Here is a 127,249-nt window from a genome sequence, read left to right as displayed (position 1 = left end):
TATATAATAAATATAAAAACTTTAAATAAGAACTTATTAATACTTTTAAATTAATTAATAAAAAATAAGAAATAAAAATTAAAATTAAAGCTTTATAATAAATAGGTATTATTATTATCTATTTATTTAAATATTACTATTAAATAGCTAAATTTAATTAAAATAAAGTAATATATATAAATTAAGTTTATTTTAAACTTAAGGAAGAGATTAAAAATATATTAATTAATATTAAATTAAAGCTTAAGAATTTAAATAAACTTATTAATATTATTATTAATATTAATATTTAATAATATAAAAAATAAAAAATAAAAAATAAAATAAGTAATTAAAAGAAAAAACTTATATTAATTTAATTAAAATTAAAACTAATTAAATAACTATAAGAATAATATTAATTAGAGAAAGATATAATAAGTTAATATATCTTATAAAACTTATATTAGACTTATAAATATTATAGCTACTTAAGTAAATAGATTATTATTAATATATTAAAATTATAATAAGAAAAATTATTAAGAAAAAAAATATTATAACCTTATAAAAATTAATTAAAAGTATTAATTAATATTTAAAGGTAAGAATATATAAAGTATTAACTTTAAAGAAAATAAGCCTTAAATAGCTATATATTTAATTAAGAGAATTACTATAATTAAGTTAAGTTATAATATAAATATTTTAATAAACTTATAATTAAAATATAATAAGGAATATAAAAGATAAAAAAAGTATATTTATTATATAGAACTTTTATAATAGTAATAAATAACTTAAAAAGAAAAAAAAATATATAAAGTAATAATTAAAAAGGCTTATAATAATAAGCTTAAAAATAAAGCTAAAGCTAATAAATAATAAAAGTAAAAAAGAAGAAATAATACTATAAAATAAAGAGAAGCTTAATAGAAATTAATATTAAAACTAATAATATATAGCTATAATAATATTACTATTATAATTACCTATAAAGGAAAAGGAATTATCTCTTATTAAGATATCTAACCTATACCTAAAGGAACTATATAAATAAATAATATCCTAATACAATTAAAGCAATTTAAGCTCTACTATAATAACTCTAATTGCATTAGCACTAAATAACTTATTAAAAAAGAAAGCTTTTACTATTTAAAATAAGAACTATAGGAAGAAGCTAAATTAGATCTCTAGTTTAATAATATAACTCTATAATATAATAATAAAAGATTATAAAGATAAGATAATAAGAAATAGATATATTAAGAATTAATATAAGAAAAAGTAAAAATAGAATAAAATAATAATATCTATATCTATATTATAACTTAAAGAGAAGTAGAAAGTAGCTAAGCTATTATAGAATAACTAATTGCAATAGGAGAACTTTAAAAATACCCTATAAGTCTAAATTATATATAGATCTTTTAAATATTTTATATTATATACTACTATAAACTCTATAAATAAAATAAAATTAGCTATAACTATTTTCCTATTACTATAAAAAAATATATATATTAGAAGGCTTATACCCCTATTAATATAATAAGGTATTATATCTATTAAAAATATAAAAACTACCAGATAATATACCTAAAGTCTAATTAAATTACCTAAAATAAGGCACTAGACTATATTAAGAAAGGAAAATAAGTTAATTAATAAAGGCAAAATATATATATAGTAGAAAAATTAGATAATAAATAATTAACCTAAAAATAAAAGTAAAATATAGAAAGAAATAAAGATTAAAATCTTACTCCTAAGCCCTATAAACTATAACTCTAAGAATAAGAAAACGCATAAGATAACCGACTTACTGCAGACTATTAAGAGGAACTAAAAAGAGAATATAAATATCTAAATAATAACCTATACTATAATAAAGAATATAATCTATATTACCCTAGTTAGGGAAAAGATAATAGCTTACTATACTAATAGAGCTATAATATAGCAATAAGAGTAAAAAGAATATAATAATACCCTTAAGAGCTCTATAAGTAACTAAAAACAGTTAATAAAACTGCCTAAAACTAAAAGTATAAATTAAAGGTATATAGCTTATAGCACTAATAGACTATATAGCTAATATTAATATAATAGACCTTAAAACGGTTAACCGCTTAAAGCTACTATAAAAAACTAAAACTTACTTTTACTTAATAAGAAACTTAAAGAGATAGCTATTCTTATATAATAAAGGACTTATTACTTATAAAATTAATTACCTTAAGATATTTATTAGAACTTAAAGATAGAATATTAATATTAATATTATTTTTATATTAAGTTATAACTTAATATTAAGATACCTATAGTTATATTGCTATAATCTATAAGATATTAATTAGAGAATTAGCTAAATTAACTATATAGAAGATTATTTTAATAATAAATTAAATAATTTAGAAATAAATAAAAAAATAAGATCTTAAATTTTAATTAAACTTAATAGTAAAGCTAAAAGTAAATTAAGCTTTTACCCCCCTCTAAAAGGAATATAATATAAGTAAAAATAAGGTAAAGTAAGAAGGATTAAAAAGACCTTTATATTATTTAAAAATTAACTATAAATATTAAATAAATAATTAAAATAATAACTAAAAATAACAGATAGACTTAAGAATATACTATAGGAGTACTATATCTATAAGAAACTATTTAAGGAAGAACTTAATACTAAGATACTATAGCACTCTTACTAAGACTATAAGATCTATCTTATATTAAATAACTTACCTTTTCAGAAGATCTATAACCTTAATAAGATAGAATTTATAACACTTAAAGAATATCTAAAAAAAGAACTATAAAAAGGTAATATATAAGAATTAATATCTACTATAGGATTTCCTATAATATTTATACTTAAGAAAAATAGAAAATTATAACTTATTATAAATTATAAAAGGCTAAATACTTTTACTATTAAGGACTAAATACTATTTCTACTTATTATAGAATTTAAAGACTACTTATAAGGGAAATAAGTTTTTATTACCTTTAACCTTAAAAGAGCTTATAACTTAATTTATATTAAGAAAAGCAATAAATAGAAAACTGCCTTTAAAATAAAATTTAGACTATTTAAATACCTAATTATACCCTTTAGACTTATAAATACCTTAATAACCTTCTAAAGAATAATTAATAATATTTTATACTAATACCTTAATATTTTTATAGTTTATTACTTAAATAATATCCTAATCTTCTTAAATAATAATAAAGAATATAAGGAATATATCTATAAGGTTTTAAAAATACTATAAGATATTAACTTATTAGTAAAACTAGAGAAAAATTACTTTTATATTACTAAAGTTAACTTCCTAAGATATATTATCTTATTAGGAGAAATCTAAATAGACTAAAAAAAGATATCTATAGTATAAGATTAGCTAATACCTACTACTATTAAAGAAATATAAAGCTTCTTAAGTTTTACTAACTACTATAGATAATTTATTAGAAGTTTTAATAAGATTATAAACCTACTTATAGAACTTATTAAGAAAGACTATAAATTTATCTAATTAAAAGATATATAAGATATATTTAAATAATTATATAATATAATCCTTAAAAAACTAATCTTAATTATATTTAATTTTACTAAAGAGATTAAATTAGAAATAGACTTATTAGATTTTACTTTAAGAGGATAAATTAGTTAATAAGATAATAATAAAAAGCTATACCTAATAGCCTTTTATTTATATAAGCTATATAGAGCTAAGCTTAATTACCCTATCTATAATAAAGAATTCTTAGCTATTATTAACTGCTTTAAAGAATTTAGATATTACCTTATAGAAAGCCTCTATTAAATTAAAGTTTATATTAACTATTAGAATATCTTATATTTTACTATTATATAAGAACTAAACCGATAATAACTATATTATATTAAATACCTATATAAATTTAACTTTATAATTATATATCGCAAAAGATTAAATAATAGATATATAGATGCTATTAGTTAAAGATTAGACTATAAAATAAATATTAATAGTAAATTAAAAGAATAAGTCCTAAAAAAAAATAAAAAAGGATAATACTAATTTACCTAACTAGTAAAAATAATTATAAAAATAATATAAAATACCCTATATAAAGAAGACTATATAGAAAATAAATAATAAAAACAAATAGTATAGAAAATATATAAATACCTCCTATATAGATATTAAGGTATTATAAAAACCCTTAAATAATTATAAGACTACTATAATTAGCCTAATATAAGAAAACTAATAGAAACTATTATTAAGTAATATAATATTTATATATAGATTAAATTATAAAGATATAAGCCTTATAGAAACCTATAAGCACTTCTAGTTACTTAAAGACCTTAGGATTTAATTATAATAGACTTTATTACTAAACTACCTTTATTAAAAGAACCCTTAATTAGAATCTTCTATAATAGTATTATAGTTATTATAGATTATCTTATAAAATTTTCCTATTACTTACCCTATAGAGAAGTAATAGATACTAAAGAACTTATATATATCTTTTATAGATATATTATTAGTATATATAGCCTACCCTAAGAAATCCTATTAGATAGAAGACTAATATTTATCGCTAAATTCTAATAAGCATTTATATCCTATTTAAGACTTAATTATTAATTTATTATAGTATTCTAACTATAAGTAGATAGATAGACTAAAAGAATAAATTAAGTTTTAAAATAATACTTATAATACTATATTAACTATAAATAAAATAATTAGATTAAAAAGCTACCTATTATATAACTAGCTTATAATACTGCCTATAATAAAAGCATAAGATTAATATTAACTTATACTAATTTTAGATTTATATCTAATAGCTATTATATAGCCTAGGAAATACTAATAAATAACCTTACTATTAGAATTAAGGCAAAAGATATAAAAAATCTATATAAAGAAATAAAAATAGAATTAAAATTTATTAGAAAAAGAATAATAAAATACTATAATATAAAAAGGATTAAAAGACTAACCTTTAAGGAGGGAGAGATAGTCTACCTATTAATAAAAAATATTATAATAAAATAGCTAATATATAAACTTAACTTTAAGTTTATTAGATCTTATAAAATACTATAAAAAATCTTAAAAAATAACTATAAATTAGACCTACTACTAAAAGTTAAAATCTATCTAATCTTTTATATTTCCTTACTTAAGTTAATAGCTAATATAATTTAAATTAAAATTAGTAATAAACTAAAAGAAATTAATAAATTAAAAACCTATAAAGCTAAAGTAATTAAGGAAATATATAAGGTAAATAGATAAATAGAATATTTAATTAAATAAAAGAACTACTTAAAAAATAAAAATATATAAAAACTATTAAAATACCTAATTAGTACTTAGTGACTCCTAAAGAACTTCTATTAGTAACGCTAGAAAAAGGATCAGTAAATAAAATATTAGAAAAAATAAAACCCTAATTAATTATATTAAAGGCGCTATAAGATTAAGCCTTATTTATAATATTTAATTTAGCCTAATTAATAATAGGAACCTCTTACTCCTCTAAAGACTATATCCTATAAATAAATAAAGTATTACCTTATTCCTTTAAATAATGTTTTATTTTTCGCATATAAGTAAGATAAGCTATAGCCTCCTTAAGGGCCTCTTTAGCAGTATGCTTATCTTCCTTAACCTTCTTTTACTCTTTTATATTTTTAGAAATTAGAAAATTAGCAGAAAAACACTAAATATAAGCATATAAGAAACTTATAAAATATAGTAACCCTAGAACTATTATAGACTACCTTAGCTTTAATATAATTCCTATAATAACTGGATTTTTTATCCTTCGCCTTATAAATCAAATTGCAATAGAAATAACATAAATAAGGCATAATATAATCCTTAAAATCTTATATATATAATATAAGAGCATTAGACTTAGAAGTTTTTAAATATTTAGATTTAAAAATATAATTAAATATATTATTAGTATAAGATTATTTATAGAAGGAAGTTAAGAACTATTAGACTAGAAATAATAATAGGCAGATTAATAGGCCTTAAGGATAAGACCTTAAAGAGGGGAAAGATTATATTATAACTTAAGTAATAAAGTTATATATACTTTACTTATATACTTTTATAAACCTACTTTTTTAGTTATTTTATATTAATTATTACTAAATTAAATTATTAACTTTTAATCCTTATAAAGACTTATTTTAATATTTATATAGAACTAATTAATATAAGACTAAAGGACTTATACTATAGTCTAAGACTAATATATTTAATTTTTAGTCTATAATAGATATAAGATAATACCTATTGCCTTATACTATAGATTAATATATATAGAACCTCTTTAGCTTTAGGTAGAATTTAGCTTATTAACTATTAATAAGACTTTTTTACCTAAATATACCTAACCTACTCTATTTACTATTAAGAGATATAATACTTTATAACTGCTTAGTAATAATGCCTTATATATCTGCTAATATAAACCTAATATAGACTAGTTTATCTCTTAGAAACTATACCTATCATACCCAGATGCTAGTTCTTCTTCCTTCAAGTTCGATAAGCATCGCATGTAACTGTCTAGCTTTACAGAGCAATCTTATCGATAAAGAAGTCGCTTTCTCCTTTCTATAACGGTCTTTATCAAGCGATCTCTGAGAAAGGGTTGCAGTGTAGGAAAGTCGCTGTCCAACGAGTATGATATATATAACTCGAGCCCCTCCAGCTGGTGTTCTAGCTTCTGGCCTTCTCCCAAAACCCATTGGTTTATCCTTTGGTCTTCGGCATCGACATGTTGCTCTTTGACGATAGAGGTAAATCTGTATAAATGAGAAATTATTTCTCCAATGCATTGGGTATGTTTGTTCGTAGCGAAATGGCTCTCTGTCGCTAGCTCCAGTTCGCCTTCCATGTCGTCATCTTCATGTATCCCTAGAGATGAATCTGAAGAATATTCATCCTCATCATTCGTTTCTTCAGGCTTTTCTGGAATTTGCGAGTCGTGATTATGAGACAAAATAGCTTCCAAGTTGGTTTTCAATTGTTGCAAAAGTTTACCTATCACGTTCTTTGCATCTGGAGCGTGATGAGGGTGATCCTCGGGTGACGCGTTGCTTTCAGGTGATACACTTAGGTCTTCGGCCCATATATTGAAGCGTGCATGATGTTCTTTGAGCATGGCAAGATCCGGCACCTTTTGGCCAGATACAGCGCGCAAGAGAACATCTGAAAACGCATTGGCACACAGCAGTATTGCGCCACTGATGGTTGAGGTGACGACTATTTGGTGAGACATTTTTGCGACCAAAAAGCCAAGATAGTTGACGCCCGTAGCGATAGAAGACACAACAGCAATGGTCGGAGGCAAGAGAAGCAATACGTTGTAAATCTTGGGGAGTGATAGATATTGTAAGGAAGGCGGGGTTGATAGCTCAAACTTGCATCTTTTCTCTCATATCTCAGCCACATACGTAAGACTCCAACCAGATCTTCACTGAAAAGAAGCCATTCCAATGCCAATTGGCTCGGTACAGGACCAATATTCGACCGGAAGTCTCGAACAGACTTTTTCCATTACCCCTCTTATTCTGAAGGTCGAGGAGATGCTGTGGTAAGACTGATTTTATGTCCTTACTCTGTCACTCATCCACCTTTGGGTGATTTTTCAGGTCACTATTTATCTGAATCAAGACATTGAATGCTTAAAAGCGGCTGTTCTATGTCGTTTGGACAGCTTCTTCCAACAAGTGGCAATGATTACCGGCATCGAATGTGCCGGCCTTGCCTTGGCTATTCTTCCCCTGTTTATCGAGGTTGCCAAAGCCTATTCGGACGGTGTTGAAACCATTTTCAACATAGTTATCAAGAGTAGGTGGGAAGAACGCCTGGAGAGCTTCTACCTGGACTTTTATATACAGTTGTTTTATGTCGAAGAAGTTATGCAGAGGGTTCGAGATGTCATTTCTGCCAGTACCAACACCATCCAGTTGATCTCAGTCTGGTACAACGACCCAAAGTTCGAAGTTGCACTAAAGGGGTACTTCCGTTCGGATGAGAGGTTTCGCATATTCACTGTAATATGCAAGAAGGTCCTGTTTTTATTGGGTCAACTGGTCAAGGATGAAACCAATCGGATATACCAGAAAGATCAGGTCAGTTCTCTCCTCATATATGCGGGTATTGCTTCTCACCTAGTCGTAATGACAGAAATCACAAGTCATGTTTGAGAAACTAAAAACTTTCGCAAACGCAAGAGACTCACGGATAACTAAGAGCTCTTTCGCCAGCAGATTCTCATTCTTCAAACATGAGAAGAAACGCACAGAATGCCTTACGAGACTCAAAGAGTATGTTGAGCATTTGAGAGACGTCACTGGTCAAGATCATGAATCTAGCAGAAACAACAACGCTGGCCAATACGTTCAACAAAAGGAAAATCAAGATTACAACACGCCTTCGTCAGTTGATCTGCAATGTCTCATTGCTAGCCTGTACCCTGTCTTCCAGAACCATTGTTCGCGCTGTCCTTGTCAAGAGAATCACGATGTTAAGCTCTGTCTGAGAGAAAGATATGAAAGCATTGATTTATGTCCAACATTGGATGTTGACTTTTTATTTTCCAAGGACTTTTCCAGCTGTCCATCTACAGAGGCTAAATGGCAAGAAGGAAATGTGGTGATAACATCCCAAAGGAAAGTCTGATCAATTCCTCGCTACTGGGTCTCATTCTAACACATCTCTCCAGTATAAGTAGTCAAAATAATCTGAAGACCTTGGATACACTTTGCGACGCTTTCTCTCCGGACCTTGATGGTTTCAGCATTGCGTTCATACTGGAGGCTTCACAGGGCCATGATCTCATGAGACGCCTTCAATGCAAGCCCCGGCGATTGCGCTTCTTTGAACTGTCCCCACCTATCTCTTTGGGGGAGCTACTCGAAGGACCGACGAAGCTCGACCCCATAGAGAAACGAAGACTTGCCCTCATCTTTGCAGAGTCTCTCCTTCTATACCATGGTAGCGACTGGCTGCAACCTGGATGGGTGAAAGACGATATCTACTTCTTTTTCAAGACCGAAGATGAACCAGATCTCAAGACACCATTCCTCTCCGCCCGTCTCAACGTCCCAGGGTCAGGTCAATTCCTTGCAGGGAGTATGGCTTACCACGCCAACCCGAGCATCCTAGCTCTGGGAGTTTTACTAATAGAGATATTTAATGAGAGAGCAATTGAGAAATGGAAGACGGCCAAGGAACGATCCAATTCGAACACGGCAACTTTACAGATAGTTGCTGATAGGATTGTCAATAAGATGGATAGTTCTGGTTCGACGAAAGCTATCCAGGCATGCTTGTCTTTGGACTGGATCCCAGCTGGTAGATCAGCAGGACTTGACGGTGCAGACACAAGGACAGGGTTTCTGAAGAATGTGATATGGCCAATTAAGCAGGAACTTCAGTGCTTGAGTGCAAACAAAATCTTTTAGTTAATAATAAAGATTACTGTTAGTCTTTTTATTTTACTTTATACCTTAGGAACTGACTAGAAACCCAGAGGAGGCTAGAAATCAGAACAAGGTATGGACACAGCTGTGGATATTGCATGAGAGTTTGCTTATTCCCGGGATAATAAGAAATTTGTCTGCTCCCTATCGGATAAGATAAGAGATAGATGAGACAGGCATCGTGGCTGTAATTATGCACCTTGTGCAAGTTCTGTGTAATTTGTGTAAACTTCTAAATATAGAGCACACAAAGTATTGTAGGCGAGTCTTCGAGGATTTAGATCCTTCTCATGTATTGAATACTATGTTTGTCGTTTCAATGAGAAAGTTGCCTTATATATTTGATGATCATACCTACCACTAAGACTCACTCGTCACTAAGACTTGTCGGTTTCATTCAACAAGGTGACGTGAATCACTGGAAATGAATTGGAAAGACAAATAGAAAGTGTTCAATTGTGAAATACATCTGATACAAGACCTATGATATTTTACTTTAGTCCCTTTCATTGTATTTATGGCCTCCATCCATCAATCTACTTGCCCCTGAAGAACGTGATTGTCCACACGTCGTGTATTGTCAAAACAACTTACATCTAGGGTAAGAGTTCCGGGAATAAGTCACCGGACTTAGTCAAGACACGACCATCCTTGTCCTTGTCAAATTGCTAGGTGGGTTTTGTCGACGGGTCCGTGTCCATGGTCTTGTTCAACTCTGGCAACTGAGAGTCGGTTATGGGGAAGACTTAGGTTAGTATCCTAGTTGTAAAGAACATACGTTCTAACTTTCTAGAGACCGTGATCTAGAAGCTTGATTTATTCGCTACTTGTGAATGTCCAAGCCAAGCATGGTAACTGGTAGAGGCACAGGGTCCTACGGTATTGTCAGCAAGAGATCGGGGGCTAGCGGGTAGCAGAAAGGTTAGCCATACCAGCCTGCCAATTGTTGGACGTGAGGGGTATCACGAGACATATCACGTGCGCATATCATTATGCATGTCCCCCCAGTCTGCATTGCTTCCTTCAACTTAAAGCTTCAATTAATTCGCCTCCATATCAACTTCAATTGATAGTGCTCAATCCTAATGCTACTGTCGCGTGACAAGCGAGGGCTATGACTGAACAAGAAAAGAGCAGTGAAATCGGGACAAAACTTCCAATACCTCCTCTTGGTAAATGGTCACCTCAGAGTGTCAACAAAATTGATCGTTACAAGTAAAAGAGACAAGATCAGTAGGTTACCTTATGCTACTTAGACTACCCTTAGACTACTTGTTTCCACAACCTTAGACTAAGAAGGCCAACCTTTCTGCTACCAGCTACGCACATCAGAAAGCCTGTCTGACTGGACAGACTCCAAGCTTATGCTAGAACGACCATGACCAATAGATCGAAGGAAATTGACAATAACAGTGTTCCCAGCAAATGCGAAATTAGCGGTGTTGTTCATAGCAATTGAGGGGTAGGTATTTGTGCATAAGCTCAGTTGATGGTGGGAGGAAAGCAGATCTCACTGTGTTGTGCTATATGCATGAATCCAAGAAGTTATCTCGTATCTCGCTATGAACTCCCGCTACTCGACCACCCACCTTCTGACACAGGGCAATCAAGTATCGGCATGTCAGACGAGGCGTATCAATAATGTTAGCTCGGCTACTGGGCTTGTGACAACCCCTGTCACGCCTTGTAATTGTCAATTGTAAAATGACAAGACGCCAAGGCTCAGAAGCGGGGAGCTGAAAAACGTGCAACATCGTTTCAACCCACCTCGGTGTAGATCCTTTCAGCCGATGAAGTCCTTGTTCAAGGGAGGTCTCGAATTCTGCGACGACCCAGACCCAGCCACAAAGGAAGGATAATCTGATGTCAGAAAACATGTCGTAGTTCATTAGACAAGACAGCTCGAACAGCGGAACCAACAAACAACGATTCTTGCACTTCGAAATCAAGGCTGTACAGAAAGAGGGAAAGCGCCGAAATGCCATAGACAATCGTAACTGTCACAGCCTTGTCTGTCTTGAGTGCATGTTCTATCAGTCCCAGAAGCCCTTGCCACCATACGTATTCCCAATGTTTACTCGTGCAGTCTCATCCAAATTGATCTCATCGACGTGGTTGAATGTGTTGTCGCAAAACCCCTTCGATTGTACAAATGAATCGTTTACAAATGTATGGCCAATATTAGTCCTTCCCTTCCCACTGATGTACCCAGCAGTGTTCTGGCCAGTGATTTCTTGAAGTTTGCTTTCAGTCGTATCTGCCAAGATAGGATCCAAGTCTTTAGCCGCACCTTGGATCATCTTCAATCCCTGTTGGTCATTGACTTCCTCAATATCCATCTCGACCAATCGACTGGTAGCCTGAGGGGTAGCAGGGAAAACTTTCTCCAAGTCATTAATGAAGTCGAAGATGTCGTCAATCAATCTTCCCATCTTATTCTTGTCGTAGATTGCCCAGTATGCTTTCTTGGTCAGCCCAACGCGATTCTGTCGCTGCATGGTGAGTGTCCGGAAGTGAGTGTGCAGGCGCTGGGGGACTGCGCCGAGATCTGCTTCAGAACAAATTTCCAATTCTGGGTCTCGAGATACCGTCTTATATAACAGTGAAGACTTTTGTGCTGATTCGAACCTTGCCACTATCTCTCCCAGCAGAGTCTCGGCCAACGTCGTTGTTTGATCCTTTGAAGCATTATTACAGAATCGTGGGTCGTCGTTGACATTGACGGCTGCACCCCATCTCGACAGCCGACACTTCGCGACATCGAGTCTAAGCTGGTACTTGGAGAAATCGTCGCCGAAATGTCGGGCAATCTGGATGTAGTCGAAACAGTCAATGCAATTGTTGAAAAGGGCAGCGATGCTAATAGCACCGGCAACCGCACCAAAGACCTCGGCCATAGTTATTAAAATGGTTCAAGTTGACGTGCAGTGTTTGACAAATAGTTGAGGGACTTGGAAGGCATTGACATGCAGGCATAACAGTTAATAGGGAATGGCTAAGCAGAATCTCTTGGAGCCCAACTCCTTGTTGGGCTGTGTGGCTTGGATTTGAGGCTAGCTACCAACCAACCTGTATATAGAGGGCTGTGATTAATGTTAGTCAGCATTAAGAGGGGACAAGAGGGAACAAAGACATGACCAATTATAGCAGGGACACCCAATTGGCTTGCAGCTGCCTTGCAGCAGGACGAATCACCCACAATACAATCACCGGTGCTAGCCAACCCTTGTCATCTCACAAGGGCACCCCTCAGCTGACCAAAGCCCAACTCTGAATTGAGTTGTGTACCTTTTCCCTGTCGTATTCTCTTTCTTCCATTTCAATAGATTGTAGTCGCCATCGAAGATCTATACGGCCACGATGGGGATTAATATTTCTAATATTGTGGAGTCTTTGGATGCAGACGGTAGCTCTAAGGTACAGGTCGGCAACAATACAACCTATATCTACAACAGCGAGCGCGACCAGGATGAGAAAAAGAAGCTTTTGCAAGCACTTCGTTCCACCGATCCACGCCATGATAAGACCAATATCGAACAAACAAACAATGACTTGCTGAAAGAAGCCTACATCTGGATTCTTGAGAACCCAGAGTTTCTCGCGTGGCGACAAGGAACTGGCGAATGTCGACTTCTTTGGATCAGAGGCGATCCTGGAAAAGGAAAGACGATGCTTCTCTGTGGCATTATAGACGAGCTTCGGCCCTCCACAAGGCTCGGGAACGAGGACAGCCCGATTTCACTGTCTTTCTTCTTCTGCCAAGCTACAAACTCCGAGCTCAACAGCTCAACTGCCGTGCTAAGGGGGCTAATCTACCTTCTTGTTGATCAACAACCCCATCTATTGTGTCATTTACAAGCCAATATACATTGGGACTCACGAGTCGCAATAGAAACCTTGTTTCGCACCATAGTAGCTGACACAGCTCTTGGTGAGACATACATGATCGTGGATGCACTGGATGAATGCCTTGAAGATCTTGAGTTTCTTCTTCGCATAATCTGTGATACAGTTTCACGCATCAAGTGGATTGTCAGTAGCCGTAACCGCCGCGAGGTAGCAGAGGGTCTGGCAAAGTCGTCATCAAAACTCGCGATTTCCTTAGAACTCAATCAAGCATCGGTGTCCCAAGCTGTTAGACACTTTATCAACCACCGCACCGACATTCTGACTAAGAAAAAGGAGCTCACCAAAAATGAGGAACAAGATATCAAGATGCATCTTACAGAGAATGCTCATGGCACATTCTTGTGGGTTGGATTGGTATGTCAACGTCTACAGAGATGCCCAGCTTGGGAGATCATCGACCAATTGTCGCAAATACCCCAGGATCTGAAAGAGCTTTACGCTAGAATGATGCACCAAATCCGCAACTCTGGTAGTTGCGAGATTTATATCAAACTTCTGGCTGTGATCTCAACTGTTTTCCGCCCACTCAACCTATCTGAACTGAAAGCCATGGCGCGGCTGAACTTGGATGACAAACGACTCCTTGACTTTATAGGGGAATGTGGTTCGTTTCTGACTACACGAGGTACGACGGTGGTGTTTGTCCATCAGTCGGCTAAGGACTTTTTGGAGAAAGAGTCAAGCCAATTGCTTTTCCAGTCCGGCCTTGCACAACAACATTATGCACTGTTTCAAAGATCTATTGATGTTCTTGCTGTTCTAAGAAAGGACATGTATGGCTTGGTATATCCTGGAGTCTCTCTGGATGAAGCTATCCACAACCGCCCTGAGCCTGATCCTATCGACGGCCTAGTGTATGCACTTGTATTCTGGGTTGATCATTTAGGACAGGCATATCAACTCTCTGACAAGGATGAGGCCGTATTACAAATGTCCTCTGCCGAGACCGTGTATAGATTCTTTTGCACTAAGTTTCTGTTCTGGCTAGAAGCACTTAGTCTATCCCGCAATGCACCTGTTGCAGGGAAAGCCTTGTTCTCTCTGAAAAGTTTACCAGCGGTATGTTTATCACCTAAAACAGTTGAAAGGTTCTTTCTAATCGTTCTTCGCCAGTATGTCCTATCCCAGCCAGGTCTTTCAGAGCTCATAGAGGATGAGCTTCGATTCTTCCTCCTTTTTGGGCCAGTGATTGAAACCCACCCACTGCAGATTTACACCTCCGGTTTGCTTTTTAGCCCACAGAAAAGCCTCATTCGCAATCTGTTCAAGCAATGCACACCAAACTTCGTCAAAAAATGTCCAAAAGCAGATGAAAATTGGAGCCCAGTCTTGGGTGTTTTTGAGACATCGCGGGAAAGCAAGATTCGCACTATGGTCTTCTCTGCCATGGGGGACATGTTGGTCATGACAACGTCTGACTCTCAGTTGTTGACGTGGAATGTCAACGATGGCTCCATGCATAAAGAGTTGAGGTACAATCATGCGAAGTTGTTGACGCCTTCGCCAGACCTTCAATTGTTAGCCTTCATTACCACGCAGAACGTACTCGAGGTTTGCGAGCTCAACTCAGGAAATACCCTTTGGACTGTCAAGTTCAATAACACAGAGGTTCAAGCCATGGAAATTGCGTCTAATAGCCTGTGGCTGGCGGTGTGTTATGAAGATAACTTGGACCTGTATGCTCGTGAAGGGGAATTGTGCCAATCATGGACTTTGGAACCAGAGTTTATAGGCCCATTATCCTGTTACTTGTCATATTCTTCCAATTGCGATTTATTATTATGCTTCAAACCTTATACACATGCCATGGCTGTTTTCGACCTACAAACAGGTGTGCAATATAAGTTCCTAGGCTTTTTTCCTGAGGGTTCTTCTTATGCTGATAGCTGCAATGAAAGCTATTATGGAGACGAGAAGGCAACTCGAGAGATATATCGGGCAAGCTTCGTCACAAACACCAACTTCGTCATGGTCTCACCTTGGAATAAGGGCGTATTCCTTTGGGACTTTCCCACTACAAAATGCAAAGAGTGGTTTCCTGTTGAGTACGATGTTGCTTGTCTTGGCTACTCTCATGGCGAAGTCTGGATGGTTATATCATCTTTCAACGAAATGTTCCTGGTGGATCGCGAGCAGGGAATTGTACTACATCGCTTTGACTTCGAAAATACCTCTGACAATATCGAGAGAATTCAAGTTTCTTATGGCAATGATAAAATCGCAGTTCATTCAGAGTGGAATGCATGGCTGTTTGACGTGCAAACCATTTTGGCTGATCGGCCGAAAAAGAGAGAGTCTTGCATCCTAGATGATGGGGTTACGATCGCTTCCCACAACGACACGACGATTCAAATTGAGAATCCAATTACAGAGGTCATTACCACGTTGGACATACGAAACACTGTTAATGGCGAGGTACGCTGTATGGCATTATCACCCGATGGTCAATTATTTGCCTACAGCGATTGGTCACCAGAAGAAGGCTTATCATCAATCAATATTTGGGATCTGAAAAGAGACTCATTACGATCCAGGATTCAAGTTCATGACTACATCCCTCATATCGTAATGTCCCATAATGTAAGTGATGGAGATCAATGGTTGGCTGTGGGCATAGAATCTAAGTTACTCCTGTGGAATGTCCACACCACACAGTTTCATCGCTGCATCGACTCTCCTTACGAGCTAGCAAGGCCTGCTCTTAGACCAGTCTTCACTGAAACTTGGATAGGGGTTCTATGGTGTTCTCATCACCCGATGGGGGTTAAAAAAGAAGCCACTCCCTTGTTTGTCCGCTATAACATCAAAACTGGCCAACAGCTCTCCCAGATGGATTTCCCGGACGATCACAATACTAGTAGACCTTTGACCCTGTCACCCAATGGCAAGTGGCTGGTGTCACATATCTATGGAAGTGGTACCTCTCGATATCATCAATTACGTCTTTCAGATGCGGAAGCAGGCGTCCATTATGCTGTGATTGATATCGATGCATCAAACTTCTCCTTCATTGACGGCTCGGCCTTATGGACAAACAAGGGAATTTTGTATTTCGACCGTATCTTGGACAAGCTAGCCAACAAATCAGAAACTGTCGAAAGTCAGATTCCGACGATAGATGGACAAGTCGCTCACGAGCTGCCTGTCATCATCCCAAGCGTTGAGAAGTACGGTTATACTACTGATTTCGACTGGATAACCTTTCATGAGAGGCCGCTGATATGGCTACCTCAACGGTTTCGTATTCAAGATTTTAATTTCCCACCGTACCCAGTGGCTATTGGGCACCACCACGTTATTTCAGAACACGCGGGAGGTATGTACTGTATAGTCTTCAAAGATGATGCCGTAGACATCTTGCGGCAAGCAATCAGTGCGTTATCTTTATAGGTCTGGAAATATTAAGAAGAAAAATGAAGAAAATGAAGTTGATTGTTATCAATATTGATCATTTCTGGACAAACTCTACTATGAACATGATAACTCATGAAATAGTAATCATTAGCAACGAAGACTTTCTTCTTAACCCATCAACTACGATGCCATGCTCGGCTCATTGGCTACTAGAAACGTACTATCAGAGCTTCTTGCGCAGCCTTTATTATAAAGATGTCTTGAAAAGCGAGACTTTCAAATAGCGTATAACTCATTTACCTATATGCATCTTTAATCGCACCCGGACAGTTATTCGACTGTTCATCGATACTCTTGTGATGTCTTAATGACAAGATGTAGCGGTGTACCCTATGGTATCCTTTGGGAATTAGAATATATAGCTGCCAGAAACGTAGGAGACGAAATTCTGTAGACCAGTTAATGCTACTCAGATCAGACGCCCTAGAACTTGGAGGCCAATGTTTTTGTTGCACGTCAGACTATTATTATTGATCTTATTAGCTATCATGTTTACTGTGAGTAGTGCGATGACTGCAACTATGTTGACATGCAAAGTAGGTAGCACCATCATGTTTGGCCAGACAGCTCGCGTACCAGAACTGAAGCGGAAGTCATCCTATTGGCAAGTGCCGGGGCTACACTAGATCGATCAGACTATCAGCCAGCCACCCGGGTAGATTTGTCGATCATTACCTGTAACCAACAAGTGGCGGCAAAGCCCGTCTAGCTTTCAGATCCCCATTGGACTGGCGTTGAAAGTCAATTCACAAGTGCTCAGTGACGATCCACCGCACGGACTCTCACCGATCTGGAAAAGAGCTGCATTCAAGGGTAGAATCTATCCCTCGTAGCTGAAAGAGGCGTCTCTAGCGTCCGCAAGTTAGACAAAAAGCTGGAAACAGAATGTGATCGTGTGCAACTGAGACATTGGCAGCGTACAGGGTATTACAAACCTTGACCGCTAGTGAGGGTCATAGCGAGGGAGATCAGAGGTTGGAATGATGTCACGTAGCTAGAAAATGCCGTGTTCCCTTGGATCTGCAATGCTGGACCGATTCAAGCTTTGTGGAGCTAGGTACGGAACGCATCTACATTCTCGGAGACTTTACCTGGGTAGTTTGCCGCATTACACACATTCAGATGCCCTTTAGTGACTTTGGACTCAGTGAGGCAAGGGTTGCAGGATACTTGGGTATAAGAAAGAAGCTAAGAACCCACAAGACGGTTGCGAGCGAAAGCGTATTCTTGGTGTTAAAATCTCTATTTATGCTTCGGAAGCACGTTCACTGTAGCACACTTCCTACTCTCAAAATTAGCGAGAAACCTCACAACCGTCAAAATGTTGAGCGTCAAGTCAGCTTTGGCCGTGGAGGCCCATATCCCGTCTATGAAATATTATCCCAGTTAGTCCCAACCCCATGTATTCCGCGACGAACCAACTGACAGAGGAAAAGTCGTCAAAGTCAAAGAAACATATGAATACGACTACATCATATTCTACCGATGGTTATCGCCAGACCTTTACGAACGAGGCAGAGTCATGGCACGTTTGGTGGCCGAAATGATTGAAAAGAGGAGCCGTCGAATATGGCTCGACCAGCATCAAATTACTCGAAGCACAAAACCGAAAGAAGTCACCAAAAGGATAGGCCAGACCTTTCTCACAGTATCCCAAATTATCATCCTTGCAGCACCTGGAGATTGGGACCGATTCTCAAATATGGACGATATCCACCGATGGGAATGGGAGATGAGTCTCAGAAGCGGTAAGTTTACGCGGCCCCTTGGTTACTCCCGCGGACTCGGTGCTAACTCCGCCAAACTCAGACAAGCAGGTCTGGCTTTTGCAATACGGAATGTCAGACAACGAACAACCACTGTCCAAGGAACAACTAGCTACAGGAATGGAGACACACTGTCCAACGCTAGCTAAGTTGTTTCTAAGCAAGGATGTGCACATACGATCCTTGTCCATGGACAGCATCGACACGGTAGTTAGTGAGATTTCGGAGGCGCGGTAGAGACGGGATGTGGTACCGCTACTATGGTAACGGCCGATCCCGGCTGCCAAGGTTCAGGTGTGGCGTAATTAGTGTTTCTGAGATCGTCACTGTGTGACGTTGATCTGATCGAAGGGATACGAATATTGAGACATGCAGCTAGACAAAACACGTATGTGAGGGAGAGAGGTTGGATATCTACATAAACAAGGTTCGATGGCCGGATGGTCTATCGATTCATTGCATCAACCATATTCTTCTCTTTGTCAATCTCAAAATTAATCATCATGTCCGTCTCAAACCTAATTTCCACTACCCCGAACCATCACGTTCGTCTGGACGAGCCGATCTCAAACAAGTCTGTGAAAGATGGTATGTAACCAATCTTGCTGATTAAATACCACGCTTACAATTCATCATAGCTGAGAATTTCGCTGAAATACAAAAGGCCTTCAGGGCTGGCAAAGAGCATGTAGTCGGGTGGTCGCCGCAAGAGGACACTCGCATCGAGCAAGCCATGCAGGACCTTGGGTCCTACTTAACCGATCTTGACCACTCCCTCTCGTATGAGGGAACAGATAAAAAGGTTGTATGGCGAAAGTCGTGCTGGTTTGCCAGTCATGGTATCGGCCATCCATTCCTGGACTCTGAGTCGGATATCGCCAAGTTCGATGGCGACCTGAAAGATGGTCTGACTGGTCTTCAAGCCTTACATGACCCAAGAATTGGCGACTCCATGCACTGTCTAAAATCGGTGTTGGACAGTGCTTTGGTTGAGACCAGTATGGCAGTCGGTATCGACCCAGAGCTTGTTCAGCGATGCACTGTTCGTTACAGGGCTATTAAGTATACGCCTCATGCTGGTGCTCCAGGTGGCATTGGGCTTCACCCAGACGGCAACCTACTTTCTGCCCTTATCACAAACGGTCCAGGGCTACGTGTCTATGACCTAGACGGTACAGTCCGCTTTCCCGGTCACAAGGGCACCATCATGATGGGTGGCTCAACGCTCTACCGTTGGGCCAACGAGTTTTTACCGACTTTCCACGACGTTGATATCAGTGGGGACACTGTCAAGGTTTCCATCGTGGCATTCTTTAACTTTCCTGATATGGAAACGATACCAAGGAACATGAGCACGCAGGACGATGGTTTCTTTCATGACATTCGACGCATCAAGGAGGATGACAAACTACCGCATGGAGAACTGTCGCCTTTGTGGGATATTATTATTAAGAACCATAATTTGTCACTGCCACCGGTTCGTGCTAGTGGGTGAGGCCAGTCTTCTTCCATGGTGGGAGGAGATACCCTACACCAAAGCAACGCCACGAAAAGCGAAGCAACGTTTCTAAAGTAATGAGGTGGAATGTGATAACCTTTATCATACTTAGACTTGAGGTTGTTTGTTTTAATGCAAATAATGTCTTCACACAACGCCTTCACATCGCGTGATAAGATTATGACTGAAACGCGTTGACATTGATTTACAAATATACCGAAAAAAATACTGCCTTGTGGGTGTTACGCATGTTAACCTCCTAAGCCTTGGTGTTCAAAAATAAATAGCCAAAGGGCCTGGTCTACCTAAACGGCATAAGATGTTCTACTTTTTTCGTCTCTCATGTTTCCAGTGACCAATATTTCCAATACCCTGAGGACCGTTTTACCTTCTTCAAATACCAGTTGGATTATAATTATAGTGTTTCCCTTGCCACCAGACAGTTATGTAAAAAAGCCGCGACAAGCCTCGACCCTTTGATCCTCGCATTCCCTCACACTCATGTTGACCCGACGGTCCGTTCCACATCGACAGGCCCATTAGCGTCAATCGCCACTGACGACTCTATTTGTTGAAGATAGACATATGGTAGTATTCGAATCCCGATCGAATCGTCTAGCCAGAGAAGGAAGCTATTCGATATGGATCGCGTTTAGATAAGATACGGATAACATCAGTTCAATAGTTATATAGGGACATGGATCTCGGCAATCTTCGGCCAAGCATGAGGCTCTTTTTGCCACTAAAAATAAGCGTAATATTTAGATTATAGCACCAATTATTCGGTAACGCAAAGACCACTCTATTCTCACGTTGGTCACATTGAGATAAGATAATTGACTTGTGTTACACGATACCTTCAACTTATCTGCATCAGTTTCCCCCGCAAACAATGACAGCCAGGAGATCCTGTCAAGTGGTCCTGTCAGTTGAGTGTGACCTTCTCGATTCGCATCATAAGACCATATTAAGAAATCTGTCAGCAGAACTTATGTAGTCGATTTTCGTTTAGCATCAACCGGCGTATTCTATTTCGGTTGAAGGATTCTCTTGGCAAACATAAATTCCACTACTCGACTCGCAGACCAAGATCGGTGGGCTTAGTCTCGATCAATCCATTTCAGGATTTGTTGTATCCGATACGACGCTGATCAACTAATGACAGGCTCCAAGAACACGGTAATGCTACACATGTATTGAGGGGTGATGGCTTCACCTTCTACTTTGGGCTTAGCCTGCAGGTCTTGAAGGAACCGCCCCCATGTTGAGACAGTGCAAAAGTGCCTACTTATCACTGGACCGACTTCCGAAATGGTTACAAGCTGAGTCCAAGGGTTTGATGTTTGGGATCTTTTGCTGGTGCTATCAAGTGGTGAGTGGCGGTTTGTAGATATACTCAGTTTGATAGACGAGATTCGTCTATAAAAGCAAGTCATTTCTCCTGTATTCAACAACCTTTCTCGACAGCCAGACACAGACACATCTCAAAGACAACACCTACTTCCATCCTCATATCCAACCGCCAAAATGAGATTCGCTCCCCTTGCTATTGCCTTCCTCTCGGCCTTTGCCATGGCCAACCCCTCCACCGAAGGCGAACTCGAGCGCCGCCAATGCTCATGCAAGAAAGTCGGCGATGAGTGGCTCTGCTCCGGTCCCAAGTGCTACGACAAGCGCGACGAGACCGCCCTCGAGAAGCGCCAGTGCACCTGCAAGAAGGTCGGCGACGAATGGATCTGCAGCGGCAAGAAGTGCAACGACAAGCGTGACGAGACCGCCATTATTGAGCGCGATGAGGACGCTCTTCAGAAGCGACAGTGCTCTTGCAAGAAGGTCGGCAATGAGTGGTTCTGCTCCGGTCCCAAGTGTCCCAGCAAGCGAGACGAGAGCGAGCTCGAGAAGCGTCAGTGCTCTTGCAAGAAGTATGCTGGTGAGTGGATTTGCAGTGGCCGAAAGTGTGGTCGCAGCCTCATGGAGGATGAGCACTTGGAGAAGCGACAGGCTTGGTGCAAATGCACTAAGCATGGCGATGAGTGGGTTTGCACTGGCACAAAGTGCTAAGTCACGATATCAGAAACAAGACGATCAGGTAAGCTTATCGGCAATTCATAGCATTACTCATCTAACTCTTTGTTCCAGATGAATTCGACATAGCAGGTCGAGATGTCTAGGATTGGTATTTGTTGGGCGTATCATGTCTGAGAATTGTCACACTGGTTTGACATTGAGTACAGATCCGAACGAAACATGAGAATGAGATATTATGAATACAAATGAAATTGACACCACCCCGTTGTCTACCTCTCAAGTTAGTAGTGACTGTTTATGTATTTACTCCCACATGCTCGTAGTTGTTGCATGGTTCCCGTGACTCTGTAGCAGTGACAGGTCAAGTGGTCACCCAACCAGGAGCGCATTTAGATCCAGGTGTGGTCAAATGGGCTAAGATATATGTTGAAGGCTACTACTAGTCCCTTTATGCTTATAGTGCAGGCTCTAGATATGTTTCTGTTGTAAGACGTCTTGGTTATACATAATCAACAGCTGTGGAAGTCACACCGAGAAGACATCAGGACATTGTAGTAAGCGTTTCTTCGCAAGTACTACAGTATGCTTGAGATTTTATGAGTTATTAACTTAGCTTTGAGTTCGTGTTAGGCTGATACAAGGTCTGGCTCACTGCTTAGCCCGCTCACGATACATTGTCAAGATAACAAATATCTGTCTTCTATTTGCCCTTTTACTTTGACGGTAGTATATATTATAAAGTCTACTCCATCGGGCTGGAAACTTTAGTCATTGTCAGACGAACTACCTATCGTTTGCTTAAATTCATGGCTTCAAACTAGCATCGTCAGCTCTAAAGACACTAGAGTTCCATACTTTTATATCAACAGATACTAATGTCAGGATTCAAGTCTAATTGTTCAGAACCTCCAAATTTCCCTGTCCACATATAATCGTCCTGCTATGTAAATATCGTTATTATCCAGTCCTGTATAGACCCAACCAACGCTTCCCCGCTTGAAACAAACCCAAAAACAAGCTTAAACACGATAACCTCACGGAAGCACCGGTTATACCAGCAAAAGGTTCTTAAGCAACCCCGCCTCTCGTCACTCCTCATCGCTCAAAATACGACGCTGCGCGGATCGTTCCCCAAGTTGGAAGGTGAGCAGAGTTAAATAACGCGATGCCAAGCAATGACGCACAAAGCCCAGTAGGTAACAGAAAAGCTGTCTCCCAAGTCTTGGGGTACAAAAATAAATCGTCTAAGAAGCTTATGCTAAAGCAGCATAAGGTGACCTAATAATTTCGTCTCTTATGATTGTAACCTTCAAAGTTTCTGACAACCCAAGGTAAGCTTATCGAACTTTTCTCCGCATCTCGAAGCTTCACATTCCTCTTTTGGAGAAGTCCCAAGCGGTGTAAGCCCTAGCTTATCATGTTTCTTGATGTTATGTCGTGTAAGTTGCTCTTCCCCGCTTGGTGGATAGTGACGGGCCAAGACGGATATTTGCAAGAGGTATATTTGTATAAATAGCTAGATATATCCTATAAAGTGACAATGGTTAGTCACGGATCTTGACACTTGTGATCTTCCATCATGTCGAGGACTCTGGCATCTTATCTCGTCGCTGCGGCGTGCGTCTACGCCTGTCTTCCGGACAAGGACGAACTCGCTCACCTTCGCTCAAAGAGAAATGCTCGCACTTCTCATAGTCGACATGTTAAGCGAGACGTCGTACCATTCCCACCAGTTCTCACCGAGACAGAGAGTATGCTCGCCAACTCATTCGACAACAACAGTATCTCCGACTGGTCTCTTTACTATTCGTCAGGATACCGCCTAGCAGGCCATAACCGATCCCAGGCGGAGTGGACACAACAGAAGTGGATCGAGAACGGCTGGGAATCTTGGATTGACGAGTACTGGATTTGGTACACGGAGCCCATTGAGAGTACTCTCACTTTGAACCGAGCGGATGGGTCGGCGCATGAGGTTCAGAGACTTGAGGATGCTCTTGATGTTGATGCCCAGACGAATAATCCGAATGAGAAGCCAGCGTACCACGCCCTATCTGGTAGTGGCAAGGTCAATGCTGAATATGTCTACGTTGGGTAAGTAGTATAATAAGGCAGACTGCGGCCTAGAGCTAAAGATGTGTACAGACGTGGTTCTCGAGAGGACTACCAGAAGCTCAAAGATCTCGGTGTTGAGCTTGAAGGGAAAATTGCTCTAGCCCAGTATGGTGGAGCGAATCGTGGTGTCAAGATCAAGAATGCTGAGGTTGGTTTGGTTGATAGGAAGTGAAATCACTGAGCTAACACATTGTAGGCACATGGTATGATTGGTACTATCCTCTACACTGATCCCCTTGAAGACGGTGAGATCACGGAAGCGAACGGCTATCTCCCATACCCAGGTTCGTGACTCATATCATATCTTACCTATTCTTCTAACAACTGTAGATGGCCCTGCTCGCCATCCCTCTTCCATCCAAAGAGGAAGCACACGCTGGGGATCTCTATCTTTCGGCGATCCCTCAACAATAGGATACGCATCAACCAAGGACGCTCCCCGTCGCGATATCACCCCTTACGGCCCAAAGATTCCCTCCATCCCCATAAGCCCTAGAGATGGTCTCCAACTTCTCCACGCTCTTGACGGCCACGGTCTCTCAGCTGAACAAGTCAACCGAACCAACTACAAGGGTGCTTTCTCAAATGTCACATACCACAGCGGTCCTGCACCTGGAGCTACGTTGAACCTTGTAAACATCATGGACGCCAGACTTGAACCTGCCTGGGATGTGATTGCTTCTATCAACGGAACTAACCCTGATGAATATGTCATTATTGGAAACCATCGCGATGGTTGGACTGGTGGCGGTGCTGCTGACGCTGTCTCTGGTGGATCTCTTCTTATTGAGATGGCCAAGGCTTTTGGAAAGCTTGTCGAAAAGGGCTGGAAGCCTCGTAGAACAATGTAAGTCTCTCTGACCCGAAAACACGGTCCACAGTTCTAACAGTATTCAGCATTCTGGCTTCATGGGACGCAGAAGAGTTCGGTCTCATGGGTAGCACGGAATGGGTCGAGGACCATCTCCCTGAACTTATCGAAAAGACCGTCGCCTACATCAACCTCGACACAGCAGTTTCTGGTCCGCGGGCAGAGATTGTCGGATCAGGAGAGATCCAAACCATTGCTATTGAGACTATGAAGAAGGTCATTTTCCCTGAGGGATACGGTGCGGGGCCAACATTATATGATGCTTGGTTCAACGCTACCGAGGGTGTGTTGCCGGCTATGGGTAGTGGTAGTGACTATGCTGCTTTCTACCATAACGGTATCAGCTCGGTAATAACCATATCCCCGTAGTGCGGCGTATTAGCTAATTCTTTCCAGATCGACATTGCTGGTGGCCCTGGCCCCAAGGACCCAGTCTACGCTTATCACAGTCTGTACGACACGCACCACTGGATGACCAACTACGCAGACCCGGGCTTCCACCTCCACGCGGCGATGGGCCAATTTGTCACTCTTCTAACTTATCATATTGCCGACGACCCCTTGATCCCCTGGGATATGCCCCACGCTGGTTCCGCCCTCCGCGACATCTTTGAAGATCTAGAAGAGAAGCTCGAAGACCGTTTCGCCGAGTACACCGTCGATCTCAGCCCTCTCGACGACGCAGTATCCGCTTTCGAGTCAGCTTGCAAGCACATCGATACTCTCGCCAAACAAGCCGTTGCTCTTAACGACAATGTGCTTTTGGGTGTTGTCAACACCAAGTTTAGAGAGTTTAGCCGTGGCTTTGCGAGCGCAGGTCTCTTGCCAGGACGATTCTCGTTCTACAACGTTGTTAGTGCACCGGGTCTGGACAGTGGTTATGGAGCGGATGTCTTCCCGGCTATTCAGGATAGTTTGGATCAGGGGAACTTGATACAGGCTGAGGAGTGGGTTGAGAGGAGCGCCAAGGCTGTTTTGAGGGCAGCTGAAATTCTTAAGGTCGTGGCATAGACTAAACTGTCACAATAACATACGAGTTACGATAGAAAATATTAACTGCATTCACCAATTGTATTAGTCCGTAAATCTAGTTCTTTGTCACTTATATACGTTAAAGAGAAAAACATTTTAAACCACAATTAAGAGATCAATTATACTAAGCTAATAGTTGTTTCCTCATCAGTGAAAATAGACAAACACTCTTCCATCTTCAGTGACATATATCCAATTCTCCTGTACTCCTTGATAGGTCCTAAATAGCTCTCACTTTCCTTCAAGATAAGAGCTGCTCCTTTAATTTTGCCACCAAACATACAACACCCAATAAGAAGACAAGGATGGGATATATGCATCGTTTGGGGGTCTATTACATCGTCCATGACTCCAATTTCGCATTGATGAGGATACGTCTCATCAATACGGCATAAAAAGTTTTCTGAGGCCAGTACATCCGACACGAAGCCAATGTCAGTTAGATTTAACATAGATAGGACACCGCGAAGTGTAAGCCTTGCTCCGCGCACCTGACCTGAGGTGTCGGCCCCTTTTGAGTCGACTTTCCAGGACTCCACTGTCACAAATGGAGTCCAGTCCTTGTCAGAAATGTAAACAACTCCACCTCGCGAAGAAGCCCAGGACCAAGAAGGCAATATAAGCTGCGAATCTCCCTTTACAGAACTGCCGATGACTTGAGGATTGACTAGATGCCCCGTATCAAAACGCAAAGGAGCCGTACTCATCCATGCCAGACCTTTAGGTATCTCCGACTCCCATAACCCTGCAACATATCTTTTTCGGGCGTATTGTTGGATGATACTAGCTATACCAGAAACTGCCGGCAATCTGTCTGAAACAAAAGTAAAGTCACTTGTCGTATACGCGGACATAAAGCGGTACCATTCATTCATGAAACTTCCAGACTCTGAGCCCTTGGCATAAAGATCTCGACACTTTGTCATGAACTCACTGTGGAGGACAGGTTCATCATCTGGGCCCCCAGGCATCAACCCTTGCGTATCAAGTTCGGTTGCTCGGCAATCATGACACTCCCATAGTATCATGTTTTTCGCAAAGTGCAGGACTCTTCGTGATAGGAGACGTTCCTGTACGGCCCATCCCCGCTTTGAAAGTGGCCCAGTCAATGTCTCGGAATGCCAATTATTAACCCTGGACCGAATAGTGTACATCAATGGACTTCCTGGTCGGAATGTCAGAGACTTGGGTTCAGATCCAGATAGTAGCCTTGGTAAAAACAACCCCTGATCAGAAGAGCTTGCTCCAGTGGCAGATATGGTTAAAAGAGCATTTTCGTAATACTTTCCGAATCTAGCTGCTTCACATGACCAATCTTCTTTGTGCTTCATATCATCCGGTCCCTCACTTTGCAAGATACACAAGGCGTCTACCCAAAGATATCTAACGCCAAGACGTCGTGTAACTATAATAGCATCCTGGATTGTTTTGGGCAATTCGGTCCATGGCAGTTGATGCATCATAGTCTGGAGATTTGACCAGGTTGTTTTGGTGAAACTGCTCGAACCCCATGCATAGCTTAAAGCAATATATTCAAAACTTCGAAGATGTCTTGTGGGAATAAAGAGTCTTGGTTCTTGACTAATAGCATCTGTGCCAACGTCGATAAGTCTTGTTGGCAATACTTTTGTTTCTCTTTTGGCAGTGTAAGATCTGCAATTTTGGTGTGTCTGCCGACAGGTTCCGATCCATTTGGAGGTCAAAGAGGCAATTCGATCAATTCCACCAGCGGTGTTTGGGTCGATTATCTGGCGGCAAGCAATTTGATACTGGCTGAATTGTTCATCGCTAAGTTCGTGGTTCGTGAAGTTGGGTAAGGAAAAGCCGGATGTGGAACCCTCATGGTGGATGTTGATGTAATGTATCCTGTATCCACGTCTTCTGATATATCCTTCTACGTGGATAACAGAATCCTGGCAGTATAGTTCAAAATGGCTCCTGTATTTCCAATTTTGATAGATGATCTGACACAGTGTACAACCGAGAGACGCTGATCTCTCGAGGGCGCCAAAGTTCTGTAATGGTTTTCGTTCGGTTGCCTCTTGGTCTTTTCCGTCAAGACTCTCAAAGTCGTCCTTGAAGGCTGTGCATTGAGGACAAAGCATCATGCTCATAATGTAAAAGAAAACTAATCAGATAGGAAAGTTTTCAATCTCGTGTATAAGGTATTGAAGAGAATATGAGTTCGAGGTAAGAAAGAGTTGAGCCGAATATTTAAAGGTGGGTGGGAAAATGAGGCCTCCGACAACTTACACCACGTCAACAACCAGGCTGCTGTGATCTATCATAGGCCATCATCTACCCCGACCTGCATTTGTGTATTTTATCAAGGCTGGTGTGACGCAAGAATACGAATGCATGCTGGGGTTGAGCGGGGAAGCTTCTGTTGTTGTGCTGGCCAACGGCTCAGGAGAAATTGAAAAGGGTCTTTTGAGACAACCAATAACCCATGAGTTGCTTGTCTACGCGCTGCCAAGAGTATCAGGATGACTCGGCTCTTCAATAATAGGAAATAGCCCCGAATTTGCATTTATAAAGTTCCAAGTGCACGTGTATGTCAAATAAAAGTAGGCTCCGAGGCTGAATATGTGGCTTGCTGGGGTGAGACACTGTTGCTCGACGGCGGTTATCAACATCAGCGCGACGATTGTGTCAGCTGTGATAAGTTGAAAATGGTACTGTATACTCAAGGAGACAATGTATATGCAAGTTGATTAGTAGACGAAAACAATTGGTCATTTGTCCACGGCCGAATAGAATTGCATTCTTACGCGCTGTCGAGTGTTTCAGAGTCGCTCAGCTCTGCAGCCTTCTTTGAAATCAGGCTCGGCAATCGGCTTCACATTGTTTCTCGTCCCCCCTTCTCTCTGCATAACGAGGCTTTTCATCGAGGTACGCCTCAGAGCCTGGTGTGGTCGGAAGGCGCACCCGCAGTACCCAGACTCCTGCCCAAACCAGAGACAAGGCGCAATTCCTCAAGACAGCGAAATATTCCTTTCTCATCATCCTACTTTGATAGACCGTTGAGTAACTGTGCAGTCTGCTCTCCCATGGCATCTTTTTCCGAATACTCTTCGTTACCCGAGGTCGTCGTATCGGCTGAAGGCATGCCAAAGCTGGAGTTTCGACCTCGTGTGCCTCCCAAGCCCGCGGAATACTACCAACGATCAGATCCTACGACTAAAGTAATCCAAGACGACATTCGAAGGCCACAATTACCACGACAGAGATCCTTTGCACCTATGCCATGTTGCGTTTGCAATGGTCCCTACAAAGCGTGGAAGTGCGTCCAGTGCGACGACTTCTTTTGCAATGACTGCTGGCCGAAAGAAAGACCCCATCGTGTAAGGAACTACCACGCTCTCAAAGACACCTCCAAATCCACAGCTAACCGTTATCCTCCAGCCAGGAAAAGTCGGTATCGATGGGCGCGAACACGAAAAGGTCGACGAAGATATCGTATACCGGTTACAGCAGATATTTGGCCAGCCCACTGCCGAGGAACAGCACCGACGGCACACAAACGACATCAATACTACCTGGTTTGGAGTTACAAAGGAATATGACCAACCCTATCTTCATTACTCGAACCGACTGGTCGATATTCTGCGAGAGAGTCAGGTGGGAGCCTTTGCTGAGCGTTTCCCTCAATTAGTGTCGTTCGTTGGACAGACAGGTATGTCTCAGTATGTCATTCAAGTGATCCTCTAACCAACTAATGTGTCCTCAGGCGCTGGCAAAAGCACCGTTATCAAGATGCTGATCGACCGTCTGCAAGCCGGACTAGAGAGCTCTCGCAATATCCCCGCCCCTGTTCCTGGTCTTGTCGGCGACAACGTTCCCACCACAGGTGACGTTCACCTATACGAGGATCCAGGCACCTATCACGCTCAGAGTCCCTTCCTTTACGCTGACTGTGAGGGAATGACTGGTGGAGAAAACGCACCCCGGGGACTGGCTTGTCGGGAGAAGCTTGAGAGTGCAAAGAGATCGGGAAAGACTGTCAAGAACCTGCTCCGCAAGAAGATCACATGGGCAGACAACCCGAAAATGCAGTCGCGCGAATACGCGGTGACGAGTATGTTCCCTCGAATCCTTTATACCTTTTCCGACGTTGTCGTCTTTGTGCTCCGCGAAGTAAGGTGAGTCAATCCAACACGCTGGGACTTGGTGTCCACAACTAACAATGCATATAGGACATTCCAGACAGAGGTTCTCACACAGCTGGTTAATTGGGCCGCCATGTCAATCGACAAGTCCATCAATCAGCCAACCCTTCCACATGTCATCATCGTTGCCAACGACACTGATACCAGCATCGACGATCAGCAGTGGGACCCGGACATAGCCACCGAGGGATTGCTGAATGACTACGAAAATTCCGTACACCAAGTTCCGGCCCTCAAAGACATACTGGATAGTCTAGCCCATGTCGGAAAGCGCGTCACCACTACCAGAGGGCTCCTGGAAGAATACTACTCCTCTGTCACTGTGGTGAGAATCCCAGCCAAAGGCCGCTATATGCAGATCGATGAGCAGATCGGCAAGCTTTATGGAATCATAACCGATAGATGCATGCGATCGCGTGTCCGAAAGAAGCAAGTCCGTATGCTCCTCAATGCTGAGATACTTCCGCAATATGTAAATTCGGCTTATGATCACTTCTCGAGAAGTCTCGATGAACCTTTTGACTTCAACAAAGAAGCACTCAGACACGCTCCCCTGCCTCGGAATTTCGGTGGACATATCCTAAACCTTATCTTGACTGTCTACAATCAAATAGGTCATCGTCGAGATCGACTTCCAGACTTCTTTGCGCGACTCAGTCGTCCATTGGCCGCTTGTATTATGCTTGCTGCTACTCGAGATAATATTCAAGGTAATGTTCCTTCTATTCGGTATTACGCTGTGGGTAGCACTGACATTCTCCAGGCTCATATTCCGGTCTGCTGCGTAGCACTTACGGCAAATCCCTTGACGAGGCTCTTCATCAGTTCTGCGACCATTGGCTACCCTGCTCATACACACGTGATGAGGAAACATGCCATAATGTCAGGAACTCTCATACGAAGGGTCATCAGTCACGTACTGGTAGGATCTTCGCTCGTGGCTCATACGAGTCGACGTTTATCGCAGAGGCCTTCTTTCCTGAGTGGATGGGCCAAATTGACAAGCAGATCAAAAATCTCAACGAGCGCATGTACCGATTCGATCAAGATCAGAACGCTATACCTCGGGCTCTCAATGTCGTCATGGCTGATTTCTACCAGAGTGTTCGAGTTGATGGCTCCGTTTCCAGGTTTAAGAGCAATCTGACTTGTCTTTGCTGTGTGAGAAAGGTGCCAGAAAATGTGCTCCCTTGTGGTCACATTCTCTGTAAAGCCTGTATCCAAGCCCACGGCCATAACGTCGGGCAAGGGTTGTTCCACATGCATTGTTGCCCACTTCACCATAAAAGAACACTATGGCCAGAACCAGCCCGCGTCAGGTTCAAGCCGGATGAGGCTGGTGTGAGGATCCTCTGCTTGGATGGGTAAGTACTTATACTGCCGCTACCTTGTGACACCTACTGATTTGCAACTAGCGGTGGCGTGCGTGCTATTGACGAGTTAGTCATTCTCCATGAGATACAAAAGAGACTTGGTAATCACGTACCGATTCAAAACTTCTTTGATCTCATCGTGGGCTCTGGGTAAGTCTTTTTAGTTTTGTTTAGTTTTCTTTTTTTTTTTCGTTACTGATATCAGATTACTGACACGTTCATTGTAGTACCGGTGGCATTATTGCCCTTGGTCTTGGGGTGAAACGATGGAATGTAGGCGATTGCAAGGACCACTTCAGGAGTCTTTGCAAGCAGGCCTTCACACCACGACTTGTCAAACAGCTATCGGTAGTCAGCATGCGCAGTCAATACAAAACTAAACCTCTAGAGAAGGGGTTGAAGTCTGCCTTTGGTCAGCACGCGTATCTCTACGGTGGCTCCAAGCCTGATCACTCGACTTCGATCCGAGTCGCCGTCACAGCAACTTTGGCCAGTGAGAACAGGCCAGCGGTTCTATCCAACTACAACACTGAGAGTGAAAATGACTCTAGTAGGTCGAAGCTGCCCGGAGTCTTTACGCTGAACCTATGGCTAACTATCCAGTGCCTTACAGATTTGTCAGGCCTCAAGACCCTGCATGGGAGCTCAAGACATGGGAAGCTGCACGGGCAACGGCAGCGGCGCCTCCATACTTCAAACCGTTTCTCCATAGCGCAACTGGAGTACAATACACTGATGGAGCTGTCCATCATGTTTGTCCAGTATTTGTTGCTGACAACGAGCGAAAGCGCTTATGGGGGGACGCCAATCAACCCACTCCAGACCTTGTTCTATCCCTTGGTACCGGCCATGAGACGTCTCGCTTAACCCACAAGGCTAAACGTGCTGTGGCACAGAGACCTCCACTGCCTTCACAGCAAACCGGACCTCCCCAACAGCGACCTTATGCTAGCTTCAGCTCCATGTGGAGGACCACGAATCCCGTGATGGATGACCAGCATTGCAGCGAAGATATTTGGAATAGCTATGTCGAAAAGACCTCAGCTCCATCTCAATTGCAAATGGCTTCACACGAGCATCGCTATATGCGCATCAACGTTGGATGCGCAGACAAGAGGCCAAACTTTGATGACATTGAAGAGATCGAGACGATTGAGAGAAACTCGATCAATATGATGTGTGAGGATTATACTGTCAGGATGGCAGCTCACAAGCTCGTAGCAAGCTGTTTCTACTTTGAGAGGACGGGCGTTGACGCTCAGAATAGAGAAACAGAATTGTATAAGTGCTCTGGTAGGTTGAGACGTATATCGCCAATGCAGCCAACTGACTGGTGACAGGCAATATCATCTGCCGTTTCGACGAAGGAAGTCGCGATATCAAGGGATTGGGTCTCATTCTCAAAGATCACATCCGTGGAAGCGCCTTCATACCCTACTTTATCTTGGAAGAAGACTATGGGACTCCAGTCATGAAGCAACATGCCGTTACCGTCCCTGTTGACACGATTGAGAAAATGTGTTATACTGGCATTTTCAGACTACCGTCTCACCTCATCATCGATGGTAGTCATGAAACAAGTTTAACACGTCTTTCTTTGTGTTTGCAGCAAAATGGCTACGGTTACTCACAAGAGTCTAGCCCATTCGAAAGTTCTGTCAACCCATCCATGTCTATTAGTGGATTCCCAAGAGAGCTTTTCGTCCAGTATGATCCCCTGTCACCCCGCGCAGCCGTCGAGGACGAGGATGATGGTGAAGGGCCATGGGAGTTGCCTGGTTCAGACGGTCCATCGCCAGCCTCTGATGTTCCCAAACCATCAAGGCGGGGACTGTTTAGGAACAGATCGATTCATCACTCAATTTCGAAATTGTCCTTGGGAGCCAGACCTAGTAGCTCAGAAGAAAAAGTGGCTGGATCTGGTGAGAGTCGGGAAGCAAGTTCGATGGAGTCGTCGAGGTTGTCATTGATCTCAAAGAAGAGATCAAACAGTGAAGAAGATGGATCATTTCTGGATGTAGTGGACGGGAAGTCTGAGGGAGTATCTGGGTCGTGGGGTAAGCCCTTTCGTGGATACTACTGAGTTAAGATTGTATCTAGGTCATATGTACTTTTAGACTTTCCAAACACGGATATGAATTGAACGAATAGATGTTATTTCTTCTATAATGATCGGCTGTTTGTGGATCCAGTCATGGGGACTCTAGTGTATGGTGACAGGTTGACAAGCACATCATCGTGTCTTCTGGGGTGATCATCTCTGCTGAAACTCAAGCGAACTGTAGGGCTAACCAATAACACTTTCAGTCCCGTATCAGAATTCTGGTGCCTGAAAACTACCTCTCAAACAAAAAACAGCCCATGCAACAGCGGCCATCACGAGCGAATCAGAACAGTCACAAACTACCGCTGTCCAGGGATCAGAGACGAGTCTTACCACTTTCATACCAGCGCAGTGGATCAGACAATCAACTCCCACCAGTAATGACTCGTCAAGAGGATCAAGGACTTTAGCTTGGCTGCAATCTTCAGGCGAGGCAACCTGTGCGAAAGAGCCAGGGAGAGATTGACATAGGATGAAACGGATGTCCGGCGGACTCTCCCTTTTCCTGTTTTTATTGTTATAATTAACTCTGCTTACTCCCCGTCATCTTTTTTTCTAATTTAATCTCTCTGTCATATTCAAGTGTCGCTTTATTAATTCTTCACTCTCCCTTGTTTCTCTTGTCTTGATTGCTCGCTCACCCACGCTCATTTACACCGTTTCAGAACGCGTCTTGTTTCAATCTAATTATCTACACCCTTATTTTTCGTCTCTACAAGCGTCCTTGCATAATAAACCCATTTAATTCAACCCTTGTACGTGCACCCTGCCAAATCTACCCGAAACCGATGGTGTCAAAGGACGTTTTTACCGAAGAAACCATTCAAACTAATCTTGAAGAACGCCTTCTAGAATACCCATCTCCATATTTTGACAATCGCCATGTCTGATCATAGCAGCAACATCACCCAGATTGGCGAAGCTGGTCTTCACCATCTACCCTTTCGCACAAAAGAAGGTCGACACAGTGATGCACCACAGCTTTCTAAATTTCCGATTCTTAATAGACGACATGGCAAGAAATTACCAGAGAGCCTTCACTTTAATCCCGGCACGTTCCGGCTTCGCTCGCCTACAGAGTCATCTTTGAGCAGTATTTCTTCAGCCAATATCCCAGATTCAGCGACGACTCATTCTCTTTCTACTTTGGCTAGTCCTACGAGCACTACGTATGCTGGTTCCATCAATGAACAGTTTGCTGCTACGACGCTTGATGGGGGTTCAAGACCTGCGAGTCGTATTTGTCATAGACATAATCCCTCCAGTGGGACTTGTTCGACGTTTGTGAATGAGGATGAGGATGCTATTATCACGGGATATCCTGAGTTTGATATCAAGATTCGTGGTATTGATGAGTTTCAGAGAAAACCTGCTGTTCAAGAAATTCAACCTGCGAGGTAAGTCTGTTGACTTCCGATGCATGATCATGTCACTGACTGATTCAGTCCTAGCACGGAGTCCTTCATCAAGGAAGAAAAGGTTCTCACACCTACAGAGTCGAGTCATACAGAGGACATTCCGGATTGTGACGACAATGAAGAAGAGTCCGAAGATGTTTCTTCCGAAGATGCCAACCTAGTCCTCAACTACGCTCTCCAAGTCATCTACGGCGTCGATCTCAACGACACTTCAATCGCCCAAGACAAAGTCCAAAGCCTAGTATCAAGCTTTGCCCAAAACATAAACCAACACATCTGGCAATCCGCCTCAGACGGCCAATTCTCCCACACAATGTCCCGATCAAGCTCATCCTCTACGCCCTCCCAAGACGCCTCCAACAATGATCGACGAGGAAAGCGCAAGAAGCAAGGCAAGCGTGAAGACGATGGCGATGAGTTCAGTGATGGTGAAGGATCGGGATATCTACCTATTAAGCGCTCTCGACCAAACCCAAAGGATGATGAGAATTTACGTCTGAGCTGTCCTTTTCGAAAGAGGAATCCTCATCGATTTAACGTGAGAGATTATCATAGCTGCGCGATGACTTATTTTCCCAAATTTGCTGAGCTTAGGTGAGTTGACCAAGACCTTCCCGTTTCAATCTTACTAACATTCTGCAATAGACAACATATCGTCAAGCAGCACAAACGCGATGATCCATCAGCTTACGTCTGCGATCGCTGCAGTCGTGATTTTCCCACACGAAAGGAACTTCGTGATCATCAACGTCTACCAAAAGAGCACATGTGCGATATCGCCGACGCAGATGCCGAGAGCGGAATCGATCCTCAGACGGCGACAAAGTTGCTAAGCAGGAAACGAGCGAGCGGTACTTCTCCTGAAGTCCAGTGGAGGGAGATTTGGAATATTGTATTTCCAGATGATGATGATGGTGATGTCCGACCCTATGGTAAGAATCCTGCTATCAGTGTGACTAGAGGTTGGAAGCTGACAAGACCAGAATACACGCCTGTCATTGAACATTTCGAAGTAGCAGCCAAATACCAAAAAGCTTTTGAACAACTCAAACTATCTCTCGTCGACAAGATCTCCAACCCCGCCACACTCGAAACTCTCTCTACGAAATTCTACCAATGCTTCGTTGAGACGCTAGACCATTGCATCGCCAACGCGCAAAGCATGCCCTACACAAACCGAAGTAACAAAAAGAACGAAATCACCCGATCCCAAGCCCCACAGAGCATCGTCCAACGCAAAAGCCGAGATATCATGCCCAGACCCGATTCTGGCGTTATCCTCGACGATGGCTCTGACGAGAGCGGTAGTTTGGGACATAGAGATAGTATGAGGACTATCCGAAGTGGTGCTGCAGGTCGAGGAAGTCAAGTACCCGAAACAGTCCTCGAGATTATAACGCCGTCTGCTGGGTTTGATGATATGATGCAGCCTTCCATGCTGGCTATGACTGGAGGGACAGATGTACAGGCTTGGAATAATGGCGTGGTGTATCCCCAGATGATGGCGGATCAGATGCTTCCGGCGAATGGGTTGACGACGCAGGCTGATTATATGAACTGGGGACAGATGTATCCTGGTTTTGATACGCTGGGGAATGGATTTACGGGATTTAATGGACAGCAGTGATGATGAAGGATTATATGTTTAATTACCGGGCTGGACCTTGGTTGTATGAATAGCTTTATGGGTCTTTGGCATGAGTCAAGAGTTACATCCTTTAATATTATGAAATGAAGGTAATTCCACATGTATGGTCTCGTCTCCTGGAAGCTTCTGTGACTTGAGGGTTGCACAATCAATCGGGTTGCCGACATGTCAGATTATAGTAATTAATTCCTGGCAAGTTCCGCCACATGTAAGATAGCTTCCTGTTGTTTGGGGACCTTCAGAGCCCAAGCCAGATGATTCGTCTCCAAAGATGTGAGACCCCGGTTCCGTCGGAGACCTTATCACAGCTCCAACGGAACCAAAGGCAGGTCTGACCAATAGATAAGACGCTGTAGTAGCTTTAGCTACTCTTTAAAGTCTAGACTGAGGAAACTAGACATACGGCCAAACCTTAATGTTTCAGACGCCACGCACGTAGAGCTTCCCTTGGGTAAGCCGGTTGAATGGTATGTGTAACCTCACCGTGACGTCTATAAGTAAGCCCTTCCCCGCAGCTTATCACAAATCATTAGCAAGCCTCTCTCTCATCAATCAGTCTTTGATAGCATTTCTCTACAAATCTACACAATGTCAGACCAGAATGACAAAGCCCCCGTCCCCGACATGGCGGAAGACGACGCCTACTTCCCTTCCCCCTTCTCCCTCACACAGTACGTCACCTCAAAGACAGACTTTGACGGCGCCGACTATCCAAACAAGTACACCGGAGGCAAATGGAAGGTCCTCATGATCGGCACCCAGGAGCGCTATCTCAAGATGGCAGACGGAAAGTTCTTTTCCACGGGCAACCACCCAGTTGAGATGCTTCTGCCAATGTACCACCTCGACGCGGCAGGTTTCGACATTGATGTAGCTACTCTATCCGGAGACCCCGTCAAGTTTGAGATGTGGGCTTTTCCCAAGGAGGACGAGGCTGTCACGTCGATTCACGAAAAGTATAAACAAAAGCTTCGCAGTCCTCTTAATCTCTCCGAAGTCTGGGGAAAGGGATTTACTCAGGATACACCCTACATCGCAGTCTTTATTCCAGGAGGTCACGGTGTCCTCAACGGTATACCTTTCAGCAAGACAGTTGGAGACGTTCTCCGCTGGGCTGATGCCAACAACCGCTTCTTCATCACCCTCTGTCACGGTCCGGCTAGTATTCTCGCCGCTGATATTGGAAAGCCTGAGGGATCCAACTTCATCTACGAGGGATACAGCGTTGACGTTTTCCCTGATTCGCTAGATGAGGGCACTAATATCGACATTGGATACATTCCCGGCAAGATGGAGTGGCTGGTAGGTGAGCGGCTGAAGAAGCTCGGGGTTACGCCTATTAATAAGACTATCTCGGGTGAGTGCCACCGTGATCGTCTGTTGTTGACTGGTGATTCGCCGCTGGCTTCAAATAATTTGGGTAAGCTGGCTGCTAAGACGTTGTTGGAGGAGGTAAACAAATAGTTCATCTATCACAAGGGTCAGGGAAAGCTACACAGCTAAGACAGGAGTTGTACCTGGGTACTAAGATAAAAGAATGCAAACAACATTGGTAGCCTACTAAACAGCTTATGATTGTTCCCTATCCTCGCCAACTGGCCAATATTTTATATCAAGCCAACTACATCATAGCGACGAAGAACCATGTCAGGTAGTGCGGGATAAAAAGAGGCGCACTTGGAGGTTTTCGATAACTGAGCCAGGCACCAACCGATGTTAGATCGATTTCGTACCATCATAAGCTTTCCATGGTATTTATGAAAGGATACGCCGCCGATGCATCTGGGCGTCCTGGTAGATCAGAGACTTGTCGATGCCAGCCAGCTTTGGTTATGGGCAGACAGCCTAGACTTTGACTCATTTAACAATTTTTCTGAACAGAAACTAGAGTAATATCTTTTCTGGAAAACATTGCAGTACACGAGGACAACCCAATTTATAAGTAAGGTGTTGTTTAAATTAATTGTGCTACCATGGTTCTCAGACATCCTGGGAGTTGCGTGTAATATTTATAAATACCGATCTTCATAATCTCGCACAGGTAAGCACAGCTCTGATAAATGCATTGAAATGCTATTATTGAAATTATTTCAAAAGTAAATTAAAAAGTCTCAAATCTATCGATAAATTATTAGAACAAATTCATCATCGCAACCATCATGAGCGCCGCAAGACCAGCCACTCCAAAACGCTCCCTCTCTCCAGCAGCATTGGTACTCCCCTCCCCAGTGTTCTTCTTCTCCGCAGGTTGACGCACCTTTGTCAAAGTGATATTAAAAGCAGGACTCTTGACAGCCTCACTAACTCCATCCTCACCCTCAACAAACACAAACAAGTCCAAGGGGAGGTAGTTGTACACCATGCGATCCTGCTGGAACCACGTCTGGCAAGTGCCATCCTTGAAGAACAAATCCTTCTCAAACTTGGCGTCGGTCTCGGAGTCTGCCTTGTCGAAGACGGCGCGCCATGCTGTTTCGCCCTTTTTGGCGAGGTTGCTGGGATACATGCGGGCGTCTACGTAGGGAGTTTTCGTCGAAGCGCCGGACTCGAGGGCGTTGAAGTTGTAGTTTCCGATGTTGTTAAGAACATCGAAGCCGCGCATCTGCCAGCTCTTGATCTTAAAACCGGGACCTGAGTCTTGAGTGAAGGTAATGGTTGAGTTGGTCTCCTTATCCTCGTATGTTCCAGCAAAGCTATCCTTTGCTTCATCACGACCGACCTTTTCGATAGCAGGCAAGAGATTCTGGACGATGGCGCTGAGAATAGTGGCTGTTACGTAGGGGTTTGCGCTAGCTTCGAGACCGCCTGACATGATGGAGATGACAATGTCGTAGTCGGGAATGAGGACGGTCTGAGAGTGGTAGAGACCCAAATCACCGCTCTTGGTGTAAATATCGATGAGACGGCCGTCGGAGGTGATGTTGTCGCTTCGAAGGATTTCCCAAGGTCCGCCGACTTGGTAGCCCCATGATGCAGTGTTGGCTTCGGGCTTCATCCACTTGCGTGTCTCAGCTGCAGAAAGGAATTTGTTGTTAAGGATGCCTTCGGCGAGGAGGAGCATGTCGGATACGGATGAGAACATGCCACCGGCGCTAATCATGTTAGTCAGAACAACAAAATTCGGTAGTAGAACTTACGAGTCAAAGACAGCAAGGGTGGAGTTCCATGTAGGTTCCTTCTCAGGGATAAAGAGATCCTTTGTGGGAGGAGTCTTGTCAACATAGGTACTCTTCATGCCTACAACATCAAGGACGTCTCGCTTGACAATATCCTCGAAAGGCATGTCTTCAACAGCCTCAAGGACAAGGCCGAGAAGGGCATGGCCTACGTTGGAGTAGACGGGGTTGGTGAAGGGGGCGTAGACAGGAGGTCGAAGATTGACCTGCTCAAGAAGGTTTTCCCTGGTGCAAGGGATTGTGCCAGGGAGACCAGAGCAGTCGGGTCCTTTGCCCTTGGCAATTTCAGGTAGACCGAATGGTGCCCAGGGCTTGGAACCAACAATTGCCAGATCTTGTGCCACTATGAAAATATTAATATGATGGGTTTGTGTTCGATGAGGAAATGGACTTACTGTCAACGCCAACACCTGAGAGATGACTGGCAAGCGACCCAACAGTGATATCCTCCCACTTCAGCGACATAATATCATCATCCCCCGCCGTCTTGTTCAGCTCAGGAAGATACTTCAAGACCGAAGCCTGCAAATCAATCTTATCATTCACCCTCGCCGCCAAAGCAGTAATCAGCTTTGACCCACTGGCGATGCGAAAGACAGTATCCTCATTAACCTTGTCCGAGCCCTCACCAGGGTTCGGCGGTGTGAAGTAGTAATCAAACAGAGACTCCTTCTCGTGAATTGACTTGACACTGATAGCTAGACCAGAGTGGTTAAATTGAGATGAGATTTTGGCGTCGAGGCCGGTTTTGAGTGCGGCTGCTGCTTTTTGAACGAGGGGGCTGTCGCCTGGTGCTTGGGGTGGTGGGAAGACGGCGCCGAGAGGGGGGCATGCTTTGGCGTCGATGAGGGTGAAGGCACCTGCAGCTACAGCTGCTATTTTGGAGAGAGAAGGCATGGCCTTTGTGAAATCGATAAAGAAAAGATGGGATTGTGAGTAAAGAGAGAGAATGGTGGTGTGTAGTTTCAGATATCAACTACAGCATGATGGGAACATGACTTATATACACCACAACCCAAGCTGAAGGATCAACGCCAATACCGTCACTAATATACAACAATCCATTTTCGGATAACTAATGTCTAGTTTAGTCCAGGAACATGCATCATAGCGTCTGTCAATCTACTCAGCCTCAATATCTTTAATGCTAAATCCTTTAGATGTTGCTGTACACGTATGTTAGTAAGCTAGAGTTGGCTGTAATATCGGACACTGAAATGCGAGAATGTCAAGACTTAGTCCGAGGGTCAGAGTCCGAGTGAACCAATCAGATGAGTAGGATTCGAAGGATTGAGGATGGATTTAGCAATGTCGCATCGCTAACTTGTGGGGACTTTAGAGTGGAGGAATAAGGCTGAGACGTTGGAGGATCTATTAATCTGGTTGCTTACTGGTAAAACGGTTAATACCCGTTGAAGTTATAGTTGCTGTTATATTCGGTTGTTACTGGTTATGGATTATCTAGGTGTCACTTGGATCAATTAAAGTCGTGTCAAGTCATTATGCTTCTGGAACCTACACCATCTGCGTGTCGCTGAACAGTGGAGATGCTCCCCGTCAGTCAACGGCTGCTCTCCTCCTACATGTTGATAACTCATAGCAGGCATATCATCAGAAGTAGTTACCATAGCTTCTCAACTCTCTTCTAACGCCGATCACCTCTTTGCATCATTATTATTAAATATCCATCCAGGCTGAGCATCCTCATTCCTCTCCAAGCTGCTGCGCCACGATCCTTCCACCACCCCAAGTCCAATCACCTAACCAGCACTGCCAAACCAGCCCCACGGCTGTGTCCCTGCAGTGTCGATCCCTACTGTAGCTACAGCGGGCACTCACCCCCAAATAAAATCACATATCAACCATCTACCCACCTCAACAACAAGCATCCTCTCATTCCTTCCAGCTCGGACTCTTAATCTCGGACTTTTTTTCTTCATCGTCAGCCCTAGTGAAAATTATCAGCAACTAGCTCATTCGTACCTTGCATCTCATCTTCATGTATTCAGTCCCTTCACAGTCACCGCCCGCTTCGGGTCGCAAGGGGAGCAAAAAGGTGCGGACTGGCTGCATCACCTGCAAGTATGACACTTCAATCCCTTGAATTTAAACATATATACTAACAATGACGCAGAATTCGAAAAGTAAAATGCGATGGTACATATTTCTCGTCTTTGACCCCTAGGGTCTACTAGAATTAACATCCTTCCAGAAGCCAAGCCTTACTGTCTACGATGCATCAAAACAGGTCGTCAATGCGACGGCTACCGTCCATCGCCCAACTCCTCACCAGAACCCATGGCTCTCAGCCCATCACAAGGCTTTGACTCTCCCCAAGAAGTCCACGCCTTTGACCATTACCGTCTCCGCACCGCAAAAGTTCTCTCCGGTGCCATCGACGCAAGCTTCTGGGGTGGCGTGGTCCTCAAAATGAGTACCTCGGAACCAGCAGTGCGACACGCCATTCTCGCCATTAGCAGTCTCCACGAAGCAGTTGAAACGCGCAGTAGAACGAATCGCGAAGTCGACACGCGCTTTGCATTTCGCGAGTATGGAAATGCAATTACATCGCTGCGCAATTGGGGTCAGAGAAATGATCCTTCTCTTGTTCCCCTCCTTGTCTGTGTCTTGTTCATCTGCGTTGAGTTTCTCATTGATCGCGATACAGCTGCGCAGATGCACATTTGTCAAGGCCGACAGATTCTCTCCACATTAAACGATGGCCGATCACCATCTATGGAAATGATCAAGCACGTTCTCGTACCCATCTACGCTCGTCTCAGCCTCTCGAGCTTTCTCTTCGGTAGTCGTCCCGCGCCTATTCCGACACATCTCCGAAGCTGGACAGACATGCCCATCATGTTCAGCAGTCTTGAAGAAGCGCGCTACGCTTTGTATCTGATGCTCGATGATACCTTGCAATTCACTTTTGCGGCTCGTCGTATCATCTTCGATCCAAACGCGGACCCCCAAGAAATTGTTCAATTCCAGCATGAGCAACAACGACTTCTGTCTCAGCTAAATCGATGGCACGCTGCTTTTACCGTCATCACATCAATGACACCTCAATCGCCCGCTTTGGAAAATACACTCAATGTCATCCGAATCTACCACCAATCTACCCTAATCTACATCTCCATCGCCTTGGACACAGGCGAGATGCGCTTCGACAACTACACATCCAATTTCGCAACCATCATCTCCCTAGCATCCACCATCCTCAGCTCAACACCCGCCAACTCCAAACTCGAACCTTTTAGTTTCGAAACAGAGATCATTCCTCCCGTTTACTGGACCGCCATCAAATGTCGCCATCCCCTCCTTCGTCGCGCAGCCCTCAAACTTCTAACACGAGAACAAATGCGCAATCGCAGAGAGAACCTCTGGCACGCCCGCGAAGCATCCGTCATCGCAGCGCGCAGTATCGAGATGGAAGAATGCGATTTTGACACCACCCCAATTGACCCAGATCTAATGATGGGTAGTCCAAGGACCATCCCAAGTCCCAGCGCCCTCAGCGACATATCAGCAGAAGCAGAAGTCATCTACGAGATCCTCGTCAACAAAGACATAAAAATAAAGATTGAGACATCCAAACCTCCCAGTCTTCCTGCTCCACCTGTATCTTTCAGCGATCCAACACCCGAGGAATTTTTATCTGGGTCGCCGTTAAGTCTGGCGTCCAGCGGATCGTCTCCCGCTCCTATGACGCCTGCTTCGGTGACGGACGGTGTACCGCAGCTTGATGTCGCTGCGCTAAAAACGAGTGGTCTTGAACCGCCGTTTAATATTCCGGATAGTCGACGTATCAAGAATGCGGTTTTTGGGCCAGCGGAGTCGGAGGGGATTCTTGTCACGTTTTTCAGGGATCCTGATCCGGGAGAGACGCAGTGGAAGGTTACCAGGGAGTTTTTGAAGTACTGAGTTGAAGTAGAATTGGATATGATGCATGATATACGATATACCCAGAAAGTTTAAAGACTTTGCTTGTTAATTTACTTCGTTATTTGCGTCGCGTTGGTGATCTACCTGTGATATTTCCGCTGCCAAGGTTGAATGACTTGAAAATGAGGCTACCCTGCACCAACTAGCAAGATCAACACTCGGTCACTACTTAAGCTACAGTTATATGCTTGTGATATTTTATGGATATTGAAGTTGCTTGCCACGATTATTGGCACTTTTCAAAATCCAAATAAGATGGTTTCAAGCGGCTGTGGGTGTTGTTGCGATTTGTACGTTTCCGCAGGCTGTTAGGCAAATGTTCCACTAGAATCACAAGAGATGAAATTTGTAGATTAGTTTATGCTATTTAGATCCAACGTCTTAGACTAAAGATTTCTATCCTTCAAGACCTACAGGAGGCCAACACTGCTGTTACCCAGTAGCATTTTCACTCGGATGATGGCGAAAAGACACTCCCCTATGGACGGACCAGTTGTTGCCAACATGATGAAAAAAACTCGTCCAATTTTTTGGCATTTGTTTCTATGCTAATAAATATCTATTCCCAATGGCTGGCGCTTTATGCCGTAATTTGGTCGCTGAGTTACGATGCGTCCCATTGTAACCATATTGACCCCTTACCACGGGCGGACTGGAAACAGACTCGCATCAATTCCGACGCCTCGAGTATCCGCATTCCAATTCGAGAGACGACCCAATCACTCAAGAGAAAGATCGATCACGCACAGTCTTTGAGCTGTAGAAGCTCGCAGCTATCTTCCTTCCTCTACCACCGCTCTTACCCCCCTTCATCTGTCCAGCGCGCGGGTTCTTTCCTACCCTCCGTCGACCACAACGTCATCCTGCCTCACCCTGACCAGCGCGCCTTCCTTCCTTTGCAAACAAAAATGGCCCTCATAAATTACGTCGCTGCCCAGTTTTGATTTTCTTTTCTTCTTCTTCTTCCTCCACTCGACCCAGCATGCTGCTTCATGACCACCAACAATGATCCCCTTCCTCACCGTTGCAAGATACGGCGCCATGGTGCTAGTATGCGCCCTTAACTGGTCATCTGTAAGTTATCCAGTTTCTCTTCTCTGCCGTTCTCCTACCAACGTCACTGTTCCGCCACTGCCCTTCTCCTATCAGTACACACACTTGGTTCGCATCCGGGGGGATATTCCAGATGAATAATCTGTGAATATCTTATTTTTTTTTCTCACTGTGTTCATGGCCTAGCTGCGATGACATGGAGAGGAAATTTCTGTTTGGACTGAGTATTGACCTTGGATCCTTCACTGTCTTCTCGATGGCCTTTTCTCAACAAAATAGCATCATACCTCCCATGCTTACGCGGCTTGTCTCTTCCTTGCCTTTCTCCTAAAAGGTACTGGCACAAGGTATGGTGAATCTCTTCCTTTGCTGACCTCCTTCCTGTCTGTTTCTCTTCCTTTCACCAACCACGCAACATTTTCCATGCCTCATCCACGTCGGCCTTCACGTAGGACCAATCAATATAATACCCTATGGCAAAACCGAGCCAACTAGCGAAAAGCAATCCGTATTCCAACCCACTACAATAGCAGTGGAAGAGTTCCTTCCAGGAATGGGTGTGAGAAGCATCACCGCGATGTTGGCATGCCCCCCAATCTTTAGAACCGGGGCGATTAGCGCAGGATAAGAATACCGAAACCAAGACGTACACTGCGCTGTCCGTTAAAAAGCCGCCAAGGCCTTTATCTCTTAAGGCAGCCAATGAAGTATATTGGGTAGGTGTCGAGGGGTCGGTCATGTTCAAGACTGTTATGCATCGTCAGACCTCTGATAACTTGGGACGTGGCCAAAAGTTACTTACCGCTGTCTGGTTCGATGGGTGGTAGTAGATAGGGCCAATCAATCCAACGCACTGCAGCAAAAAAGAACAATTGAAGAAAAAAATCCAAAAGCAAATGTTCCCACCAATCCCAAAAGCACTCGAAGATTTCCCTCCCGTAATGGATGGGAGCAGTAGCATCATCGCTATACTCCCATGTGCCCCAGTCTTGAGAATTGCGGTAGTGGTTGTAGAATGCGAGGTAGCCAAAGAAATGGGAATATGCGATCTGGTGTGCGAATAAGTACCCCGGGCTCTCCCAAACTTGAGATATCCCGAGGTGCACTGCGAACCCAATCGATATCGCATAGAAGGATAGCGAGGGCCAAAACCTGATCAAGCTTTCAACTTCGAATACTTTTTTCGGAGGTGGTCCCTCCGATCTGAGGAAACAGAAACAATCGGGGATGTGTAGGGTTTCGGATTTGATCGAGTACCATCGGTTCGCCAGGTCGACTTTCCAACGACTCACGATATGATGAGATTTGCTGGGATTGATCATGTTCAAGACTGTTGATTAAATGTCACACCTCTGATGACTCGGGAGATGGCCACTAGGAAAGTGACTTGCCGCTGTGTGGTTCGAGAGGCCGTGTAGTTCGAGAGGCTGTGTGGTTTCAGAGGCGGTGGTGATGATGAAAGAAGAGCGAAAACAGCAGCAGACAGAGAATTTTATACCTTGCGAGTAACCTTTTGTTAGGGCTCAACAAAAGAGAAAGCTTCGATGGCTTCGATAGTGATGAGTAAAACTTAATTTGGGTGCTGATTTGGTCTTATGCTTCCAGTGGCCAACCTTTCTGGTAGCCTGATGCCCAGTCGCAAACAATCTTCATGCAACTTCAATCATGTTGTATGGAAAGGGTATCATTATCGTGTGCTATGTAGTCAACTACATCCTGTTCATCAACCTCTGGCAGCCTCTCTTCTCGACTCTGCCACCAACTTCCGCCTCTTATTCCGTTCATCCTGCTCAGCCATTACCTTTGCCGTCAGCGACGCAGCAAAAGAATTGTTGATACCGCTGATCCTAGCATCCTCCTTCTTCTTTGCCTTCTCAGCACTAGACGCCTTATCCTCCTCCTTCACGTCGTCGCCCTTGCGCTTCTTCTTCTTTTCCGACTTGTCCTTCTTCAAAGTATGTGTCAATCCCTGGCTCTTGAGGTTCTCGACCCTCTTTTCCAATCGCTCCACATCTTCTTTTGTGTGTGCAATAAGTGTAATGATGTTTTCTTGTTCGAACTCGGTGCCGCATTCGGGACAAGTCTTTTCTTGGATCTCCTTGATCGCTACGTCTGCAAAGACATGCCCGCAAGGTACCAGGTAGACAGACTTGACAGAAGTACCCAGCTCCTTCATGGAGATGGGGCACACCAGCTTGTCGCCATCCTTGGAAACCTTGAGTTTTGTCACGTCGCGCAGTGATTTAATGCCTAGGCTCGCGGGTGTGATGTCGACGGGTTCGTCTGAGGGCATGAGACCATTTAGGATCGCTTCGTAGTTGTACAGGCGTCCGCGCCAGTCGGAGACAAGAGTATCGATATCGAGAGGTTCGCCGCTGAGCGCACAATGGGACCAGGCATGAGCAAGGGCTTCGAGAGTTGTCGCTTTGAGTTCGGATGTGGTGGGAGCGCGCGCCGCATTCTTGACAAGCTCGTGACGCTTGGGGATGGAGCCGCCGTCGTTACCCATGATTGTTGATCGTGATGGGTGGTCTTGTGATTGGTGATTATGTAGCAGTGAAGAGGTGATACGGTCGGTAGTATTGTCCGCGCAGTGATGCAGGTGTCGCAATGATTATTGAGAGTGCCGGGGTGTGTATGGTAAGATGTTGTCAAGGTGGATAAAGTTAGGAATCACTGGAGCTGAGGCGATTCCTAAATGAAAGATGCTTATCGATAAGGGGTCATTTAGCACTAACAGACTTCAAGTATCTAGGCCGTGTGATGATGCGATACACTGTACTATAGCACCTTGTTTAGCCGGTAACCTGTCAATTAGCACTGTAAAGTGACTCTGGCAGCGCTCCACTGGTCGCCCGCCAATTCCTAAACATTCATCACCAATGACCTCCGCCCGACCCAAGCTCGACAACCTCCAACTTTACCTCCACACCGGTGCTATGCGCCTTTCTTAATATCTTCTTCTTGTAGCGCCTTGTTGGAGATATTACTTATTCCATAGGATTGGCCTCTAGTATCTACATAATACGTATACCAGTCGCTTTCGAAACAAACGACACGTCCACCGCGCTTGGGCTCGAAGCTCGATCCGAACTCCCCACTCCATCCTCGAAACTCTCCTCGACATCCTGCCCCCAGGCTCTCGATATCCAGGTACATGCGATCTTGATCGATCTCATCTCAGTGCCGCGACGGCAATATGGCGCAAGCACAGCAGATCGCCTTGGAGCGCCTGGAGCAAGTCTCCCGCGGCCTCAGGTCAAAGTATGTTCCTCCATGGCAACCATCTAACGAGCCAACCCAAAAAACCTAACATCTCCCCAGGGTTAGCGACGATGTGCGAAAGCGATCCGCCGTTCAGCTTCGCGAGCTCGTAGTTATTTGCCATCGAGATCTCAGCCCCGAATTGTTCCAGTCCTTCTACAACGCAGTCAACAATAAGATTACACAGCTCATCACACATGGAAGCGACTCTTCCGAGCGACTCGGAGGCATCTACGCTCTCGATGCGCTCATCGACTTCGAAGGCGTTGACGTCGCCGTCAAATACACGCGTTTCACCCAGAATCTAAAGACGATCCTCCGCGGCAAGGACATTAACCCTATGCAACCGGCCGCAATCGCGCTTGGGAAGTTATGTCGACCCGGCGGATCGATGATATCGGAGGTGGTGGATTCAGAGGTCAACACAGCGCTCGAATGGCTACAGAACGACCGCGTGGAAGAGCGACGATATAGTGCCGTCCTCGTCCTGCGTGAATTGGCCCGCAGCGCCCCAACACTCATGTATCAGTACATCCCGACAATTTTCGACTGGATCTGGATCGGTCTTCGAGACTCCAGACAGCTCATCCGGGCGACATCTGCGGAAACAGTTAGCGCCTGCTTCCGAATCCTTCGCGAACGAGACCAAGAGATGAAGCAGCGGTGGATGAGCAATATTTACAACGAAGCAAAGCAAGGTCTCAAGGTCAACACCGTCGAATCCATCCACGGTTCATTACTCGTCTTGAAGGAGCTTCTCGAGCAGGGAGCCATGTACATGCAGGAGCATTACCAACAAGCGTGCGATATTGTCTTTAAGCACAAGGACCACAGAGACCCTACCATTCGAAAGACAGTGGTACTCTTGATCCCTGACCTTGCCAGTTATTCTCCAGCCGATTTCGCGCACACATGGCTACACAAGTTTATGGTGTATCTGTCGGGCATGCTCAAGAAGGATAAGGAGAGAAATGATGCTTTCCTGGCAATCGGTAACATTGCCAATTCGGTCAAGAGCGCCATTGCTCCCTACCTTGATGGCGTTCTGATCTACGTACGCGAAGGTCTTAGTGTGCAGTCCCGTAAAAGAGGATCAGTCGATCCGGTATTCGACTGTATCAGTCGTCTCGCCGTGGCTGTAGGCCAGACGCTCAGCAAGTATATGGAGGCACTGTTGGATCCCATCTTTGCATGCGACCTTACCCCTAAACTGACACAGGCCCTTGTCGATATGGCTTTCTACATCCCTCCAGTCAAACCCACAATCCAAGAACGATTACTCGATATGCTCAGTGTGGTACTCTGCGGCGAACCCTTCAAGCCTCTCGGTGCACCCCACCCCAACACTCTTACCTCTGTTCCAATTATTCCCAAAGACGCCAAGGATCCCCTCGCTTATGAGCATCGAAGGGCCGAGGTCAAGCTGGCGCTCAACACTCTCGGCAGCTTCGATTTCTCCGGACATGTTTTGAACGAGTTCGTCCGGGATGTCGCAATCAAGTACGTCGAAGATGAAGACCCAGAAATTCGAGAGGCGGCCGCTTTGACATGCTGTCAACTCTACGTCCGCGATCCCATTGTCAATCAGACCAGTTATCATGCACTCCAGGTAGTCGGGGATGTTATAGAAAAACTCCTCACTGTCGGAGTCTCAGATCCTGAACCAAACATAAGACGAACGGTCCTGGCAGCTCTCGACGAACGATTCGATCGCCACTTGGCCAAGGCCGAGAACATCCGCATTCTTTTCTTTGCGTTGAACGATGAGGTCTTTTCTATTAGAGAAGTCGCCATCTCTATCATCGGCCGTTTGGCTAGATACAATCCGGCCTACGTTATTCCTTCGCTACGAAAGACGCTCATTCAGTTGCTCACCGAGCTAGAATTCTCCGACGTGGCCCGCAACAAGGAGGAAAGCGCTAAACTGCTGAGTCTCTTGGTCCAGAATGCACAGTCTCTCATCAAGCCATATGTCGAGCCCATGATCTCGGTTCTATTACCCAAAGCGAAAGACCCCAACCCATCGGTGGCTGCCACCATCCTCAAGGCTATCGGTGAGCTTGCAACTGTTGGTGGTGAGGACATGATGCCATACAAAGACCGATTGATGCCCCTCATTCTTGATGCGCTACAGGATCAGAGCTCTAATGCGAAGAGAGAGGCCGCTTTACACGCACTGGGACAGCTTGCAAGCAACTCCGGATACGTCATTTTACCATATATCGAGTACCCTCAACTTCTAGAAATCTTGCAGAGCATCATCAGAACCGAAGGACAACGAGTGCCATTGCGACAGGAAACCATCAAACTTATGGGTATTCTCGGTGCGCTGGATCCTTATAAGCACCAGGTCAGTTTGCTCGATGGAGAATGGTAGACAACAACTAACATCAACTCAGGCCGAAGAACGAACTCCTGATTCGCGAAATGGCGAGGCCACACAACTGACCGACATCTCTCTCATGATGACCGGCTTGACACCATCCAACAAGGAGTACTTCCCTACCGTCGTCATCAATGCCCTTCTCCAAATTTTGAAGGACTCATCCCTCGTCCAGCATCACGCCGCTGTGATTGAAGCAATTATGAACATCTTCCGCACTCTGGGCTTGGAGTGTGTGTCTTTCCTTGACCGAATTATCCCAGCATTCCTTCAAGTCATTCGATCGGCCACCTCTACAAGACTCGAATCTTACTTCAACCAACTCGCTACTCTTGTCAGCATTGTCCGACAACACATCCGAAACTACCTGCCATCAATTGTCGAGATCCTTCAAGAATACTGGCACACCTCTCCGTCACTGCAGACTACTATTCTGTCGCTCGTTGAGGCTATCTCCAGGTCGCTTGAGGGTGAATTCAAGATTTACCTCGCTGGTCTCTTGCCGTTGATGCTTGGAGTCTTGGACAAGGATAACTCTGCTAAGCGCACGCCATCTGAGAGGGTTATGCACGCTTTCTTGGTGTTTGGTGCCAGCGCAGAGGAGTATATGCATCTCATCATTCCAGTTATAGTCCGCACATTCGAGAAACAGGGTCAGCCTACATTTATTAGAAAGCAGGCCATCGACACCATTGGCAAAATCTCTCGACAAGTCAACCTCAACGACTACGCGGCAAAGATCATCCATCCTCTTACACGTGTGTTGGACATGGGCGAGCCTGTGCTACGCACCGCTGCTCTGGATACCCTGTGTGCTCTCATTCAGCAATTAGGTAAGGACTACCTACACTTCATGGGCACCGTCAACAAGACCATCAACCAGCACCAAATCCAGCACTCCAACTACGAGCTGCTCGTGAGCAAGCTCCAGAAGGGAGAGGTTTTGCCGCAGGACCTCAGCTCGGGTGCCGGTTTTGGCGATGGCGCCGACGAGGCCACCTTTGCGGACCAAGGCACGAAGAAGCTGGAGATGAATGCCATCCACCTCAAGGCCGCCTGGGATACAAAGGGCAAGTCGACCAAGGAGGATTGGCAAGAGTGGCTGCGACGCTTCAGTACCACTCTGCTTACAGAATCACCAAACCATGCCCTTCGAGCTTGCGCTAGTCTTGCCAGCGTGTACCTTCCTCTCGCTCGCGAGCTGTTCAATTCTGCGTTTGTGTCTTGTTGGAGTGAACTATATGAGCAGTTCCAAGACGAGCTCATCCAGAATATTGAGAGCGCAATCAAGTCCGAGAATGTTCCACCTGATCTATTGGGTCTCCTTCTCAACCTGGCCGAGTTCATGGAGCATGACGACAAGGCTTTGCCGATTGACATCCGAGTCCTGGGTAGGGAGGCTGCTCGTTGTCACGCGTACGCAAAGGCTTTGCACTACAAGGAACTCGAGTTCCTGCAGGATCAGAGCAGTGGGGCAGTCGAGGCTTTGATCGTTATCAACAATCAGCTCCAACAGTCTGATGCCGCCATCGGTATTCTTCGCAAAGCTCAACTGTATAAGGAAGGCATTCAGCTTCGAGAAACCTGGTTCGAGAAGTTGGAGCGCTGGGAAGAAGCGCTTGCGTTTTACAACAAGCGTGAGGAAGAAGTACCTGAGGATCAAGCAATTCCTGTCGACATTGTCATGGGAAAGATGCGTTGTTTGCATGCCTTGGGAGAGTGGGAGGCACTGGCATCGCTGACTGGCAGCACCTGGGCCAACTCTACACCAGAAGTCCAAAGGATGATTGCACCTTTAGCCACAGCTGCCGCTTGGGGTCTCAACAAGTGGGATTCCATGGACAACTACCTTTCATCGCTCAAGAGGTACTCGCCTGATCGTTCATTCTTTGGTGCCATTCTGGCTCTCCACCGAAACCAGTTCCGCGAGGCCATAGCGTGTGTCACGCAAGCTCGTGAAGGTCTGGATACCGAGTTGAGTGCCTTGGTCAGCGAGTCATACAACAGAGCATACCAAGTCGTCGTCCGCGTCCAAATGCTTGCCGAGTTGGAAGAACTCATCGTGTATAAGCAATGCGATGAGAAGAAGCAGGCCATTATGAGACGAACCTGGGAGACACGACTTAAGGGCTGTCAAAGGAATGTCGAGGTTTGGCAGCGCATGCTCAGGCTACGTGCTATAGTGATTGCACCAACTGAGAACATGCACATGTGGATCAAGTTCGCCAACCTTTGCCGCAAGTCTGGTCGAATGGGTCTCGCCGAAAAGTCACTCAAACAACTAATCGGGACCGACGCTCCTTTGGAGTCTATGATTCCCTACTGGAACGATCAGCGACAACCCGGACCTGGACCTAGAAACGCGCCGGCAGCACAGGTCATTTACGCTGTGCTTAAGTACCAATGGGAGACCGGACAACAAGCTACCAAGAAGACAAACATCCCCGAAAAGACACTGTACTGCTTGCGCAAGTTTACTAATGATGCTGCGCAGAGATTGGACATCACCAGGGCCCATCTCAATGCTCAAGTGGGCGGCGAAGTCAACATCACGGGCGACTACGGCTTCCAGAACCCCATGGATCCTACGATTATGAGCCCTCAGACCCAGCGGGCGTTGTACGACCAAACCGTCCTGTTGGCCAAGTGCTACTTGAGACAGGGAGAGTGGCTGATTGCGCTCAACAAGGATGACTGGCAATACACCCAGGTCCAAGACATCCTCACCTCTTACTCACAGGCGACCAAGTACAACCCCCGTTGGTACAAGGCCTGGCACGCTTGGGCACTGGCAAACTTTGAGATTGTGCAGACTCTTACAGCCCAGAACGAAGGAACCTTGTCAAGAGCGGATCAGTCCATGGTGATTGAGCACGTTGTGCCAGCTGTCAAGGGTTTCTTCAAATCGATCGCGCTGTCTGAAGGAAGCTCGCTGCAGGACACTCTTCGTTTGCTTACTCTCTGGTTCACCCATGGAGGTAGCGCGGATGTCACTTCAGCTGTTACAGAAGGCTTTGCTAATGTCAGCGTCGACACATGGCTGGAGGTCATTCCCCAATTGATTGCACGAATCAACCAGCCTAACAAGCGCGTTCAACAATCGGTGCATAACTTGCTTGCCGATGTCGGACGAGCTCATCCTCAAGCTTTGGTGTATCCTCTCACTGTCGCCATGAAGTCCTGGCAGAACACCAGGCGATCTCGTTCCGCAGCTCAAATTATGGATAGCATGCGACAACATAGCGCAAACTTGGTCGCTCAGGCAGACATTGTCAGTCACGAACTCATTCGCGTGGCCGTCTTGTGGCATGAGCTTTGGCACGAAGGACTCGAAGAAGCCTCGCGCTTGTACTTTGGCGATCACAACATTGAAGGCATGTTTGCCACTTTGGAGCCTCTGCACGAGCTTCTTGAGCGTGGCCCCGAGACCCTCCGTGAGATTTCGTTCGCGCAAGCATTTGGTCGCGACCTTAAGGAGGCTCAAGACTGGTGCAGACAATACGAGACAAGCCAAGACGTCAACGACCTGAACCAGGCATGGGATTTGTACTACCAGGTATTCCGCAGAATAAGCAGGCAGTTACCTCAGGTTACAACTCTCGAGTTGACGTACTGCTCGCCCAAATTGCTCAACGCAAAGAACCTGGACCTCGCTGTGCCGGGAACATACAAGAGCGGGCAGCCTATTGTGCGAATCATGTCTTTCGACACGACGTTTAGCGTTATCAACTCTAAGCAGCGCCCGCGAAAGCTCAATGTCAATGGCAGCGACGGAAAGTCGTACGCCTTCCTTCTCAAGGGTCACGAAGATATTCGTCAGGATGAGAGAGTCATGCAGCTGTTTGGTCTCTGCAATACCCTCCTGTCGCACGACTCGGAATGCTTCAAGCGTCACCTCAATATCCAGCGCTACCCAGCTATTCCTCTGTCGCAAAACAGTGGTCTGCTCGGATGGGTCCCCAACAGTGACACCCTCCACGTCCTTATCAGGGAGTACCGAGAGAGTCGCAAGATTTTGCTGAATATCGAACATCGAATCATGCTCCAGATGGCTCCCGATTACGACAACCTGACCCTGATGCAAAAGGTCGAGGTCTTTGGTTACGCCTTAGACAACACCACCGGCCAGGACCTTTACCGTGTATTATGGCTCAAGTCAAAGTCTTCCGAGGCTTGGCTCGAGAGGCGAACAAACTACACTCGCTCGCTCGGTGTCATGTCCATGGTAGGCTACATTCTTGGACTGGGTGATCGACATCCGTCCAACTTGATGCTTGACCGCGTCACCGGAAAGATTATCCACATCGATTTCGGTGATTGTTTCGAGGTTGCGATGAAGCGTGAAAAGTACCCCGAGCGGGTTCCTTTCCGTCTGACGCGAATGTTGACCTATGCCATGGAGGTCAGCAACATTGAGGGTAGTTTCAGAATCACATGTGAGAACGTAATGAGGGTATTGAGAGACAACAAGGAAAGCGTCATGGCAGTTCTCGAAGCGGTAAGTTACTCACCATCCATTTATTACGTCTAAACACTAACAATCACCAGTTCATCCACGACCCTCTCCTTACATGGCGTCTAACAAACGCCCCCTCCCCAGCAGGACCCAACTTCCGCAACGACAGAGACACCGCCATGCCCGTCCCCGGCGGCGTCCGCGCCCGTCGCCAATCCATCCTCGACAGCGACGTCGCCCCCTCCGAACTCCTCAACGCCCCCGAACCATCCATCCAAACACGCGCGCGCGCCCGAACAAACAGCTCCGCCGGCGTCCCCGAGACCAACGGCGGTGCTCCAGAAGTCGAAAGCCAAAACGCGCGAGCCGTCGAGGTCCTGGATCGCGTACAGCAGAAGCTCACAGGTCGTGATTTTAAGAATAACGAGGAGCTGGATGTTATTAACCAGGTTAATAAGTTGATCATGGAGGCGACTAAGCTGGAGAATTTGTGTCAGCATTATATCGGATGGTGTAGTTTCTGGTAGTGAGGGGAGGGGGTGTTATTTTAACTTTTTTAACATAGACTGCGGGAGTTTAAAGCGGTATAAGCGGTTCTTTTTATGATGCTAGGACATGTGCAGTGTGTTGTGTTTGGTTAGTTGTAATGAGTATGAGTAGGGATGAACGTGGACTTGACGAGCAGTATTTTGAACGTTTTCTTCAATGTGAGTTGGGGTTTGTGTCTGTCGTGACTATGTGATAGACGATGAGTTCCTTGATACCACTTAAGAGGCCAACTCCAATCCCGAATCATCCATCCGATGCAGTTGATCTCTTCCATCATGGCTCCTTGCAGATCTGTTCTGACCAGAGATGTACTTGTCTCGACGCCATCTATGCCTTGTGACTCAACGTTGACTCCCAATCTTGCTTCAACGCTGCTTCGTTAACGTACAAGCCTTCATACTCCCCCTTTACTCTCACACGTCTTCAATTATCCCTTGTCTACACTGCAAGGTTATCTCTAAACCCAATAACAACAACAAAAGAAAAAGCGAATCAAGACCAAATAATATCTCCCCAACATTAAGTTTCTTGGCTAAATGCGGCTGCTCCATCAGGAGGATCTCCCTTTCCACACTCGGTACTATCAAATGTCATTGTTTCAAAGACACTCCCATCAAAAGAGATAAACAACGAGATTCCATCTTGGACACTCCCAAATATATCAATGTATTCATCCCTTTCATTATTCTGCGCCCCTGTTGTTGCAATTCTACCCGTGCCATCTATAGTGTAGTATGAGAACCTGGACACTTGTGGAAAATCTTTATAAAACGTGGAAGAAAAATGCACCATTATACCGTTGGACGAGGTGACAATCCACTCAAAGGTTGCCTGCATTCCGTGCTGGCCGTTAAAGACCTCATAGACAATGGTATCGCCGTTTCGTCGTATCAATGATAGGTCGGTCCAGTAGGGGCAGACAGCTATTGGGGCAATGTTTTCATTCGGAATCCGATTATTGTACAGTTTACATGTTTGTTGACAGGCGTTGCCTCCCAGAAGAATGTCTCAGGGGCAGCAGCCGCCTGCAGGGCAGAGTATTGTCTTGGTCCAGCTGTACTCTAAGCAGCCTTATAAGCAAACAGCGTCCCCGTAAGTAGTTTGTCATTCCAGCCGCAAGACACGAAGTATCCATGTATCAAACACTCCATCAAACGTAGGAATAACTGGTTTGGCTTCTAGAAAGTGCGTAGTTTGAGAAAAAGATATCGAGACTCCAAAAGGTAAAGACACCAACGAGAGGTGTTGGTTCGGGAAAAACATTGCTTGTGATAATGTCTGAGATGCACTGCAAGGGCTAAAAACAAGATTGTTGGAAAGGTAGGTTGTAAAGGATCATGGTTAGACTTGAGAAAGGAAGACGTTGATGTTCTCTGATGATGTCTGTTCAGGGTAGAGCTCTTACAGTACTCGCTCCCTGAGTCAATTACTTAGCTGCTCCGTCCATAAGGCTTGAAGGGACACTTTTAGTTTGCAATAACCGTCTTCTTTTTACATATAACTCTTCCCAGTTCATTATTACCATCAATTGTCTTTAAATATCTCAATTAAACCCACAGATGTGAGAACAGTCGTGAGCCCGGGCAGGTAATTGTTGCACAGGCTGGCATTATAGTGATATTTCCAGTGGGCGCACGCTGTAACAACTACTCCTACAGCGGCTGTTATAGTGGACGACGCTGTGAATTGGGTAACTAACCTCCATTCCATGGATGGAACCCTGGCGACCAAATAGCAGCATCTACAACGACAGATTTCTTCGTACCATCTAATTCCGCTCTAATTCATTGACAGGTCTCAATTAAGACCAAGAACTGCAGATCTTCCAGATCTGCACGGCACTTGTAGCATGGCGTGGCACGCTAAGGCAGGGTCGAATGCGAGATGCATGCATATTCGCTTGGCCTACCTTGTTTCCAAGACCAACACTTAAGATGTCCAACATAAATCATGTCTATTCTATTATTTCATAACCCATTAAATCTTTGGCGTATCCAACGCAACAGGTACCAATCCCCATCTCCTCGCCGTCTCATCCCTTGGCACAACCCCCATATCCTCCACCGCTCTCGTATTCACAAACTCAGGACCACCGCTCACCCACGTGTGATTCCTCCAGCTTCCCAGCGTAGGCCACATTCTCTCATTAACAATCTTTTCAATCTTGGCTTTGCGTTGCTCAGCTTCCTCATCGCCCACAAGTCCAACCACACTCGTCCACAACGCCCACGTCTCCTCCAGCTCATCCACGCTTGACACACCCATGACACTAACACCCAGACGTCCTGTATCACTAGGGTTTAAGTGTGTACCAAACTGTGATCCCACGCGCGCCCAGTTTTCGAGAGCCCAGCGGATAGCTACTTCTTCCAAGTGCTCGCCTTCGTCTTGCGCAATGGCAGAGAGCTGAGCGCACAGGTCGCGCAGTTCGGGAGGAGACGGATGCCAAGCGCGCATAGGGCTGTTGTCGATACCGCGTGTTGTCAAAAGACCCATGCCGAGCATACTAGCATTAGGCAAACAGTCCACACCAGCAGCCTTGAAGCGATCGAGCAGCGCCTGGTTTCCAAGCTTATTATTCTGTATGCAAAAGTTGCTGTACGACATGACAGCGTCCAACGGTTCTCCCGTCTCGCGCAAGATCATCTCTGCAAGCGACGCAAGGGTCTCCACAGGATATCCGCTAATACCAACATATCGAACAAGACCCAAGTCTCTCAACCGTCTCAGCTCGGTAACAGCAACAAGTACTTCTTCAGGCGAGACAAACTCGACATCGTGGGTATAAACAAGATCAAGGTACGATGTTCCCAATCTTTCAAGACTGCGACACACGCTGTAGTTGATCCAAGCAGGAGAATAGTCAAACTCGTCGCCTGCAATGCGCCCAGCCTTTGTAATAATAAAGTAGCCCTCTCGCGGCGGTGGCGGTGTCAGTTTTCGCAGGGCGTCGCCGAGGAGAATCTCGGAGGGGCCGTAGTAGGGGGATGTGTCGAAGGCGAGGATGTTGTGGGCGAGGGCGCGGCCTACGATATCGGTATAGGGCATGTGCTTAGGGTCGGGGTGGTATTGTACGTTGAAGGTGGCTGTGCCAAGGATGAGAGGAGGGATGACCTCTGAGAGAGGTTTTCTTTGCGCCATCGTTAATGAAGATGTAGAGTCAAAGGCAGAGAGAGATCGTCAGGGTCCGAATTTATTTTTGCGGTCGGGATAGTGGGGGAAGCTGGGCTCTGGTGGAGGGGTAGAGCACACTTCGGTTCGGAGCGGTATTAATTGTAGTTGAAGGATGAGGATTAAATTGTCTAGAAAGAAAAGAAATCTCTACTTATTTTTGACAGTATCAGAGAATAAAAGGGTCCATGTCAGTAATTTATCAAGGGTCCTGTCAATCGAGCGATCGCATCACTAACAAATACGATGGCAGAGATTGATGAATCATGATAGCAACCACCGACGGGTCCAATTGGATCCCAGACCAAACCTGAAAGGGTCAAGTTGCGCAATTTAAGCATTCGGTTGCGTTATTATGTACCTGTACTGTACGTACAGAGTACACTGCAGAGTATAGTATCTGTAGGTGGGTGGTACAGAGTATCATAGTAACTGTAGATGTGTGGTACGGAGAGTTGGCATGTTGAGATACATCAATTGGGGTCATGATGAATTAGATCCATCATGACTATCAACTAGTTCCATCTTCCATCATCCTTCCATAAGACGGACTTTCTTTCTTTCCGGTCTGACTAGGATCATTTCCATGGCCTGAGATGCAGATGCCATCGCCCCATATTCGACACCACCCGAGATCAGATCGACAGACACAAACATTACTAAGCGGGACAACGGAAAAGTGGTGATTTATGAGTTGAACTGAACCTAGGTAGGTCAAGAGCAGAGTCGAGTTTGATCCTTGTTACATACACCTTGACTCCCAAACCCATCATAGAACATCATAAGAAAATAAACACTGTGACGCCTTGCAAGAACCCCCTAAAGCAACATGTGAATAGATGTATGGTGGCCATCACACACGTCGCAACCCACGACCAGATGAAAAACACCAATCGCAAAAAGACGTAGACGAACCCTCATTGTGAACAAGACAATACCCACCACAGCACTTCTTGCACACCTTTTGCGTCTTGTCAATGCACTCATCACAATTCATCCCACACTCCCAACAACTCCGCGAAACATGTCTCTTAGCCACAGGAGCGCAATTCCCTCCAAAAGGCTGATAACACGCTTCGCACCACCATTTGTTGCATGTAACACAAAACCTATCGCTCAGACATCCCGCACAGCGCGGCACAAAACCCTCCTCATGGCCTGGCCGTGGCGTCGTGGCCGCCTGCACGGATGACGCCAGGATCGGCGGGGGAGCCAGCAGCGGAAGCGAAGAGTAGCGCGTCTGAGCTGTCATTACACCCTCTGGAGCTTCACCACACGATGCGCACCCGCCGATCGCAAATGTAGCTACAGCAGGACTGCAGGGTGATCGCACAAATGTTTTGCCAAAAGCTGGTGAGTTTGCGTGTCGCGGGCCTTGGCAGAGCACCGCGTCGAAAGAAATAATGCCCTGGCACGCCAGCATGCACTGCGCCCAGTCGTCCATGTCACTGGAAGACTCTAGCACACGGCCCTTTCTGGACCACCAGGCGTCTTGCTCTTCATCTTTGTGCTCACCAAAGACGTACAGAGCTTTCAGGCGCGGTGTATTGTCCGGGCGCGAGCTGCGACAGGCGTATGACAGTGCGGCGCGCAGCTTTCCATGGTTCAGGTTCTGCGCGCCGCGGAGCGAGAGCATGCGCACGCTGTAATTGGGGTCGTTAATAATATCGTGACACAGCTCGGCCGTGACGGATAGACCGTCGAGGATTAGGGATTGGACATGGATGAGAATGTCTCGTTGTCGTAGAGTAGAGAAAATGCCCCTCAAGGGACCAGCGTAGAAGCTGTACACTCCTGTTAGCTACTAACCCGGCTAAAGTGGTCGCAAAGACCAGGATGTCATGTGGGTATCGACTCACTCATCTTCAGTCAAGTAATCTTCGAGTTCAACATTATGCCAAACCGCAAGATTCCGCTCTTCCTTTTGCGCGTCCTGGCAATGCGCTGTCTTGACTCTTGTAAGGTCCAAATGGCGAAAGACACCAGGCGTCTCGTGAAGCAGATAACGGATATCACGACAGGTTGCAGCGAGGTTGAGAAGGCCCGACACGGGAAGGTAGGGAAGGGTGTGTCTGAGAATCAAGGAATTGTAGAGTGTGTCAAAGAGGGTTGGTCCCTTTTGTTGGATCTGGATGATCTCTGCGCGCGTGTGGTGGTCGACGATAACTTGGCTCATGTCAGGCTGGCATGAGTTTATGGAGGAGTGGCTTTTGTGTTAAAAAGAATAAAGATGAAGATGAAGGGAACGACATGATGGAGGTTGGATTGAGGATATCTATATAGACAGACTAGACTACAGAGTCACCAAAAAGGAAAGGAGCTTCATCCCCCAGAGCTGATCTGTTTGGGTGGGATGGAGATGGCATGGGGGGAAAGCAGCCAAGATGAGATTGGATTGGCGAGGTTAAACAAAGAGCAAACATCAAGTGCAACGACTAGGGGTGTGTGTATGAGTGTGTCCAATGATCTACAGCACGTTGTATCAAGCTTCAAACAGATTGTTGCTATTTATTACACAAGACCCTCATTGAGGATACGATGGTCAATCGCGTGTCAGATGAGATGGGGTGGGGGTTACTCAACAGACCAGATTCCCGGCTGAACCGGACGCATTAAAACAGAGCTTGTCTCTACATAGGTCTCCGTATGTGGCAGTTGATGAGAACAGGCTGTAGGATATCGGCCCGTGTAAAGGAGGGTGGGGGATTGAGTAACCCCAAGCCAATATATCTTTGACAATATGGCATCACTTAAGATTATCTTATCGCAGAGGCGCACCATTCAATACCACGGGAGCTAAGGTCATTGAGCAGGGGTCTGTTAGTGGTGCGAGAAGAGGGGAGCTCTCTCATGTAGGGTCCTAACCGGGAGTGACACTGTTTTGTTGATCAACTGCGCCAAGAATACAGCACCATTCCCCCCTTTACCTACCCAAGTTGGGAGTCAGCGGAAGGTAAATTGAAAAGAGATATGATGTACGGTAGAACAAGGCTAAAGTAGATGCATTGATGAAGCTACACATGGTACGTATCAAATGCTGCTGTGCCGTGGGGTATCCCCTCGAAGTATAAAGCTGTCCTGATCAACGTGTAGATCAATTACAACTGTTCGGGGTCCGAGAGACCGCCAAGTAAGCCTCACCACAGCTTCACTTTTATTTTTTACAGTCTATGATGATGATGGGATTGGCAGTACAAGTTTCAGACTACTTGGGATATTCACTCATCATTTATTTGGTGGCGTATTTTTAGGCCCTGCTTTTTAGGACAGTGTTTCCGGTGATGGAATGCCGTCCGCTTCAGCTTTATGTATGCAACCCTTCGTCTGTGGGGGAGCTGCAGAAAACTATATGTGTTTCACTCCCGTTTATGCTCTCTGAGCATGAGACAAGGTGGCATGTATGCATGTAGCAATAGCGGTGTGAAAAGGCCAGCCATCTGGCGATCTACATTACTTATTATGGGAGTAGAATGCCAAGACTGCGACTTGTGAGCATCGTATCCGTATACTGGACTATGTTAAGATTACGAAAGATAGTGTGTTGTTCTACTATCGCTTCGAGACCTACCTCTCCTACCCTGTATAGTCCGTCGGGTTTCTCCCCGGTCTAACATCAAATGTTTCGAGTGCCGTGTCTCACTTCTAGTTTGTAGTCTAATTTTAACCATGTTGTTTAAGCTCAAATATAGTCTGTGCTCGAGGCCAATGCGTAGATTGATACTCGATGCTTGAAACAGAGATAAGGAAGTAGCATTGACAATGTGTTGTTCATAACAGATTGTCTCTGGCCAAACAGCTCTGGTACGTCTCCATCTCTGTCTCTAAAATCCGGGGTAAGGTGGGCTCGGAATATCCATTGTCCGTTACTGGCCAGCTTAGTAAGGCCAACAGGCAGCTCAATTCTGATGCGTCTTGTCTTCCAGACGGTGCTAGAAGAACGTCACCAAATTGGCTGACTGAGCATTGTCTGTCTACTACCGTTGGAGTTTATGTTTATTAGTTTTTTCATGTTCGCTTTAGACTTTATAGAATATTTATCAACCATATTTTAATTCAACATCTTTCTTTATTCTGTACTTGTCATGACTTGACTACGTAATTGCGTCTAGCCAACCCCACCAAACACCACTGATCAAATCCCATCATCGCCTATTTCACCATTTACCCAACCATACAACTCCCAACATGGACGAACCTGCACCCTTGCGCTGGTCGAGCGCATTACCCGTCGTAAACCCCTCCACGATAGCGACCAAGAATCTCCGAGGCGACAAGATCCTCCTTCCTCAATCCGCCCTCGAACAACTCCTCGCCGCCGCACGATCTCTACCTTCGACGACCACACGATCAGATCCATGGTCCGCACACAGCGATGTCGATAGCGCGCAACAACTACCGAACCCGTTAATATTCCGACTCGTGAACCCAAAGAACAAGAATGCCGTGTTTGCAGGTATCAGGGAGTTTTCCGCTACAGAGGGCACAATGGGCTTGAGTCCATGGTTAACGGAAGCTCTGGGCATACAAGAAAACGAATATGCGTCTCTAAAAGAAGTTATAGACTTAGAGCAGGACCCGGCGCAGCTCGACGGCATTCAAATCAAGGTCGAGGCGCGACAATTGCCCAAGGGCACATACGTGCGATTCAGACCCTTGGAAGCAGGTTACAATCCCGACGACTGGAAAGCGCTACTTGAACGACAACTACGAGAGAATTTTACAACACTTAGCAAAGGTTCAATGATAGCGGTTAAGGGCGCGCACGGGGAGGAGTTCAAGCTGCTCGTAGACAAGGTTGCGCCCGAAGGAGATGGCATCTGCGTGGTGGATACCGATCTTGAAGTCGATATTGAAGCTTTGGATGAGGAGCAGGCACGAGAAACACTACGACGGATCATGTCCGAACAGCGAGGGCCTACGGGCAGTTCAACAGGCGGCGAAATTGATGTCTGGAAGGCTGTTGATGGGCAAGTTCTTGAGGGTGGATACGTCCACTACACGCTTCCTTCATGGAACAAATCGCAAGCGCTCGCCATCGAACTGAATACCGACGAAGAAGACTATGCGCTTGATTTATTTGTTACCCCAAATTCTCCTCGACAGCGGGGTCAGCCGCGGGAGGGCGTACATGTCTTTGGGGACTTTTCACCTACAATTAACGGCGTCAAGAGGATCGTGATAAGTCCTACCAATGTCGAACTCGAGGGCGCGGAACAGATTGCGATATCGGTACATGCATACAGACACCCAGATGCCATGGATGGGCCGGAAAAGACATTACAGTATACGTTACGAGCGAAAGTGGATTTACCAGTCGAACAAGGCGCGCCGAACGGAGCATCGAATGGAGCCGACGACAAAGAGCGCTCGCCTGATGAGGAGCAGTGCAGCAACTGTTTACAGTTCATACCCAAACGAACAATGATGCTTCATGAGAACTTTTGTCGGAGGAATAACATTGTATGCCAAGGCTGCAAAGGCGTCTTCAAGAAGGGTTCTCCGGAATGGGAGGCACATTGGCACTGCGACAAAGACGACGCGTTTGGCAACTCGACGATAAGCAAGGAGAAGCACGACTATGTCTTTCACACAGAACGACAATGCCCCAATTGCGAGTTTTCGACAAATTCGTTGCCTGACTTGGCGAGACACTGCACGACCGTGTGTCCTGGAAAAATAATCCTCTGTCGCTTCTGCCATCTTGAAGTCCCTCAAGAAGGAGACCCCTTCAATCCCAGTCCAGAGGTACTCATGTCTGGATTAACAGCCCACGAATTAGCAGACGGCACGCGCACAACAGAGTGTCACCTATGCGATAAGATCGTTCGTCTAAAAGACATGGAGACACATCTCAAACACCACGAGCTCGACAAGGTATCCCGTTTAAAACCACCAGTATGCCGCAACGCCAACTGTGGAAGAACAATGTTTGGCGTCGGATCAAGAGGCCAAGTCCGCCAAGCTCCATCCGAGGACCAAGCCTCCAACGATATTGGTCTTTGTTCTATTTGTTTTGGTCCACTGTACGTTAGCATGCACGACCCCGAAGGCAAAGCCCTCAAGCGCCGCATCGAAAGACGCTATCTAGGTCAACTCATGACGGGCTGTGGTAAGACGCACTGCGCCAACGAGTGGTGTAAAACAGGGCGGGTTAATGCAGGTCTTGATGCGAAGCCTTCGAGCGCGAGGGAGGTGTTGCCAATGGTGAAGCCGCTGCTGGCTGATGTTACGGATATGAGTAAGGCGTTGTACTTTTGCGTGGATGAGGGGAGTCAGAGGGGGAGGAAGCTGGCTGAGATGATGGCGGGTGAGGGGGTTTGGGATGTTGAGTGGTGTATTGCTGCGGCGGAGGCTGAAAAGGGGAGTTTGGATAGGATGAGGGATTGGTTACAGGCTTGGGCGCCGACGAGGTAGATTTTATAATGAATGATGATGTAAAGAGATTAGAGATAGAAGTGTCAATTAGAGCATGTCACGACCTTGGAGTTTGATGTTGTGCAATTGCTACTTGAACATGTATGACGGCATTGCATCACGATAGATCTAGCTGTCCAGTAAATTTATTTCTCAATGCCATTTGTTTCATCTGATGCTTTGCATCATCTTATCTACAAAATTCGGTGAGAAAATGTAAGATGAAACAAGGCACATTGATTGACCTCTTATTTTCCTGTTTTCGAACATTTGATCTGTCTAGGTTCAAGGATTACGGATCCATGCGACGTGACATTTGTTCTGTTCTAGTGACGGCTCATGACGTTGATTAGGAATTGCGAGTCAGGGCTGACGATCATGAAGAAATACTCACGATCAATTAAATAAATACTCGAAAAAGAAAAGAGTATTGTTCTTATCGTGGTACGAGATTAAGGAAATTGGCTTGTCAATGCAACGAGTAGATAAGCCTCGTGTTAGTTGGTAGCTGGTAAGATTACTTCCATGCTAACGTTGGAATCGGACCACGATATTGCCATGAGAGTAAAAAAAAAGGTTCCACGCCAAAATGTTTAGTAAGTTAAGCTTACGACGCTTGTACTGAACCAGCTCCAATAGAATACTTGGTCTTGACGTGGACAGCTCATCATATCATCATTAGATAAATAATTATTAATTCTTCTCGTCTTATCTGCAGATGATAGCATTACATACTCGACTTCACTCTCTTATTCCCTCCCTTAAATCTCCGCTGTCATCAATGGAATAGCTTCACGCTACCCCGCTATTTGCTACTCCAAGGATTAGATTCAGCATTAGGAGGTACCTAAGCATTTACCCGCCCGCCTGGCTCACGGGCTCCAGTATCCGAAGCCTTTAAGTCTAGACCGTCAAGCCCAGGGCATCTAAATAAACCTCAGGGTATCTCTCAGAAAACGGAACACAATTAAAAAGTCATCTTATACTGTCTGAGACCACTGTCTTGGGTTTGGTTATTTTTAGACCCCCAGAGCTTAGGCCAACTTTCAGTTACCCGAGGCCCGCTAGCTTACAGCAGGCCCTGGACCTGGACCTTCTGTTCCAAGCCTGTTATAGCGCATGAGGCAGGTGCTTGTGCTTATCCACCCGACCTCTTTCTGTCTCTCTCTCTCCCCCAACCCCAACCTACTGCGACTGTTATTTGCTTTTCTTTTTTCCCCAATCATCATCAACAACATCCGTTATCGCTCAACCGTCATCAACAACCTAAAGCTCAGGTGGCCAGCCAGCAACCACCGATATACCCGATAGGCTCAGGCTCGCGAGATGGTCAAGAGTCTGTGTCCTTGACCCCAGTCGTCTGACGCCGCCCCGGCCCCTCCCCAGTTTCCATTCCCACTCTAATACGTTACCCATCGCGGGACATCCGGTAACCGTTGCATATCAAGACGAGCTCAATATTGCGTTGCCTCGATATCGCGCAACCTGAGACAACACACACCACACATTCACGATAATACATCACTGTTCAACTACAGAGTCCATCATCTGTTTCCTTACACGCTATCTCTCTCCATCGATTACGTTGACGACTCAACCATCGGCAGGCTAGACGCCAGATAAGACCAGACTAATCCACTGCGCGATCGCGCCACACCACCACTCTTCTACCGTCTTTCACAACCCAATATGGGTAACTCAAACACAAAAGAGTCTCGCCCCGAAGGCGATGCTTCTCGACGTTATTCCCAACCCCTCGATCCTTCCATCCGCGACCATCTCCGAGAACGACAGGATAACAGATCAAATCGTCGTATCAGCAGAGCTGAAATCAACATCTTTGGCCTCGGTCCAAGTTCTTCCCGCAACCGCGAACAGCAGGATGCCCCCTTTGAACGTCGCGAGACGAAACAGGAGCGCGAGGCGAGGAGATTAGAAAGGGAGCGGGTGGCACGAGCAAAAGAGCGGGAGAGGAGTATGCGCGAGGAGCACGTTGATGGAGGCTATCTGGTAACGTTGGGTACCTATACTGGTACCGAGGACTTTAGTAAGCCTGTTGTGAGGCAGCTACAGGTACGCTTTTCTGTTCTGTCATTTGTCGATAAGCTGACATGATATAGGTCGAAAGAAAGCTTGCGCCTTTCTGGCGAGGCTTGAGCGATTGGTCCTCGAGTTGGGCTGAGCATCAACTCGTTGCCGCTGCTCGTGGCCTTCCTATCCCTCCCGCCGATGCGCCGCCCGACCCAGAGCTTATTCCTCAGCCACCACCAGCATCAGAGAACCCATCTGCGTCCAACAACAACCTGCAGAACCTGACTGTCCCAATGGGGCCCAGGACGCTTTCTGCGGCATCAGATCGCAGCGGGTCCAACACAGGGTCAGCTCTTCCTTCGCCATCAACTGCAGGACCAGTCAAGACAGCATTCAAGCCTCGAGCCAAAGCTCTCGCGGCTGCCCTTAGTGGAAGCTCAAGAAATGCTTCGTCGACTGACCTCACTCCCAAGGAGATTTCTCTACCCAACGATCCCTTTGTCAATGGCCAGCCTCTCGAGGTTTTCTTGTACAAAGATGCTGATGAGTGTCCTATCTGTTTCTTGACATACCCGCCTTACTTGAACCACACCAGATGCTGTGACCAACCTATCTGCAGCGAATGCTTTGTTCAGATCAAGCGCGCTGATCCCCATCTCCCCGAGCATCATCCAAACGGCGAAGCTCGAGACCCCAACGAAGGACTCAACGCCGACGATCCTCCCGAGATGCTCATCTCAGAGCCGTCGGCCTGTCCCTACTGCCAACAGCCTGAATTCGGTGTCACCTACGAACCTCCCCCATTCCGACGAGGGCTTGCATTCTCGGGCCATCCTTCGCACAACACAGCCATGTCCTCGCAGACTTCGTTAAGCAGCACTCTTCAAACTCCTCCTACACCCGGCCGTCGACGCGCACATAGTTTGTCTGCGAACGCGCCGAATGTAATAACGACTGACCGTGTCCGTCCCGATTGGGCGGCCAAGCTTGCAGCAGCGAGGAACCATCAAGCACGTCGAGCGGCTGCGGCGACCGCTCTCCACACAGCTGCTTTTCTCATGGGAGGAAACGAGCAACGAACCATACTCCGAGCACCCAGGCTCGGTCGAAGAAGTACACGAAACCTCGAAACCGACAGTGGCGCCAGTACCAGTGGGCAGGCCCAGACTCAGGACGGCGCACAAGATGAGGGGCCAGAACCTGGAGCTAGAGGCTCTTCGCGGAACGGAACAGGACGAAGGAACCGCATGGAGGAACTTGAGGATATGATGTTTATGGAAGCCGTCCGTCTGTCGCTTGCGTCTGAGGAGGAACGGAAACGCAAGGAGGATAAGGCCATCCGAAAAGAGACTAAGAGACGAGAAAAGGAGGAACGCAAAGCAGCTAAGAAGGGCGGCCACCCCTATAGTGGAAGCGCCAGCGGAGCGAGTGCCAGCAGTTTGTCCCTCGGCGGACTCGGACGTCGGCGTGGTAATAGCACTGCCAGCAACCTACGTGTAGAGGCGACCATGTCGAGAGCCTCGCAAGCATCGAGCAATCCGGAATCACCGGCAGAACCAAAGGCGAACGACAGCGGAAAGGGCAAGGGGGTTGATCGAAGCACATCAGATATGCAAGCTGGACCAGCTTCATCGTCGAGTTCTCTGCCGCTACCGTCGGGGCCTTCGCGAGGGGGCTCACATTTGAGACAAATGAGCAATGCTTCTTCGGCGGGGTCTTCTGTCAATGATAGTCCTGTTGGAACATACACGGGACCTGACTACCTTGGCACTGGCACTGATGGAGGCCCTCGGTCTAGTGGACTGAGCCTCGCCTACAGCGATGATGGAGAACGCGATGGTGGAAGTGCTGGTTCTGAGCCCATGTTTAACTTTAGTAGCTTGGCTCAGATGGTTGGTGCTGATCTCGACGGCGGTTCCATGCGCCGGGATGAAGAGGGGGAGTCGCCCGATAGTACAGGATATACCCGACCACTATCGCAAGTTCAGGAGGATGATAAGGAAGATGCAGAGGCAGAACACGTTGAGGGTGCACCTGCTCAGATCCAAGTTGTGCCCAGCAGCGGCCTAGCGACACCCGCAGTTATGATCACACCAGAAACTCCAGCTCCAGTAGACGACGCAGAACACGAGGATAAGCAGCTCGGACACTCTCAGTTGCCGATACGGACACACCAACCTGCAACAGAGCAGAAACATGTTTAGACGGGTTTTGCATGAAAGAGGGGGAGTCTGATGTACAGGCAGATTTTAAGAGACGATGAAGCGAGATGGAAACACGTATGAAGATTGAGCAGTTTGTACTTTGTATAAGGCAGCGCTGTATGTAGTAATGGTTACAAATAGCGGGCATGTACCAATGCCATGATGAGAATTATTAAACCTTTCTTTTGGGTCATGAGTGATTGTCGAGTGTCTTGCAATTATGCTTGTATTCATTTCTCATAAAAGCTCTATGACTTCTTGACTTCAACCTTGAACTTTTCCATCCACTCACTAAACTCATCACTCTCCCCCTCCCAACCAATCTTGAGAACCTCACTTACACCAACCGCACTCTCAAAACACTCCTCCATAAGGTTATCAATCTCCTCGCCGTCCAATTCGTAAAATGCTTCTGCCAAATCACCAAACTTGTCCGGCAACGCCGCCAGCACATTCGCAGTGGTATCCAACTTAGCTGGCATATCTCCCTTGGTAGTATCCTTGGGTAACTTCTTGAAACGGCGTTTCGAAAGGGCTTGATACAAAAGAACCACCATTCGTAGACGCTTGAGGGTTGAGTCGAGACGCGGGCGGATTTTATCGGGATCGGAGCGGGGGATGGCGGATGAAGAGTTCATGATTTCGTCGAGCATTTCTTGGTTTGACAGTGATGCGTCGTTCATCTTGTCTGCCAGATCATCCACTTCATCTTCATCTTCGTCGTCCTCTTCTTCACCCCACTCCTTTAATTCCTCCATAACATCCTTAAGTGTATCTCTCCACTCCTCAGCTTTTTTCACAAAAAAGCCTCCAACGCCCATATTCGCCAATGCAACGACTTCATCACACGCAGACCAAAGCATACCCGTCAGCGCCAAACTTCCCGAACCGCTATCCCTCCCCACACCGGACAAAACTTTGCCATCCTTTGGAACACGATTTAAAAGGTTTAACAACTCAGTGAGGACCTTTTGAGCACGATACGCTAGTTCCTTTCGGACAACAGAGGTGTACAGTTTTGTCTCGCAGGCTTGCGCGGCGGTAGCGAGGCCGGGAATGGGACCTTTGACGAGTTCGCGGACGACGGTGGTTAAAGCGCTGGGCGTGAAGGGTTCGTTGATGATAAGCAGAGAGATCTTTGTGCCGTGAGCGCGGATGAGGGAGGAGCAGTCGCGGGCTAGGGCGAGGGCGTCGATGTCGGTTATTTCGGTGGATGAGGCCGAGGGGGTGGTTGGGCTGCGTTGGATGGATGTCAGGATGGATTGGAGCTGTTCGAGGAGTGTTGATGCGGTTGTGATGAGAGTTTCGAGGGCTTTGCGAGCCTCTTCTTCTGTGGGAGCCATATTCGTGGGTAATAAGTGAGTAGTGTTGGTAAGTGAGTCGTGGGATGGTGATGATGCTTTTTCTTGGAGGGGCATTTTCTCTTCTCTTTTTTCTCATCCCCCACCTCTAGTGCCCTCACCCGCGCGGATCAAATTCCGTCCCCTGTAACATCTTTTGCCGAGAATTTACCGTCCAGGGGCCCCAGAGCTCCAAGAGAGTTATTTCGGTGGAGACCTTCTGAAAGCTAGCCCCAGATCTCCCAAGTAGCTGACCTGGCCAACTCTCGACCTTTCCCATACCGACTTCTTCTCCTAGACATAGGTACGAAGACCAATCGACGAAAAAATGCAACATCCGAATTCTGTAGCGCTTCTTAGCGCTATATACGCTTTTACACTGGCAGCTGCTGGCGGCGTGCCTAGAGGTGTTGGTCCAGAATGTAGACTCCCTCTTTCTATCGCCTTGAAGCTATAGCTAATAGTAATCTAGTCGTTTCTCACTACGAGGGCAAGGAAGAGTTCTCTTGCATTACCAACGCTGCTATCAAGCTTAGCCTCGACCGAATCAACGATAACACGTGCGATTGCCCCGACGGCTCCGACGAACCCGGCACCGCAGCCTGTGCCAACATCGATCCTCTATCCCCCGAACAACCGCTCGCCGGATCTCTGTCTGGTACTACAAACACGACCAATGCTCTGCCTGGCTTTTGGTGTGCAAACAAGGGCCACATTGGCATGTATGTGCCCTTTCTCTACGTCAACGACGGCGTCTGCGACTACGAGCTCTGCTGCGATGGTTCAGAGGAGTATGCTGGTGTGGGTGGTACCAAGTGCGAGAACAAGTGTGCAGAGATTGGAAAGGAGTACAGAAGATTAGAAGACGAAAAGAAAAAGGCTATGCAGAATGCGGCTAAGAAGAGAGCTGCTATGGTCAATGAGGCAAAGGATCTTCGACAAAAAGTCGAGAACAAGGTTGAGGATCTCAACAAGGAGATTGCTGCCCTCGAGGTCAAGAAGGAGGATCTTGCACAGAAACATCGCGAGGCTGAACAGCAGGATAAGGGCAAGGTTGTTCGCGGAGGCGATGAAAACGGCGGTGGAAAGCTTGGTGTTCTTACCGGATTGGCCAAGACACGCATCAATGAGCTTCGTGATGCTCTCGACAATGTCGTCAGCCAGCGGGATGTTCTCAAGGAGCGAGTTGGTGAGCTCGAGGAGCTTCTTACGAAGTTCAAGACGGAGTATAACCCCAACTTCAACGATGAGGGTGTCAAAGCGGCGATTCGGTCGTTTGAGGATTACTCTGCTCGACAGGCAGCGGCTGTTGACGAGGTTATTCCTGATGAGGATATCTTGAGTGTCCTTAAGGAAGATAGTGAGAGTAATGGGATTAACTGGAGTGAGTTTTCGGAGGGTGAGGGAAGTGATACTGATATCCGTAAGTCAACACTCATGAAACATGGTGCTTCGCTAATATGTCACAGTCTACAACTTTGAGGCCTACCTTCCTACTCCCATCCGCTCGTTCATCCACGGTACCCTCGACTCAATCCGCGTATGGGCCATCACCAACGGCATGCTCGCCGATAACTCAACCCCGGGCAAAGAATCTACTCTTGTTCGCGCCGCCCGCGAAGCCCTCGACGCCGCCAACCGCGATCTCACAGATAAACAAACCTCTCTCTCAGTAGAACAAGCCGATCTCAACACCGACTACGGCCCCGACGACATTTTCCGTGCTCTCAAGGGCAAGTGCGTTTCCCTCGAGGCAGGCGAATACACCTACGAACAATGCTGGCTAGACCGCACCAAGCAAAAGTCCAAAAAGGGTCACGGGCAAAGCACAATGGGAAACTTTAAACGCATCGATCGAGAAATGGCAGACGAAGAAGACCGAATCGACGGTAAAAGTCTCGGAAAGGGTGAGAGGATTGTTCTGCGCTACGAGGATGGTCAACAGTGCTGGAATGGACCGCAGAGGAGGACGGATGTCTGGCTGGGTTGTGCTGAGACGGAAGAGCTTTGGAGGGTGAGTGAGAGTGAGAAGTGTGTTTATAGGATGGAGGTTGGTACGCCTGCTGCGTGTGACTTTTCGAAATGGGATGTTGGGACACAGCCTAAGAAGCCTAGGTTTAGAGATGAGTTGTAGATTTGAAGCGAAAGGGTGATGATTAGCGAGATGGTTTAGAAGGAGTTTTTATTAGAATGAATAGAGATGTCTGTGTCTACAAAGAAGTGGCTGTATGTTGTTGGGGGAATGATGAGAGGTGTGGTCTTGGTACTAGGTCAAATAGCTATCTGACTATGTCGTCGGTGTCATGGTCAAGAATGGCGGATTTTTTTCACTGCGATTTTAACTCCCTCGCAGGTTGGGTAAATACTTGGGATGGATGGATAAGCTCTGTCTTCTTGGTTGACCTTGGGAGGGGTTAAAATTGCAGTGCAAGAATTGGCCCCAAGGCTTACTTTTCTCATGAATTAGCACTTGCTATTGAACTGCCGTGATACTTTCAGGAAGGCTGGATTTGCAGTGAATGGAGTCCACCAGTCAATCACTTGCATCTTGTCAAACCTGTGAGGGAGTTAAAATTGCAGTGCAACTTTGGGCATACGCAAATGCTTTATTGGTACTTGCCTGTCGTGGTTCTTTTGGGAAGGCTACTTGCAGTGGATAGAGTCAATTGGTCACTTGCATTGATTGGTATCTTGTCAAACCTGGGAGGGTGTTAAAATCGCAGTGCAACGGGCCCGAAAGCAATACAGTCACACTGGTGTGCAAAGGTTAGCGCCTTCTGCGCTGTGATAAACCCACTAAAACGCCTAACTACTAAGGTAGGTAAGCGGTCCATAGATGGACCATTTCCACCTATTAGGCCTACAGGTCATACATTATGAAGACTACGTTTTTACGTGGGTAACGGGGGACACTGGTCTTGGTCTACTCTTGAAGGAGGTTAAAACTGCAGTGCAGCTTTGGGCATACGCAAATACCTACGTTCTCAGGGATCAGTACTTGTTATCCTGTTGCGGTCCTTTTGGGAAGGCTATTTGCAGTAGATGGAGTTTATCGGTTGCTTGCATTGGTTGGTATCTTGTCAAGCCTGGGAGGGTGTTAAAATCGCAGTGAATTACCGCCCCACAATTGACGGCAGAGCCCCAAATACGTACCTAAAGTTTTTGGCGAGTACACAAGTGCACCGCTTTGCTTAAACCTGGGAGGGGGTTAAAATTGCAGTGTAAAAAATGGTCAAGCGAACCTGTCTGCCTCTGACCTTCTAAAGATCAAACAATTATTACTAATGGGAGTGCACTAGATGCAGCTGCATTTAGTGGCAGTGCACCAATATGATGTCTTGGCCAGTCCTAGGAGGTTCCCAGACAGTGATACGGTTGTTCGACCTCAGAGAGAAGCAATCCAAGAAATAGCATTCTGTCAGTACCATTATTTTGTTCTCTTCTTCAAATTTAAACTTCTAAAGAGAAAGAGTAACATAGACTACCTATCTTTTGTAAGTTCTGTTGGTTTGAACTGCTACAGAAGGTGGTTGTGCATATACTGGGGATGTTAGTTGATGGGATTTGTCTGGCGCAGTCTACTGGCGATCTGGAGTTGGATGAGCAGCTGTCGCCAGGCGTTAAAACTGCAGTGAACGCCGGTCCGGCGAGCAAGCCCCGACAATACCGGGCCCGCTACAGAGTATCTACGGGCTGGATAGAAGAAGCCCGGTGTCTTGTCAAACCTGGGAAGCCTGGGAGGGAGTTAAAACTGCAGTGAATTTTGCGCCGATCACAACGATATCGCAGAGCCTCAATCTAAGAAAGTTGTTGGCAGATCGGTACACTTGTTTAAACCTCTGAGAGGGTTAAACTTGCAGTGCAAGACAGACAAGACAACAGACAAGTCTGTCTAACGCTGTGGATCCCTCAGTCCTCTGTGTTGGTGGAGTGGAGTTGCTTAACCTCTGTATGCCTCGAGGGAGGAGGATTCACGAAACAGCATATCTTCTATCTGAAATGGCTTCCCGAATGATTGCCAAGGTCGTCTTTCTCAAGAGTCAGAGCAATATGCGTTACTCTGTTGGAGGTTCTGTTGGTATAAGTTACGATGAAAGGTATGCCACAGAGTGCGTGTAACTAATATCGTGTCTGCCTCACCTTGATCTGCTCTTGGGGGAGGTTAAAATTGCAGTGCAACCCCAACCCATGTCACGTCTTTTGCAACCTCAACCCATGAGACGTCTTTTGCAACCTCAACCCATGCGACGTCTTTTGCAACCTCAACCCTTGTAGAGGCAAAAGACCTCGCATAATCCTTCACTGCGATTTTAACCCTCTCACGGATTTCCCATATTTAATAGGACACAATCAAGTGGTTCATTGCTAATTGAGAGAACTGCAATTACAGTATGAGTTAAGTGCCTGAACAAATGAGTTATTGTATTAGCGTTTGCAAGTCTCTCGCTTTATTTAAATCTGTAAGAGGATCAAAATTGCAGTGCATCGCTCCTCTTATGCTTTGGGTGTGATAAAGACAGCAGCAGAGGGGCATTTGTTCACATATGAGTGAGCCAAAATTGCAGTGAAATCGTCTACCCCTCTCACAACAGTTGCCAGACTTTTATACATACAATACAAGGATTTCTCTCGTATTGATCTTTCCTTGGAGGGAGCTAAAATTGCAGTGCAGGAGGCAGTGACACGGAGACAAAATTGCCCTGCCGTCCATCTACTTAGATGGGCTGAGGCAAGGCAGACTCCAGGAATGGCTTGTTCACTCTGTTGTAATGGATCCGTGAAAGTTGAATAAAGTTATACCGAGACAAATGCATCAATCCTAACTCGCAGTGGTGTAAAACGAACCGCAGTGAGTGCAAGTGGTTAGGTGGGATCGAATTTTACTTCATTCTCAAGTTTCAGTGCAATCCTCGCTTCACTGCAGCCTGGGAAGATTCTACATTAGGTATGGTTCCTTGCTATACTTTAGAGTGAACCAAAATTGTAGTGAAGTAAGAGTCATATCTCGACCCTCAGCGCTCTACTGCGGATAATTAGACGTTTTCGTTGGCAGTGTGTTGCGTAGTCTTGCATTCGGTGGCAGCGTATCAACATGTCATTTTGCCTAGACCGCTGTAAGCTCTGTTGGTTTTAACTGCTTGCAGTGAAGAAAGTATATGTCATTTAAACCATGTAATATTATATGCTTTTGTATCCAGTAAAGGCATTTCCTATTTTATTTACTTGGGCTTGGGCTTGGGCTTGGGGGAGGTTAAATTTGCAGTGTAGGAGCGAGCGTCGATGAAATTACAATTCGTTGTTTTGCTCAAACACTAGAGGGGCGAGGGGCCAAAAGTCAGGCTCTATCTAGATCTATACAAAGTTTCCCTCCTGAGTTGTACGCGCCGAGGTGTGGGACATAAAAGAACTTTTAGTAAAATAAAACAGGAGTACTTGCGCAAATATGACCAGAAAAATTGAGGTCATGACATATGAGATCTCGTTCAGCTTTTCCTTGGTCATCATGTCTATGTCTCTACATCTTCTGGCAAGCACAGCATCCGTCCTTCTTGGTTGACCTTGAGAGTGGTTAAAATTGCAGTACTAAATGAGGAGGTTTGGAAGGCTGACTTCAAGGTTGACTTGTTGTCGTAATGCATTCATCAAGGTTGGATGACATTGTAGTGAAGCACAAATGTGTCAATCCTAGGCCTTGGAGAGGGTTATAGTTGCAGTGAGACAATTGCGTTTAATGCCAAGGCGGACCATCATAACCTTGATCGGCAGCATTTCTAACTAACTCCGCTTACAACAGTTGAGGTTGCAGTGTAAGTCATGCTCAAGGGTCCATCAAAGTTGCTGGCATGGACAAGTCCATCGCTTTGTTTAAACCTCCGAGGGGGTTAAAATCGCAGTGCAAGGTTAAAGTTCAGTTCAATTGACCGGCATTGGAGAGCACAAATGTATCAGAGACAATTGCGGTTAATGCCAGGGCACCCCTCCCGCTAAACCACTGGAACGGACCGGACCGTCATGCTAGACTTCGATCGGCTACAATTCCAACCAACTCCGCTTACAACAGTTGAAGTTGCAGTGTACGATGCGCGCTCAAGGGTCTATCAAAGTCGTAAGCATGGACAAGTCCCTACACCTCTGAGGGAGTTAAAACTGCAGTGAATTAGCGCCGATGACAAAAAATTCACTTGTTGATTCTTGATTCGCCGGGAGGGAGGTTCCTCAGTTCTGGCCTCAAAATGACATTGAATTCAAGGCGCATTTCACTGCAAATCTAGCCCTCCCGAAGAGGCCGCAACAGAATGCAGTTTAACCCCCTCAAAGGTTGGCGCAGCTACCACCCAATCCTGAGAACTGGATAAACAGCCAACTTGGATAAGATAGTGATTCTCAAGTAGCTTTTGCTGCAACTTCAACTTCATCCAGACATCTCGGGATACAAACGGACTAGCTCCTCCTCTTGGTCGATTCTGGGAGAGGTTAAAACTGCAGTGCAAGTTATCAATGGGTGCCGGCGATTGGATACAAGGGTAGTGCGAGCTGTTTGGGTATGGGTGACTCTGTCCTCATAACTGACTGCATGCATAGCTAGGGTCAATAATACTCATGCCCAGGCCTCTAGACTTTTACTCTGCCACTACATTACGAAGTGCAGCCAAGATCTGGCGTTGGCACAGAAAACTGACATTGCCTATGTTCTTGAGAGAGGTCAAGATTGCAATGAAGCTGTAGGGACGACATGTCTATCCCCCGGAAGCTACAGTGTCTACTCGGGCTGCTCCCATTCCTCGGATGGGGTTAAAATTGCAGTGATGGACATGCACCGATTACCGATACCACCCTATTTTTTTTTCACTGCAAATTTAACCCCTCTCAAGGGCAGTCCACACAATGGAAGTGATGCGATGTAAGTAAGCCTGTTTTGTACGCTCATGGAAGGGGTCACTGCAATTCCAAAGCTAAAGAAGAGACAGCGTTCCTTTAAAATCGCAGTGAAAGAAGATGGCTGCTTATTGTCATCAAAATGATCTTTCTGGTCTTCTTGGTTGCTACACGTTCACCGCCTTTTCCTACACTGCAAATTTAACCTCTCCCAAGGGCAGTCCGTACACAAAGTGGTGCGATGCAAGTGGTCTATCTTGTGCGTTGATGGACGAGGTCGCTGCAATTGTATCGTCTTTAAGAAGCTGAAAAAGAGAGGGCGGTTCTTGATCATAGCAGTGAAGATAAGACCAGACATTGGTGATCTTATGGCGGTAATAGAGGTATACTACTACTAGCAGCCGATGCAGACTCTTGAGATCATATCGAAGTGCAGTAAAATTCCGTCTGTCGTTTTGGCCAGCGCTCAGGAGGTGTTAAAATTGCAGTGCAAAGCATCTGCATAAAGATGAGACTGCAAACATACGATCGACAGCGCACAAACACCAAGACAACTACTCAGAAGACCTATATGCATCGTCTTTCTCAACATCCCCTCTTTCGTATCGTGACACGAGTGTTAACTTTGCAGTGGAAAGAAGGGTTATAATTGCAGTATACAGACTAAGACAAGTCTTCAGAGGCTGTTGCCAAAAGTCTTGTCTCGGCCCTGTCATAAGCCGAGGACCCCACAAGCTAAAAGAAGCAAAATTGCGGTCAAGGAATAACTATTGTGCCTATATGCCTCCTGTAGCCCTTCTGCAATCCTTTGACCAGTCCTTTTAGCATTTCTGATCACCTTGAAGCTCCTTCTGCAATGCCCCAACATACAGATATCGCGACGCGTGCCTTTATCGTTTCCCTCAAGGCACCTTGCTGCGGCAAGTCATCTGCTGAAGTAGCGTATTTATCGGGCCAGTCAATCCGTCAAGTTGATCGCATTTATGCTCGTGCCATCAAGAACGGGTTTGACCCTAACAGTCTGCCAGTGAATCTGAGAGATGAACATCTGAGAGATGCTCCTCGCAGTGGGCGTCCGAAAAAGACAACAGGGGAAGCTGACAAGGTGCAAGAGGCTGACAAGGTACAAGATGAGGGAATACAGGGTGATGGGCTTTGAACAAGACTCCATACCAGCTCTATCTGTCAAAACTACTGTATGAATTGGTGTTTCGGGTCCTATCCTTACTACTCTATGCCAGAGTCACAAAGTTGGTAAAATGTTACTTGCTTATGCTCACCTGGTAAATAATAATTTATTCATCTTGTTTATTATCGAAAGCCAGACTGCTTTCTTTACTGCAGCTTCTTGGGATAACTCAATTGTGGTAACCTCTTTAGGAACGTACACAGTGGATAACTTGCATCGCATCAATTGACGTCTGGACCAGCTCTCGGAGGGGGTTAAAACTGCAGTGAAGATAAATGCTGCAACAAATGAGTATTTATTACCTAAAGAAGACTAGAATATTTTCTTTATTGCAATACCTTGGGAGGGGTTAAAATTGCAGTGTAAGAAAACCGGTTACCCCTAGAGGTATAGATCGAAGAGATTGAGGCGCTTATGCTTCCCACTCCTGGTAAGACTGAAGCTCATCCATCATAACATGAGTATAGGGTGAGGGGCTTGCGGTATTACAAGGCTAGAATCATGCGTCATAGATGTGGACAAAACAGGTGCAAAAGCTGACATTGACTAAGATAACTAAAGAAGAAGAAGCAGTCTAGATACAAGGAAAAAGGTCCTTCTTTATAGCTTGTTGAAGCTATTCACACACATCGTGCCTAGGTCAGTGACCCGCTGCTTGTCCGGTGGTTTGTCCCTTGTTTGGACAATCAGGTCTGATTGGTAGGATATTTGCTTACATGCGGTTGAGTAAAGCAAAGAACTAAAGACAAGACTCAGAACAATACTCCTCAAGATATCCGTGCAAGCTCGATATCACGATAATGCGACTTGATGTAGAAAATAACTGCGTTCACAATTGTGGGAACCCATGACATCTGTAACGTCCATCAACCTGTATTCGTATCATGACTTTAAATCGCAGTAAAAGATGATGCTTGACGAACACCAAGAAAACTCAAAAGACCTGAGCGAATCGTATTACTCAACGTACCCTCCTTCTTGTCGTGTCGCGAGTCCTCAAGCTCTCTACAGGCAGCCGAACTCAAGGTACAAGTGAAAGTGTCTGGGAGGTCAATATCCTAACCCATTGCGCGGAAGCTAACCTTCTTTTTTGTTCTATCTCGTCCATGCGCATATTCTAAAATGGCTCCCACCTTGCATACCTAGCAGTTCGTTGTGCAAGCTTCCTGTGGACAGTACCCGTGGTTGCAGGCAAACGAGCAAAGCCCGCGATAGCCCTCGCTCTCACCGGGAAGAGGACAACCCTCAACACCAATTTCAGGAGGTGCAGAAGACCCCTCGCCGTGCTTCGTACATGTACACGGTCCTGGTGGACAGTATCCATATGCGCAAGAAAACTTGCAAAGACCTAGGTAATTCTGCGTTTCACCAGCAGCAACTGTCCCCTCCGTACATGGAGCGGTGGATGTAGTTGAAGGGGCGGAGGTCTCGGTGGTAGTACTTGGTAGTCAGTTAGGAGGCAACAATCAGCTAACAATATATCTTGTACTTACCTGTCGCTTGAAGTTGTTGTGGATGTAGAGGAGAATATAGAGGTTGAGGACGATGATGTAGTTGTGTCATCCTTCTCTGCATCGGATTTATTCTGTGAGCCCAACACTCCCCCAACTCCACCTCCAACAACAGCTGCAATAACAATAAGGAAAATTGCCAGAGCAATAAAGTATTTCTTCCGTCTTGTGCTTATACCCTTTGTTGTTTCTTCACTGGCAGTGACGTTCGCTAGATCCGTATGAGTTTTGCACGATGTAATGGAATGTCTAACCTCAACGGTCTAATTTGCCTTACTGTCGGTAACGTTTTGGGCTGCATAGTCTTTCTGTTCGCCCGTATGGTATGGTTCGTGTGTTGTTTCGGGTATACGAACAGCCTCTGGCAAACTGTTGTCGTAGACTTCGGGCAGATTATCATCGTTGACTTTAAGAAGAGTATCATTAGCGTCTCATAAGACTTACAATGGAGAGACTGTAGAAAAGCCTTGAGAATTGGGTAAATTACCTGTCATGGTTACGGTCAGGACAAATGACAGTTAGATTTAGAGAAAACCCAGTCAGAAATTAGTTCATGGTAGAGATCATAAACGGCTGTAGTATTATAGTGATACGATTGAGACATTTAAAGGTAGAGAATAGCCATTAACGAATCACTTATGAGAAGACTTGTCTGGTGGCCCAGCCTGATCCTGCACCGTGTGATAGCATTGCATGCTCGTTTGTTGTCAGGTGTTGGAGTTTACAGACATGCAGCTCGGCACGACACATCTCAGAGTATGATTGGCCTGCACGAGCTGTTGCATGTTGCTCGGACTGTGATAAATTGCCTGAAATAGATTTCAGCTCTCCTTCAGCCGCATCATACCTGCCTAAGCGCTGTGGCAGTCCATCTACTACGCGATTATCATGGTGTATGTCTCTAAGATCTCCAATCAGCAAGTTTGGGAAGCGCGTAACAGGAAATGGCTGAAAATATTCAGAGGCAATACCTACTTTTCGTTACGTCTACTTTCAATGAACCGCGTCGCAATCTGAGCGATACAAGAGGCCAATACACTTATCGCAGACCAAGTCCTCTAAGTAAAGTATCATGACCACAATTCATGATGGCTTACATAACACTTCCCCACATGAAATCGCGTCACAGCTAAACCTCCAACAAAATCATCATCCACTTTCTTAGTCTCGCACTCACACACCCGCCATGGCCGGAGGACGCAAAGCCAAAGCCGCGCCCCCCAAAGGCCCAACACCAACACTCGTCCTCGACAACGGCGCCTCAACCATCAAAGCCGGCATCGTGCGCGACGGCAAATTCGACGACCCGCGCATCATCCCAAACGTCATCGCCCGCGACCGCGCCCGCAAAGTCTACGTCGCTTCCGAGATTGAGAAATGTCGCGACTTTGGAGAGATACAGTTCCGGAGGCCCATGGAGAAGGGCTTCATCGTCAATTGGGAGGCGCAAAAAGAGATTTGGGATCGTGAGATTTTTGAGAACAAGGCTTTTGCGATTGATCCTGCTGAGTCGAGGTTGATACTCGCTGAACCGCCAAATGGATTGCCGATTCTGCAGGCCAATTGCGATCAGATTGTTTTTGAAGAGTATGGGTTTGAGAGCTACTATCGCGGTATAGGTGAGTTGCTCTGGTTCTCGTATGCTTCACCGCTAACCCTTCAGGCCCAACATTCAATGCCTACCACGATATCCAAAACATCTTCCGAACACCCCGGGACGATCCGACCGCAAGCAATACCCCCGCCGAAGCCGTCATGGTGATCGATTCCGGATACTCGCACACGATCATCACGCCACTCCTCCGCGGCCAACCTCTACACTCGGCCGTCAAGCGATTAGATGTCGGCGGCAAGGTCCTCACCAACTACCTGACACGCTTAATCTCTCTTCGTCATTTCGATATGCGCAATGACACATACATTGTCAACGAGATGAAGGAGCTTTCTTGCTACGTCTCACCCGACTTTAAAGCCGATCTGGAAAAGTCTTGGAAGGGCACAAGGGGAGATCGACGGCCGGATTATTTGTCTGGAGGTGGCATTGCCAAAGATTACATCCTACCCGACTTTCACACCCACTCCAAGGGAAGATTATGCGAATACGAACCCTCACGACACTCGAAAGCGAAGAAAATGGCCAACCAATCCGAAGAAGACGCTCTGACGTTACGAAATGAGAGATTCACGGTTCCTGAAATACTATTCAATCCATCAGATGTCGGGATTAGGCAACCCGGCCTGGCTGAATTGGTTCAGGAATCACTTAACGAACTCCCCATTGGTCTTTGGCCCAGCCTCTTGGCCAATATCGTCGTTGTAGGTGGGAACTCGCTCTTTGACGGGTTTATCCAGCGAGTACAGAAGGAAGTCGTGCAACGCGTGCCCGACGATTGTATAGTGAGAGTCGCCCGACCTGCAGATCCGATTACACAGACGTGGTACGGCGGCGCCAATCTAGCGAGCCACCCACACATTGAGAAACTGGCGGTCACAAAAAAAGATTACGAAGAGCACGGTGCTGCGTGGGTTGCTCGGAAGTTTGTAACTGGGCTGGGAACGTGAGCAAAGGATGAGATTGGAAGATCTCTTATCAGACTGGGACAAGCCTAGGACAAAAGTCCTCTGTGTTCCACAGGCCCGGGATACACATTCTCCTGAGGATCGCTCTCGGGGGTAAAAGCCCCGGGCTCACGTCACCCAGGAACAAGGACAGGTACGGCGTACATTAAATGGCCCGACCCGACCTGCGCATGCTTTGAGTGTCGGCAGTATGCGCCACGTATACACGGATGCCAACGCAACTGGACGTGCGATGTGCATTCGGACCGGTCCGATCCCGTGCATTACACCTTGTGTCTTGTCGTATTGGGGTTTACCTATAAAAAGGCGTCAAGAGGCTGCGTCAAGTACAGCATCTACTTCAAGTACATTACAGACAACCTTTGTCAACTCAAATCATCAAGTAGTATACTATATAGACACCACCATACAACGCCTCATCCAGGTATCACAATTATAATATTTCCACACGATTACTCCTCAACCCTGACGATAACCTTACCCCCGCTAGACCCCTTCTTCAAGCTCTCAAACGCCTTATCCGCCTCCATGAACCCAAACGTCGAATCAATCACAGTCTTGACCTTTCCCTCAACCATCCAATCCCTCAACTGGTTCAAATCCTTTGTCTTGTTCACCGTCATGTAACTCACAAACTTGGCCTTGACACCACCCAAAAACGCAGGGCGCACGATTCCAGCAGACAAGCTTAGGAAACTCTTGGCTGAGACGTGACCGCCGACGAAAACGTAGCTGCTTCCGGGCAGGAGGTAGTCGTTTGACGCGCCGTACAAGTTAGGAGGTGAGTCTCCTACGTTGTCTGCGCAGAGACTGAACACTTTTCCGCGCTTGCGTAGTTCGGTCATGACGTCGCTTGTCTTGTAATCGATGATATCGTCTGCGCCTAGACTCTTGCATAGCTCTGCTTTACCGGTTGAGCATGAAACGGTAACGTGGCAGCCCAGCGCTTTGGCAATCTGGATACCCCAGAGTCCAACACCGCCTGAACCACCGTTTATAAACACCTTGTCGCCGGCTTTGACATATGGCTGGATAGTCTGGTACGCGGTAAGACCAGCGGTTCCCACACCAGCAGCTTGATCCAAGTCCATATCCTCAGGAATAACGCTGTATCCTTCTTTATCGCAGACTGTGAACTGAGCAAGCGACCCAAACGCCTTGAGAGGCGATGCGCGCGCGAGGACATAATCGCCTGCCTTGGTATCAGTGACATCTGCTGCGACAGCGACGACGCGGCCGCTGAGATCCATGCCGGGAGTCTTGGGGTAGGAAGTTATGGCGCGCGAGGCGAGGCCTAGCTCGATGACCTTGTAGTCTGCTGGGTTAAGAGCGGCGCGGGAGACTTGGATGAGGATCTGGCCTGGCTTGAGGGATTCGGGAGTTGGTTTGGTGATGGAGGGGTGGTGTTTGAAGACGGATTCGAAGGTGCCTGGGCTGGCGGCTTGCCAAGCTTGCATTTGTTCAGCCATTGTGGTGGTAAGTGTAGTATTAGGTTATGTTGTGGTGTTGTGTTGTTGAGTAGTGTTGTGGTGAGTTGGTGATGATGAATGGAACAGAATCACATGGGAATCAAGACTATGATATCAATACGAAATCGCTAATGACGTCTTGGAATAACAGAGAAAGAAAAAAAAGAGGCGAAAAATTGCTGGGGTGGAGACACCGAAATATGAGCCGAAAAAGACTACCTCAGAATGCATGTTCTCCGGGGGTCAATTGAGGAGCGGATTTGCTTGCAATTATGGCATTTATATTATTATTATTATTATCTCGACCGGTTGCATAACATGACGTGCCATTCAAGACCTGTCTCATCACGTAGATACCCATTCCAGCCAGTTTCAATTGACTTCAATTAAAGACATGACTGTTTGTCGATTTGGCAGCATTAATAAGCTTGCGCAGGGTGGTATTTGGATGTAACTGTGAGGTCGCAATAGCCTGATCAATGCGCCCGGAGTTGTCTTGCGAAAGAAGATGCGCCCGTAATTGGAGACACTTGTTGAGTAGAGTTTATCGGCAGAGGGTTCGAGGTGTCGCGTATTAACTGCCATGTCGCGTCAATTCGGTCGGTACTTTAAGACGCGTCTGGTGTAAATGAGGTTTATCGAGTAATGACGATGGGTTCAGGAAATAGACGCATTTTGGGAGGAGAGCGATAGTCGGTTTGGATGGTCGGTTTGGCATCACTAAATGGTTGATTGAGTCGCCCTACTCGACCTATAGCCATGGTTATCTCTTATCTCTCCATCAACTCACATCTCCCCAGATAAAGTGCATCTCGTCTCGTCTCATCTCGCCCCATTGAATTGGATCAACGCGGGGCTCGTCAACTTTAAAACACCACAGACGTTCGGCGTGATCTCGGTGGATGAACAAACTGTCGGGTCCAGGACCTCAGATAAAGGGTTTCTGGGGAAAGAGAGAGATGGAAGTATCAAGATCTCGGTGTTATTATTTTTTACTGGAGTCCCTGTCGATGGATCGGTTGTTTCTCGCTTGAGACAGATTCTGGGGTAGGAGTGAGTGCACTAATAAATTGGATCCTGTTAATGATGAATGATCTAGGGTAGGTACTGGAATAATTGTTGTTCAATTAATGACACGACTGTGTTGAGTCCCATGATACGCGTCTTTTCGTAAGCATCGCATGCTGGATCATAGATTGTCATCGTAAGTAAAGAAATGGCCATATCTTTAATCATACCATTATTTGAAAGTCGGTGTTGGTGATATGACAGACACGTAAACACAGGCATGTCCCGTAAACGAGGTAAACGAGAAATAAACACATACGACACCTCAAGCCATGAAGTGATCGCCGTTATAAAGTCAAAGTCAAAGTCAAAGTTACAGTTACAGTTACAGTTTCAATTACAGTTTATTCTAATCACCAACCAGACCAAAAAGAGAAAGAAACCAGCATCACGAGACCTTGACCAAAAAGAGGGTAAACCATGTTCATCATGCCCAAAGCTGACTGCAGCGATTCCGTTACAGTGATGATCTTGGCGCCTTGGCAACAAAAGCCTCTGATGTTTACATTTGCGACAATGATGAATTGCGATTTGAGCATTTAGACTAGTCTAGATACCAGCGAGTGAGTGTGGGCTGAAACCAATCAAGCCCAGAATGATCATTTGATCGTCTTGGCATTTTGACACAGAAATTCAACGTTGCTTGAGGAATAGACGTTTCATTGGTGATGGTTACATGCGGGGAACTGAATTAGATGGGTGGTGGAATGAGACATGTGTCGATCAGCAAGCTTGAGTTTGGACACGACAATCATGGTTGGTTCAATGTCGTGAGTTGTTCATTGACTGTAGACGAAAGACTACATTCAGAGTATGAACTGCAAGTCAGAGGCAAATACTACAGACGAATACCCTGTGACACTGACATGACATGACAGACAGGAATGCTACCCATTCATCCATCCCAACCCAAGATCCGATCCCCAACGGGAGGACAATACTGCATTTGGAAGTGGTCATCCGTTTCAGCGCGTGTATTCTCGGAACCACGGCTTTTGCCTACTGTCTTTTTCTTTTGTCATAAGTTGGTAACAGCTGAAATGCAAATCTCGGCCGAAGAGTTTTCTGTCACGAGTACATAGACACACAGTTACACCCCCGGTTTAGGCGTATTTTTCTGACACGATGGCTTCAGAGTGAGTCCGGCCGAGGACCCACTTGGTTGCTGAATCCGTTGCTGCAAAGCAGATTGACATACGAACGAATCAGAGTAGAGGGTGAAAGGGTAAGGTAAGGGGAAGATGGAGCTGGGGGTGTGTGTCTTGTAACGCTGACCCCGAGAGGGAACCACTGGGGAGACAGACCACTGTAAAAGAATTTGGCTACAGTTCGGTTCGGCTAATGCTTGGTCATGGCTTGACAACTTTGTTCCATTACTCTATCTCACATACAGTAGCGAATATCCGTACAGATAAAACTGGATATAGTACTCCGTAGTCCTCGTGACTACGGCCAAGGCCGTCTTCCAGACTTATAATGGATCGATTCCGAGACCGTGGTTCAGGACGTGCGCTGGGTGGCGAGAGACTGAGAAAAAGGCGATTTCCGATCTGTGACGGTTGTAACTCTGCTGATCGGGGAAGAGACATTGGCGACAATAATCGTATTATTTTTAGAGAATATTTTGTTGGTGCATGAGTCTAGAGTCACACGTACAATATTGTATGTGTTACTGTTGCAGATACAGTTCTGTGCAACCGCCCCTTTCCGAAACCATCTACCAATCTCCCGTACTGACCCCGAAGGAATATCCTTCACGTAATTAATTAGTCGTTGGACTGTTGGTCCTGCAACGACGTTACTGTTACTGTCCATCCGTCCCCATTAATTCAACAGCAGAACGGCTAAGCTACGGAAACGGCGTTTTACCAAGAAATTCTGCACGTATCCGAGTATCCGTATGCGCCAGCAGACTAGACCAATTCCCGGTAAAGGATTTTACAGAGAGTGTGTGTGACAGGCTTTGGGCTGGACTCAATTGCCAGGCCCTGACGTTTCGGCCCGGAAATTATGCATGACAAGTAAAAGCGAATTTCGCGGCATTCTCGTGACGCTGTGGCTTACTGACAAACAGTGCTGGACACATTCGCTTGGCTAAAGTGCTGTATCGCGATATCATCAAATAACCACAATTGGAAGGACAAATCCATCAGTGACATGTTTTACTCTCGGTCAAATAAATACAAACTTCGGCCTTTCTCTCCCCGCGTTGTGTGTGCGAAAATCCGGAGTAGCTGGGGATTATGCACCAAAAACATTCCTCCTCTCGGTGGTTGACTCGGAGAGACTGGTAGACATAGATTCTGGGGGAGGGGGCAAGTCTCAAGAATGACAGGTGATGAACAGCCGGGTTTCCCTAGTTTCCCCGGAAGAGTTCGCAAAAGAGAGGTCAGTGAGGAAGAGACTATTACCCCAAAGACGGAGAGTCTCCAGAGTTTTTACGGTCGTGAACTCGGTCAATTACAACAAAGGCCCCATGCTGAGCAGGGGCGTAGCGCTACCGTCGAGCAAAAAGTATCACCGAGAATGTGCCATTAGCTGGTTCCAGCGAAAGGGGTCTCTCTTTCATCTGGCAATACGTACAGAGCGTCTATTTCCCCGCGTCGGCAACAAGTTGGAGTGAAGGAATTGCTCGTGACTGGTTACTTTATACATTTGTGGTTAAAATGCGGGATGAATTGTATATGCTTACTGCGATTGGGTATTTAGTGAATACTACCACAGATCAGCACGCGTTACAACACACACAATCTAGAACTTAGAGTGACAGACAGGTATTCAGATTCATTCAGTGACTAATTAGTATGATACCTAATTCAATAGTGAGTCCAGCTTGGGTTCTTCCCGTATCCGTCCGTCAGACCAGACCCAGCTCATTGACTTGACTTGACTCAAATCTGATGCTCTAGAACTCTTGATAGAAAAGTCCCGTGCTCACTCTCCGAGAGAAAGGGAAATAAACGGCCGGCCATACTCGCGGCGCTTCTCTGGGACATGTCCCGTTCTGGGCTGTTCTCCAGACTCCCTCCCCCCCCTCCTCCTCCACTTGATGACCCCCGGTTAAGACCGTTATGGGCCAACGCCTTGATCCAACTTGTCTACTAATTATTTGCTTCGGCCTTACTTCGTAGCAAAAAAGGAGCTGGAGGGGCTGCGCTTTTCCCAATAGATGGATGGAGACGGCGGTTTTCCCCAGATGTTGAGAGATTCTAGCCTGGGCGCGTGCAAGTGCAGGTTTTTTTCGTCTTTTAATTAGAAATTAGAAATGGAAAAAGGAAGAATCTTTAATTGAAGGAGTCATCGTACTGGATTAGTAGTGATTCATGAAGAACGAAAGACTGCGGGTGACCTCTGTTGTACAAATGGTATTGTGTCTGTTGCTGTGTCGATAGGTGGTATGTAGTGAATAATCCCAATAGCAGTAAACCCTCTATTTCATTCGGTATAGTATTCACCATCAATGGGAATGTTCAACGGTCATGATCTGTCCATCGCCATCGCATTGCCATCGCATCGCATTTTGCCATGTTTTATTACCTCCACACCCCCTGGAATCTTAGGTACGGCCGCCTCCGCACTTTCTCTAGGGCGTGTCGTCTAAAAGGTCCCATGGCCTAGGTACCCTGCTACCCCATTTACCGTGCCCCATGGGCCCCCGGGGACTTGTTGCTAGGGGCTAAAGAAATGGGGCATAGCACTAACAACATTTTTGCATGCTCCGAGGCAGAGGAAGACAGCTGGAGCGACAGCGACAGTTGGGTGTCTAATACTGCATCTGGAATTGCTCGTGAACGGCCAGAGTAAAGAGGGTGTACCAGAGTAGGTAATTTGTAACCTTGTGCATCGAATGAGATGTCTGCAAATGTACCACTCGAGTTGTTCTTGGCTCGGACGGGTTTAGCTTTGGCGTTTGGACCTCTCTGATCTTCTCGTTGACACCGTCAAGCAGCTGTTGACAAGAGATGCTTTTGGCTGCAGCATCCGAACCTTGCCCCATGCTCTGTCTGGCCCATGCTCCCCTGTTCCCCTGCTCCCACTCATCGGTAGACTCTACTCTGTCTCTGTACACGATCAATTCTTCTTTTCTCGTCAGAGATTAAATAGACCTCGTCTGCCCCCTCCCTCGTACAACTGTTTCGTTCCATCACATCACAAACAACTTCCCCTCTCCTCCTCCTCCTTCCTTCTCTCTCTTGTGTGATTCATCCTCACAGCAACAACTACTACTTTATAACCCACCTCCTCCCCCCCTTCGTTTCTGCCTGCCAGAATTAAAACTCCCAGGGAAGCAGAATTTGCAAATAAACACTCCTCACAATGGGTGTCCAAGACTCTCACGCCGACGAGCGTCACGGCTCCGTCGCCCTCCAGACTGCCGAGAATGTCGAGCAGATCGAGGCTCCCGTCACCTGGAAGGCCTACCTCCTGTGCGCCTTCGCCTCCTTTGGCGGTATCTTCTTCGGTTATGATTCCGGTTACATCAACGGTGTCAACGGCTCCAAGTTCTTTATTGAGCAGGTCGAGGGCAAGGGTGCCACCAAGCTCTCCGAGAGCCACCAGTCTCTCATCGTCTCTATCCTCTCCTGCGGTACCTTTTTCGGTGCCCTGATCGCTGGTGATCTTGCCGACCGCATTGGTCGCAAGTGGACTGTCATCATGGGCTGTGCTATCTACTCTATCGGTGTTGCTATTCAGATGATCACTGGTCACGGTGATCCTCTTGCCTGCATTGTCGTCGGTCGTCTCGTTGCTGGTCTTGGTGTCGGTTTCGAGTCTGCCATTGTCATCCTCTACATGTCTGAGATTGTAAGTTACCCATTATTGTCACCGTCATATCCCATTCTAACACCTCCTCTAGTGCCCCAAGAGTGTCCGTGGTGCTCTCGTCGCCGGTTACCAATTCTGCATCACCATCGGTCTGCTCCTCGCCGCCTGCATCGTCTACGGAACCGAGAACATCACCACCATGCAGTCCTACCAGATCCCCATCGGTATCCAGTTCCCCTGGGCTGTCATCCTGGCTGTCGGTCTCTTCTTCCTCCCCGACTCTCCCCGCTACTTCGTCAAGCGCGGTCAAATCGAAAAGGCTGTCGACGCTCTCGCCCGTGTCCGTGGTCAACCCAAGGACTCCAAGTACGTCCAGTCTGAGATTGCCGAGATCGTCGCCAACGAGGAGTACGAGCGCCAAATCATCCCCTCCACCTCTTGGTTCGGCTCTTGGGCCAACTGCTTCAAGGGCAGCCTCTGGGATGGCAAGTCCAACCTCCGCCGAACCATCCTCGGTACCTCCATGCAGATGATGCAGCAGTGGACCGGTGTCAACTTCATCTTCTACTACTCTACTCCCTTCCTCCAGTCCACCGGTGCCATCGACAACGTCTTCCTCATCTCTCTGGTCTTCACCCTCGTCAACGTCTGCTCCACTCCCCTGTCTTTCTGGACTGTTGAGCGATTCGGTCGTCGATCCATTCTTCTTATTGGTGCTCTTGGTATGCTCATCTGCCAGTTCCTCGTTGCCATCATTGGTGTCACCGTCGGATTCAACCACACCCACTCCGCTCCCACTGCTGATGACCCCGACCGCATGATCGCCAACAACATCAGCGCTGTCAACGCCCAGATTGCTTTCATCGCCATCTTCATCTTCTGGTTCGCCTCCACCTGGGGCCCTGGTGCCTGGATCGTCATCGGCGAGATCTTCCCCATCCCCATCCGATCTCGCGGTGTTGGTCTGTCCACTGCCTCCAACTGGCTCTGGAACACCATCATTGCTGTCATCACCCCCTACATGGTTGGCGAGAACCGAGGAAACCTCAAGTCCTCCGTCTTCTTCATCTGGGGTGGTCTCTGCACCTGCGCCTTCGTCTACACTTACTTCCTCGTTCCCGAGACCAAGGGTCTGTCTCTGGAGCAGGTCGACAAGATGATGGAGGAGACCACTCCCCGAACCTCTGCCAAGTGGAGGCCTCACCAGACCTTTGCCCAGACCATGGGTGCTGGTGACATGAAGATTGTCCCCAAGACCGAGCACGACGACCACGTCTAAGCTGCGCCCTCATTCTACAGAACTGTTTTTTATCGTTTGAGAGGGGGGTTTTCTATTTAATTATACCTGAATGTCTAGGGATCATGGTGTTATGACCTGAGATGAGATGAGATCGTGGTAGTACATGAGAATAATGTGTATATATCTCTACAGAATGAAACGATTACGTTATAAACTGCTGTCTTTGATTGTGACTGTCTTTCGTGCTTGGCTATTGAACTTGTTAACTCTGGCAGCCAGTGTTGTCGGAGTTAAACACTCAACTCAACGCGCTCAATCACTTGCGCTTCATCGCGATCAATTTCTCCAAGATAATTTAAGTACCCAACCAGATACTATTGGAACTGCACTCGCTTGAATCGTAACCTTTTCATCGTCTTGTCCTCACAACGAAACTCGCACCACAGTCTAGCCGACACCTGAAAGTCGCAACGCAAACACACGTTATACTTCGAATACGTTTTACACCCCAAAAGCAAAACACTACTACACTTTTAAAGAGCGACGTTTCAGAGAGAGATGTATAAATAAAGTGAGGCTCAAAGACTGAAGTGCAAATAAGATTTTGCCCAATAGTTTGGGACAAAGATAAGGTTATGAAGGTTTCAACCCGGATGTGCCGGATGCGACTGGGCCATACGGAAGGTTTGAGTGTCATGTTTCATGGAGGGTCTCGTGGAGTGCCTTATGGAGTGTCTTTATCCATTGGTTCGGTGTGAGGATTTGCTTGTATTTTAGTTATATTTTGATCGTATTGTGGTTGTGTTTTCATTGTGTTTTTTTTTGGTTGATAATATCTTGTCTTGGACTTGATGGATCTTCGACGCTGGCGCAGTTTGTAGTTACGGATAAGGGAGGTTCTGGAGGATTAGCTGGGGAGCATGTATCTGGGATTATCTTCTGTTTGGGCTTCATGGGTGTATTTAGATGGAAGTATGTCATGTTGGTGCCGTAATGCCTTTGTTTTGATGGTATGTAGGGCTTGACTCCTGTTCTAAAGCAGATGAGAAGCCTTCTCTTGAGAAATAGGAAATAGTCAAGTGTTTAGAAACCGTCTACTTTATATAATCCGCTGTCATATTCGTGGTTACCTTTCAACTCTCTGATCTTGTTGTCCAAGATTGGGGGTTGGATGCTGGGACTTGAACCTGCAGTACGACAGAACCTCAGTTTAACCTTACGATTATCATACATATCATACTACAGAGCGAAGTTCAAAACACAAATTCAAAACTTACCACGAAAGGCTTTTCAAGCTGATTAGCTATTCAGCTCTTCTAGTACACCATCAAGCTCGTGTCTATCTGCACCGCATGGAGCTTTGAGGTACCGGATAACCGGAACGATAAATACTGCACATTTGTATTTGATGGATCCACTCGTCTTGGAAAATGTATATTTAGTTCTAGAAGAGCTGTAGCGAGCGCCTGCGCGGATGTACCGGCGTTGGATAAACAAGGATGCTGGGACTATTTTGAGTTTGGGTCTGGGATCTGTCAACGGGATGTGGGCAGAGATATGGTGTAGGGTAATGTGATTGTTTTTCTGCAACGGCGACGGTGCTCTTGATGGTGTTTTTGAGTGAAACTTGAGATTAAGAAAAGGCTTGCGTATCATTGTAGAGAAAGTATAACTCCAAGGTGTGCTAGAAAGCACAAAGAAGGGTTTGAAGAACTGTAGTAATTATTGTATACGCGCCAGTGACCAAGATGGAGAGAAGTTGGTTTACTATGGTGTAGTTATCACATGGAGAACTTCACTTACTGTCGACTGTTAAACAGGGTAGGTCTTGCATTTCGAGCTACCTGTAATAGACCTAGCTTCAGATCTAGATACCGACGGGAGACCCGATTGTGATACTTATTATAGAAATAGTCAGATGGACTACTGCAAGCCATTAACACAGCCCCTGTTATCTATTTAGCTTCTCAGCTTCTCAGCTTTCTTGTACCAGCCTCAAAAGCGGCGGAGTTAGACCAGGAGATGGATATGTTTCTATAATGTTTGTTTCTTTGAACTCTTAATGCCAACTAATACGTGTTCAGGATTTAGGGTAGGGATTTATGAGGATATGACTTATCGTAGTAAAAGAATTGTAGGCGGCAAAAGAAATGCCTCAAGTAATTAGTACCATAATCAAGCACGCAAACTCCCCATCCATCAGACTGGGTAGTACCTAAGTGAAGTCATGCCAAGAGTTAGATCTTGATGCTGGAAACCAAGCTCGGCATTGCCCAATCAGAGACCAATGGAGCTATCGGAGTCTCGATAAGGCACAGAAGGAGTTTCTGGAGTGGAGATATCGTCATACGTCATGTCAAGTAGATTACTAAGGCCAAACTCCACGGAATTCCAGATGATGGATAAAATCACCAAGTATCGCCTCTCAACTACATCACAATCGTCACAGCCAAGAACAAAACCTCGTATCCAATACCTACCACAATGCAGATCGGCATCTTCCCCGCTTCAGGTGCTCTGGGCACAAGCACGTATACCCATCTCCTCTCCCAAGTCCCCAACGACAAAGTCACTCTCATCAACCGCTACCCCGAAAAAGTACCCAAAAAGTACACAGAGAAGGGAACGACAGTTCGTCAGGCTTCATACGAGTCTAGCGCCGAAGATCTCGAGGCCGTCTTTTCCGGCGTCGACGTTCTCTTCCTCATCTCGTATCCGAGCCATGTCCACGAATACAGGACAAAGGTACACACCAAAGCTATCGACGCGGCGGTCAAAGCAGGAGTTAGGCATGTATTCTACTCGTCTCTGGGGTTTGCGTCGCTTGGAAAGGATTTTACCAAAGCGGAAGTCATGGGGGCGCATCTTGACAGTGAGAAGCGCTTGAAGGAACTTGCAGAGAGGAATTCTGGATTTACGTTTACGAGTGTTCGTGAGGGTCTTTACAGCGAGTCGTTTCCTATCTATACTTCTTTTCTCGACTTGAAGAATCCGCCTTCCAAGGTTCTTATTCCTCATGATGGGAGTGGACCGGGTGTTAGTTGGGTTAAGAGAGATGAATTGGGAGAAGGCACTGCGCGTCTAATTGCTTCATACGCGGAATCGCCATCAGACTTTGGGTATATCAACAAGATTGTCACTTTGACAGGAACAAAGTCGTTTTCGTTGGCTGAGACGATGGAGGTTCTTTCGCGCGCTGCAGGCAAGGACTTTGAGATTCAACAGATCAGTGTTGAAGAGTATATCAATCTACCCCAGATCAAGGAGTATTTTGGAACGGAGGAAAAGGCGACGACGTGGGCTACAGCGTGGGAAGCGATTCGGGCTGGAGAGACGGCTGGCGTGACGACGACGTTGAAGGAGCTTCTGGGACGAGAACCTGAGAGTTTTGAAAAGACTATTGGCGAGTTTGTCGAAAAATAGCGGTAAGGATACTATGTTGTCGAGGTTGAGACAATGTCAATGTCAAAGTTGGAGAGAAAATACGAAGATTGTTGAGGGTCTAGGAAAAGCATAAACAAGATCTATTTTTAGTTTAGTCTTGGGGGCTGTCAAATATCGGTAGTTGGAGACATGACGTGGCTGGTCTCTCGACATCTAGACTTTGCGCCTCGTATATTTTTGGGTTTGAGTAGAAAACGGTTATGCCGAGTTACACAGAACTTCCAGAATTGTTTTACAGAGTATGTTTCTATGGACTATTATTAACTACTATGTATGGAGCAAGAGTACAGATACGGACGCTGATCAGGTTCGATCGAGAGTCTCCTGAGCTGGTGTGGAGATTTGAATGCATTAATCCTGGGCCTACGTCAGTGGATCACTATAACTGGGACGATAGACAAGGGTTCAACATGAGATGAATTTGTCCTGTTTATGGAATGCGTTGTATCCCTGCATAGAAATCGGCTTGTCGGCAGCTGATCTGTCCGTACTGAATTGGACCACGTGCAGGTAACTACTCTTTTCAGCTTTCAGCTACAGCGGCAGCCCAGTCAGTGACAGTGACAGAGAAAGAGGCTGTGTTCGGGAGTGGCGAGACTAACGGCAGCCTCGGCAGACGGCACAAGATCTAAGAATATTCCGTGGACCATTCTGGATCCCAGAGTCTCGCCTAGACCGGACCAACAATTCAGAGGCTGTGACAAGACTATGGTCCGTTTTTTAGTGCGGGGACTGGTTGCCGTTTCATGCAAATGATGTCAAGGATGGACTTCATTTCCCAACTGATCGTCATGAAGATCTATTTGAAGCTCGTATTCAGAGATATATAACATCTTGAGTATACTACCATTTATTTTTTATTATTATCATCAGCATTCACTTCACTCTCACTCTACAACAATCACTTAATCACTTCACCACTCAATAAACAACCACTTAATCTCTTCATCAACCGCCATCATGCAATTCAAGACTCTCTTCACTGCTTCTCTCCTCAGCGGCCTCACTGTCGCCGCCCCCGAGCCCAAGACCTTCGGTCTCACTGCTCTCCGCTCCGGCAGCGCCTTCCACCTCTCCAGCGTCAGCGCCTCTGAGAGCGGCTTCTCGCTTCTCCTCCCCAAGGGCAAGCAGGGTGCCAAGTGCGTCGACAACAAGAAGGAGGACTTTGCTACTTTCCGCATCAGCAAGGACAAGAAGCTTGTTCTCTACCACAAGGGCAAGGAGCAGCAGATTGCCTACACTGACCGATCTGGCATGGGTAAGTTCATTGCATCTACAGAATTACTAGGGGACCCCTGCTAACAAGAACCAGGCCAAGGTGTTCTCCAGTACACTGGCCAGAAGAACTACCCTCGCAACGCCGAGACTGAGGGCTGGAAGGTCGACAAGAGCGGAAACCTCGTCTTTGGCAGCAACAACGCTGGCTTCATGGCCTGCCCTGGCCTCAAGTCCACTGACCCCTGGAGCATCTGGGTCGCCACCGGTAACGACCACCCCGGTAACAGCGACAAGGAGTGCTACAGCTTCAGCGCCCGCGTCACTGAGAACAAGAAGCCTGTTAGCTGCGTCTACTCCCAGTACAGCAACTAAGCGATAGAGTTTGCACTGTACATAAGACTTGTTTTAGACATGATTTAGCATTTTAGATTTTAGCTTCCAGTATATACATTGATTAATTACTTCTCTCATTTCTTTATACTTTGTTACTGTGATTATCTTATGCATGCTAGGCTTAATTCGGTTGAGTCAAGCAGGGGACAAGATCAAATCAATGATTGGTTCTCTAAAACACGTGACCGTCTGACTAACTGATCCTTATCTGATCATCTGATAAAAATCTCTCACAAGACCCGAGCTCGTCCCAGACCGATCCAACCCCTGGGCCCCGGCTCTCCGCCTGCGACCTGACGAGTTCACTCTTTCATCACTCTGGCCAGCGCCACCATGAAGCTTGTATCTTTGAGCTCGTTGCTCACGATACTCTCATTATGCGCCCCATCCGCCCAAGCCGAAGACAGGTCTCCCGAGAGAGTATGCTACGACTCATGCGCGTCGGCTCTGAAGCCTGTGCACTTCGATGATATGCTGAGCAATCAAACGAATTTCATGACGATAACTTGTTACAGCCCGAAAGCAATTCTTTCACTGTACCTGTGTCTTGATGTTTATTGTATGGTCGAAGCTAGAGAGGCAGGCCTGAGTCCGCTGAATAAAACATGTGCTGAACAAGCACACATTGTTCTACCGCCTTTTGGCATCATTTCGAATTACACAGCCGAGGATAAGGAGAGAATACATCGACTGGAAAGAAATGAGACGGAACCCGCACTCACGTTTGGAGAGGTTGTAATTCCTTCAGAGACTTGGTTTGGCATCTGGTGGGATACTATGGTAAGAAGGGTGAAGATCACAGTGAAGGATAAGACTGATTTGTCTAGGATTCTGTTGCATATACATACACACACCATGATTTATACGGGTGAGTTATACTCTTGACTCGTATGAGAACACTGCTAATATTTGACAGTCGTGCTATGATCATCTTCTGGGTTGTCGTTGTTGCCATTGGCGTCTTGAATCATCTCATGCAACAAATCGCCAACTCAAAACTGATCCGCAGCCATTCATCGAAATCAGGAGGACGTTTATGGAGTTTATATACTTCCACTGTGAACCGGGTTGCAGTCCCGGCTACATTTGGAGACCGATGTTCTCAAAAAGTCGGATGGGGAACAGTTCCCCCAAGGATACAGTCCCTCACGCTCTTTGCGTTTCTCATCCTCAATATTGTCTTGAGTATTCACGGATACAGGATCGTACCGATAAATATGTAGTGAGTGCTCCATTTACTCCCAGCAGATGCGAGAGAACGACAATGCTGATATCTTGTAGCTTCCCATCTACAGCAAAACAGATATTTCGCTACTCCTCCGACAGAACGGGCATCATCTCTTTCGCCAACTTCCCTCTCATCTGGCTTTTTGGAATGAGAAATAATCTTCTCATGTGGTTGACGGGCTGGGACTTTGGAACATACAACAACTTTCATCGATGGGTCGCGCGGATTGCTACGCTTCAAGCAATTCTTCATTCCATCGGCTATTCCATCTTGGTTTACCTTGGTATGTCCTAGTTCTGTGAGATGAATCGATTAAATACTGACTTGTAATAGAGGGCGGCTGGGAAGGTTATATCTTCTGGTGGTCCTATATGTTTTGGTGGGTTGGTGGAGTTGTGAGTTTCTATCAAAGCTGTCCTGGTTCCTCGCTAATCTTCTAGGCCACTGTCGTCATGTCACTACTCGTAGGGGCATCTTTTTACTGGATCCGTCGTCAGCAATACGAACTGTTCCTTGTTGTCCATATCATCATGTCGATTTTACTCCTTGTCACGATGCTGGCGTAAGTCCATTCCTCCGCTGTTATCAACATATACTGACAAAACAGTCACGTCTCCATCTTCCAAGGCGAATACGACGTCTTCTTCTGGGTACCCTGCTTCATCTGGGTAGCCGATCGTGTCATTCGCGCTCTTCGAATTGCAGCTTTCAACCCCAAGCTTTGGGATACCTGGGCCACGTCCATTTACCACCCCACTTCCAATATTGTCAGACTAGTCATTCCCTATTCGGGCAGTCTGTACAGACCAGCTCCAGGAACGTTTTATTATATTCACGTTCTGAACGGGCCGCGCTGTTGGGAGAGCCATCCCTTTACAGTTGCAGCAGTGACGGACGAAGGACAGCGAGGAGCAAAGGTTCTTGGGGAGCAGGTTCCTCTTCTCGAGAGTGCTGCTTCAGAACAAACTTCAGATGTAGACGCTTCACAAGATATGTTTTCTGACTCAAGGACCATGACGTTCTTGATTCGCCCTTATGATGGGTTCACATCAAGACTTAGAGATGCAGCGTCAGCAGAGTGGCCAAAGAACGTTTCCCAGCGCGTTCTGGTCGATGGACCCTATGGACATACTCAACCTCTTCATACATTCGACAACGTTATCTTCGTGGTAGGAGGCAGCGGTATCGTCGTTCCACTATCATATCTTCAACTCTTGACTAGTGGTGCCTCATCACCACGATCAGTCAAAATCCACTGGGCAGTCCGCGAACCCGCGTTTGCGCTCGATGTGTTGAAAACAGACATTGCAGATGCCCTGGGCAGCGCAAACCTGAGTGTAGAGATCCATCTTACGACACATACTCCTCAGGATGAACTGCAAGAGTGGCCGTCGCAGGTTACGCTTCGAAGAGGAAGGATAGACGCTGCTGCCGTGGTGACGAGAGCAAGTGATGTGGTGGACGGAGAGAGTCTTGCGGTTGTTGCTTGTGGACCTGCCCGGATGGCTGATGATGCTAGAAGGACGGTGTCTGATTTGTTAAAGAGGGGAGTTAGGGGGGTAGAGTATTTTGAGGAGAGCTTTCAGTGGTGATACAGAAGTTAGTATTAGAAGGTTTAGTAACTGCACTTGGGTATGAAATAAAATAGACTGTTTAGACTTATATCTCTATAGAGATTGATGGAGGCTCAAGGTGTTACCCAGCTGTCTCAGCTACAACAAGCCTTTTCCGCAAGTGCAATATTCTGCAACATGGACTACACTCTCGGTATCAAGCCCAGTGGGTAGCAGAAAAGTTGGCCTCTCAAGTCTTAGGATATAAAAATAAGTAGTCTAAGAACCCTAATCTAAGCAGCATAAGCTGGCCTAATGATTTTGTTTCTTATGTTCCTAGCGGTCAATTTTTCTGATACCTAAGGCAAGCTAATAGGAAGATGGTTTGTTTAGCGTGAGACCTAGAGGCAATATTTGATCTTCTGTTGGAAAGGGAAATGAAAATAAGGGATATTAACCCTCCCTTGTCGAACAAGACAATAATAGTAAGACATGTACTATTATAAATCAGGCCGCAAGCTGAATGATATGTTTCAATGGCAAATTAACTTTCCTGGTGGACAAAACTCGCCATTACGTATGTGATTTATATCCTAACATGTCTACGAGGAATCTTCACTGATTAGCTCTCAAGTACAGATACCTTACTATTCCCTCGTTTGACATTCTGATCGCTGCACTCTACCATAACTTTGTAAAATGGCCATCAAGTCAAAAAGCAATAGCGAAGTGGCTCCTCTGCTACGCCCCGGACCCAGCTGCGAACACTATGGCGCCGTTCAACAAGCAAGCACATCAGACGCTGCCGAACAATCATTCGGCCCAATTCAAGAATTACCCGATATCGTATCATCCAGTCCTGAGGAAGATACGTATGCCTCCAGATTCATCGACGTCTCACCCACGAGGTTCTGGCTCATCTTCAGCGCCGTGCTCCTAGGCTGCATCGTCGGATCTTTCGACTCGACCCTCATGGCTTCGAGTCATCCGGCTATTACGTCTCATTTCCACGCGTCAAACTCTGCTTCATGGCTCTCTACGGCATTTTTGTTAACATGGACTGCCTTTGTACCCTGCTTTGGTCGGATTTCTGATACTTTTGGTCGAAGACCTATTTATCTTTTGGCTATTACCATCTTTCTAGCTGCAACTGCTTGGTGCGGAGCTGCACAGTCGATTGGGAGTTTAATCGCTGCTCGTGCTGTCTGCGGTCTTGGAGCAGGCGGTGTTTCATCAATGGGCATGATTATCTCCAGCGATACTGTCAGACTCAAGTACCGAGGGATTTACCAAGCGTACATTAATCTCTGCGTTGGAATCGGTGGGTGTCTTGGTCTTGTCTTTGGGGGATACTTGTGTGACGAGGTTGGTTGGCGAGGGGCGTTCTACATCCAGGTTCCCGTTCTTTTTGCATATCTTGTGCTAGCCATCTTGGTTACGCCTCCTAATCTCGGCCTCGACGCTACACAGCCTGTGAGAGCGCAGTTTCAGTCCCTTTCACAAATCGCTATGGCTGTCGACCTTCCTGGATCTGTCATACTGATCCTCGGTCTGACGGTGCTGGTGCTGGGCTTGAATCTCGGCGGTAATGTCCTTGGCTGGAGCCATCCTTTGGTCATTTCATCTTTGGTTGCATCTCTTGTACTGGCCATTGTATTCGTACCCTACGAAAAACGAGTTCCGCGTGCGGTTATGCCCATCAGACTCTTGACACAAGATCCCTGGGCTAGCATCGTGTTTGGAAATTTCTTGGCTTCTCTTTCCATTACGACTATGATGTTCAACACACCTCTCTACTTCCAGGCTGTCAAACTTGCTAGCCCTACCGACTCGGGGCTGAAACTAGTGGTTTCGACCATCGCAGTCATGGTATCGAGCGTATCTTCAGGTTTTATAATAACCTGGTCACAGAACGCTAAGCCTATGATCATCCTTGGAGGTGTATGTTTGCTTATCGGTGCATGCATGGCTGCCTCGATGGACGCTGAAACACCTGATATCATAGCGATGATCAGTCTTGGAGTATCGAGCCTTGGACAGGGATTTTCCTTTCCGTCCCTCATGATATCGATACTTGCTACCAGCACCCAAGGCGAATTAGCCGTAGCCAGCACAACACTAGGTCTATGGAGGAATTTGGGATCACTGCTTGGTGTATCTATCAGCAGTCTGATATTTCAGAATGTGCTGGTTCGAAAGCTTGAAGCTACGGTGACGGGGCCTGATCGGGAGCAGATTATTCTGCTTGTTCGCAAATCTGTACGTGCTGTGGCGGAGCTGGATGCAGTTCATCAACCTCAAGGTAAGTTCTTTAAGTTTACGAATAGTATTGAGCTAATGGAGATACAGTGATTGCGGCATATGCATGGGCGCTAAGAGTAACTTTTATTTCTGCTGCTTGTTGGCCTGTTTTGATGCTGGTGATACATATCCGTATGCGTCTGCCGAGGCTTACCGAACGGAAGTGAGAGGTCTATAGACAAGATAGATATCTAGTTTCGATTTTTTACACTAAGAATTTGTATCAATTTAAAGATTTATCGTCTCTCAGGTTTAGACTTGAGAAATCGTGAGAAACCACCCAGAATATTCACCGTCTCTTGTGGCACGATCCCTGCAAATTGAGAAACACTACTTGGACAATATGAACACCGTGAACTCGTTGCTACCCAGGCGGGTTACTAAAAAATAGGTACTAAAAGTCGTACAGACGAAATCATTAGTCTACTCTTAGGCCATACATATACTAAGAGTGATCTAATATTTATATCAACCACTAAATCAGTACCGGTTTTTATGCAACTCACCTGCTACCTCAGCTGAAAGACATGTACTCCCTTAATTGGGATACCAGAGTTGAGGGATGGGTAAGACTGTCTTGACTCAGTTTTATGTACTCGTATCCCGTTGTTTTACACTTGACTCAGACATGATCTACACAACCGGACGATCGCTCTGCCGTCGGCATAGACATCGGTTGTTATTGGAACTTTTATAAGACAAATATGACTGATCTTGGACTTTTGTCTCGCCCTGCAATTGAGATTATTCATCGTATACGTAATTCCAGCTAAAGGGTCTTGAGACACTGCGCCACAGACAAGTATTGCGGTCAGAGGATGCTGCAGTCATGTTATTACAAATATCCAAAGCATCCTTTTGTGTTTGAATGGGCATCTGCATAGACTCACTCATAAGAAAAAGGACCAACCTCATCTCTCAAATTATGTCAAGCGAAACACGAGACTTCCCCGGCCTTCCTCCTTTCCCAAAGGATGTATCAACAGCGCCACTCCTCTGCCTGTCCCTACAGAAACTTCTAGCCTCTGAAGAAAGCGAGATCAAAAGACTCATCGAAGCTTGCGAAGACCTTGGCTTCTTCTACCTCGACCTTCAAAACTGCGGCCCCGCGTCTGGTATTTTGGACGACGTTGACAAGCTTTTCGCCATCTCAAAGGAGTTCTACTCTTTGAGTCTGGAAGAGAAGACAAAGTACGATTTTAGTGCCCAGAACTCGTATTTCGGGTACAAGTCGCAAGGTGCTGTTGTTGTTGACAAGAATGGGACGAGAGACCGGAATGAATCGTATAATGTAAGAAACCATGCTCTTGATGTTGAAGTACAGTGTTGACTTGTCCTTTAGGTCCCCAAGATTGACATGCTTGGTATGATTGATGCTTTACCTCGACCTAGGCCATTCGATGAGGGTAAAGATGTTTTCGCATCTTTTATGAAGCGATCTCATTCTATCGTAACTCTTCTTCTTAACATCTTCAACGATAGTCTCGGGCTTTCACCAGGAACGCTTTCAGCACTTCACCGTATCGACGCAATGAGCGGTGATGCCGTTCGTCTGATAAAGGCCCCTCCCCAACCTCGTGACGACCGCAAGGCAATTACCCTCCCCGAGCACACCGACTATGGTAGCATCACCTTTGTCTTCAACCAGCTCGGTGGACTCCAGGTTCTTCCCCCTGGAAAAGACGCCGAGTACCTCTATGTCGAACCACTCCCGGGACACATGATTGTCAACATTGGCGATGCGCTGGCCAAGTTTACCAACGGGCTTTTCCGTTCAAACATCCATCGTATCGTTGCCCCTCCTGGTGTGCAGGGAGACTTTACTCGCTATAGTGTGGTTTACTTTTCGCGACCAAACGACGATGTCATATTGAAGCGACTTGAAGGATCAGAGAGAATTCCGCCTCTGGAGGAAGGGACTGTTGAGGAGATTATCAACAGTAAAGATTGGATCTTGCGTCGTGGATTGGGTAGGAGGGCTACACAGGCCAAGGTGGACTTGGATAAATGTGCTGGCACAGAAAATCTCAGCCGACGTATTGTAGCTTAGAACATCGGGCTACTTTGATATGATTTAGATGTCGTGTAGTGGAGTAGAAACGTTACATTATGTAGTACTATTATGTGACTAAACTATTTGTCTTTCAAAGCCAGAACCCATTAGTTGACACATGTCCCGTGTAACGCAGACCAAACAGCAACAATGCTACCGCAGCAGCTACCTTGGTCCCAATCACAGTCACTCTCGAGCGATACATATCGCGACGAAGTTCCACCAACGACTTTGGCTCATTGAGATGAGGAAAGTCAACATCCGGCACTTCCACATCCAAGAATGCACACAACGGCTTCCAGCCATGACTCGCATGCCACTCTAGTAGCCGATCATCGGGTGTAAGCCTTCGAACCTTTTCGATATGTTCATCAAAGGATTCAAGAAGAGCTGGGTCAGCCTCGGGCTTATATGCCGGAGTTCCTTTGGATATGACGGAAGTGGTGTAATTTAACAAAGTCCAGTATCGTAGTGAGAAGCCGTCCAGGTACCCAAGCAAGGTCCAGGATCGCCAGGATAAGATGGTAAGAATTGACTTGCGCATTGATATCAACCATTGATCTCGATCACGTATGGTTAAGACGATCTTTGCTTCTGGGTAAGCTGCGATTAATTCTTCGACGAAAAGACAGCAAGGCTCGTCGGAAACGGACTAGCACTTATTATTAGCCTGAAGCTATTGGGACAGTCTCGGATACACGTACGTCGTAGTTCCAAAGGATCTCATCAAAGTCTTCCCGCGAGACCGGTTTTCCGACACCTTCGTACTTGGCTCGAAGGGCCTTCATCCATAGTTGAACATGATCATTGGCATCATTTGATAGTACTTCAGCGAAGTGGTAGGAACGGAAGCCGAGGATCTTGAGGGCGGCACATGTAGCTGTGAGTAAGTGTTATTGATCGTCGATTGGTTGTGAAGGGATGGGAGTACCTACAAGTCGTTCCTGTTCGGGGGAATGAAAGAAAGAGGACTTTCATGGGCTTGGGCCTCGGAAGGACTGGTTCTGTTCTTTCGTAAAACTCCATGATTGTTCACTCGATAGTGAGACGGGATGATAGTGTCGTGCGGATATACCTCCCTGCTTTCGAGGGCGGAAAATTGTAAGATAATAAGAGGACTTCCCGAATGGTTTAGCTTCACCGGAGAATGATATCCGGACTCCGGGCCATCGCCCCCGACTTCCTAAATCGAGTCCGATTGATGCGGGCCGTGATGATCAGTCATATGCAAGGATGCGGCAGGCAATTGCCTCCTGCATTTCCTAGTGGGTAGTAGAAAAGTTGGCCTCCTAAGTCTTAGGGTATAAAAATAAGTAGTCTAAGAAGCTTAGTCTAAGAGCCATAAGATATCCTAATAATTTTGTCTCTTATGCTCCCAGTGGCCAATTTTTCTTTCATCTAGCGTTGCTGCATACTGATGTTGGTCCCATACCGGTGAATGTTTCTTATGTCAATCTGGATCAGAATGCATGAAGCACTTGTGTGTCTCAGACACGTCAATTCCAGTTTCCAAGAGTCATTTGAATCCAAGAGACATGGATGTAGTTGACACATGCTTCAACTATAGGTCACGGTTTGCACTCACCGCAACTTAGTACGACATAACAAGTAATTCTGTGAGACATTTAACCAAGATGATGTTTTAAAAGGGATGTCGATGTACTTCTCCCAGACCAAGGTCGATACTTGCATTGACCCTCCTCGATCACCGTCAACATGCTCCCCCACGAAAAGACCATTCGTTCCGCTTTTCCGTCCCTGGAAGTAGACCAAATCTTTCTCGACAATGCCGCCGGGAGTCAAGTCCTGGGTGACGTCGTATCCTCCATCTCGGATTACCTACTCACCACCAACGTCCAACTAGACGCTTCCTACAGGACTAGTCAAAAGGCTACTGCAACATTTGATGCCGCGCATGATGCTTGTGCCAAGCATATCAATGCCCACACCGATGAGATCGTGCTGGGTCCATCGACTACCCAGCTCCTTCGGAACCTTGCTTCGTCTCTTGATCTGCAGTCTGGCGATGAGATTATTGTTTCTGCCGTGGACCATGAGGCCAATATTGCGCCTTGGGTAGACCTTGCAGAGAGGCGGGGTCTACGTCTCAAGTGGTGGAAGCCATGCCAGTCGCAGAACCCGAAACTCCTGGTCAGTGACTTGAGAGAGCTTCTTACTCCAGCGACAAAGCTGGTGACATGCACGCACGCCAGCAATATCTTGGGAACCATTACCGACATCAAGTCCATTGCCGTGGCCGCCCACGAAGTTGGTGCTCTCGTCTGTGTCGATGGTGTGGGCTATGCAGGCCACAGGCCGATCAACGTAAAGCATCTCGGGGTCGACTTTTACTGCCTCTCGTGGTACAAAGTGTACGGACCACACATATCTATGCTGTATGCTAGTCGTGCAGGACAGCATCGCATTCGTCCTATGGGACACTTTTTCAACTCTCACGTCAGCTTGACTGAGAAGTTGGGGCTTGCAGGTGCAAGCTACGAGCTGGTGCAAGCCCTCCCTCATATTGTGGAGTATCTTGCGCCATCTTGGGAAAAGATTATTTCTCAAGAGGCGGCGCTGCAGACTATGCTTATTGAGTACCTAAACTCCCGCCCAGATATTACCATCTTTGGCGAACCTGATGCAGACGTGGCAGTGAGACTGTCTACGGTTAGCTTTACGGTTAGAGGCTGGAGTTGCCATGCGCTGGTCGAAGAGATTGAAAGTCGGTCAAAGTACGGTGTACGGGCAGGCTGTAATTATGCAGAGCGCCTCGTTAGGGAGATTCTAGGTCTTGGACTCGATGGTATTGTGCGAGTAGGCCTGTTGCATTATAATACTTGTAAGTACATCCCTCCTGTACGGAAACACGTTTGCTAATATGGGGTTTTAGTGGACGAGATCCGAGGTTTCATCAAGATCCTTGACGAGGTCTTGTCCGATGGCCCGCGCGCTAAGCTTTAACGGTACGTTCGGAGATCTCGCTGATGAGGGAAGAGGAAAGTATGTACCGATCTATGCAGCGAGGTCCGCATTGCATCATGTATGAGGCCAGTACAGATTACTTGTAAAACGAAGAGGTGCGTCGGATCTCGGTGGGGACAGCGTCCTGCATAAAATACAAGGGTACGATCATATCGTAAGCTAGCCAGTAAACAAGAAGCTTGTGCAATGCGATGAGTTGTGCCCTGTATGCCTTGCTTCTTCTCACTCATGTGCCAACTTGGCCTTGGTTACAGGGCATTTCGTATAGCAGATGTTGTGATACCTGTCATAACATGCGTTGTAAGCATCGTTTGTCATGAAGCGCCGACAGGCCGAAGTACCCAAAAACGAGGGTCCGTTATAAGGGACAAAGGTACAAGGGTCCATATGTACTTCATGACACCTTCGTTGATCAGGTGATAGTACAGACTATAGCAAGAGACCTGGTATTTAAAATAGGCGACTGAGGGTCAATAGACATGTATGATTTAAGCAGATTTGTCAACAATAACCGGATAACCCATTCAGACCAGTAACCCTGGACTCACGTCGCATCGCCATGTCACCCGACAAGCCAGCTCAGAACGGAGACGTAGTGGTGTCTCAAACAGCAAATTGTGACCACATTCCCGTTATTGATCTGTCGTCTCTCGATAGCCCAGATGTCGAGGAACGTCAGAAGCTGGCTGCTCTAATTAACGATGCGTGTACCAAAGTTGGGTTCTTTTACATCAAGGTAAACATACAATTTCTCTCAACATGACAATGTGTAAAGTTAAATACTTACAAGCGACTAGAACCATGGTATTCCTGAGGATATGATAGAAGCTGTTCACAATGCTGCTGAACGGTTCTTCAATCTCACCGAGGCGCAAAAGATGAGATACTATATCGGAAACTCAAGGGTAGGTTATACTGTCTAAGAATAATCTCGGGTATTTACTGTTTGCAGAAATTCCGGGGTTATACTCCCATGGGCGCCGAAGAGGCGACAGGAACAGAACAAGACTTGGGCTCAGAAAAAAAGACCGTTTCTGAAGCATTTGACATTGGATACGAGACTGCGATGGACCTGGAAAAGAACCCAAGTGACGCACTCCCGACAGACACCTTCGAACTGTACGGCGAAAATCAGATGCCTGATGAGGAGATGATCCCCGGTTTCGCCAAAACCTACATTGACTACTGTGGTATCGTCTTGAAGACCTGCCGGCAGATGATGAGAATCTTTGCTTTGGCTCTTGAGCTACCTGAAGAGTATTTTGACTCAAAGATGCGGCATCCTGGTGTCACTTCGAGGATGCTGCACTATCCGGCACAGTCGGTTGGCGAGGAGCAAGGAGGGCTTGGGGCGCACACGGTAAGTTGAAAGCTAAAGCGAAGCGTACAAGACTCATTACTTCCAGGATTACGAATGCTTCACAGTCCTCTCTCAAGGTCGTGTATCAGGTCTGCAAGTCTTGAACCAGCAGGGCGAATGGATACCCGCTCCACCAATCCCTGGTACACTGGTAGTAAACATTGGAGATTGCTTGTCAATTTGGTACGTTACTAGTAACCCCAGAGAATGATACAGCAACTAGCTAATGACAGCTAGGTCGAACAAAAAGTTCAAATCGACCATCCATCGGGTGGCTAACCTGTCGGGAAAGGAACGGTACTCGGTGCCGTTCTTTTTCGGCGTCGACTACGATACAACTGTCTCAGTCTTGCCGCATTTAGTCTTGGGCAATGCTCCTGCATGTGCTGTCCCCTTCAAAGCGGGAGCTGTGAGTGATCCCTGGACGGAATGTGACCCTCTATATCTATGTACTAAGTCTGACACGCATAATGTTTAGTGGGTTCGAAATAAGCTGTCTCAGGCGTATGTGGGGTATAGTGAGCCTCCTTCCGTAAAGGGTTGATGTTGCATATGTTGTATTGGGGATGATGGATCAAACATTGAGGTTCATAGATGTAATTGCGACGTAAGAGGCAATATCGAGGTTTACAATTGAATTGATGCTGTATGGCTGTTTTTCACGTGTTATTCGATACATAGTCAGGCCGCATTGTGCATGCCAGCTCGGTTTGTGGCTGGCTGAGCTCCATGCAAAGTCATCCCAATATACGCCATGTCTCGCGCTGTCGTCATCCCTTTTGTTATGTCTCAGACGCGTCAATGCTATTTTTTCATTTAGGTACTTAATTGCAAGACCTTTCGAAAAGCCAGACTGGCCATGTTTGCCATGCACATGGGCTAAAAATGCAAGTCCAAGACCAGTATTGGCTGTACGGTAGAGGCACAGCCTGCATTGTTCTGACCGTACGCAGTCATCTCAGTTCAGCATCCTCAATCGACAGCTCTTGTACAGAATGAGGCAACGGTGTGATATCTTGTGGCATGAATGGCTTCGGAATATGCTTGTTTGCAAGGTGGTTGGGATAGAACGCCATGTCAAAGCCTACATGCATGAGTGGGGGGATCGTCGAGGATCATTGTCTGCTCCGCTGTGTTGAAGCATCTGACGGTAGATGATCTGCACCCGTGAGAATTCATGATTTACTTTACTTCGAATCTGTCTTCTCGTGTTTTGTGTGTTGCGTCATTTACATTAGGGTATCGTAAAGAAACACACACACATATATATATCTAGAGGAATATAACACAAGTCACCACTACCAGACCATACAAGTTCATCAAACATCTCATCATATCCCCATCATGACTATCTCATCAAAGCCCCTTGTCCAAGCCGACGATGAGTGGTCCCCTCTCAAGTCCGTCATCGTTGGCCGAGCAGGCGTGTCCTGCTTCCCCAGCGGCCCAGCCGAGATGATGAAATCTACCATGCCCGCAGAACATCTGAGCTCCTTCAAACCAAAGACACTCTTTCCCCCAGATCTCATCGAAAAGGCAGAAGCCGAACTCGACCAATTTGCCACTATCCTCAAAAATGAGGGCATCAAGGTTTATCGACCCTTGGACATCAACTGGCAAAAGATCAGTGGATATACCGGTGCCATGCCACGAGATGGTCTCATCAGCGTTGGAAATACCCTGATCGAGGCATGCTTTGCTTGGTCATGTCGCTCCCAAGAGATTGACATTGCATTCACGCCTATTCTTGAACAGCTTAGTCTCGACCCTCGAGCGAATATTGTTCGACGTCCAGACAGCAGCTTTGCTGATACTCTGATGAATGATAATGAAGCTGGCAACAAGTGGGTTATCAACAACTCCCGTCCCGCCTTTGATGCCGCCGACTTTATGCGGTTTGGCAAAACCATCATTGGACAGTACAGCCATGTCACCAACCAAGCTGGCGTTGACTATCTTGCTGAGCATATCCCAGAAAGATATCAGATCGAGATGATCGAAGTCAATGACCCAAACGCGATGCATATCGATGCAACAATCCTACCTCTTCGCGATGGACTTGTTGTCTACAACCCAAACAAGGTTACTGAAGCTGGCTTGAGAAAGCATGCCGTCTTGAAGGACTGGGACCTTGTTCCTTATCCGTTTGCTCCCAAGGACCGAACGGATCCTCCTTTGTATATGACTAGTCCATGGCTTTGCCTCAATGCTCTGGTTTTGGATGGGAAGAAGGTGGTGGTTGAGGCTAGTGACTTGGTGACGATGGAGTGGTTTGAGTCGCTTGGTATGGAATGTATTCCTTGTCCTTTCCAGCATGTGAACAGTATTGGAGGTTCTTTCCATTGCGCTACGGTAGATCTGGTACGAGAAACGTATTAGGTTAGCATATTCTATTTGCAGTTGTGCAGTTTGTTTTCTAACCACAACTTGAAATTCCATTGGTGTCTTGCTTAACCTTTAATCTTAGATGATGGGCTACCAGGGGATAGGGTTTCCATCTTTAATTATACTTTTTAAGCATCATGACCCTAATGCCCTTACATATAACCATTACCCTATAGATACTAAAAAGGTACTCTTATAACCAAATGCCCTTTAGGTAGCTTTCTGCAGAGGTAAACTCAAAGTCGGGGAGGAGCTTGTTCCACTCATCCGATACAGTCCACACGCCTCTCTTAAGGCCGGCAACGTATTCCACAAGAACACCTTTAGAAACTTGCTCCCTTATCTCCTCCGGAACTCCATGGTGTTCTACCACGGGATACCAGGAAGTCGTAACGTTCCGAGTCTCCAGAGCCTCGTTAGAGATCTTTTCAATTTTAAACGGGCCTTATACCATGTTAGCAAATATGTCAAGACTACCATGTCCAAATTCTGGATAGTGTCTTTCGTACCTCGGAGCTTCTCGCCCAATGCAATAAGCCCGGAAACAGTGGTTACTGTCCCTTGCATGCCACCAACAGTAGGCCATACCCCGTTATATTCCAAGGCCTGTGCTACAAGTCGGGACATGTCCCCAACAGTAGTCAAGGTAATTGGAGCATCGCTGTCCTCGGAGATGATGGCCCTGCGATTCTGGAAGTCTGCAAACATATAGAAGGTACCGAAATGCTTCGTTGTTGCGTGGGGGTGTCCGAAGTAATCTGTGAAGAAGCCTGGCTGGAACAGGCAATACTCGATCTTCTATTAAACCAATAGGGTTAGACAGTCCGATCAACGCAAGCAATGAATCAAAGACGCATACCTGCTGGTTCGAGTTGACTTCTTCCAAATATTTCCGGACCTCGTCCTTGTACTTATAATGAGCGACCCCACTATTGCTCGCACTGAACCAATTACTATTAGCATTTCGATCGTAAGATACAGGCTTGGTAGAGGCACTTACGTAGCCCACTCCGAGGGGGCAAATCTTCTAACGCCAGCCTCAATGGCTGCGTTGATGAGCTTCTTGTGCAGTTCAAAGGCTACATTCGTATCGAAGATTGCCAAAAAGGAGAGCACCGTGTCAATGCCCTTCATTGCATTAACAAGTGCGGGTTTATCATCGTAGTCTACTTGCCTCCAGGCAACGCCTTTAGGCAAGTCTGCAACCTCGGCCTAAACAACATAGCGATTAGTGTCAAAGGCGCCATGAACAAGCATGGTGTCTTACCCCGCGACTCAATATGACCACCTCGTAGGAGCCTCTGGCAAGGATCCTATCAATGACTTCGCGGCCGAGGTCTGATCTGTGTAAGTATGTTGCCTCCTGATGGGGTTTTTAATACAGCACCTACTTCCAGAGCCGCCTACAACTGCAACTTTCTGAGCCGCCATCTTGGAGTTCTTATCTACCGGTTGTTATCGATGTATTGAAAGTGTTAAGCGATAGGAAAGGAATTTTAAATAAAGTAGGGTATAGCTTTATAGTAGACATTATGGAAATTTATAACTAGTTAATAAATAGCTTAAAGCGGACTTTGTAGCGGACTTTGCGGAATTTGTGGCTACCTCGGGGTATTTAAAGATGCCGAGTTATAGAAAGGGTTTAGAATGCGGAGTCTTTTAAACACCGGAAGACCGTTATATAAATGCACTATAACAGTAGCAGAGGTCAGACTGGAGACAAGGCTACAATTACAAGGCTAGCTAAAGGGGAAAGGGGGGGCAAAGGTTATATAAAAGGGAAAAACTCCTTGGGACAAAAAAGGAAGTGGGCGTAGTCAGGGAATGTGACTGAACTACACGTTTACTCTGGCTTCCGGATGAGAGTCTAGAGGAGAAGCTAGAGCGTGAGAACCGTGACAAAGCCTGGCAAGCAAATTCGTGAGAAATAAATATTTGCTAGAAGTTGATGACATTGACACTCGAGGCTACCCTACGATCCTCAAGTATATAGGTAGATGGTGGCAATTGAGAAGAAACTCTCTAACAGACTTGAGAATAAGTTGTACTGGAGGTATTGAGGACCTTATTTTTCTGATAGACCTCTCGATGTGTCAGAGAGACATTCTACAAACCTCAGAATGGATTGTATAGAATATCGTATTTTTAATTTAATTTTATGCTCGTTTGAAAACAAGGCAGAAATAAGGCGCCTGCCTTGAAATGGACTCACATACATTAATGGCTTGAAAAGCGGGCTATGTTGGGGGCTTAGCATAATATTTCTGCTTACTAGGCTGTCTAACATGACCTTTTGTGTATTCATATTTCCGTCAGGCAGATTTGAAGAGGTGAGACCGCAATGCAGCGTGGCGATGATCATAAAAAAGGCTGCGATACTCAATATTAATTTCCGGTTTCTTTCAATCTTTACATATCCACATATGCTATTGTCTTTGTCCATTTCTGATGTTACCAGTTACCAGACCAGGTTTGCGGGCTTACAGGCCAGCTGCCGTGTTGCGTGCTGTAACTGCAGGTTCCATCAGGCTGAAGCCGAAGACTAGTGTCTGTGGCTATTTACCAAGTAGAGGGCACTCAAAACCCCTCAGTCTAAAGGCCATACCACTACAAATCATACACACCCAGAAGTTTGCTCGCGGAACAAATAAGGCATACCAGTATACTGCATGGATTGCTTACAAGATGGGCATATACTGGCTGTACACGATCATGGTATTTACGTGTGCCGCATGGGTTGTATCTTTACTTTACATATCTGGGTATGGTACATTGTTGCTATCCTGGTCTATCTTTGAAATGGGTGACAATTTATACGACATCGGACAAGGCTATGCCTCCCTTGATCAATTATACCAGGTATATTGCAAGCGACAGCGCGACATTCTTGAGAGCGAAAGATTGGCCAGGCGGTTGGCATCCTCAACGGATGTTTTGCCGGCATACTCGAGCCTTAATGAAGGAGAGATACGACTTCTCGTTCTTGAACCTGGGACGCAAGACAGTCTTGTCACATGCAAGCTGTATACCTGCAGCCAGATTGATGGAATACCGTATCAGGCCCTCTCTTACGCTTGGGGTGACCCTACCAAGGTACAGAGCATCGAGTGCAACGGAGAAAATATGCAGATTGCATCAAATCTTCACCAAGCATTATTACACCTTCGCCATCCACGTCGCGCGAGAGTCCTCTGGATCGACGCTCTTTGCATCAACCAAGATGATTCCAACGAGCGTGGCCAACAAGTTCAGTTGATGAGAGACATTTACGCCCAGGCTACGCAAGTCATTGTGTGGCTCGGCGAAGGCACCCGGGACTCTCTGATTGCCTTTAACTACCTCTCCAAAGACCCTCACTCAACCCGTAGAGGTCTCTTATCAAACGAATCCTGGGAACCAATTGGACTCGACTTCATTGTCGAACCTCATAAAACATTCGATTACAAATATGACCTGACTTGTCTGACCAAGCTCCTCGAAAGGCCTTGGTTTCGGCGGCTGTGGGTTCTCCAGGAGGTGGTGCATGGGGAAAATGTCATTGTCATGGTAGGAAACGAAACAGTCAGCTGGGGTCTTTTAGCGAAGTCTGTCCAGAAGCTCTATCGGTCAGGGTTTATTCTAGGGAAATCCTCCGAGAAGGCTCAAGCTGGTGCAGCTGCTGTCATCGAAATGGAGAGCATCAGGAGGTCTCGCCCTAACCTGCTATCGGTGTTGCTCGCTACCAACTCTGGAGAGTGCTCCGACGCACGGGACAGATTATATGCTGTTCTTAATCTAGCAAGTGACTACAGTCCGCGGAGAGATATTGGAACACTTGGACCCGACTATAGTTTACAACCAGACGAGATCTTTACTCGGTTTGCTCGATGGTGTGTAGAACGAGGAGATATCAACTTTCTGTCCTGTACCACGAGGTCGAAAGCAAGCAAGAGCGGCGACAATCAACTCCCATCTTGGGTACCTGACTGGACGGATATAGACAACCACCATCCCTTCGTTCGGTACTTGGATCGTGTTCCTTTTCAAGCGGATATTGGTCTTGAAGAGTTGCCTCACAAGCCACCTAGCATTACCGAGGATAACGAGCTCGTGCTTTTTGGAACCGTCGTTGGTGTTATAGAACACGTAGGTCCATTGCCAACTTTCAACAAAAGTAACATGGATGCAGAACCCAATCAGCTTATCGACACGGTTGTCGCGAACAAAATATGGTTAAACCTCTGCCTAAAAATTAGCCATCTGGCAAGAGTCGATTCAGAAACACATTTCTGGCGTACGATTACAGCAACGTTGACCGGTGTAGGATACGCTGTTGGCGAAGACTTTGGGAGACGATTCTACAAATATCTACAGTTACTTCACGACATGTCACTTTATGCTGGTCCAGACTCACAGATATCAAACTCAGCTATGAGATATTTCACTTCTCAGAAGTACCTCAGTGCAAGTATTGAGTCGTCGATATTGATGTGGGCGGCGAAAAGGCGATTTGCTGTAACCCAAGAGGGAATGATGGCATTGGTTCCAAACGGCACCAAACCAGGAGATGTCGTTACTGTAGTGGCGGGTTCCAAGGTGCCACTTGTATTTCGAGAGGTGCCGCATCGGGCAGGAAAGTATTGCAGCGTTTTAGGGGAGGCATTTATAGATGATCTAATGGATGGTAGATTTGTAACCGGGCAGGTGGAGGATTATAAGCGGTTAGGAGAAGGTTGTAATAGGCTGTCATTTAAGTACTTTCTACTCATTTAGGCTTTGCTTTAAATGGTTAAGTATTGTGGCTTTGGATATCTGCGCTTTTCTCTTTTAAACTTATAGGGTTAAAACATACAACAGTTCTTGATGTTTCCAAAAAAGACAGAGACGTGATTTTGATGAGATAATTAGTGTATATACACGAGTGTTGAAAATGAAGATACGGATCTATTTTCTCAGTCGAATGTTGAGAGTTTCACGTGATTTTACCACACAAATATATCTATCTATCTGCAGTCTTTCAACCAATTCATCAATTATCGACCTCCCACTCCAATACCACCTAGTATTAAGACAATGCCTCGACCGTTTTCCGATACTGTAAGCGCTAAGAGCCAGGCAGACAGGGTGGGGGCGATGATGCAGGCTGACATTGTGATTCTTTCGGGGCTATGCCGTAGAAAAACTTTCTTCATATATCCCTCAATATCGCTTCCGTTTCATTGTACCCTCAAACATTTGTATAGTCGTGCGTATTACTTTCCACTCACGACTTATAATGTCGCTGACTTCTTCTCAACCGCCGCTATCTGAGAGGCCACCCCGCGAATTGCTCTGCGAAAAGTGCCGGGGGATATCGTGGAATGTATTGAAGTCCTACGACGATACCGCAATACACGGCCTTGGCTTTCATGGAACGTTTCGCGAACTGGAGGATTCATGCGATCAGGGATGTCCAATGTGTCAGAATCTCCGTTGTATGCTTGTATACGATGGTGTAGTCTCCAAAACAGACGACCCGATGCACTGGGGGATCACAGGATTTGGGTCTGTTATGCTTGGATCGTCGGAGCTCCCTTATAGTGAAAGGCGGGAATACTTTATGTGGAAGGATAGCAACATACAGTCGCCGGGACAAAGGCTCCCATATGTGCAACGTATGCCATGCACGAGACAGAAATACTTCATAATGATTCATGCTGATTGGACCTTGCAGGGCTAGCTCCAGATACACTGGAAGATGACCTGGGAATTCTCATTGACAACATTAACGAATGGTTGACGGCTTGTACCGTATCTGGGAAACACAAGACATGCACATCGCTGGAATCGTGCACATCGCCTTTACCAACTCGACTCATAGATGTTGGTGACCAAGATCGAGACATCCCCCGACTAATCGAATCTGAGACAGAGTATCCAAGTGGAAGCACCAAGCCTTTATACTTGATCTTGAGCTATCGTTGGGGAGGAGGGAATCAAAGCGCACGAACAACACACAGTAACGTGCGAGAGAGAAGAAAGCAGATACCTCTACAGGACCTACCAAGGACCATACAAGATGCCATTAAAATCACAAGACGTATGAAGATTCGATATCTCTGGGTGGACGCAGTATGTATCATCCAGCCAGACAATGACGGAGAAACAGAAGAGTGGTTGAAGGAATCTGCCAACATGTCAGACTACTATTCCAATGCGTATTGTTGTATCGCCGCATCAAGTGCAGAGGATAGTTCCGATGGAATACTTGTCGAAAGACCAATTGCCAAGTTTACTTTTAAAGAATGGCATAACCCCGGAGGCACGACCATTGACCCTCCTCACTCGTCCCGGAGGCTTTTTCGAAACCCGCTCCTTGAGCGCGGATGGTGTCTTCAAGAATGGCTCTTGTCTCCTCGTATACTGCATTGGACCAGGAACGGTTTGATCTGGCAGTGTAAGAAAGGATTCTTCTGGGAGGGCCAGAAGGTCGTGCATGATGAATGTCCGGAACATGTCCCTGACTCACGGGCGGGAGGGACTCGGCTCAACAATGACTGTCTTTTCGAGATGGAGTTCTCTCAAGGACAATCAACAGAGATATGGCGGATCCTCGACGCAACGAAGGATCGTGCCCTTGGCTATCTCTGGAGTAGCCTTATTTATTGCTACAGCCAGATGAACTTGACAAAACCTGGAGATCGACTGATTGCCATCCAGGGAATTGCAACATATCTCTCAAACCGCCATAAAATCAATTATTTTGCAGGAATCTTCGAGCATGGATACCTGGATGGGCTGCTTTGGTCAAGGGAATGGCGTGGAAAGCCAATAACCAGAATCGAGGAATTCCCGACCTGGTCCTGGGCTTCGGCCAAGGGAACTATTGTCCTTCCATACGTTGACAATGACGTCTCAGTTCCATGGATGAGATGGATCGGCGGATTTCCATCAAGCAACAGCATAAATGACTTCAATAAAACGGCAAACCGGCAGATCCATATAACGGCGCCTCTAGTGCCGTTCAAAGTCATAGTTCAATCCAGCAAATGGACGACAGAGTTTACACTGCATTCAAGTAGCCTTGTATGGCCTGGGCAGCCGATAGGCGTTATTCTGGATTTCGCAGAACCCGACTCTGTTTGTTTTGAGGGTACTTTTCTGTTGTTCCTGCGTCAGCTGCGTGAGCCACAAATGTACAGAGATGATTTGAGTGGTCTTGTGATAAAGAGATCTTCATCAGGTGGTTGCAACGTGTATGAGAGAATTGGAGTGTTTGGTCTATCTCCAGGAAACTTTCTGCAAGTACTTACACTTGAAGAAACTCGATGCTTGGAGGAATCGAGGACCGATGTTATTCTAGTTTGATGTATAACCTAATGAGGTTGTCAGCTATCTGAGGATCTCCTATGGGGCTGCTACATGAACGGTTCATTGAAATATGCGAGCAACCGTCGTTCATGCATAGCAGAGCCGGAAAGAAACGCCTGCTTCCCGGAGAAAAATTGGTAAAGTGGCCTCTTTGGCATTGTTGAGGGTGAGGTCACGGCCCTTTGTTGTTGTCGCGCGTATTATGGCCTTTGACGCTGGGTCAGGAGATGGACGTACAAAGACTCCAAAGGCATTGTCTCCATATTTGCATTGTATATCAGCAAAGGGGTAATGAAACTTTTGATAGACCTGTCATGAGAGACATAGAGGCCTTTCAAGACCAATAGTGTCCAACAGGCAGCAAGCGTGTCAATTACTGGGTACATATTGGACGTTCCGCCGCTTCTGTTTGAGCTGATGCAAACCAGAAGATCATCTACAAACACACTCTATCCATCATCCGTTGCATCACCTCAGACCTTCGACCCAAACAACAAGATCAATCTCTACCCCAAAACAACCACCACGATGTCTGCCACAAAACAGATCAGAAACCCTGTACACGTCTACATTGATGATTCCAACCTATACATTGGTGGTCAGAAACTGTACGACTCATGGGACTATGACATCTCGAAGCTTCGTAACCTCATCACACGAAAGATTGGTCGCCTCAACAGGGCTGCACTTCTGAACTTCTACGGCGCACACCTTGATCCGAATCTGCAACTAGATGACCTCTACGAGAAAGATGAGATCCACAGCATCTTTTACTGCCCACGGAATGGTCAAGGTGTAGAGAAACAAGCTGATACCCAGCTCACTGCCGATATGACTCGCTGCGTCAGTCGATCTCATCCCATCAAGGCTCCGTGTGTCTTTGTTGTGGTCTCTGGCGATGGTGATATGGTCCCCGCTGTGAGAGAAGCAGCGGACAGCGGGCTCCGTGTGCATGTTTGGGCTTGGCAACATTCTCTTTCCCCATGGTTCGGGGACCTCCAAAGGCAGGCGGCCTATGGAGAACTGGTCACGATTCACCTGCTTGATGAGTACCTGTACGATCTTCTATGGTAGATCGTCCGTGTTCCAGATATCTGAGCGCCAGGCGTCGGGGACGCAAGCACGACAAGAGTTGTTGAGTACGGTTCCGGTGGAAACTATGGAGGAAAATTGAACGCACTGACCGGGTATGGAGATGGATGATTAGATTAAAACATGGGAGATTTCATAGAGTTTGGGTATTGGGTGGTGTTTTGTTCTTGACTTCGTTTTGGCAACGTCTGTCATTTGAGCTGGCTTGATAGACAGAAAAATAGAACTTGAGTATTGTCTGGTGCGCTTTTATATATACAACTCTGATTGTGATAATGCTGTGAACCAAATCACACCTCGCTAGTTGCTAAGTACAGGTGCCTTTCCATCCCACTCACTACTCTCAGCCGCATCAACGAGCCACTTTCCGACACTCTCCCTTGTAATCTTGGGCATCCAAGCACAGCCTTTTCCATCATCAGGCCAGACCTTGACTGGTTTAGCCTCACCTTCTGCAAGCATAACCGGTCGTGAAAGAACAAAAACCAATCCACTCTCTCGTACAAGACGATCAACAACGTTGTGATCCTTGAGGCCCATTCCCATGGTACCGTGGCTGAAGATCATCTTTCCGGGCAGGTTCATAGAACTCCATGAAGAGCCAGCGCCTTGTGCAGAATTGACGACGATCTTGGGTTTGGGTGAATTTAAGTTGTTGATGGCTGCGATGAGAGCAGTCATGCTGAGGGCCAGAAAGTCAGGTGTGGTGTCAGGACGTAATGCGGCGAAAGGTGACTCCGTGACGCGGACTTGGGCAAGGGCTGTGATGACAACCCGGGGATGCTGGGGAGTTGTGAGGGCTTTGGTGATATCTGACTCTGAAGTTGGGACACCCTGAACAAGAATGAGATTTGAGTGAGAGGGAAGTTTGGCGGTTGTTGTGTTCCGGACAAGGGCAGTGACTGTGTGGCCACGAGAAAGGGCTTCTTGGACAGCCAAAGAGCCATTTCGGCCTGTCGCGCCAATGATGAGGAAATGCATTGTGATTGTAGTGTGGGAAGTTTCTGGGTGTTGACAATGAACAGGTATTGCAAGATGAGAATGATTAAAGTTTCGATAGTCTTGAGTGGGTTGTGATTGTATGAGAATGGATTGATAGTGAGGAAAGCATCTGGACTTACGTCCGTAGTCTTTATAGCAAACCTCCCCTCTGTTCAACAATCAGATATCGGCCGATATGACCGGACCCGATAACTCGGCCGCGCTCGATGAGAAATCAGAGCGGGGCTTAGGAATCAGCACTAACGTAAGCATCAGCCAAACAGACTCTTCTATTCAGTTTTAGCGAATCCAACGAGAGGCTGTGTCGTGTTGTGTCGGCCGAGAAGTAAGCATACCGGCCGGATGAATGGTCTCGGCCGATACTTGGAGAAGATGATTGGTTTGCTCGGATTTGAGCGGCATTCTTGGGTGCGAAGTTCTTGATTCATCATGTCAGATGGAGGGATATTTGCAAAAAGACCGACGGACGAGGAAAATGCCGGGCGAATTATAGAGTTTGAGGCTTGGTTGCAATGATTTGGGTTGTGTTGAGTGCGAATACATATAGGCGGCCTTGGGATGTGAGGATCTGCCACCATACACATCCACATCACAACACAATCATCTCTACTACAGCACCTACTTTGACACCATCAACTCATTCCAACTTGTTCAAACGACTTCAACGATTAACCTCAATTTAATTCACCTATTTCCGAAGAACCACAATGTCCTCTCCCAAAGTCGCCATCATTGGAGCTGGCCTTTCAGGCCTCGCCCTCGCACTAGCACTCCACCAACAGGGCATTGAAGCCACAGCCTATGAACAACAAAGTGCCCCTCTCGACATCGGAGGCGCCATCATGCTATCTCCCAACTCTCTCCGCGCTCTAGACAAACTTGGTGTCTTTCAGCGCATGCTCCCGCGAAGCTACAAGTTCAACGAATTATACTTCCTATCCCAGGATGACAAACTCGTTGACGTTTTTGAGTTTGGCAACGAGGAAAAGTACGGGTACACCGGTATCCGTGTCTATCGATTCGAACTCATCAACGTCCTGCTTGATCTTATTCGTGAGGCGGGCATCAAGGTTGAATACGGAAGAAAATTTGACCAAATCGTCAACGAGACTGACGAGAGTGTTACTTGGCGCCTCACTGATGGATCAGAAGAGACTGCTGATCTTCTCATTGGTGCTGATGGTATTCACTCTCGCGTACGATCATATCTTTACCCCGATCTCACACCCAAGTTTACAAACATGATTGGCGTCACTGCCGCTGTTCCAACGAGTCAACTCAAGCTTGAAGAAGGCGACTACAAGCTTCCTGCTACTTTCATGCACGACAAGCGTGGCGCGTTTGTAATTGCGCCTCAGTTAGCTGATGGTTCAGAAGTCCTCATTGGCAAGCAGAAAGTCTTTGTTGGCGAAGATCCCGGCCGTGATGCTTGGAAAGCTATGAACTCTGACAAGACATGGTGTGTTGACTTCCTCAAGGAAGGCAAAGAAGACTATCCTCCCATCGTCTCCAACGCAACGTCTCACATCTCACCTGACAAGGTTAATCTCTGGCCTTTCTATCTTCTCCCCAAGCTTGACAAGTGGGCTTCTAGCGATAAGCACGGTCGTGTAGCTATTCTTGGAGACGCAGCCCATGCTATTCCTCCTACTGCTGGGCAAGGCGTGAATCAAGCTTTTGAGGATGTTTACACTTTCGCTGGTGTTCTGGGACAGTTGAAACCGAACAATGGTAAGGGCTTGAGTGACACTTTGGATCGTTGGCAGAAGGGAAGACAGGACCGCGTTGATAAGATCATTGAGTTGAACAATGAGATTAATAAGAGGAGGATGCCAAAGGTTGATGGTATTGAGGTTGAGACAAAGCCTTTTGACGTGGATTGGCTTTACTCAGTTGATTTGGATGAGGCTGTGAAGCAGTTTGTGGGAAGTAACTGAGATGGGGGTGGAACCGGAATTGATATGAGGCTTGGTCTTTTTTAATAATAGTTTTGTTCTTTTCACAGATCTGGATAATAAACACAATTGATGTACTGTATTTATTATGTTCAAAGCTTTCAAAATAAATCTAGATAAAAACATGCTTGTATTATCAATCAGCAACAATCGTGTTACATTGCTTCCAAAATGACTCTTCGATAGGTAGCAAGAGGTTGTTCAGTGTCATCGCGAAGAGCCAGAATAATATGAAGGGTCTAGAAAAAGTCAGTATTTATAATGAGCATCCGGAAGTTGCTGCTTACATCGTTGAGCTTCTTCGCAGTTTCGAGCTTGACAATGCTGCCGTCTTCATTGAGGTTGGTAATATTGACATTCGGACTTTGAGTCGTCAAAATCGGCTTCATCCTCAAAGAAGGATCAAACCCCTCTAATCCTCGTCCGTACGCACCGCCAGGCTCCCGATAATGGAACCAGTCGTACTTGAGGTCATCGCCATCAGGATCCCAGCTATCAGATGCGTCAAGAACAATGCTCTGACCAGGCTTGTACTTCAGCTTCAGAGGCGCAGGACCACAAGACCCGTTGACGATAGCGATAGGTTGATGGTTGTTCTCTGAGTAGTTGGAGTTGACGCTCCATTTCATACGAGCTGCAAAGTCGAACTGATAATCCTCACGCCACCTCCAAATCGTGGCAAACTTGCTAGTAAAGCTCTTCCCGTTCTTACCAACGACGTAGTCGCTTGTGTCAGCATAGACTCTCGACTGGCCTGAATGGTCAAGAAGAGTATATCGGCCGCCCCAGCTCCCAAAGTCTGGTCTGTTCACATCTCCAAGACCATTTTGCACAAGGGGTAGAAACGCGGGCGTGTCGCCTTCCATGATAAAGCTCCAGTTTAGGTAATGCGACCCCAATGGTCCTAAACGAATGTTCTTCTCAAGCCAGTCGTTGGACACGATGCTTGAGTCTGGACCGCCTTGGTCAAAGTGACGATATTCTTCTCCCGAGATGCCGTTCCATGTGGCATCGGTGTATTCGCTAAAGCCGTGGAGCGAAGTCACGTACATGAGTTGTGGGTAGCGGAGACGGATCCAGACGCCTGTGTCGTCTTGATCGGAAATTGCGTAGACCCGTAGTTTCTCAACGAAGGAGTCGACGGCGGCTTCGCTTCTTGTGCGAGAGATGTGTTGAAGAGATTCTGCCAGGATTGCACTTCCACCCCAAATTGAGACGGTGAGAGGATCATCAGTACTGGCCGCATCGGCTGCCTTGATGAGTGCTTTCGCGCCATCGCTGAGACTCATGTTGAGCGACTTTCGTCCATAGACTGGGTGACCTTTGTGTATCCTGTCAAGCATGTATTTGTGTGACGGGTAAGACGCATGAGAGAGTACATTGGCGTTGAGGTTATCGACAACCTTTTTGTAACCACCCAGGACACCAACAACAGACTCAAAGTCTATCTTGTCAGGCATCCACGTCGAGGTGGTCACTGCGATGCCCTGGATATCTATCTCATTGGCGTAAGTGAGGAGACGAACCAAACTCATTTGATCATCGGGTTCATTGCTGATATCTGTGAGGACAAAGAGTCTAGGCTTGTGCTCCCAGCGAGCAGTCTCACATTGCTTCTCCGAGATGGGTGTTGTTTGGCCCAGAGCGAGATAATTGAACAGGGCAAACGCCCCAAGAGCCTGCGTAAACATTATTGGCGTTGTGGAGTTGAGTGCCATTGAAGCCTCCATAGCCATTGCCGTGGAAGAAGCCGTCTTTTATATCGCGCGGATCGGCAAACTGCTCATCGTCATGTAGTTAGAGGAGTGGGGTTTCTCCGCGTATAGTCTAAAGAAATCCTGCTTCACTTGGATATCTCCATGGAGGAATCTCGCTAACCCCACAAACAGAGCGACGGTCTTGTATAGTGTCGTTGCATCGCGGGGAAATAAGACCAAGGGGGGATGTGGGGAAGAGCTAGTCTAGTCTTACGGAATCAGAAATATTGGCCGGTGGAAGCATTGACGATGACATTGGTGGAACAGCATATGGTACTCATTTCTATACCCAAGACTCAGAGACTAACACCTGGTGGTTCCGTTGATCTATCTACCTCGGAGTTGCGATTTGTTCAACCAGATCTCTGGATAGACCCAAATTGCAAGCATCCCGCCTCTTCCTAATTGCCTGTTGACTGCGGCGAACCTCCGACATGATGGAATCAAGTCCTACGGTTTTCCCGTTTCTCAAAATTGGAAGAAGCATTCCCGCTCTTTTCCGAAACACACCACCGACCAAAACAGCCTCAATATCGCGAGGCTCGCTATATCCCATGATAGCTGCCACTGGGTTCTGTCTCGCAGCAGTTCCAAAAGACAGTGACGAAGTTCTAGTAAAGACTACAATATCCGCTCTCTTACCGACTTCAATAGAGCCGATTTGGTCTTCCATTCCAACAGCCCTGGCGCCTTGGATTGTGGCTTTGTTGAACACATCGTAGGTCGTCTCATCAAACTTGACTGGCTTCCTACCCTCAGGCTTGAGCTCAAGTGTCTTTTGGAGTCTAACCAAGAGAAGGGCGTTGCGTGCTGCCTGCATAAGACTGGAAGAGTTCAAGAAGTGGCAATCTGCGCCTAAAGAGGTGTTTAGCCCAGGCTCGAACAAGAGAGGCCATCCCATAGATCCTTGGGCTTCTGTAGCTGGAGTGCAAGAAAGTGGAACCTGTCGTTGAGAAAGCATAGTCAAGTCCGTTTTATCGAGGTAGTTCCCGTGAGACAGAACGATGGCATGATCATCTTCTGGTTTAGGGAAGAGTGAATATCTTTCTAGAACTTGAGGTACGGATGGCCCTATTGAATGTTATCAAAATGCACAGTCAAATGGTATGAACAAGTTCTTACCAAAGTTTCCACAATGCGATGTGATGAGCTTCACACCAGCCTTGAACGCTCGGCGAAACAGTTTCTCTACTTCATGTCGAGGTAGATGGTAATTGTCAAATGCAACACCGACTGTAACACGCCCGTCAGCTAATGGGCCTTTTTGAGCGAGATGCTCTAGGTGCTGTATATATGTATCGGATATCGATGTTGGTTGAGGAATAATGGAGTCGGAATCCCACTTGGCGAGGTTGAGAAATGTCTCTGCATATGCAAATACACCTCTGATACCAGAATCAGCGAACGCTGTTATAGCTGCGTCGGCTATTATACTGATTAGTCGGGTTCGAGCATGAATAAATATTCCAATACTTACCATGCTCCGGAGTGCGACATCCATGACAGTGATCAAGGACAAAGGTCGTCCCAGCATCAAGTGCTTCCAAGCAGCCTGCCAGTTGACCCCAGTAACTGTCCTCTGGAGAATAATTAAAAGACTGGAGGAGATCTACCCTGTTGGTCAATTACTTGCCACAGTAAACAGCCAATTCATCATATGCTCACCATCTGAGAAGTAGTCCAGCCAGGTGTTATCCAAGCCATATCCCTTCAGCTGTGTTTGCCATAAGTGATGGTGGGTGTCAACAAATCCAGGGCTGATAATCTTGTCGGTGCAGTCTAGAATATCAGTATCCTTGGCAGGGGAGATATTGTTTCCGACTTGCTCAATGAAACCATTTGAGATCAGAACATCACAGTTGTCCAGAACTTGTACACGGTCGTGTTCGTCGTGAACTATAACTGATCCGTTGCGCAAAATAATGTTCTGAGACATATTTGCGTTGAGAGAGAGAGACGATTTGAACATCATAGTCGCACATAATAAGTATTTCTGAAGAATAAAAGCATAAGACATTTGAGTTGGATCTATGCTTCAGTATCGGGATGTGGAGAGGTCGGTGATCGGCAGATGAAACCCTGGCAATGTCGGCGAGCTTGCAAAAGCAAAGGCCCGAGCCCGAAGCACGAACACCGACAGTGGGTTTATACACCATGTAGCAGATGGTCATTGTACCAAATAATGATTGTCAAAGCTCATTGATGTTGCGCCCTTCTCGCTAATTTTGTTAACACCGAAGCAGCGACAGGGGGTCGATATACATGCCGAATGCTACGCGCCTTGATACTTCGCCGCAGAAGCATCACATCGACGTATGGCCCATAGGCTTGCCTGTTGGATCCGGAGGTTCAGGTTGAACAGACCGCAAGTGGTGCAATCGTTGATAAGAACATAGACATCACACAAGATTAACAGAGTGGGGTGGTATGGTGTATTTGCAGCCGCACTGTCTGGTTCGACCAAATTACATGACAGTGCCATTCAATATGATAACAAACAACTCAAAAATCGATAAACTTTTATCGATGGGAAAGGAAACCTTCATCTTCCACCAAGCCCACATCCCCGACCAATGATGGAGCACCAAATGACTTTTGTAACCGGTGTATTTCGCTTTGCATGTCATTTGAGTTGCCATGTGCTGGACCTTTTCCAGATTGGAAGGCATGTTCAGTTAGGTAACTCCACCGTCCGCATAACAATGAACATCTCCCTCAAATGCTGCTCTCGACCAGAGGTGATGTAGCCTTTCAGACTTCAAAATCGTGTCGGGTAAAAACATTTGGCGCTTGAGAACTTTGTATGCAGCGTGCCTGACAGTTGAGTCTTGGTCCCCAATCGTTGCAATGACCTTCGGAAGGATGTCTTCGGCCTCCAGTGTGCTCTGTGGTAGGCCACACTTCAAAGGAAGAGCATCGAGTGTATTTACGCATCCATCATCGGAACATCTAATCAGTTAGCCCATTGCGTCGGGTACTGTATCGTGAGGTGAACATACCGACAGGCGTTTAAGGCGACCATGTAAGAGGAGGAATAGAGAGTAGGCAGGCAGGCAAGTTGGATAAGGAGTAGGGCTGCAAATAAGGTGTCCAAAGGCTGATCTACCGAACAAGTTAGCTCCGAAAAATAAATGGCACTCAGGCGTCTCACCAACAAGGCGCTGGCGGTCATCATTCTTGGGTCGGGTCCTCGTTCTTGGGTCGGGTCCTCGTTCTTGGGTTCGAGTTGGGTCTGTGGAATTGGGTAGTGAGATCCTCGCTTCGGTTGGAGGCGATAGGGAGATTCTTACGACGACTGAAAGGGAAGAAAGAGTTTGAAGTTGTCGCTAGAATTCGAAGAAGTCGTAGGCGGGTGTATCGAGGGACGACCTAATGATAGAGTTAGCGAAATAGCAAGAGTATCGACGCACCTAATAGATACAGCATCAACAGCCCAGAGGACCAAAAACCGAGTTAGTTACTACGCCAGCCGGTAGCCAGTTGACTCCCGAATCACAGCCGGCAAGTCAAGCGTCAGTCCCCCGAATCACAGCCGGCAGGCGCTGAACCAGGCCCCGTCTACACTGCCCCGGTTGTTCCAGAAAAGGAGGCATCGCGCTCATTTAATGGGGTACAATCCGGCGTTTATATCGGCATGTAGTGGCGGTTCACC

At 46.3% G+C, this 127,249-nt stretch overlaps 39 protein-coding genes across 39 annotated transcripts, besides 18 other annotated features; 25 read left to right on the top strand and 14 right to left on the bottom strand.

Moving 5' to 3' along the window:
- Positions 1-146: a repeat region.
- A 2-nt stretch (positions 147-148) lies between these two features.
- Positions 149-429: a repeat region.
- Positions 430-451: 22 nt separating this feature from the next.
- Positions 452-582: a repeat region.
- Positions 583-632: 50 nt separating this feature from the next.
- Positions 633-753: a repeat region.
- A 10-nt stretch (positions 754-763) lies between these two features.
- Positions 764-939: a repeat region.
- A 257-nt stretch (positions 940-1,196) lies between these two features.
- Positions 1,197-1,294: a repeat region.
- A 99-nt stretch (positions 1,295-1,393) lies between these two features.
- Positions 1,394-1,508: a repeat region.
- A 15-nt stretch (positions 1,509-1,523) lies between these two features.
- Positions 1,524-1,565: a repeat region.
- Positions 1,566-1,648: 83 nt separating this feature from the next.
- Positions 1,649-1,743: a repeat region.
- Positions 1,744-1,975: 232 nt separating this feature from the next.
- Positions 1,976-4,077: a mobile genetic element.
- Positions 4,078-4,101: a repeat region.
- Positions 4,102-4,118: 17 nt separating this feature from the next.
- Positions 4,119-4,168: a repeat region.
- Positions 4,169-4,173: 5 nt separating this feature from the next.
- Positions 4,174-5,878: a mobile genetic element.
- Positions 5,879-5,928: 50 nt separating this feature from the next.
- Positions 5,929-5,989: a repeat region.
- An 83-nt stretch (positions 5,990-6,072) lies between these two features.
- Positions 6,073-6,235: a repeat region.
- A 94-nt stretch (positions 6,236-6,329) lies between these two features.
- Positions 6,330-6,511: a mobile genetic element.
- Positions 6,512-6,606: 95 nt separating this feature from the next.
- Positions 6,607-7,302, bottom strand: FPSE_05469 (uncharacterized protein; the record flags this gene model as incomplete). Its single annotated transcript, XM_009258587.1, has 1 exon — positions 6,607-7,302. The coding sequence occupies one exon, from the start codon at positions 7,300-7,302 to the stop codon at positions 6,607-6,609; it is 696 nt and encodes a 231-aa protein (XP_009256862.1).
- A 457-nt stretch (positions 7,303-7,759) lies between these two features.
- Positions 7,760-9,493, top strand: FPSE_05468 (uncharacterized protein; the record flags this gene model as incomplete). The annotated part of the gene is made up of 3 exons (XM_009258586.1): positions 7,760-8,158; positions 8,214-8,464; positions 8,752-9,493. 3 exons carry the CDS (start codon positions 7,760-7,762, stop codon positions 9,491-9,493), a joined length of 1,392 nt encoding a protein of 463 aa, XP_009256861.1.
- Positions 9,494-11,544: 2,051 nt separating this feature from the next.
- On the bottom strand, positions 11,545-12,408 carry HETS (the record flags this gene model as incomplete). Its single annotated transcript, XM_009258585.1, has 1 exon — positions 11,545-12,408. The coding sequence occupies one exon, from the start codon at positions 12,406-12,408 to the stop codon at positions 11,545-11,547; it is 864 nt and encodes a 287-aa protein (XP_009256860.1).
- Positions 12,409-12,871: 463 nt separating this feature from the next.
- On the top strand, positions 12,872-17,460 carry FPSE_05466 (uncharacterized protein; the record flags this gene model as incomplete). Its single annotated transcript, XM_009258584.1, has 7 exons — positions 12,872-14,479; positions 14,534-15,096; positions 15,307-16,000; positions 16,241-16,736; positions 16,916-16,991; positions 17,318-17,331; positions 17,375-17,460. 7 exons carry the CDS (start codon positions 12,872-12,874, stop codon positions 17,458-17,460), a joined length of 3,537 nt encoding a protein of 1,178 aa, XP_009256859.1.
- Positions 17,461-19,103: 1,643 nt separating this feature from the next.
- FPSE_05465 (uncharacterized protein) lies at positions 19,104-20,095 on the top strand (the record flags this gene model as incomplete). Its single annotated transcript, XM_009258583.1, has 2 exons — positions 19,104-19,188; positions 19,239-20,095. 2 exons carry the CDS (start codon positions 19,104-19,106, stop codon positions 20,093-20,095), a joined length of 942 nt encoding a protein of 313 aa, XP_009256858.1.
- A 1,530-nt stretch (positions 20,096-21,625) lies between these two features.
- FPSE_05464 (uncharacterized protein) lies at positions 21,626-22,159 on the top strand (the record flags this gene model as incomplete). The annotated part of the gene is made up of 1 exon (XM_009258582.1): positions 21,626-22,159. One exon carries the CDS (start codon positions 21,626-21,628, stop codon positions 22,157-22,159), a length of 534 nt encoding a protein of 177 aa, XP_009256857.1.
- A 1,546-nt stretch (positions 22,160-23,705) lies between these two features.
- On the top strand, positions 23,706-26,123 carry FPSE_05463 (uncharacterized protein; the record flags this gene model as incomplete). The annotated part of the gene is made up of 6 exons (XM_009258581.1): positions 23,706-24,220; positions 24,272-24,389; positions 24,438-24,525; positions 24,572-25,088; positions 25,139-25,460; positions 25,509-26,123. The coding sequence occupies 6 exons, from the start codon at positions 23,706-23,708 to the stop codon at positions 26,121-26,123; spliced, it is 2,175 nt and encodes a 724-aa protein (XP_009256856.1).
- Positions 26,124-29,194: 3,071 nt separating this feature from the next.
- FPSE_05462 (uncharacterized protein) lies at positions 29,195-33,769 on the top strand (the record flags this gene model as incomplete). The annotated part of the gene is made up of 9 exons (XM_009258580.1): positions 29,195-29,488; positions 29,550-29,820; positions 29,875-30,286; positions 30,341-31,023; positions 31,077-31,677; positions 31,729-31,836; positions 31,914-32,236; positions 32,290-32,979; positions 33,027-33,769. 9 exons carry the CDS (start codon positions 29,195-29,197, stop codon positions 33,767-33,769), a joined length of 4,125 nt encoding a protein of 1,374 aa, XP_009256855.1.
- Positions 33,770-34,672: 903 nt separating this feature from the next.
- On the top strand, positions 34,673-36,835 carry FPSE_05461 (uncharacterized protein; the record flags this gene model as incomplete). Its single annotated transcript, XM_009258579.1, has 4 exons — positions 34,673-35,187; positions 35,236-35,802; positions 35,854-36,140; positions 36,192-36,835. The coding sequence occupies 4 exons, from the start codon at positions 34,673-34,675 to the stop codon at positions 36,833-36,835; spliced, it is 2,013 nt and encodes a 670-aa protein (XP_009256854.1).
- Positions 36,836-37,444: 609 nt separating this feature from the next.
- FPSE_05460 (uncharacterized protein) lies at positions 37,445-38,320 on the top strand (the record flags this gene model as incomplete). Its single annotated transcript, XM_009258578.1, has 1 exon — positions 37,445-38,320. One exon carries the CDS (start codon positions 37,445-37,447, stop codon positions 38,318-38,320), a length of 876 nt encoding a protein of 291 aa, XP_009256853.1.
- A 667-nt stretch (positions 38,321-38,987) lies between these two features.
- On the bottom strand, positions 38,988-40,929 carry FPSE_05459 (uncharacterized protein; the record flags this gene model as incomplete). The annotated part of the gene is made up of 3 exons (XM_009258577.1): positions 38,988-39,948; positions 39,994-40,375; positions 40,428-40,929. The coding sequence occupies 3 exons, from the start codon at positions 40,927-40,929 to the stop codon at positions 38,988-38,990; spliced, it is 1,845 nt and encodes a 614-aa protein (XP_009256852.1).
- Positions 40,930-42,031: 1,102 nt separating this feature from the next.
- FPSE_05458 (uncharacterized protein) lies at positions 42,032-43,956 on the top strand (the record flags this gene model as incomplete). Its single annotated transcript, XM_009258576.1, has 3 exons — positions 42,032-42,114; positions 42,167-42,189; positions 42,245-43,956. The coding sequence occupies 3 exons, from the start codon at positions 42,032-42,034 to the stop codon at positions 43,954-43,956; spliced, it is 1,818 nt and encodes a 605-aa protein (XP_009256851.1).
- A 2,797-nt stretch (positions 43,957-46,753) lies between these two features.
- Positions 46,754-47,539, bottom strand: FPSE_05457 (uncharacterized protein; the record flags this gene model as incomplete). Its single annotated transcript, XM_009258575.1, has 1 exon — positions 46,754-47,539. The coding sequence occupies one exon, from the start codon at positions 47,537-47,539 to the stop codon at positions 46,754-46,756; it is 786 nt and encodes a 261-aa protein (XP_009256850.1).
- Positions 47,540-48,229: 690 nt separating this feature from the next.
- FPSE_05456 (uncharacterized protein) lies at positions 48,230-55,660 on the top strand (the record flags this gene model as incomplete). The annotated part of the gene is made up of 4 exons (XM_009258574.1): positions 48,230-48,294; positions 48,355-50,644; positions 50,694-55,175; positions 55,226-55,660. 4 exons carry the CDS (start codon positions 48,230-48,232, stop codon positions 55,658-55,660), a joined length of 7,272 nt encoding a protein of 2,423 aa, XP_009256849.1.
- Positions 55,661-57,659: 1,999 nt separating this feature from the next.
- On the bottom strand, positions 57,660-58,823 carry FPSE_05455 (uncharacterized protein; the record flags this gene model as incomplete). Its single annotated transcript, XM_009258573.1, has 1 exon — positions 57,660-58,823. One exon carries the CDS (start codon positions 58,821-58,823, stop codon positions 57,660-57,662), a length of 1,164 nt encoding a protein of 387 aa, XP_009256848.1.
- Positions 58,824-59,540: 717 nt separating this feature from the next.
- On the bottom strand, positions 59,541-61,029 carry FPSE_05454 (uncharacterized protein; the record flags this gene model as incomplete). Its single annotated transcript, XM_009258572.1, has 4 exons — positions 59,541-59,558; positions 59,604-59,672; positions 59,815-60,637; positions 60,713-61,029. 4 exons carry the CDS (start codon positions 61,027-61,029, stop codon positions 59,541-59,543), a joined length of 1,227 nt encoding a protein of 408 aa, XP_009256847.1.
- Positions 61,030-63,038: 2,009 nt separating this feature from the next.
- On the top strand, positions 63,039-65,267 carry FPSE_05453 (uncharacterized protein; the record flags this gene model as incomplete). Its single annotated transcript, XM_009258571.1, has 1 exon — positions 63,039-65,267. One exon carries the CDS (start codon positions 63,039-63,041, stop codon positions 65,265-65,267), a length of 2,229 nt encoding a protein of 742 aa, XP_009256846.1.
- A 1,689-nt stretch (positions 65,268-66,956) lies between these two features.
- On the top strand, positions 66,957-69,502 carry FPSE_05452 (uncharacterized protein; the record flags this gene model as incomplete). Its single annotated transcript, XM_009258570.1, has 2 exons — positions 66,957-67,340; positions 67,388-69,502. The coding sequence occupies 2 exons, from the start codon at positions 66,957-66,959 to the stop codon at positions 69,500-69,502; spliced, it is 2,499 nt and encodes an 832-aa protein (XP_009256845.1).
- A 248-nt stretch (positions 69,503-69,750) lies between these two features.
- On the bottom strand, positions 69,751-70,920 carry FPSE_05451 (uncharacterized protein; the record flags this gene model as incomplete). The annotated part of the gene is made up of 1 exon (XM_009258569.1): positions 69,751-70,920. The coding sequence occupies one exon, from the start codon at positions 70,918-70,920 to the stop codon at positions 69,751-69,753; it is 1,170 nt and encodes a 389-aa protein (XP_009256844.1).
- A 250-nt stretch (positions 70,921-71,170) lies between these two features.
- Positions 71,171-72,976, top strand: FPSE_05450 (uncharacterized protein; the record flags this gene model as incomplete). The annotated part of the gene is made up of 3 exons (XM_009258568.1): positions 71,171-71,264; positions 71,315-72,265; positions 72,312-72,976. 3 exons carry the CDS (start codon positions 71,171-71,173, stop codon positions 72,974-72,976), a joined length of 1,710 nt encoding a protein of 569 aa, XP_009256843.1.
- Positions 72,977-80,049: 7,073 nt separating this feature from the next.
- Positions 80,050-80,912, bottom strand: FPSE_05449 (uncharacterized protein; the record flags this gene model as incomplete). Its single annotated transcript, XM_009258567.1, has 4 exons — positions 80,050-80,347; positions 80,401-80,629; positions 80,696-80,824; positions 80,906-80,912. 4 exons carry the CDS (start codon positions 80,910-80,912, stop codon positions 80,050-80,052), a joined length of 663 nt encoding a protein of 220 aa, XP_009256842.1.
- Positions 80,913-81,604: 692 nt separating this feature from the next.
- On the top strand, positions 81,605-82,980 carry FPSE_05448 (uncharacterized protein; the record flags this gene model as incomplete). Its single annotated transcript, XM_009258566.1, has 2 exons — positions 81,605-82,037; positions 82,082-82,980. The coding sequence occupies 2 exons, from the start codon at positions 81,605-81,607 to the stop codon at positions 82,978-82,980; spliced, it is 1,332 nt and encodes a 443-aa protein (XP_009256841.1).
- A 470-nt stretch (positions 82,981-83,450) lies between these two features.
- Positions 83,451-84,467, bottom strand: FPSE_05447 (uncharacterized protein; the record flags this gene model as incomplete). Its single annotated transcript, XM_009258565.1, has 1 exon — positions 83,451-84,467. One exon carries the CDS (start codon positions 84,465-84,467, stop codon positions 83,451-83,453), a length of 1,017 nt encoding a protein of 338 aa, XP_009256840.1.
- Positions 84,468-84,478: 11 nt separating this feature from the next.
- Positions 84,479-84,535: a microsatellite.
- A 209-nt stretch (positions 84,536-84,744) lies between these two features.
- Positions 84,745-84,767: a repeat region.
- Positions 84,768-89,852: 5,085 nt separating this feature from the next.
- FPSE_05446 (uncharacterized protein) lies at positions 89,853-91,581 on the top strand (the record flags this gene model as incomplete). Its single annotated transcript, XM_009258564.1, has 2 exons — positions 89,853-90,341; positions 90,394-91,581. The coding sequence occupies 2 exons, from the start codon at positions 89,853-89,855 to the stop codon at positions 91,579-91,581; spliced, it is 1,677 nt and encodes a 558-aa protein (XP_009256839.1).
- Positions 91,582-94,026: 2,445 nt separating this feature from the next.
- Positions 94,027-94,965, top strand: FPSE_05445 (uncharacterized protein; the record flags this gene model as incomplete). The annotated part of the gene is made up of 1 exon (XM_009258563.1): positions 94,027-94,965. The coding sequence occupies one exon, from the start codon at positions 94,027-94,029 to the stop codon at positions 94,963-94,965; it is 939 nt and encodes a 312-aa protein (XP_009256838.1).
- A 981-nt stretch (positions 94,966-95,946) lies between these two features.
- FPSE_05444 (uncharacterized protein) lies at positions 95,947-96,576 on the top strand (the record flags this gene model as incomplete). The annotated part of the gene is made up of 2 exons (XM_009258562.1): positions 95,947-96,244; positions 96,299-96,576. 2 exons carry the CDS (start codon positions 95,947-95,949, stop codon positions 96,574-96,576), a joined length of 576 nt encoding a protein of 191 aa, XP_009256837.1.
- Positions 96,577-96,930: 354 nt separating this feature from the next.
- Positions 96,931-99,417, top strand: FPSE_05443 (uncharacterized protein; the record flags this gene model as incomplete). Its single annotated transcript, XM_009258561.1, has 7 exons — positions 96,931-97,377; positions 97,425-97,465; positions 97,514-97,819; positions 97,879-98,108; positions 98,159-98,220; positions 98,266-98,387; positions 98,433-99,417. The coding sequence occupies 7 exons, from the start codon at positions 96,931-96,933 to the stop codon at positions 99,415-99,417; spliced, it is 2,193 nt and encodes a 730-aa protein (XP_009256836.1).
- Positions 99,418-102,604: 3,187 nt separating this feature from the next.
- On the top strand, positions 102,605-103,729 carry FPSE_05442 (uncharacterized protein; the record flags this gene model as incomplete). Its single annotated transcript, XM_009258560.1, has 2 exons — positions 102,605-102,970; positions 103,022-103,729. 2 exons carry the CDS (start codon positions 102,605-102,607, stop codon positions 103,727-103,729), a joined length of 1,074 nt encoding a protein of 357 aa, XP_009256835.1.
- A 94-nt stretch (positions 103,730-103,823) lies between these two features.
- FPSE_05441 (uncharacterized protein) lies at positions 103,824-104,758 on the bottom strand (the record flags this gene model as incomplete). Its single annotated transcript, XM_009258559.1, has 3 exons — positions 103,824-104,384; positions 104,437-104,612; positions 104,668-104,758. 3 exons carry the CDS (start codon positions 104,756-104,758, stop codon positions 103,824-103,826), a joined length of 828 nt encoding a protein of 275 aa, XP_009256834.1.
- A 690-nt stretch (positions 104,759-105,448) lies between these two features.
- FPSE_05440 (uncharacterized protein) lies at positions 105,449-106,696 on the top strand (the record flags this gene model as incomplete). Its single annotated transcript, XM_009258558.1, has 2 exons — positions 105,449-106,574; positions 106,626-106,696. The coding sequence occupies 2 exons, from the start codon at positions 105,449-105,451 to the stop codon at positions 106,694-106,696; spliced, it is 1,197 nt and encodes a 398-aa protein (XP_009256833.1).
- Positions 106,697-107,276: 580 nt separating this feature from the next.
- Positions 107,277-108,714, top strand: FPSE_05439 (uncharacterized protein; the record flags this gene model as incomplete). Its single annotated transcript, XM_009258557.1, has 7 exons — positions 107,277-107,453; positions 107,515-107,622; positions 107,670-108,077; positions 108,124-108,260; positions 108,315-108,486; positions 108,556-108,581; positions 108,672-108,714. The coding sequence occupies 7 exons, from the start codon at positions 107,277-107,279 to the stop codon at positions 108,712-108,714; spliced, it is 1,071 nt and encodes a 356-aa protein (XP_009256832.1).
- A 707-nt stretch (positions 108,715-109,421) lies between these two features.
- FPSE_05438 (uncharacterized protein) lies at positions 109,422-110,456 on the top strand (the record flags this gene model as incomplete). The annotated part of the gene is made up of 1 exon (XM_009258556.1): positions 109,422-110,456. The coding sequence occupies one exon, from the start codon at positions 109,422-109,424 to the stop codon at positions 110,454-110,456; it is 1,035 nt and encodes a 344-aa protein (XP_009256831.1).
- Positions 110,457-110,655: 199 nt separating this feature from the next.
- FPSE_05437 (uncharacterized protein) lies at positions 110,656-111,893 on the bottom strand (the record flags this gene model as incomplete). Its single annotated transcript, XM_009258555.1, has 6 exons — positions 110,656-110,906; positions 110,972-111,260; positions 111,322-111,403; positions 111,463-111,674; positions 111,730-111,800; positions 111,854-111,893. 6 exons carry the CDS (start codon positions 111,891-111,893, stop codon positions 110,656-110,658), a joined length of 945 nt encoding a protein of 314 aa, XP_009256830.1.
- Positions 111,894-113,147: 1,254 nt separating this feature from the next.
- On the top strand, positions 113,148-115,272 carry FPSE_05436 (uncharacterized protein; the record flags this gene model as incomplete). Its single annotated transcript, XM_009258554.1, has 2 exons — positions 113,148-115,078; positions 115,215-115,272. 2 exons carry the CDS (start codon positions 113,148-113,150, stop codon positions 115,270-115,272), a joined length of 1,989 nt encoding a protein of 662 aa, XP_009256829.1.
- A 3,047-nt stretch (positions 115,273-118,319) lies between these two features.
- FPSE_05435 (uncharacterized protein) lies at positions 118,320-118,865 on the top strand (the record flags this gene model as incomplete). Its single annotated transcript, XM_009258553.1, has 1 exon — positions 118,320-118,865. The coding sequence occupies one exon, from the start codon at positions 118,320-118,322 to the stop codon at positions 118,863-118,865; it is 546 nt and encodes a 181-aa protein (XP_009256828.1).
- Positions 118,866-119,183: 318 nt separating this feature from the next.
- FPSE_05434 (uncharacterized protein) lies at positions 119,184-119,864 on the bottom strand (the record flags this gene model as incomplete). Its single annotated transcript, XM_009258552.1, has 1 exon — positions 119,184-119,864. The coding sequence occupies one exon, from the start codon at positions 119,862-119,864 to the stop codon at positions 119,184-119,186; it is 681 nt and encodes a 226-aa protein (XP_009256827.1).
- Positions 119,865-120,592: 728 nt separating this feature from the next.
- FPSE_05433 (uncharacterized protein) lies at positions 120,593-121,822 on the top strand (the record flags this gene model as incomplete). Its single annotated transcript, XM_009258551.1, has 1 exon — positions 120,593-121,822. The coding sequence occupies one exon, from the start codon at positions 120,593-120,595 to the stop codon at positions 121,820-121,822; it is 1,230 nt and encodes a 409-aa protein (XP_009256826.1).
- A 173-nt stretch (positions 121,823-121,995) lies between these two features.
- FPSE_05432 (uncharacterized protein) lies at positions 121,996-123,531 on the bottom strand (the record flags this gene model as incomplete). Its single annotated transcript, XM_009258550.1, has 2 exons — positions 121,996-122,079; positions 122,128-123,531. 2 exons carry the CDS (start codon positions 123,529-123,531, stop codon positions 121,996-121,998), a joined length of 1,488 nt encoding a protein of 495 aa, XP_009256825.1.
- A 397-nt stretch (positions 123,532-123,928) lies between these two features.
- On the bottom strand, positions 123,929-125,533 carry FPSE_05431 (uncharacterized protein; the record flags this gene model as incomplete). The annotated part of the gene is made up of 4 exons (XM_009258549.1): positions 123,929-124,668; positions 124,720-125,022; positions 125,075-125,206; positions 125,263-125,533. 4 exons carry the CDS (start codon positions 125,531-125,533, stop codon positions 123,929-123,931), a joined length of 1,446 nt encoding a protein of 481 aa, XP_009256824.1.
- Between the last annotated feature and the right edge of the window lie 1,716 nt (positions 125,534-127,249).

This window comes from Fusarium pseudograminearum, chromosome 2 (genome assembly GCF_000303195.2).
Source record: "Fusarium pseudograminearum CS3096 chromosome 2, whole genome shotgun sequence".
Lineage (NCBI taxonomy): Eukaryota > Fungi > Ascomycota > Sordariomycetes > Hypocreales > Nectriaceae > Fusarium > Fusarium pseudograminearum.
The sequence above is the reverse complement of the archived record's forward strand: the minus strand, read 5'-3'. Positions and strand labels throughout refer to the sequence as shown.